This window comes from Malus domestica, chromosome 06 (genome assembly GCF_042453785.1).
Source record: "Malus domestica chromosome 06, GDT2T_hap1".
NCBI classification, from domain to species: Eukaryota; Viridiplantae; Streptophyta; class Magnoliopsida; order Rosales; family Rosaceae; genus Malus; species Malus domestica.
The window spans coordinates 27,595,837-27,738,225 of NC_091666.1; the positions used below are offsets into that span (position 1 = coordinate 27,595,837).

A 142,389-nucleotide genomic window follows, 5' to 3' on the forward strand; every position below is an offset into this window, starting at 1 on the left:
GTTTGCTCTTGACTAGCATATCATTAACGTAAACTTCTATGCTCTTCCCAATTTGTTCGGCGAACATTGAATTGACCAGTCTCTGATAAGTCGCTCATGCATTCTTTAGGCCGAAGGGCATGACTTTATAGCAATATAGTCCCCTATCAGTAGTGAAGGTTGTGTGTTCTTGGTCTGGAGGGTTCATGAGGATTTGGTTGTATCCTAAGTAAGCATCCATGAAGCTCAAGAGTTCACACCCTACCGTAGAGTCTATAAGTCTGTCTATGAGAGGAAGAGGAAAGCTATCATTCGGGCATCCTTTGTTTAGGTCGGTGTAATCGACACACATTCTCCACAAGACCTTTTGGAGTATGAGACTTTCCTTGGTCGGATTCTTCTTAACAAGGACAACATTTGCTACCCACGTTGGATAATTGACTTCGTGGATGAAGCCTATGCCTTTGAGTTTTTCAACTTCTCCCTTCATTGCCTTGTCCCGTTCAGTGTCATAAGATATTCTCTTCTGTCTCACTGGCTTGGTCTTGGGGTCAATACTTAAGCGATGACAAATGATATCAGGAGAGATGCCTGGCATGTCCTCATATGACCAGGCGAAGACCTCAGTGTTCTCTTATAAAAAAGAGATCAATGTCAACCGAATTGGTGGTGACAAGGTGGTGCCAATCTTCACCATGCGTTCTGAATAATCTTTTGAGATAGAGACCTTCTCCAACTCTTCAGTGGGTTGTGCTTGCTGGGTGAAAGAGTCATCTCGAGGATCGTCAGGTTGACTGTTGCCACCGTGAAGATCCAAGTTGGCTTCGTCTGGCTGGTCTTTATGACTTGGTCATGTATAGAAAGGGTTTCCTTGGGCATAGGCAGGTGCTGTTGCTTGACCGAAGTGTTGTAACATGATCGTGCACTAAGTTGATCTCCTCTGATGTAACAATTGCCATAGGGGGTTGGAAATTTCATCAACAACATATATGTGGATACCATGGCCTTAAGATCATTAATGACTGTGCATCCGAAGATGACATTGTATGCCGTTGGGCAATCAACCACCAGGAAGTTAGTGGTAATGGTAGCTATGTAAGGGCCTGTACCAATGGTGAAAGGTAAGTGTATGTTCCCCAAAGGTTGCACGATATCACCGGAGAAGCTTATCAGAAGGGAAATCGAGCGATCGAGCAAGTGTTCAGCTACATTAAATGCCCTGAAAGCTTTAGCAAACATGATATTAACCGAAGCCCTCGTGTCGACCAGGTTTCGTTGTACTTTAAAGTTGGCTATGTGAGCTTCCACAATCAGTGGGTCATTGTGAGGGTAGATGATACCTCTTTCTTCCTCAGGGTAGAAACATATTGGATCCCAGTTAGGCTTTTGATACTTACCTCCCCTTATGTCTTCCACGTGAAACACTTGGTGGCCAGACCTTAAAGCTCGTTCACTATTTTTCATGGCCCTGTTGAAAGATTTAGATATGGGTGTGCCATCACTTATGGAATATATCACATCCACCTGGCGTTGGTTACTGTTACCCCTTGGAGGATGAATGAGGAATTGATCATGAAGGGTGATACACTTCTCGCCGTCATGGCCGTTATGCTCGTGGTAGCAGCAAAACGTGCCCGTGTTCTTCGTGGGCTTGTAATCTAGGTGCCTCGGCTTTGGCTTCAGTATCAGGTGTGCTATACTAAGGTAAATGGCCACGCATGTGGCATTCAAAGGTGTGTATACCTTATACCTCGAGGTAGGGGCTGTCCTGACACGTGTTTGACCCACTTTGTTGACTGCCTAGGGTCGGGGATTATCATGACGATACCCTTAGTTATCGCAGTAGTGTCCCTTACTCCTTTTACTAAAATGAGATTGGTGAGGATTGAAATCTTTCCTTTTACCCTGAGATTGATATGTCTGTTGACTTGGCAAAGTATTAAGTAAGGTAAGGGGATGCACTGCTGCCGTTTGGAAGGTCGAGGTCTTCTCATTTGGTTGGATCTGGTTTCCACTCCCTACTTGCTGATAAGGGGTGGTTGTGGGGGGTTTCCCTTGATATGTCCTTGCCTCGGTGAAGGCATGGTTGTAAACCTGTGCCATCACCTCAGAGTAAGTCTTCCAAGTGTTGGCATTGATCATGTACTTGAAGAAACAATCACGTAGGCCTGCCGTGAAAGCCTTGAGGGCGGTCTTGTCATCTGCTTTAGCGCAGCGAGAATACTCATGGCTGAAACGACCGGCATACTCTTGTAGTGACTCGTCCGGCTTCTGGCGAATAGTGTACAAGTCATCTGCATAATGCAAGCGATCAGTCTGGAAGATGTGTTGAGAGACAAACAGTTTCCTCAGTTCCTCAAATGAGTCTACTGTCTCAGGTGGAAGACGGCAATACCAGTTTAGAGCTCCACCAGAGAGGGTGGAGGGGAAGAGAAGACATTGCTCTTCGTTGGTGTGCATCCGATATTCCATGGTGGACTCAAAGAGGTTAAGGTGTTTAATTGGGTCCTCCCTTCCAAGATAGAGTTGTAAACCAAGCTTTTGTTTTGTCTTTGCTTGAAGGGGGGTGTCGAGGATCCTCCTTGTGAGAGGGCCAGGCCTGGGTTGGTTCCAGTCAGGTATCTCGGCCTGACGTTCGACCTTCAACTTGTTTACTTCCTCAATGAGCTGTAGAACAAGGGGGTCCTGAGTGGAGTCATGTACCACTGGGATTTTCTTTCGTAAGTCTCCATCGCCTCTTGGAAGTATGAAAGTTTAAGCAAAGGCGTGTGATTTTTCCTTGGACTCGCCATACTGACTTTTAGGGCAAGTCTGTCGGAATACCTCAGAGTTCTCTGTACCTTCATGTTCCTATGGGACCTGTCATTCCTTTTCTAGATTGGCAGCTAGCCTGGGTCGTGGGAGGGGACCGAGTCTTTCAGAAACCCTTGGGTCATTGATCTTCGAGCATATGTGGAGGGGATTCTCTCAACGTTGCTTTAGGAAGTCTCGGCAGTCACGATAAACGACTTTCGATCCTTCCAACCCTTCTGCAAGGAGGTGTCTTCCTCCACTTCTCCTGCTTCGGATCGAAACAGCTGGGTTGAGAGATGTCTCATGTTGATCAATGTTTTGATGATTAGCTCGCTCTTCATTAGGGATACCCATGTCGAAGGAAGGTGACCCTCCATGTTGAAGGGCACCCAGATGATGGTTGATGTCCACAGAGGCAACGAGCTCGCGTGTTTGAGTACGCCTAGTTTCGTGGAACGTCTCAAATAGCTTCTCATACTGCTCCTGGAGGACCTCATTCTTCATTGCTATCTTGTTGTTCTGAGCTTCTAACTCATCGACTTTAGCTTGAAGAACAACCCTCTTTCCTTCCTTCTTTCGTTGTTTCGCACTAGGTGCAAGAAGGATGTCATTCTGTGTGATGTGGCTTCCTTCGCTCCCCATGTTGAAGAGGGATGCCTGGTCAAAAGAGAGTGTACGAATGGTGGAAACCAGTTTGACAAAGCTGAAAAGAGTGGGAATAAGTGTCGTTCCCACAGACGGCGCCAAATGTTGATGCACAAAATCAATGAGGACTTTGGTACAACAGAAAGTGTTAAGTTTGTAACCTTCGCTAGATTGCTCCGGTCACTAGTGTGGATAAGTATGTAAATGGATAGGGACAGGGAAGCAAACACAAGATGTACGTGGTTCACCCAGATTGGCTACATCCACAGAGTAGAGGAGTTCTCATTAATTATGAAGGGTTTACACAAGTATATAGGTTCAAGCTGTCCTTCAGTGAGTACTAGTGAATGATTTAGTACAAATGACTTTAGGAAATATTGTGAGAGAATGATCTCTATTTATAGAAGAGAGTTTCTAGTTTCATTCTAACATTGACACGTGTCATGTTGTGATTGGCTTCTGATGTTAACACGTGTCGCGCTATGATTGGCTTCTGATGTCGACACGTGTCGTGCTGTGATTGGCCTCCTGGTTGGAGGGAAACTCTTCTAGGTCCTTGACGGTATAACGTTGACCGGTACTCAGTAGTTTCGGGATGGTCAAGTATGGTACAAACAACAACAAAAATAAATTAAAATAACAATTAAAGTGCAAAACAAATTAATTTAACATAATATATTCTTATGTTAGTTGAACATAAATGCTTATAAATATTATTCATTTCCATTTTCTCATAACAATTCAAGTGACAAAATTAATTAATTCAACTAAATATTTATTAATTTAAGAAAAATAGTAGAAATTTATCTAAGTACTTAAATTAGAATTTTTAAATTAATAAACTTGTGTATTATACAATTTAAAAATTAAAGAATTTAGTGATAGAAACCTGAATTCTGGAAGAATTCCGTCGTCGATCAACTCTTTATGTACTCAACCAGCTCGAATAAATTCCCTACAAAAATAAATTGTACATAAAAATTAAACATAAGAGGAGAAAATAAAAATATTAGAAGCAAGAAAAACTTACTGTTGTGAAGAAGGAACAAATGAAGTTGGAAGAACAAATAAGAAAGGCGCAAGAGAGAGAACACATGAGGGTTTGTAAATTGGAAGAACAAATAAGAAAAATGCAAGAGAGGAAGAAGAAAACACCGAGAGGGGGAAGTTTATAAAGACCATCAAGTTGTCGCTTACAACCGACACCAGGTTTCAAAATATATAAAAAATTAAAATCTATGTCGCTCATAATCGACGCAGACTTTAAAAAATTTAAAAAAAATATTTAGTGTCGGTTATAAGCGACACCTATGCTTTATGTCGCTTAAAAGCGACACTGTTTTGTTTAAAGCGACACCAGTATTTAAAATTATTAAAATATATGTCGATTATAAGCGACATTAAATTTTTACGTCGGTTTAAAAACGACGTAGACATTTTATGACGCTTATAAGCGACAGTAAATCCGACGTGACGTTCATATAGTGTCGCAACTGTCATATACACCACTACATTATATTAAACCGACACCATCCACTGATACTATAAGGCCCTTTTGTAGTAGTGCATTGATGATCATGATAACTTGCATGTTTTGATCATTTTATGATGAGCTCTTTCCTTAGTAATGCTACTTTTTGTGCATTAGGTTTATGGGACCATTAGTATTTGGAGATTATCCACAAAGTATGAGAGAGAGTGATAGGTGCATTATTTATCACATTTTCAAGTTAATTCTCCCTAAGTTTTGTTAAGGAATTGTCTTAAAAGAGCCTTATTACTTTCCTTTTCTCTGTTTCAGCCAATCTGCGCATGCAGAACGTTTTTTATGATAATTTGACTTTCCGAAGGAGTTTTAATGTAAGGCCAATTGGAGAAGGAAGCTAAGAGGTGGACGATCATTATATCCAAATTTCGTAATTTTTCATGGAGTCAAACGTTCCAGTTTTCCAAATCAATCCCGCAGAAGTAACTTTCCCGTCAGAACAGCACAGCTGTGGGAGAATGATGATTTGAAGGCTTTCCTGATTTTTCTTAGTGGCGTGTGACATATGCTTGAAAAGATAAGAGATCAAGCTACGTTTCCCATATTTTTACAGAATTTTTCAGAAGATGAATCGACTCCAAATCTGGCGTGCAAGACAGATGCCGTGTTTCCCAAGTCAAGAAGGACTCTTTCCTAGTTTGTTTCATTAATTACTTAGGAGTTTGTTTTCCTTTAGGATATTTTTTATCAGACTTTTTAGGATTTTATTAGAAAAAAATAGAGTACAAAAGGCCATCTTGATGGGGGAACGAGATACACACAAGGGAATTCGTCCAAAGTGAAGGAGGGCCGTTTAGAGTGTTCTTACCGTTCTTTTCCAAGTTTTATCTTTTTCCATGATTTCTTTTGTGATTTTTATTATGAATATGTGTAACTAAACTATTTTTCTAAGGTTTATGATGAAGCCATGACATGATTATTTCCGAAGTATCTTGTTGATTATTATCTGATTACATGCCATGTTTAGTTCTTAATCTTTGTGCTTAATCTATTCTAGTTTCTAATGTTCGTGTGACTGGCCATCATTGTGAACTTGGTTCTAGATATTTAGATAAATCTGAGAGGATAACCAATATCAGTTAGGTTTATTGGAACTAAGATTAAGAAGAGTAGACTAACTAGTGAGGATGACCAATATCACACTAGTCTTACTTGGTTGACATAATTCTTCAGTGCTTAATGGGTTTTTATGTGTTTAACTGTATGCCTAACCAATAGGATATACTTTTCACGTATAGACACACGAGTTAATGCCTGACCAAGGATTAATTCATACTTTAGCAAGAACAACCTTAAACATTGGCATGGTAATTGGATAGTAATCGGCTCGAAGAAAAGGGAATATGATTGTTATTGGTGGATTCATGACCTTAGGCTTTCATCACATTAATTTCTTTTAAACTTTCATTTGTTGCGTGTTTGTGTTATTCATATTCTTAGTCTAATTTCAAGTTGAAGTTTTAATTATTCTTCATAATCAATTAGTTCCCTAGTTAAGTTAAGTTTCATGTAATCAACTGGTTGAATTGGCATTAAAAGCAATCTATGTGGGATCGACCTCATATTTGCGTTTATTTCTACAATTGATTCGTGCGCTTGCGAGTTTAATTTGGTTTAGATTAATCTATTATTTAGGTTAGTTTAAATTTACATCAAGGTTTTGGCACCGTTGCCGGGGATTGCCCCTTAATCCCAACTCGGCTTGTTGATTACACTTTACTTAATTGATTTATTTTAACTTTATTTTTTTTATTTATTTTTTTACTCTGTTTTTATCGTGTTTTTGTTTTTATATAAAATATAAAAAAAAATCGCTGATTGCATAAATCTTTAATTGCCAATTCGACTTTTCCTTGTTTGACTATTAGTGTTCAACTGTCATTGTCCAGTAGATATCTTCTTCTTTTGGCTTTTAGTTTTCCTATTCAACCCCGAGTCTTTTAGTCTTCCAGTTGGAATTTTGCTTCTACCATTACCCATCATCAGATTCTCTGCGATACCTCTGCAAGAATATTACTGAAATCATCCTTTGGTACTTTGTAGGTGAATGATCGATACTCGTTCCTCAGAAGGGCAGCTTGTAGAATTCAAACCAGAGATTGAACGAAAACTCAGGCAAATTCGCAAGGAACAAAGAGAACGAATAGAAGAGAAGGCAAAGGAGGAGCAAGAACAAGAAGAGATGGCTGTGAATGACAATAACGACGGTGCACCTCGAACCATTCAAGATTTCTCTATGCCACAGTTTTCCTTTAGACAATCATGCATAGTTTATCCTGAACTTGATGCTACTTCTTCTTATGAGATCAAAGATTATGTTATTAACATGTTGCCCAAGTTTTCTGGTGATGAGAATCAAGATGCTAGTGAACATGTCGATAACTTTCTGGATATTTATGGGACACAGAATATTAAAGGCGTCTCCGATGAGTTCATTCGCCTAAAGCTTTTCCCTTTTTCTCTCACGGGTGATGCTAGAACTTGGTTCAAGACTTTGCCAGCGAGATCAATTACCTCTTGGACTCAACTTTCTAGTAAGTTCATTCATAATTTTACACTCAATCTAGAACTCAGAGGTTGATGGATCACATATTTCACTTTAGGCAGAACAAGGGAGAACCACTTTTTCAAGCATGGCAAAGATTTAAAGCTTTGTAATTAGTTGTCCACACCATCAGTTCTTACCATGGTAACTAATTTTATACTTCTACCAATACTTGAGTGATGAATGTTGACATAGCTTGGATGCTGCAGCTGATGGAAATATATTGGGTAAAGAACCGGAGCAAGCTACTACTATCATTGAGAATGTGGTTGCAAATTCATCTCAATGGGATAATAGAGAGTTAACTCGGAATTCTGTATATGAAGTAAGTTCATCTAACGAGGTGGCTGCATAATCAAGGAAATTAGATGTTGTGGTGAATATGTTTTCGAAGAATGCAGAATCATGTGGGATTTGTGCTGATCATACTCATCCTACTCATCTTTGTCCTCAAAGTGGTACTTGTCCAGAAGTTGAAGCGGCTAATCAAGTCAATGTGTTTAACCATCAACGAAACAATCCCTTCTCAAATACTTATAATCCAGGGTGGAGAGATCATCCTAATTTAGCTTGGAAGAATAATTTTCACCGAGGATCTAAGCCATGGCAACAAGGAGCAGCACCTATAGAAACCAAGAAACCGTCTTGGGAAGAAGCTTTCACTCAAATGGTTGAAGCTAATACGCAATATCAACAAACAACTTCTCAAGTTTTGCAAGCTCTCCAACAAGGGCAGCAAGCTCTCCAGCAAGCATTCCAGCAAGGGCATCAAGTAACTAGTCAAGCCATCAGTAAATTGGAAGCACAAGTCGGTCAAATTGCTGCGGCAATGAGTGAAAGAGAACCAGGGCATTTTCCAAGTTAACCCGAAGCTAATCCACGAGGCAAAGAGCAAGTTAATGCCATTAGAACATTGAAGAGTGGTAAACCTTATGATAGAAGGGAAGAAGTCGCAGAACCAAAAGATCAAGAAGAGAATGCCCACGAAGCAGTTCCACTACCTTCTTCATCACTCTCTGCTCTTACTCCTGCTCCAAAGTTGAAGAATTATGATCCTTCTATGCCTTTCCCGCAGAGATTTCAGAGGCAGAGAAAGGACAAGTATATGTTAGATATATTGGAGCAATTTAAAAAGGTTCAAATCACATTCCATTACTCGATGCTATAGCACAAATTCCCTCGTACGCAAAATTTTTGAAGGGTATCTGCACAAATAAGAGAAAATTCACAGACCATGAGAAGATTGAGCTTACAAATTGTTGCAGCGAGGTTTTAATCACGAAGATGCCTCCAAAATTACAAGATCGGGGAGTTTCACTATCCCATGTGTTATTGGTGATTTTAAATTTAATAAAGCTTTCGTAGACCTTGGTTCCAGTGTTAATTTCATACCGTTTTCTATTTATGAGCAGCTAGGTATTGGAGAGCTACAAAGAACATCCGTCTCTTTGCAATTGGCTGACCGATCGGTGACTTATCCTAAGGGCCTTGTTGAAGACGTTTTGATCAAAGTAGATCAATTCATCTTGCCAGCAGATTTTCTTGTGCTTGACATGAAGGAAGACCAAAACATTCTTATTTTACTTGGTCGTCATTTCCTTGCAACTGCTGGAGCTTTAATTGATGTCAAAGAAGGCACACTCAAGCTGCAAGTTCAAAGAGAATCCATAGAATTCAAGATGTTTGAAGCACTTAAGTTACCAGCCGACATAGAAGAGTGCAACAACATCGAGCTTATTGCTCCTATTGTCAATGCCAACTTCTTGGAGAATATCTCAGCAGATTTGTTGAAGACATGTATTGAATATCCAGAGTTAAATATGGAAGGAGAGGAAGCCATGGACATAATTGCAGCTCTAAACTCGTCCCCCATTCATACACCAAAATGGCAGCAAGCATAAGAACCTCTAGGATCAATATTACCTCATATATTACCATCCATTGAGCAAGCTCCTGCATTGGAACTTAAGTTGTTGCCTGAGCACTTAAAGTATGCTTTTCTTGGCGAATCTAAGACGCTTCCAGTGATCATTGCAGCAGACCTAAGTAATTATGAAGAAGAGCAGTTGTTACATGTGCTAAAAGAGTATAAAACGGTTCTGGGATGGACTATTGCAGATATCAAAGGCATAGGCCCAACCATGTGTATGCATCGAATATTTTTGGAGGAGAATTCCAAGCCAACCATAGAAGCACAGCGAAGATTAAATCCCAACATGAAGGAGGTTGTGCGTAAAGAAATTTTGAAGCTTTTAGACGTTTGTGTGATCTACCCGATTTCGGATAGCAAGTGGGTTAGTCTGATTCAAGTGATTCCAAAGAAAGCTGGAATCACCATGGTCAAGAATAAAGACAATGAATTGGTGCCAACAAGGTAGACAATTGGGTGGAGAGTGTGCACTGACTATCGCAAATTGAACTCTTCCACTTACAAAGATCACTTTCCTTCACCTTTCATTGATCAAATGCTTGAAAGGTTAGCAGGTCACTCACATTATTGTTTTCTTGATGGTTACTCAGGTTATAATCAAATTGCAATTGCTCCGGAGGACCAAGAAAAGACAACTTTCATATGCTCCTATGGAACCTTTGCATATAGACATATGCGATGCAATGCTCCAGCCACATTCCAACGATGCATGATAAGTATTTTTTCAGATATGGTTGAAAGAATTATTGAAGTCTTTATGGATGATTTCTCTGTTTATGGTTCTTCTTTTGATCATTGTTTGGAAAATTTGAAATTAGTGTTGGAAAGATGTAAGGAAACTAACCTTGTTTTGAATTGGGAGAAATGTCAATTTATGGTTAAACAGGGAATTGTATTAGGGCACTTAATATCGAGCAAGGGAATTGAAGTTGAAAAGGCAAAGATCGATTTGATAGCTAAATTACCTCCCCTTACATCTATAAAGGGAGTAAGGTATTTCCTTGGACATGCCAGATTTTATCGACGCTTCATCAAAGACTTTTCCAAGATTAGTCATCCGTTGTGCAATCTTCTTGCCAAAGATACTCCATTTCTTTTTAATACTGATTGTTTACATGCTTTTAATTTTTTAAAACAACTCCTCACTTCTGCACCGATTATCATAGCTCCGAATTGGAGCTTGCCTTTTGAACTAATGTGTGATGCTAGTGATTATGCAATGGGTGCTCTTTTAGGACAAAGAAAGGAGTAGCTTCCTCATGTCATCTACTACGCAAGTAGAACTTTGAATGAGGCACAAGTGAACTACACCGCCACAGAGAAAGAGATGCTCGCTGTAGTCTTTGCCTTGGAGAAGTTTCAATCGTATCTCATTGGCTCAAAAGTGATTGTGTACACTGATCATGGAGCACTTAAGTACCTATTGGCGAAAAAAGATGCAAAACCTCGACTTATCCGGTGGGTGCTGCTCCTACAAGAATTTGATTTGGACATTCGAGACAAGAAATGAGCTGAAAATGTAGTAGCATATCACTTATCCCGCCTTCCACATGTCCAAGATGAAGAGGAGGATGTTCTGCCTTTAAACGAAAGTTTCGCGGATGAACAACTTTTTGCCATTAATGACGTTGTCCCTTGGTATGCCAACATCGCCAATTACCTTGTTCGTGGAGTCCTACCCCCTGATGTGAGCACTCAACAAAGAAAGAAGTTTCTCTTTACAGTGAAGTTTTATTTCTGGGATGATCCATATCTCTACAAATATTGCTCAGATCAAGTGATAAGACGATGTGTGCCCGTTATTGAACAAGAAAGCATTATGAAATTTTGCTATAGTTATGCATGTGGAGGACACTTTAGACTGAGTAAGACTGCTGCCAAGGTTCTACAAAGTGGATTTTTCTGGCCTACACTCTTCAAGGATGCATATTTGTTTTGTTCTACTTGTGATCGGTGTCAACGGTTAGGCAACATATAAAAAAGAAACGAGATGCTGCAACAGAGTTTATTGGTTGTGGAGCTCTTTGATGTATAGGGAATCAATTTTATGGGTCCCTTTCCCTCTTCTTCCAACAACCAATACATCATTGTCGCTGTAGACTACGTATCCAAGTAGGTAAAAGCAATTGCCTCACCAACTAATGATCATAAAGTAGTGTTGTGTTTTTTGCAGGGTACCATCTTCCCCAGGTTTGGCACACCAAGAGTAATTATTAGTGATGGTGGTTCACATTTTATCAACAAAGCATTTGCTGCCCTCATGGTGAAATACAACATTCATCATCGTGTTGCTACTCCGTATCATCCACAAACGAGTGGGCAAGTTGAGATTTCCAATCGAGAGATCAAGAAGATTTTAGAGACAACGGTAAATGCATCACACAAAGACTAGTCTTTCAAGCTCAATGATGCATTGTGGGCATATAGGACAGCATATTAAACGCCTATTGGGATGTCTCTTTTTCGTTTGGTGTATGGCAAGGCTTGTCATCTTCCCGTTGAATTGGAGCATAAAGCTTATTGGGCTATCAAGAGGTTGAATTTTGATTACCATGCTGCAAGCGAAAAGAGAAAACTTCAGTTGAATGAGCTTGAAGAATGGCGAAACGAGGCCTACGAAAATGCAAAAATCTACAAGGAACGCACCAAAAAGTTTCATGACAAAGCTATTATTCGAAAGGAGTTTGTACCTGGTCAGAGGGTCTTGCTCTACTACTCCAAACCTCTTCTTTTTCCAGGCAAACTGTTCTAAGTGGACTGGTCCCTTCGAAGTCATGCATGTTATGCCTCATGGTGCCATTGAAATCAAGAATTTGCAAAATGGAGAGTTGTTCAAGGTTAAAGGGCATCGTCTCAAGCATTACTTGGATTTTACTTTACCAAAAATCAAAGAAGTTGCCTATTTTGAGGCCCCGTCATCTGTCACTCCTTAGACATCCGACATAGTCTAGCTCATGACTATAAAGAAGCACTTCTTGGGAGGCAGCCCAAGCTTTCTAAACCTTTCCTTTGCTTTGTAGTTTTTCATTTTCGTTTATTTTTTGTTGGCGTCAGTTTTAATTCCTTTCCTGCTTTCAGGAATGGTGGTTTGCAACACTTCAAGTTTGGGGAGTACGTTACCAGGCATGTCGTCTCACGTTCATCATTGCTCATGCATATTCCTATAGAAAAATCCCGGGAAGTTTTCATACCTTACCTTTAATTGTGTATTTGTTCTGTTTTCTTTGTTTTAAACATTGAGGACCATGTTTGTTTTCAGTTTGGGGGAGGATTTCGATCTATGTTTCTGTGTTCTGTTTTCATTCTATGTTCATGCTGTCAATGTTTGCTTAAAACTGTTTTAATTGGGAAGGAATTTGAACCTTTTGTCCGCGCAGTGTTCTGCAATTTTTTGTTCTCTTTCCAACCATATAAAGACTTTGAAAATCGGATTTTCCTATCTGAAGGTCGAAATTGCCTGTGGTATTATCATATTTGCACCGTGCTGTTTGCAACCTCTGTTGGCATATGTTCGTTTCCTCTGTTTATTTGTTCTATGTTTTGTTGTTCTATTCAAGTCTTAATGTTATAAAAAAATATATAAAAAATAAAAAGTGCCAAAAATTCAAAAAAAAAAAAAGATTTTATTTTTCTTGAGTCGTTTTGTTAGACATTCCATAAGTCAATGATAATAATTTGCTTTCTTCTAGGTCACAAACTTATTTGAATTTTTTCTTTTTATGTGAAAATTCAATTGCTTGATATGGTTAATCTAATTCTTACAATTATCAAGTTTATTTTATACCAATAACCAATGTCAGTATGATATTCTCCTAGAACTTGCTGAAAACTTATTGAACCCTTGTAAGATTTTGAGCCTCTTGCATATTCTTTCTTGTAAGTTTCATGATTGCATTAACATTCACTAGAACTTGCTTCAATATCTCTTGAGGCGAAATCCGAAGTCATGCAACATTAGGGAGATGATTTAGGCCATTTTTGGATCATTTGAGCCTTTCTAACCAACCTTTTATGTTATATTATCCCTAGTTACCCTTTTGAAGCCAAACACTTGAGCATTTTCTTTCATCACCCCCATTCATCCCTACCCATTTAGCCTATATTAGCCATTCCCTATAGCTTAAGGAATACCAAGGGGACGTCAATGAAGAAAAGGTTGGGTTTTACATCAAAGATATGGCGTGTACCGAGGTACCATGTATAGTATTATTTTTATTTCCGAAAAAAAAAGAGAAGAAAAAAAAAAGAAATTAGAAAAGAAGAGTTTGAAATTGTTCCATTCTTACATCATGAGTCCTGGACACCAATAATAGAAGATCTAAGTTTCAAAGAGGACCGACCAAAAATACATGATAAGGATATCTTGGTATTTCTTAAGTGTTAGTTTTTCCCTATCCATTCTTTGATAGCTCTTACCCTAGCCTAATGTTATAACCCTTGTAAAGACCTTTGATCCTCGGTGTTGCATTGATTTACATTAGTGGAGAGACGATATGAAGAGCAAGCTTATGGGGTTTTATTTTGCATATCATGATTTGAGTGAAACACTTTGCCCTTTAATGTGTGATTCCTTTGTGAGTGATATTCATGGTAGAGGATTTGAAGTGGAAGCTTTGGTTTGCATATACCTATTCAGGCTAAGTAACTTATATTGATATTGGTTATGTCACTCCTTATGCTTGAGAGTGTTGTGTAAGGTTTGGTCAATTTGATTTTGAAAAATGTTTAATTCTCTTAAGTTTGGTGACCATCTCTGGATTGCTTTGAGGCTAATTTATGGAAGGTCTATTGTTTTCCTTGTCTTTTATTTTGTTTTGCTTGAGGACTAGCAAAAGTTTAGTTTGGGGGTATTTGATAGGTGCATTATTTATCACATTTTCAGGTTAATTCTCTCTAAGTTTTGTTAAGGAATTGGTCTTAAAAGAGCCTTATTACTTTCCTTTTCTCTGTTTCAGCCAATCTGCGCATGCAGGACGTTTTTTTATGATAATTCGACTTTCCGGAGGAGTTTTGATGCAAGGATAATTGGAGAAGGAAGCTAAGAGGTGGAAGATCATTGTGTCCAAATTTCGTAATTTTTCATGGAGTCAAACATTCCAGTTTTACAAATCAATCCTGCAGAAGTAACTTTCCCGTCAGAACTGCGCAGCTGTGGGAGAATGATGATTTGAAGGCTTTCCAGATTTTTCATAGTGGCGTGCGACATATGCTTGAAAAGATAAGAGATCAAGCTAAGTTTCCCATATTTTTACAGAATTTTTCAGAAGATAAATCGACTCCAAATCTGGCGTGCAAGACAGATGCCGTGTTTCCCAAGTCAAGAAGGACTCTTTCCTAGTTTGTTTCATTAATTACTTAGGAGTTTGTTTTCATTTACGATAGTTTTTATCAGACTTTTTAGGATTTTATTAGAAAAAATAGAGTACAAAAGGCTATCTTGATGGGGGAACGAGATACACACAAGGGAATTCGTCCAAAGTGAAGGAGGGCCGTTTAGCATGTTCTTACCATTCTTTTCCGGGTTTTATCTTTTTCCATGATTTCTTTTGTGATTTTTATTATGATTATGTGTAACTAAACTATTTTTCTAAAGTTTATGATGAAGCCATGACATGATTATTTCCGAAGTATCTTGTTGATTATTATCTGATTACATGCCATGTTTAGTTCTTAATCTTTGTGCTTAATCTATTCTAGTTTATAATGTTCACGTGACTGGCCATCATTGTGAACTTGGTTCTAGATATTTAGATAAATCTGAGAGGATAACCAATATCAATTAGGTTTATTGGAACTAAGATTAATAAGAGTGGACTAACTAGTGAGGATGACCAATATCAAACTAGTCCTACTTGGTTGACATAATTCTTCAGTGCTTAATGGGGTTTTATGTGTTTAACTGTATGCCTAACCAATAGGATATACTTTTCACGTATAGACACACGAGTTGATGCCTGACCAAGGATTAATTCATACTTTAGCAAAAACAACCTTAAACATTGGCATGGTAAATGGATAGTAATCGGCTCAAAGAAAAGAGAATATGATTGTTATTGGTGGATTCATGACCTTAGGCTTTCATCACATTAATTTCTTTTAAACTTTCATTTGTTGCGTGTTTGTGTTATTCATATTCTTAGTCTAATTTCAAGTTGAAGTTTTAATTATTCTTCATAATCAATTAATCAATCATTCGTTCACTAGTTAAGTTAAGTTTCACGTAATCAACTGGTTGAATTGGCATTAAAAGCAATCTATGTGGGATCGACCTCGTATTTGCATTTATTTCTACAATTGATTCGTGCGCTTGCGAGTTTAATTTGGTTTAGATTAATCTATTATTTAGGTTAGTTTAAATTTACATCAGAGAGGGTGAAGGAGAGGCTTCCCACTTTTTCAGCAGAAAGAGAAAGTTCTGCTCAATGGGAGTTTAGGTTTGGTTGGAATCAATTATTATACATCAACATATGCCAAACATAAGGCTCCTCCTCCAGGTGAGGTGTTGCGTTACTCCTTCGATACATGGACCGAAACAATAGGTAAGATATCTTGCTCTCTAGAACCATAAGGACAAAAGAAAAATCAAACATCAAGCATAGTTTTGATATTCCGTCGTGTTGATCGTTTTCCTATTGTTGCAGTTATCAAAGATGAAGAAATTCTTGGTGTGGTAAGAAACTTTTTAAAATTCTATGCTCTTGGTAAGAAATGAAACATTGGTGTTGTCGGCTTTGTTTGAGGAAAATGTGTGGTTAATTTTTTCCTTATGGTGCAAACCGGTAATCATTGGCCGGAAGGGCTTCAGAAGCTGTTGGAGTACGTAAAGGATAAATATCAAAATCCAAAAGTCTACATTTCTGAAAATGGTTCGATTTCTTATGCTTCAGTTAATCCTTGTATATATACTGTTAATCAAAATATGCATAACAAAAATAAAAAAGGAAAACTAATGAAAAGAGCTTGAAAACTTTGAATTTGAACAATAAGGACAAAATAAAGGGTAAGTGAATAGTACCATGATTGACTTTTTAGTATAAAAATGTGGTTTTTCGTTAAAATGAACAGTACCGGAAGTTTTTCGTTAAAGTTTCCAAATAAAAAAGGATGGCATTATATCTTCTACACCTTTTCTTTGTAGGACTTGCTGACCACAAGGACAATGGCTCTCCACTTGAAGTACTTCTAGAGGATCCATATCGAATTTCCTTTGTTACTCGTCACTTGTATCGAATCAATAAGGCAATTCAGTAAGTGATGATATATATTTTTATTTGACACTAAAACAAATATAATGCCTCATTCTTAACAAAAATTATTGCAGGAATAGGGTGAATGTCAAAGGGTACTTTTGTTGGGCTCTATTCGACGACACTGAATGGGGCATGGGGTTCAATCGAGTTGGTATTTACTTTGTTATTCGACGACATTGAATGGGGCATGGGGTTTAATCGAGTTGGTATTTACTTTGTTGATTTCAATAACTACACGTGCTACCCCAAGCTCTCCGTTAAGTGGTTCCGAGCTTTCCTTCAAGGCTGAGCTCCTGCTATAACTAGTGCCTGAGTAATCGGTTGTTCAAACTTGATATTTAGTCATGTAAAGCCATTATCCTTTCGGTTTCTTGTTGTAATTCAAGTTTCTCTAGAAAAAATAAGGCTATTGATTTATGCTTCAAGGAAACCATATATATTACTAATAATGTAATCGGTACTGCAGAGGGCACACAAGCTTTCATTTTACATCGAGAAGTAGAAAGATTCTTTTTATTCTACTTCTTTTGCCCACTAAAAAATCCGCTATTGGCCGGAAAAATCCAACACTTTCCATATTCCACATAAACAATTCCTAATCATCGGTCGGGACCGTCGGGTACGTTTGCATTTTCTTGATGGATTCTTTATAACAAAACCAAAAGAAAAAAACAAAAATTTGTGACAGATTATCCAAAAGTGCTGCCAAAAGTAAAGCAGAATAAAACCTTCAAAAAGTTGACATGATAATTGACTAATACATACGATGGGTAGCTGATCAGATGATACAAATTTTGCTAGATTTATGCGCCACATTCCCCTTTGCAGTCCAAAGTGGGTGAAGCATTACCTGAACTCGTGTTGTGGACGAACTGTCAGTGTCACATGATAAGAAAATTATCTTTTCATATCTTGAGTTAATAAGATTACAACCTTTAGTATTTATACATTTACATCACCACACGGATGATTGACAGCTCACTTATAACTGATCCTAACTGTCCAAACAATACTAACAATAGACTCTAACAGACTGTAGAAACATTTACAAACTAATACTTCTATGTCCTATCTTTTACACTATAGTCGTTAATATCACATACTGAATGGGCAAGTGAACATAACCTGGGGATAGAGTGAAGGAGTAGCGTTGTAGAATCATTGGCAGAACAATCTTTGCTTCATTGATTGCAAGTTTAAGCCCACACAACTTCGAGGTCCTAATCCAAACAGCACAAATGCACCTACATTATTGTTCGTTGCTTTAGCAACCCCTTCCGCAATCTCTCTGGTTTGAAAAGTTGTGCGTCCTGTCCCCAGATTCGAGGATCGTGGTGAAATGATAGACAATTGAGATAATTAATGCACCATTAGCAGGAACAATGACATTTCCCAGTCTAAATTCCCTTACAAAACCAGCAACAGGGGGATATAACCTTAGGGACTCATTGAAGATCATAATAGGGGGATAAAATTTACAGTACTTTTCATATAATGTAATTCGTGGACACCATAAAACTATAAATAAATAAAAAAAGACATTGAATGCATATCCTAATATTAAATAGAGTCTAGGGATTAAAATTAATTTTTAATCTTGTAAATCTTGTATGAGATATTTTTTCTAAACTTCATCTTATTTAAGGATTAAAATCTAGTTTTCTATATAAATTTTATAATCGACATTGTTCAATTTATACATCTTCATTTGTAGATCATTCCTATAAAAGAATTATTAGAATCGGAGATTGTTTAGTCATCCAAATGTGTCAATAGTTGGACGGTTCATCATAATTATGTTACTTGGTACTCACACCATCGATTTGTTGTATAAATTTGGATGACTAAACTGTCACATCCTGACCAGGCTCCACTACATCCTGGGCTCGACTCCGCCGTAGCACGAGATTGTCCGTTTTGGGCCTCGACCATGCCCTTACGTTTTTGTTTCTAGAAACTCACACGAGCAGAACTTCTCAGTGGATCACCCATCCTAGGAATGCTCTGACCCATTCTCACTTAACTTCGGAGTTCCTACGGAACCCGAAGCTGGTGAGCTTCCAAAAGGCCTCTTGCTAAAGGAGGTGGGCATGTACATATAAGGCATAGAGGATCCACTCCCCTGGGCGATGTGGGATCTAACAATCCACCCCCCTTTGGGGCCTGACGTCCTCGTCAGCACACTTCCGGCCAGTGATTGGCTCTGATACCAAATTGTCACATCCCTACCCGGGCTCCACCACATCCCTGGCTCGACTCCGCCATAGCACGATATTGTCCGCTATGGACCCCGACCATGCCCTCACGGTTTTGTTTCTGGGAACTCACACGAGCAGAACTTCCCAGTGGGTCACCCATCCTGAGAATGCTTTGGCCCATTCTCACTTAACTTCGAAGTTCCTACAGAACCCGAAGCCAGTGAGCTCCCACAAGGCCTCGTGCTAAAGGAGGTGGATATGTACATATAAGGCATAGAGGATCCACTCCTCTGGGCGATGTGGGATCTAACATAAATGATCTCCGATTCAAATAAATTTTTAGCAGATGATTTTCAAATGAAGATTAATAAATTAAACGGTTCTGATTACGAAGTTTATACGGTGAAGATTCATTATTGGAGAATTGTGGAATATGTGCATTCCCCCATGCGAAGAATGCAAGTATTATCCTAATTCTAGTGTGTTATGAAGAGTAATGAAAGTTTAACATTTATTTGTGTTACAAATTGTACACTTTATTTTTGTTGGCTTATAAAGTGTGGGTGCATTTTTGCTCACCATCCTACTTATTACTGTTGAATGAGTTTAAATTTTAAGATTTGTGTCTATCCGCTACATATATCTAGAAATTTAAACTTATCTAACTGTGATAAATAGGGTGGTGAGCATCACCCTCACTTGAAAGTGATGAGAAAAAGGATAATACTAAGGAGACCAAATTCTTAAACCAATTTAGCAAACCAAGTAATGTGTAACCAACAGGAGATAAACATATTAATCAACACTTAAGTAATAATTCAATCATGAACCACTACATCATTTGGTTTAAAATTTTGATTTCCTAACTTTGAAAAAGATAATCCCATAAAGTTTCACACTAATGCATGCATTAAACATTACAAGAAATCTCAAACTTCTACATGTAAGTTTTGTATATTTATTAACATTTCGCTAGACCTGAACGATTTTATCAATCTAACAATAACGATTTAAAACTTAACATGCCAGTCACAATTGTTAAGTTTATAAATTTTTACACCCATCAAATTATTCGAAGCGCTAAGACTCCCGCCACTCCTTCCCTAGACGAGCGATCCATTGGATGGCCCACCTACTTCCAATGCTTTCATGGCAGTGCCTTGAAGCTCCCTTACCCTCCGCCTCAACCCTTCTCCTTCCTCCTTATCCAAAATCGTCCTCACCACCCTCTCCACCTCGCAACGCCCCACCACTCTCTTCCCATCATCCTCCTCCGCCTCCGGCCACACCGCCACTCCCGCATCCACCAAAAACCTCGCATTCATCATTTGCTCAGCGTACAGCGGCCACGCAATCATCACCACCCCATGCAATACGCTCTCCAACACCGAATTCCACCCGCAGTGGTCACAAATCCAGCCACAAACTGATGACTCAGAACCGCCACTTGCGGGGCCCACGAGGACGTCACCAACCCTCTCCCTCGCGTCCTATCCAAAAACCCTTTCGGCAAATACGACGCCGGATCGTCCTCGTTGAAACTGGCCTTAAAAAAGTTCCCCGACACGCTCGCCTCATTCGGAGGCCGCGCCACCCAAACGAATCGTTTTTGGCTTAGCTCCAATCCCAACGCCAGTTCACTCATCTGTTTCCCCGACAAAGTCCATTCGCTACCGAAGGTCACGTACACAACTGAACAGGCCGGCTGCTGGTCCAGCCACTTCATCAACTTCAAAGATTTCAATGTTGATGTTACCAGTTCGCTTTCTTTGGTCAACGGCCCAATGGGATAAACCGGGGGCGTTGGCAGACCAAGAAAGAAAGGGCTTTCTCTAATGGAATGAAGCGTCACCGGCTCGAGTTCTTCCCACGTATTTACCAAAACGCCATTCACGATCGGCAATATGTTGGACATAAGTAATAATTCAGGCATTAAAACTCCAGGGATAAGATCGTCAAGAAACAGGGGCTTGCAGTCGGGGACAAGAATCTCCTTGGCTATTTTTGAATGATCGCCGTTGACCACGGCGTTGATCGTGGGGAAGAACATGGCCAACGCCAGAAACGAAGCCGAAGACGTCAGGAAAAGGTATGTGAGGATGGAGAGGTCGGCAGCGACATCATGTGCTATAGTGCAGAAAGGATCGAAGACGAAAATTTTGATGGGAGATTGTAAGTTTTTCAGGACAAATGTCAGAGACTTTAGGGTTTCTTGGATCATGAGAACGATGCGAACTGAGACATTGTTGGCTTGTTGGGACACGTCGACGTTGGGGAGGCTGACGACATGGAGGTCGGAAGGGATAGAGGGGTTGCTAAGGAGCTGGAGCTGGGCGGGTGGTGCGTCGGTGGTGATGGAAAGGAAGGTGACATGGAAGCCGTGGTCAACGACAAGTCGTTTGGCTAGCTCGAGGAGTGGGGTGACGTGGCCCATCCCTGGGCTTGCTAAGACTACCACATGCGGCTTGTTCTGGGTGGACTCCATGTTTGGCTGGTTGATATCTTTAGCTCCAGAATACTTATGGGGTTTTCAGAAAACAGAAGTTGATATTTAAAGAAAGAAGAACATTAATCAACTAATTAAACTTACTTTAAAAATTAATTTGCTATGCTAAAAAAATTAATTTATTATTTTAGAGTACGACAACCTACTGACAGGATTCTGTGATATTGTTTTATATTTTATTTTAGATACATTTTGGATGCGGTCTCCCCTAATTACCAATATTATTTAACTGAAATCTTTGTGATTTTTAGTTTTTTATTGAAGTCTCTAACATTAATGTAATAATGAATTTCTATGTAAGTTATTATATTTTTAACTTAAAAATGAAATTTGTATTATTTATATTAATGAGATTTAAAATAAAACTGACACACCCTAACCCGAAGACTAGGACGTGCTGGCCGTCACGTGAGTGTGACGTAACCATAACGCAAGCGGAAACGATTTAATAATAAAATACGAGTCAACGAAAACCACTAATTGCAGTTATTTACAACCGAGCATTCTATGTGCATAAGAGTGTACTAAACACACATAAACAGAGCATAAGCATCTAGGTGCAGTCAAGTAGGAACATAACTAATTTACAACACCCTCGGGTGAATCCTACATTTATTTAGTCTGTCAGAACGCCGAAGCAGTCCTCGTAGGCCACCAACGCCTCAACTATCAACTAGAACCTGGAGGGGCGAAAAACAGAAAACGTGAGTGGGCGAAAATCAAGCTTTTCCAAATCATTTCATAAATCCACATTTATAACCCCTTTTTGGAAAACCTGTATACTTTCCCAGAAAAATAGTATATAGCATATATATCTCAACTGTCTCAATCATCAATCTTATAACAGATTCAATAAAGAATGTACCATGCCAATTTCAACAGTGTAGTATGAATGCATTAACATAATATAATCAGGTAAAAGAAATAATCAATCGGAGGCCCTCTAATAGCCCTGAACGATTGAACCTAGAGCTCAACATCTATCAATCTCACTCTCTGCCGGAGTCACTCCGCGTGACCTGTCCGGCCTTCTGCACATAAGTCGGAACCACCTAATGTAGTCTGAACGACTCATGGTAATATTCGCTCTAGTGCTTCTCTCATCAATCATCTGCATACAATAACCTAAGGTCACCCACCAGTCATAATCTCACTAACACTCTACGACTGGCCCGTCGTACCCACTCCGCGTGGACTGTACGACCAGCATCTACTTGGATCCAAGGCGAGCGTGCGATGCGGTGAATACTATAAGCACTAAACCATGGTGCAGGATATGAGCTCAATATATCATCATCCTCAACATAACAGTAATTAAATACTTACCTGTGCGTCCACAGCACCATCATACATATATGCATCATACGACAGTTCATAATATCCATAACATTCTATGCATGGCAATCACATCATATTTCATTTCATTTCAATATATTTTTCATTTAAATTTGATTTCTGGGGAAATCGAGTATATAGGTATATATAAAAACAAATGCCCACTCACTGGTATGTCGCCGGGTCGTAACCCCCTTGACGCCCCTGGATGTGCTCGTCCTCGTTATAAGTTCCACCTAGAAGTGAAATAACTTAAAACAATCATTTAACGCACCTAAACCAACTAGGTAATAAATTCTTCATACGATGCTCAAATTGGGTATATGAATATACCACAGTGACCTACACAACCTCAGGATCATCCCCATATTTTTAAAATAATTTTTGGATGCTCCACGCGCCCCCACGCGCCTGACGTGGCACGGACCTACGCGCGGCCCACGCGCAGCCACGTGCCAGGCACACTGACGGTACAGTGAACGGCGTTAGGAATATTCCAGGAATATTCCGTTAAAAACTAACGGTTTCCGTTAAAGTTAACTAACGGCGTCGGAATATTCCGTCAAACTTGACGGAAGATTCCCTGTCTTCTCCGGCGAGTCGCCGGTCGCCGGCGACTGTTCGCCGGTTTCTGGAAAAATTTCAAATTGACTTTTCTCCTTCGTTTTTCAACCAATTTCTTCGCATTTTAAACCAAAATGAAGCATTTCACATGTACAATCACGATGGAAGGGTTTTAAGGTCTAAAAACAACAAGATCATACCTTCCAAAATTCCTCAAATTCGGCCAAACTCGAACCCAACGATCCCGACGTCCATTTTGTTCAAACGAGGCACTCCGAGCCTCCTTGGAACTTTCTAAGACTCGTGGTGATCTCAGATTAGCCTAAAACACAACGAAATTTAAGTTCGTGAACAGTGTCAATTCACGGGGTGTTTTGAAACTAGGATTTCAGAAATGAAACTTACCTGAAACTTATACCCCCGTGCTCGTGAAGTTCCCAAGATCACGAAGATGATCTTAGATTGGACGTTGGTGCACGTTTGTGGCTGTTCTTGGTGTTTGTCCGAGAGCTTGAGAGAGTTCGAGAGTAAGAGAGAGAGTGTTTCTGAGGGAGAGATGAGGAAGAAAGAGGGAGAGAGACAACCTACGGGTTTTGGGGAAGGATTTCAGGAGGTGGGGATCCCACCTAAGTCCAATACAAAATTATTAGACCAAACAAATGTAAATCTAAACCCTAGTTTAAGTCCCTAACATAAAATAATATTCTAAATAACAATAGTTTAGGATCTTTAGGTAAAACAAATGTCAAACATTTACACACCTTAATCCCGTTTAAGGTCACATTGGTCATTTCACGTCCTCGGAATTAAAATTCCGGGACGGGCTGTGACAATCTCCCCTCCTTATAGAATTTCGTCCCCGAAATTCCAGCCACTAACCAAACCCTCAATACTCATAGAATAACCTTGGATACATATCTCTCATCCGTTCTTCTGTCTCCCAAGTAGCTTCTTCCGCTGAATGGTTCCTCCACAATACTTTTACCAAGCTCACGGTCTTATTCCTCAAGGTCTTATCTTTCCAATCCAGTATAGTCACTGGTTCCTCATCGTACGTCAAGTCCGGATTAATTTCCAATGGTTGAGGAGGAATCACATGTGAAGGATCTGACACATAATGCCGAAGCATCGAGACATGGAACACATTATGTACCTTAGACAACTCTGGAGGTAGCTTCAACCTGTAAGCAACTTCACCAATCCTCTCAGTGATCTCATAAGGTCCAATGTACCTGGGACTTAGCTTTCCTTTCTTTCCAAAGCGAACCACACCTCTCCAAGGCGATAATTTCAGAAAAACATAGTCGCCCACATTATACATTCTGTCCGTGGTATGACGATCCGCTAGGCTCTTTTGTCTATCCTGGGCCACTTTCAGGTTAGATTTAATTACCTGAATATTCTGAGTAGTCTCATCCACAATCTCTGGCCCTTCAAGTATTCTTTCACCAACCTCTGACCAACATAATGGCGTACGGCAAGCTTTACCATAAAGTGCTTCAAATGGAGACATTCCAATACTCGAATGAAAACTATTATTATAGGCAAACTCCATCAAATCCAAACGATCATGCCAAGAATCACCAAATTGCATCACAGAGGATCTCAACATATCCTCGAGTGTCTGAATAGTTCTCTCCGACTGACCATCTGTCTGTGGATGATAAGCTGTACTGTAAAGCAATCTAGTACCCAAAGCTTCTTGAAAAGCTATCCAAAACTTAGAAGTAAATCTTGGATCTCGATCAGAAATAATATTCACTAGGACACCATGATACTTTACAACCTTCGATATGAATAACTGAGCCAACTTATTTAAAGAGTACTTCTCCCTTACTGGAATAAAATGTGCTGATTTGGTAAGTCGATCTACAACCACCCAAATGCCATCAAAACCATTTTGTGTACGTGGCAACTTATACACAAAATCCATCGTTATATTCTCCCATTTCCACTGGGGAACGGGAAGTGGTTGCAATCTCCCAAACGGCTTCTTTCTTTCAGCCTTAACCTGCTGGCAGACAATACACCTACTCACATACTCCGCAATCTCTCTCTTCATACCCGGCCAATAGTAGAATGGTCGAATGGTATGATACATTTTAGTTCCTCCTGGGTGCATAGCATAAGCCGAACAATGTGCTTCATCCAAGATTTCTTTCTTCAGTTCCTCATTATTAGGCACATACATCCTGTTCTCTTGCATAAGCATACCATCTAATCCTCGGATCTTGAAATCTTTCTTCTTCCCTTCATTTCTTAAATTGATCAATTCTTGAATTTCTTCATCCAACGATTGAGCTGCAAGCACCCGATCAATTAAAATTGGCTTGACTTGAAAATTGGCAAGAAAAGCTTCACTTTGCTCTTCCCATTCTAATTCTACTCCAGTAGATCTCAACTCTGCCAGAAGAGGAACACGACTGGCATACAAAGCATTAAGTCGCCCTTGAGGTTTTCTACTCAGAGCATCAGCTACCACATTTGCACGACCCGGATGGTACTCAATCGTGCAATCATAATCACTTAACAATTCCAACCATCTTCTCTGACGAAGATTAAGATCATGCTGAGTGAAAAGGTACTTAAGGCTTTTATGATCTGTAAAGATCTTACATTTCTCGCCATAGAGATAATGTCTCCAGATCTTCAAAGCAAACACAATAGCTGCTAACTCAATATCGTGAGTCGGATAGTTTCTTTCATGAGTCTTCAACTGCCTAGAAGCATAGGCAATCACTCTACTATGCTGCATCAAAACACAACCCAAACCATTCAAAGAAGCATCACTATAGATCTCGAAGTTACCATCATCATCAGGAAGTACTAACACAGGTGCATGAGTAAGGCAATACTTCAACTGCTGGAAACTTTGCTCACAACTTTCATCCCACTCAAACTTAACATCCTTCCTGGTTAACTTCGTTAATGGCAAGGCAATCATATAAAAGTCTTGAACAAACCGTCTATAATAACCTGCCAAACCAAGAAAACTCCGCACCTCAGTGACCGTTCGAGGTTGTTCCCAATTTTCCACTGCTGCTATCTTTTGAGGATCCACTTGAATTCCCTGAGCTGATACCACATGTCCCAAAAATGCCACTTGATCCAGCCAAAATTCACATTTACTAAATTTGGCATATAATCGGTGTTCCCTCAATTTCCTTAACACCAAGTTAAGATGTCGAATATGGTCTGATTTCGACTTAGAATATACTAGGATGTCATCAATAAAAACAATAACAAACTTGTCAAGATATTCCTGGAATACTTCATTCATCAATCTCATGAAAGCTGCAGGAGCGTTCGTTAATCCAAATGGCATCACCAAAAACTCATAATGCCCATAACGAGTCCTGAAAGCTGTTTTATGAACATCCTCATCTTTAATCTTTAATTGATAATACCCATACCTCAAATCGATCTTAGAAAACACACAGGCACCTTTGAGCTGATCAAACAAATCATCTATACGAGGCAAGGGATAACGGTTTTTAATCGTCACCCGATTCAATTGCCTGTAATCAATGCACAATCTCAAAGTTCCATCTTTCTTTCTTACAAACAACACTGGAGCTCCCCAAGGTGAAGAACTAGGCTGAATGAAACCTTTATCAATTAACTCTTGCAATTGAATTTTCAACTCTCTTAATTCCGCTGGTGCCATTCTATAAGGAGTCAAAGAGATAGGGTTCGTACCTGGAAGCAAATCAATCGAAAATTCCACATCTCTATCTGGAGGCAACCCAGGTAAATCATCTGGAAATACATCAGGATAGTGTCTGACTACTCCGACTTCCTCCACACTACCGGAATCAACATCATTTAACACCACATGTGCCAAGTATCCCTGACAACCCTTGGATAACAACTTCTTTGCCCTTATGGCTGAAATAACACCATGCCTCACCCCATTTCTTTCACCCACAAATGTAACCTCGGGTAGTCCAGGACGAAGAAAAGTAACTGATTTCCCGTAACAATCTATATGGGCGCGATTATAATGCAACCAATCCGCCCCTAAAATCACATCAAAATCCACGATGTCTAACGGGATAAGATTAGCAGGCATAATGACATTATCTACCATCACTGGACACCCAGAGTAAAAACTATCAACATAACATTTATCCCCTCTAGGCATAGCAAACTCTAAATCAAACCCTAGAGGTGAAGGATGAGGTTGCGTTATTTGAGCAAATGTATGAGAAATCACAGAGTGTGTAGCACCACAATCAATCAAGACTCTAGCAAAATGACCAAGAACATTCAACGTACCCATAATCAAGTCTGGATGGTTCTGAGCATCTTGTAGCGATATGTGGTTAACACGTCCCTGAGCTGACTGTCGTCCTCCACGACCTCTGCCACTCTGGTTACCTCGTCCCTGATGAGTACGTCCTTGACCTGTCTGGGCAGGCGGCCTAAACGACCCTGTACCACTAGCAGCAACTCCGCTCTGTTGGGGCTGACCCCCCTGATACCACTGAGATCCGCTAGCTGGCATAGACGGATATGAAGTATAACCTCCTTGATCCTGAGAATATCCACTCTGAAAATAAGGATCCTGGGAATAGTGATACTGTCCTGGAGCATAAGGAGCAGCATCACCCTGATAGTGATAAGCACCACCACGACCACCCTGGCCATAACTGCCTGAATTAAAGTTTTGTTGAGTCGGTGCTGGTGTTGGCCTAACAGGCTGCTGGGGCCTCTGCTGATTCTGGGGACAATTCATAGCTCTATGTCCTGTCTGACCACATGTAAAGCATGCACCACTGATTCTCCTACATTCCCCATGATGTCGGAAATTACAACGACGACATAACGGAGAACCCGAACTACCAGTACCACCAAAGCCTCTCTGACCAGAAAATCTAGGTCCATTACCAAACCTACCACCTCCTCTCCTCGGACCTGTGGCACTAAATCCACCACTGGAAGAACTCGAACTCATTCCACTTTTCTTGAAATTCTGCGTCTGACGAGGTCCTGGAATAGAAACACCTTTACCTTTCTCATTTTTCTTCTGACCATTACCCTTATCCTCTTCATCCTCACTGTCCGGAAGATTATCAGAGTCTTCCATCCTGACCAGAATCTCAAAATACTCATGATAATCGGCACAGGGAAGTGCATTGGCAAACGTTCTGTACTTCTTTTTAGATCCTAGCTTGAAACGACGAAGCATTTCTGCTTGATTACCCGCTAAATCAGAATCATAACGGGATAAATCAGTAAACTTCCTGTAGTACTCATGTGCAGACATATTCCTCTGCTTCAGACTGGTGAATTCCTGTTTCTTGCGATCTATATATTCCGGAGGAACAAATCTCTTCATAAAATTTTCCTTAAATACCTCCCATTCGGCTGCCCTTTCAGGTGCCATGTGCCTCGACTGATTTATCCACCACGCAGCTGGCTCACGGCCCAAAAACCAGGTGGTGGTCTCCACCCATCTATTAGCTGGCAGGTTTCCCTGACTTTGCATCACTTGAAAGGTCTGCTCAATTCGATCCAACCACTTTTCTGCCCCTTCATAACCTTCATTTCCCTCAAAAGTTTCCAGTTTCAGATTATACATCGTCTCTACGGGCGTTCTCTGAGGAGGACGGATATTAGCCTGAAAAGCTTGAGCCATTGCTGCCCCTAACTGAGTTATATCGGGGAAATTAGGCTCAGCAGCACGGCGAGGATCTCTACGAGGCGGCATAATTCTGACAGAAAACATCCAAAAATTAATAAGTAAAATCACTAGTTATACAGGACTGCAACCTATGCTCTGATACCAAACTGACACACCCTAACCCGAAGACTAGGACGTGCTGGCCGTCACGTGAGTGTGACGTAACCATAACGCAAGCGGAAACGATTTAATAATAAAATACGAGTCAACGAAAACCACTAATTGCAGTTATTTACAACCGAGCATTCTATGTGCATAAGAGTGTACTAAACACACATAAACAGAGCATAAGCATCTAGGTGCAGTCAAGTAGGAACATAACTAATTTACAACACCCTCGGGTGAATCCTACATTTATTTAGTCTGTCAGAACGCCGAAGCAGTCCTCGTAGGCCACCAACGCCTCAACTATCAACTAGAACCTGGAGGGGCGAAAAACAGAAAACGTGAGTGGGCGAAAATCAAGCTTTTCCAAATCATTTCATAAATCCACATTTATAACCCCTTTTTGGAAAACCTGTATACTTTCCCAGAAAAATAGTATATAGCATATATATCTCAACTGTCTCAATCATCAATCTTATAACAGATTCAATAAAGAATGTACCATGCCAATTTCAACAGTGTAGTATGAATGCATTAACATAATATAATCAGGTAAAAGAAATAATCAATCGGAGGCCCTCTAATAGCCCTGAACGATTGAACCTAGAGCTCAACATCTATCAATCTCACTCTCTGCCGGAGTCACTCCGCGTGACCTGTCCGGCCTTCTGCACATAAGTCGGAACCACCTAATGTAGTCTGAACGACTCATGGTAATATTCGCTCTAGTGCTTCTCTCATCAATCATCTGCATACAATAACCTAAGGTCACCCACCAGTCATAATCTCACTAACACTCTACGACTGGCCCGTCGTACCCACTCCGCGTGGACTGTACGACCAGCATCTACTTGGATCCAAGGCGAGCGTGCGATGCGGTGAATACTATAAGCACTAAACCATGGTGCAGGATATGAGCTCAATATATCATCATCCTCAACATAACAGTAATTAAATACTTACCTGTGCGTCCACAGCACCATCATACATATATGCATCATACGACAGTTCATAATATCCATAACATTCTATGCATGGCAATCACATCATATTTCATTTCATTTCAATATATTTTTCATTTAAATTTGATTTCTGGGGAAATCGAGTATATAGGTATATATAAAAACAAATGCCCACTCACTGGTATGTCGCCGGGTCGTAACCCCCTTGACGCCCCTGGATGTGCTCGTCCTCGTTATAAGTTCCACCTAGAAGTGAAATAACTTAAAACAATCATTTAACGCACCTAAACCAACTAGGTAATAAATTCTTCATACGATGCTCAAATTGGGTATATGAATATACCACAGTGACCTACACAACCTCAGGATCATCCCCATATTTTTAAAATAATTTTTGGATGCTCCACGCGCCCCCACGCGCCTGACGTGGCACGGACCTACGCGCGGCCCACGCGCAGCCACGTGCCAGGCACACTGACGGTACAGTGAACGGCGTTAGGAATATTCCAGGAATATTCCGTTAAAAACTAACGGTTTCCGTTAAAGTTAACTAACGGCGTCGGAATATTCCGTCAAACTTGACGGAAGATTCCCTGTCTTCTCCGGCGAGTCGCCGGTCGCCGGCGACTGTTCGCCGGTTTCTGGAAAAATTTCAAATTGACTTTTCTCCTTCGTTTTTCAACCAATTTCTTCGCATTTTAAACCAAAATGAAGCATTTCACATGTACAATCACGATGGAAGGGTTTTAAGGTCTAAAAACAACAAGATCATACCTTCCAAAATTCCTCAAATTCGGCCAAACTCGAACCCAACGATCCCGACGTCCATTTTGTTCAAACGAGGCACTCCGAGCCTCCTTGGAACTTTCTAAGACTCGTGGTGATCTCAGATTAGCCTAAAACACAACGAAATTTAAGTTCGTGAACAGTGTCAATTCACGGGGTGTTTTGAAACTAGGATTTCAGAAATGAAACTTACCTGAAACTTATACCCCCGTGCTCGTGAAGTTCCCAAGATCACGAAGATGATCTTAGATTGGACGTTGGTGCACGTTTGTGGCTGTTCTTGGTGTTTGTCCGAGAGCTTGAGAGAGTTCGAGAGTAAGAGAGAGAGTGTTTCTGAGGGAGAGATGAGGAAGAAAGAGGGAGAGAGACAACCTACGGGTTTTGGGGAAGGATTTCAGGAGGTGGGGATCCCACCTAAGTCCAATACAAAATTATTAGACCAAACAAATGTAAATCTAAACCCTAGTTTAAGTCCCTAACATAAAATAATATTCTAAATAACAATAGTTTAGGATCTTTAGGTAAAACAAATGTCAAACATTTACACACCTTAATCCCGTTTAAGGTCACATTGGTCATTTCACGTCCTCGGAATTAAAATTCCGGGACGGGCTGTGACAAAAACCCAAAAATTTATGGGATTAAAAATATTAAAGATAAATTATACTCTCTAGTATATTGTGTGTGTGTGTGTCACACATGGGTATGTTCATAAAAAAACTAACCAAAAAACTATTGTGCCAAAACATGGGTACATTTTTCAAAAACACAAAAAAGAAAAAGAAAAAAAAAGAAGATATTACGCTTAATAACATTATTAAATTTCTTCTATTAAACTTGACATAGATACATTTTCAAATCAACAAAATAGAATGTACCCATATAAGTTTAAAAATAGATTAGAGAAAAGATTGAATGAATTTTATATAAAAAAAAATGGGTACATTTTATATTAAAAAAGGGTACAGTTTTCATATAACAAATTCATATATATTTAAGAATGGGTACATATCAATTTTTTTATAAAAATTTAATGGGTAAAAACTTATTCTAATTTTATTTTTTATATTTTGGAAATGTTTGAATTGAAAATTAATTAGGAATTTAATAAGGGTGTGAATATTAAAACTCTAAATCAATTACTAATTTTTATTATAAAATTATGTAACTTACATGTAATTCATTAATATATTAATGATAGGGATTTTGATCAAAATCTAAAAACTAATAAGGTCTTAATCAATAAAGATTAAAACTAGGGACCGGATACTAATAAGCTATCCCTGAGCTTGCTAAGACTGCCACATGCGGCTTGTTCTGGGTGGATTCCATGTTTGGCTGGTTGATATCTTTAGCTCCGGAATACTTCTGGGGTTTTCAGAAAACAGAAGTTGATATTTAAAGAAAGAAGAACATTAATCAACTAATTAAACTTACTTTAAAAATTAATTTGTCATGCTAAAAAAATTAATTTATTATTTTAGAGTACGGACAAGATTCTATGTTATTTTTTTATATTTTATTTTAGGTACACTTTGGATGCGGTCTCCCCTAACTACCAATGTTCTTTGACTGAAATCTTTGTGGTTTTTTGTTTTTTATTGAAATCTCTGACATTAATGTAATAATGTATTTCTATGTAGGTTATTATATTTTTAACTTAAAAATGAAATTTGTATTATTTATATTAATGAGATTTAAAATAAAACCCAAAAATTTATGGGATTAAAAATATTAAAGATAAATTATACTCTCCAGTATATTTTGTGTGTGTGTGTGTGTGTTTGTGTGTGTACACACACATGGGTACGTTCATAAAAAAACTAACCAAATAATTATTGTACCAAAACATGGGTACATTTTTCAAAAACACAAAAAAGAAAATAAAAAAGAAGAAGAAGATATTAGGCTTAATAACATGATTAAATTTCTTCTATTGAACTTGACATAGATACAGTCTCAAATCAACAAAATAGAATGTACCCATATAAGTCTAAAAATATATTAGAGAAAAGATTGAATGAATTTTATATAAATAAAAAATGGGTACATTTTATATTAAAAAGGGTACAGTTTTCATATAACAAATTGGTATATTTAAGAATGGGTACATATCAATTTTTTATAAAAATTTAATGGGTACAAACTTATTCTATTTTTATTTTTTATATTTTGGAAATGTTTGAATTGAAAATTAATTAGTAATTTAATAAGGGTGTGAGTATTAAAACTCTAAATCAATTACTAATTTTTATTATAAAATTATGTAACTTACATGTAATTCAACTAATAAATTCTTAATTAATAAACATTAGAAACTAGAGACCGGATACTAATTTTTCTTTTATTTTATGCCACAAGACTATTAATTAATCTTGCAAATGTGATCACAACTAAAAGTCGAAAAAAGGACAACGCAATTTTTTCCACAGTTGAAAAAGGGAAGAATCTCACGTCTAAATATTATTTAAATATTATAAAATAGCCAATAAGGGTTGTTGAATTGATAAGGACAAAGATCTAGATTCTAGTTTCGCAACCTGGTCATTTTGATGGAAAACAAAAAACCTAAAACCCCCTCTCTAAATCTTCAAAGAAGCTTATGGTATACTGTAGATGGAATAGCCTTGCCTCCTCACCCTAAACATTTTTGTACAAACAAAAAAAGTAAAATAAAATATGTGACAAATGATTTGCTAATTACAATAAGACTTTTTGTGATACAACATCTAACACCTATTAACAAAGACTCCATTTACTGTAATTTTATTAGAAATGGTGGGTTGCTTTTTGATTTTGAACGTCTTTCCATCCTGCTGAGCTCCACGGCTCCGCTACCAATTTGACTTTAAAATCCTAGCATTGAACCCGTGGTAGATATATCCGCCGTCCCGAGCATTTTCGAGTGCAAAAGCCAATGCCATGGAGAAATCTCCCATTCGTTGTGAGCTCCTACCTCCTCTCCCATAAGCAACAATCTGACTCGAACCCTCTTGGATAAGGAGGTAGATTGTCTGCCCTCTTTTTCCCATATCCTTCCCATCCCCTTCTATTTGTACGGTCACGGTTAAGCCACGTCAACATTTTATATTCATATTGTTTTATGTTTTATTATCTCTATTAAAAATTAATATAAAATGTTGACGTGGCTTAACCGTGACCGCACAAATAGGAGGGGATGGGAAGGGCATGGGAAAGGAAGGGCAGACAATCTGCCTCCCTTGGATAATTGGAGTTCTGCTACTTCCACTGGAGCCTATATGTAGTAGCTGTTGGATTTATTCAATATAAATCAACCATAAATGGTCTACTATATGTAATAGGAATGTATAGGTTGGAGATCAGTTGAGTTGCGATTTACTTTCCTTATATCAACCCGACATTAAGTGTCTTACAATATAAGTAGGTTTTGATTGATTCCTTAATAATAATAATATATGATTATGATAATTTACTTAAGAGCCAAGTAAGGAGAGTTCTTAGCTTTCCCTTATGGATGGAATCTAAGACTTTTGGCTAGTATATAAGCACCGGTCCCTGCCAACCCTAGACATGACAACTAAAGCTTCCCATAGAGCATTGTCATAAAGCTAGGAGTTTGCAGAAGAATCGGTGTTCTGTTCGATCACAACAACTACATCAGACTTGGTGTTTACTAGCCACGCATAGTCTACATGGCTGCTGCATCTTCATCAAGTAAGTACTTCATATAAATTGTATATATAATTGTATATCTTGTGTTTTGATCATATAAACAATATGGATAACAATTGGTATCAGAGCCATTGTTTGTATGGTTAAAACCAATAAAGAATCAATACCTCATATGTTTTCAATTGATCAACCGGCATATATAAATTTTATAAGCATATTTGATGATTGTCGAAAACATTCAGTGTTAAGATCTTGCATAGTTTTTAATTCATGTCAGTTTTAACTGATCTGCATGATCATTAGTACTTCGGTACTTATAAGGTTGATATGGACAACATCTACATAATTCAATTAATCATATATTCAAGCTACAGCCGTTTATCATGAGAGATTGAATCATGTAGTAAAGTTGCTGTTCATAAAATTGCATTCTATATGATATAGAGATTGTTCTTCTTGCTCACAAGTGTTGATCATTGTTTTCTGGATCATATATGAATGGTATGACATGATTTATGTGCTATATCAGTAGTGAAGGTTCTCATCTTGCTCACAAGTGTTGGGAATCAGCATGAAGGTGACTGGTATAACACATAAATCAGTGTCAGAAGACATATTGATCCATCTTGCTCACAAGTGTTGGATCAATTTCGTTTTTATAAAGTTTTGGGATTGGTTTAATCAATGCATGCATGTTATATATATATTCAGTGATGAATGCTGTGAACACGGTTCAAACCCTAAGTGGAACAAACTACAAAAAGTGGAAACAAGACCTTGAGATCTGCCTGGGGTTAATGGATTTGGACATAGCAACGAGAGAGAATCCTCCTCCAGAACCTGCTACAGATGATATAACAAATATCAAGGCAAGATATGAGAAGTGGCATAAGGCTAATCGAATTGCTCTTTTGGTGATCAAGAGATCCATGTCTGGCACAGTAAGAGGTGGCATTCCTGAGTCTGAGAGTGCCAAGGAATTCTTGGCATCCATTGATGAGAAGTTTAAAGAATCAGATAAGGCAGAAACTGGTAATCTCATGAACGAACTTATGACCAAAAAGTATAATGGTATGGGATGTGTTAGAGAACATATATTAGAACTACTAGATATTGGTGCTAAATTGAATGCTCTCAAAGTCCCTATGAGTGACCCTTTCTTAGTTCATGTGGCACTTAATTCACTGCCAAAAGAATATTCACAGTTAAAAAGCACATACAATGCACATAAGGAGAAGTGGAGTCTAAATGAACTGATTGCAATCTGTGTGCATGAGGAGCAACATATAAGGTAGGAAAATTTTGAAAAAAGGGTGAATATGGTGACTGATTATTGTAACAGTAGCACCGCAAGACAGGAGCACAACAAAGAAGCACTACATCACTTCAAAGTTAGTGCGAATAAAGGGTTCAAAGTTAAGGGAAAGTGTTTTTTCTGCAAGAAACCTGGGCACATGAAAAGACACTGCCAAAAGTATAAAAAGTGGATCGACAGTGGCAAGGGAAAAGGTAATGTTATGATTTTTAAAGGTGAAGCTTTAGTTTGTTTTGAAGCAAATAATGTTGAATATGCTAGAGATTCTTGGTGGCTTGACAGTGGTGCTTCAATACATGTGACAAACTCTTTACAGGGCTACACAAGCAAGAGAGTGCCAAGAAGGGATGAAGTCTCAGTGATCGTTGGGAATGGAGGAAAAGCTGCTGTTGAGTTTATTGGAATAGTTAGAATAAAATTAGAGTCTGGTTTTACATTAGACCTTGAGAATGTGTGCTATGTACCTTCAATTCGAAGGAATTTAGTGTCAGTTAGTCAGCTAGTTATGAAAGATTTTGTATTTTCAATAAATAACAGTGGCTTTTCAATTCACAAAAACTCTCAGATTATTGGGAATGGTTTGCATATTGGTGGGATGTTTCGACTGAATTGCAAGGAATCATGTCGAGTAGCACATTTAATTGGACAGAAGAGATTGAATCAAGATGAGACTTCATCCACTCTTTGGCACAAAAGATTAGGGCATATTTCAATTGAGAGAATAAAGAACCTAAGTAAAAGTGGCATACTTCCAACACTTGAGTTTGACAATCCGGTTACATGTATTGAATGCATTAAAGGAAAAATGGTGAGTTCACACAAGAAAGATGCAATTAGAAGTAATGGATTACTAGAGCTCATACACACTGACATATGTGGGCCTTTCCCCACGCCTACTTATGATGGCTATAAGTACTTCATAACATTCATAGATGACCATTCGAGATATTGTTACTTATATTTGCTTACTGAGAAATCCAGTGCTTTGAATGCTTTTCAAATTTACAAGGCTGAAGTTGAAAAACAGTTGGATAAGAAAATCAAAACTGTAAGGTCTGACAGAGGTGGTGAGTACTACGGAAGATACACTGAACATGGAAGAAATCCAGGACCCTTTGCACTTTATCTGCAAAGTGAAGGAATTGTAGCTCAATATACAAATCCTGGAACACCACAACAAAATGGTGTCTCTGAGAGAAAGAATCGTACCTTGAAGGATATGGTAAGAAGTATGATGAGCACTACTAACTTGCCAATGTTTCTATGGGGTGATGCAATTAAAACTGCAAACTATATCTGCAATAGGGTACCAAGCAAGTCTGTCACTTCAACACCTTTCGAAATTTGGAACAACAGAAAGCCTAGCTTGTTACATTTGAGAATATGGGGATGTAAAGCAGAAGCAAGAGCATATAATCCTCAGGAAAAGAAGTTAGATCCCAAAACTGTAAGTTGCTATTTCATTGGTTATCCACCGAGAACCAAGGGATATAGATTTTATTGTCCTGGAAATTCTATGCGTTTCATTGAGACAAATAAAGTGAAGTTCATAGAAGAGATAACAGAGGGAATCTTAAATCAAAACTTGGTTTTTGATGAACAAGATGAATCTAATTTACAAGAAAATGTAGAAGACACTAGGGTGCAGACTCCAAACACAAGCCACAGTCATCTCTTACCACCAGTTACTGAGAATACTGAGAATGTTGTGCAAAATGATGCCATTGATGATACTACAGTCAATATGGAAGAACCGAATGCCACTAATGATGCTCCACATGAACTAGTACAAGTTACAGAACCAATTCCTGAAATCCTTGCACCCATCCTTCGAAAATCTACAAGACTGAGGAAATCAGCCATCTCAGATGATTTTATGTTGTATTTGAGTGAAGCAGATATCAACATTGGTGAACCTGTAACATATAAAGAGGCTATAAGTGGATTGCAACAAGAAGAGTGGGTGAAAGCCATGGAAAGTGAACTTGAATCCATGAAAAAGAATAAAGTGTGGGAACTTGCAGTGTTACCAAAGGGAGCAAAGCCAATCGGATGTAAGTGGGTGTATAAGACTGAGAAAGACTCCAAGGGAGAAATTGAAAGATTCAAGGCTAGACTTGTAGCCAAGGGATACACTCAACAAGAGGGAATTGATTACACTGAGACATTCTCACCAGTCTCAACAAAAGATTCATTCAGGTTTGTAATGGCTTTGGTGGCTCACTATGATCTTCATTTACATCAAATGGATGTAAAAACTGCATTCCTAAATGGTACTTTGGAGGAAGAAATTTATATGCGACAACCTGAGGGATTCATTGATGCAGATGGTAAGGAATTAGTATGCAAACTTCGAAAATCAATTTATGGCTTAAAGCAGGCATCGAGGCAATGGTATTTGAGGTTCGATGAAGTTATGCAATCACATGGTTTTGATGAGAATTCAGAAGATGAGTGCATATATTTCAAATCCAGTGGGAGACACTTCACTATATTGGTGCTATATGTGGATGATATCCTCATAGCTAGCACTGATTTGACCTTACTACATGAAACAAAATTGATACTCAGTGACAACTTTGAGATGAAAGATATGGGTGACGCCTCTTATGTCTTGGGGATAGAAATTACTCGGGACAAAAGGAGGGGTTTGCTTGGGCTATCACAGAAGGGATATATTGATAAGATACTCAAAAGGTTCAATATGTCAACATGCAGTGGATGTGATGTGCCAGTGACCAAAGGAGATAAACTAAGCAAGCTGCAAAGTCCTAGAATTGAAACTGAAAAGCTTGAGATGAATGATAAACCTTATGCTTCAGTTGTAGGGAGCCTAATGTATGCACAAGTATGCACCAGACCTGACATTGCTTTTGCATTGAGTTTGCTGGGGAGATATCAGTCGAATCCTGGACATGCTCATTGGATTGCAGCAAAGAAGGTGCTCAGATATTTGCAGAAAACCAAAGATTATAAATTGGTATACAAGAGAAGTGATAAGCTTAAATTGGTTGGCTACTGTGATTCAGATTTCGCAGGATGTCAAGACTCATTAAAATCAACCTCTAGCTATATCTTCATGATGGCAGGAGGTGCAATCTCATGGAAAAGTATGAAACAGAAGAACATAGCTACATCTACCATGATGGCAGAATACATGGCCTGTTTTGAAGCTACTTCCCAGGCCGTTTGGATTGGAAAATTCATAGAAGGAATGAGAGTTCTCAATATTGTCACATATCCATTACAGATATTTTGTGACAACACTGCTGCAGTTTTCTATTCGAAGAACAACAAGAGGTCTTCTGGAACCAAACACATGCATATCAAGTACAAGTTGATCAGAGAAAAGATTAAGCAAGGGTTCATAAAGATCAGCTATATTGATACTGCATCAATGCTTGCAGATCCCTTGAACAAGCCACTTTCAGTTATGTCTTTTAAGAAGCACGTAGAGAATATGGGATTGATCTCGAACTTTGATATGCTGAGTTAGTGGGAGTAGAAAGCTGTTTTCTTTCAGCTGCAGTAAAATAAGTGAATCAAACTCGTTTTGGGTTTGAGATGTGGTTTGTTTTCGAGGTTGGGTTTGAATAAAGATTGTTGTTTGTTTTTTAATTATTTGTGTTCACGTGTTGCATGCATATTTCATACATCTGGCATAAGTTCATCTTGGAACAATACAAGTTTGCGTTGGCAAACATGCAGAATGCTTGAAAGTATAAGGTGGCATTTTGGAATGATAAAAAGTTTACATTGGTAAACATGTGGGCTACTTAAAAGCATAAGTGTGATGTCGGAATGATAAAAAGTTTACATTGGTAAACATGAAGGCTACTTAAAAGCATAAGTGTGACTTTGGAATGGTAAAAAGTTTGCATTGGCAAACATGTATATCGTTCAAACGGCATAAGGTGTGACTTAATAAAGTTACAATAAAGTGGACCTGAGATGATATAGTGTAAGACAGTTCTTGAGTTAAGGTTCATCTCTAGATCATAATTTGATGGTTTTCATGTGAATGGTTGACACAATGTATGTGAGTATGAAGGTTCTGAGATGAAATATCTTTACAACATTGTTAGTCCTGCATTGAGAAGTCCATTTGACAGAAATTTGAATTAAGGATGGGATTGGATCGCAGTGATATGGCCATTAAAGAAACAATGATCTCCGACATATGTTTGAAGCATGATCATTACAATTAGTAGACCAAGTGGGAGAATGTTGGATTTATTCAATATAAATCAACCATAAATGGTCTACTATATGTAATAGGAATGTATAGGTTGGAGATCAGTTGAGTTGCGATTTACTTTCCTTATATCAACCTGACATTAAGTGTCTTACAATATAAGTAGGTTTTGATTGATTCCTTAATAATAATAATATATGATTATGATAATTTACTTAAGAGCCAAGTAAGGAAAGTTCTTAGCTTTCCCTTATGGATGGAATCTAAGACTTTTGGCTAGTATATAAGCACCGGTCCCTGCCAACCCTAGACACGACAACTAAAGCTTCCCATAGAGCATTGTCATAAAGCTAGGAGTTTGCAGAAGAATCGGTGTTCTGTTCAATCACAACAACTACATCAGACTTGGTGTTTACTAGCCACACATAGTCTACATGGTTGCTGCATCTTCATCAAGTAAGTACTTCATATAAATTGTATATATAATTGTATATCTTGTGTTTTGATCATATAAACAATATGGATAACAGTAGCTGGAATGATAAGAAAAAAATTTAGACCCAATTAACGAAGTTCATTCAGTCCCAATTTCTCAAATTAACGAAGTTTATTCTTGGATTAAGTATCCAAAACTCATCAATATTTTATTGTCATTTCAAATTGGTCTCAACATTTTTAAACATTAAAAGAAGGCTAAATAGCCAAAATGGTCCTTGAGATTTGCATAACTCATCACTTTGGTCCCTAACATTTCAAATCGATAAAAGTGGTCCCTGAGATTGTCCACCATCCATCATTTTGGTCCTTCCGTTAAAAACTCCGTTAAGTGTCCCGGAGCTCTTTGTCAGAAGTTTGGACAATTTTCAAAGCTTCGTAACTCAATCGTTTCTTAACCAAATTCAACCTATAATATATCAAAATGAAGATAGGAAAGTGTAGAATAAGATTATACCTATTTGGAAGCCTAATGGCTGCCAGAGATAGCTGGAAAATAGCCTCAAAGTTGACTGGTCTGAAGGAAAACTGGAAAACGCGCCGGAAACTGGTAAACTTTAAATGTTCATAACTTCTTCAATACTCAACGAAATCAAGTGATTCAAAAACGAAAATCATATTTCTCGACGAGATGAATAGAATGGTACCTTTTTAGATGGCTAAATCACCGTTTTTTGGCCGGACAACGGTTCGAAAGTGGCTGTTTTGGTCTCGAGTTAGCCACTTTCGAGCCATTTTCCGGCCAAACCAAGTCTATTTAGCTGTCTAAAAATGTACTATTCTCTTCGTCTCATCTAGAAGTATGATTTTTGTTTTTAAATCACTTGATTTCATTGAGTATTGAAGAAGTTATGAACGTTTAAAGTTTACCCAGTTTTCGGCGAGTTTTCCAATTTTCCCTCGGACCAGTCAACTTTGAGGCTATTTTATGGCCATCTCTGGCATCCATTGGGCTTCCAAATAGGTATAATCTTATTCTACACTTTTCTATCTTCATTTTAATATATTATGGGTCGAATTTGGTTAAGAAACGATTGAGTTACGAAGCTTTGAAAATTGCCCAAACTTCCGGCCAAGAGCTCCAGGACACTTAACGTAGTTTTTAACGGAAGGACCAAAATGATGGATGGTGGACAATCTCAGGGACCACTTTTATCGATTTGAAATGTTAGGGACCAAAGTGACGAGTTATGCAAATCTCATGGACCATTTTGACTATTTAGCCTTAAAAGAATAGTATCTAATCTATTAAAAATGTCGCCTCTATTAAAAAGGTTGTAAAAGCATGGTCTCCACTAACTAACGGTCACCACCACCCTTATCAGGCCACCTTCAAACCCAATGCACAACCACTAACTCCACCCAACAACTCAAGCCGCCAACATCAAGAAGAAGATTGTGGAGGTTGCTGAAATGGTATGGACTGCCATGATGCGGCCACCACCATCTTCACCACCCACAAAGAAGAACTGGAAGCTGAATTCGTTGGTAGGTTTTGAATATACAGGTTGTGATGGGGTTTCAATGGTAGTAGGTTGAGCTTAGAGGTGGCGGGGGCTTGATATTTCCCAATCTTCAATTTTGTTTTCCATTTTATTTGTGAATTTGTTTATTTATTTTTTATGTTTTCAACTTCATGTCTTTTTTTTAAGTTATTTCTATTATTATTTTAGTGTCCAAGTAAGTTAAAAAGTGGGACTCATTGTTGTCACCTATACATTTAACGAAAAAAAAATTAAATGAGACTTAACAGATGTAACATTTTCAATAGGTTGGGTACTTATTTAAAATGCTTAAAAAAGTTAAGACCAAATTGGAATGACACTAAAATGTTGAGGAATTTTAGGCACTTAACTTTTTATTCTTTTATATGTTATAAAAATTCAATTCGAGTAGAAGTCTCAATAAAAAAATTGGTTGAGAAATATCGAACTCAACGATAAATTGAATTGAGCACTTTACATTTTTTATTGACTAAAAAACTCTCCGAATGATTAGTATTTTACATCATGTTCATTGGATGTGCTGTAACAGTCACTTTTTTTGTTTGGATTATGATTTATAATTAGGCATGTACGGAATCTCTTTCCGAAAAATTCCATACCAAAGCTAACTTTCCGAACGCGCGCAGATTCTAATTTGTAATCAGGTTTGTATTTAATCTCCCAATTTGTAGGAGAGAAATTAAATTTGTAAAGAAAATGCTAGCAAGACTCATTTTTTGAGTGCTAGGACTCTCTCTTGGGCTTCCACGTGGTTGGGAAAACCAATAAAACCAAGAGCATTAGAAATCATTTGTAGGGGAGTTGCAAATAGATATAGAGAGGAGAGAGAGAGACGAACATTGGCAGTCGAGACAATATCATTGGTTGAGAATTGACGGAGCTTTGCAAATATATACATATAATAAGCTAGCTCCTCAGGGGGATTTTTTTTTTTTTTTTTTTTTAAGGAAGATCATATTATAAAGGGTTTTTTTTTTTTTTTTTTTATCATAAATGGTCTCTGAAATTGATCCACTTTATCAAGATGGTCCTTGAAATTGAAAATTGATCAATGTCGTCCCTGAAATTGGGTGTCATAAATCAATTTAGTCATTCCGTCACAATTCTGTCAAAAATTCCATTATGTGCGGATGTGGCACACAAGTGAGTCCCACAATGTAATTAAATGTTGCCATGTGGATTAAAAATATCTAAATAATAAATAAAAATTATTTTATACGATTAAAAACAAAAACAAAAGGAAAAAAAAAAAAGAAGCTTCTTCCCCTCCTACCCAAAAACCCAACAAAATCTGGGAAAATTTGATAGCAATCAATACCTTGTAAAGATTGATAATCTGGTAAGAGACGCCGACCCAGTGGGTCTTAGCCATTCGGTACCCCAATCCCCAATTGGGAAGAAACTGGGCTACCTCGAAAAGGTTCTTCTTCTTCTTCTTCCGCTTGGGTTTCTTTGAAGCCGAAGAAGAACCGGTGGCGGAAGTTGGGTTTTGGGAAGCGGTGCTAAAGCTTCTGAGGAAGTTCGATGCGATCCTCCAGAGGCCTCCGGTTCGATCCATTAATGGTGAGTCGCTAGGTAGGAGGGGAAGAAGATGATGAACAGTCATCTTTTTTTTTTCTTTTTTTTTTAATTGTATAAAATAATTTTTTTATTATTATTTAAATATTTTTAATCCACATGGCAATATTTGATTACATTGTGGGACCCACTTGTGCGCCACATCAGCACATAACGGAATTTTTGACATAATTGTAATGGAAGAACCATATTGATTTGCGACACCTAATTTCAGGGATCACATTGATTGATTTTCAATTTCAAGGACCATCTTGATGAGGTAGATCAATTTCATGGACCATTTGTGATAAAAACCCTATTATAAATTGGACGATAAGAATGCCTAACATACTCATACTATAGTATGACTAGGCAAGCTCAATGGAGGACCTCTGAAAAAACCTGACCTGGATAGAAACTTCGTCCCCAACCACTAGAAACTTCGTGGTGGTTTAAATAGTATACTATTTCATTGATGTTGAGTTCATGTATATAGTTATTTATTCATAGTTACTTACTGTGACTTATGTTACAAAATAGAAGTTATATGTCAACAGTCATTAATCATTATCATCATAAGTAAATCGATTACACTACGTGACGCTATAATTGACACGCTCTAAAATAACTTATGAGATGTATCTCAATTATATTATATCTTGTATTTGGATGTAAGACCATGTTAGTTTATGGACCATATGCATAATAACATACTTAGCAAAAGATGCCCTGATCAATAGATTAGTAGTCTAATTGTATCAAAAGAACTATGAATAAATAGACTAGTAGTCTTATTTTTTTAATTTTTTTTTCCAATTGCTCTCATGTATTGTGATTGGTGGCGGGCTTGGGTTAGCCTCCTTTAGGGTAGTTATGGAAAAATAATTTTATTGGGGGTTGGCTTTAATCAGCCCGTGTTTTTAGTGTTGGTAGGGTTAGGATATAATTGTTTTATCTTTATGGTTAAATCTCAAACCCTTTTGGTTAATAAAAGTTTAGGGTGGTTTTTTGTTAAGAAAGAGTTGGCCCAAATTATTTTCATTAGTTTTCAAATTAAAAAAGGCACTAATATTCTAAATTCATTGCATGTAACATGAGAATTCATGATTTCCACGTTTGGTAATTAATTTGCTTGATTCATGTTTCTCTCACTCCATAAAATTTGCTTCTAATTGATATAGGATTTAATTTGGAAAGTTTTCTCAATCTCTACAATATTTGTCAATTTAAATATATTTTTTTGGTGAAGTAGTCTATCTATTAATAAATTTTTTAAAATGATAATGTACGTATTATTTAATTTGTACAAAACTAATGCATCTACAAAAATAATTTACTTATTGTTTAATTTTAGCAATAATAATACCTACTGTGTATAAATGTTGAAATTAATAATGCCCCTATTATTTACCTGCTATGTATAATTTGTGAAACTAATAATTTACCTACTGTGAATAATTTGTGAAACTAATAATATACCTATTATTTAATTTTTACAAAACTAATGTAGGTACAAAAATAATTTTATTGTTTACTTTTTAGGATAATAGTTTACCTATTTTCTTTTGCAACAATAATGTATCTAGAATTTTATTTTTGTATGAATATTATTTACCTACTTTTTACTTTTCAAAAATAATGTATCTTCTATTTTATGTTTTACTATTATTATATATATGTTTGTGTGTTCGCAAAATTATTTATCTAAAGTTTAGTTAAGAGATTTGGTATACATTATATAGATTCAGTATTAGATACTAAAACAGTTAGCCGTATCAAGTCAAACTAATGGTTGGCTAATAATGGGTGTGTGAGAACAGTTATATAATATTGTGGTATAACTTGTAAATAACTTATATTAGTAGGTTACTTATTTTCTTATGTGGCAATTTAATTAAATTTTGAATTTTTGTTGGATATTTATACACAAGCGGGTTTATATATATATATATATATATATATATATAAAGTGAGCACACTATAAAGGTGAAATATTCAAAATACCATAGATTGCCCTTTAAGAATTTCAAAAATTACAATTGAACCTAAAAAAGTTTAATTGATTCAACACTTTTTAATTTTCAATGAATATAAATTTAAAACTCTCCCACGTTAGTAGGTGGTTAGGTTTCGTGTTTTTGCTTTATTTATTTATTTTTTTTTGGAATGATTTTTAATAAAAATATAAATTAGCTATTTAAATGAAAAAAATTAAAAAAATGAAACATGGTCTAATATAAAAAGGCCAATTGCCACACGTATGAGTGTGGCAAGAGGCTAGTATATATATATATATAAAGAGTTGTAAGAGCCTATATTTAAAGAATTCTAATTAATATAGACTCTTATTCTACGTAAAACAATTCCTACTCATATATTATTCTCATGTTCTCGAAGCACACAGATTCTTTCTACCAAACCAAAACAAAGACTAGGAAACGTTATTAGTCACTACAAGATCTTGCAAATGTACTGAAAATTCGTTACATAATAGTATGTGACGAATTTAGGTAGTCCCATCGTGCATCACCTGGTTGCTCTACTTACAAGCTACCAACAACCCCACATATAAAAGCCATCAATTTCTGGCCTTTTGCAGTTCGAATCCGTGCTGTGGATGAACAGTATGTAAATTTGCAGGGTATGTGAATGAACAATACGTAAATTTACTAGTAAGATACACAAAGGCCAAGTGCACGTAGCCACCCCCCTGGAGGGAGTGTGAGGCATACGCGTAGTGTTGTAAAATCATTGACAGATCAATCTTGGTCTGAGTGGTTTATAAAATGAATGGTTGACATGCCTTGAAAATGCCTCGGCTTTTGACATGGGTGTGACCACTGCAGATTTTCTTGTATATGTAATGCACATCTTACTCTAAACCCCAAGCACGTAGGACGACAATCATAATTTCCACAGTAAAAGGATTCAAATTTTCACATTCACTAGTTCAATAACACGTATTGGATGGCGGCCTTTCATAATCATATCTTACTCATGACGTGTTGGTGTGGCTTTGGTTGAGCTAAAATTGGAGTCCCACATCAGTGGGTGAGGAGAGCACCAAGTGCTTTGTGACAGATTATCCAAAAGTGCTGCCAAAGTAAGCAGAATAATATCTTGAAAAAGATGAAATGATAATTGACTAATACATACAATCAGTAGTTGATTAGATGATACTTTGCAAGATTCATGCACCACATTCGCCTTTGCAGTTCAAAGTGGGTGAAGCATTACCTGAACTCCGTGTTGTGGACGAACTGTCACATACTGAATGGGCAAGTGAACATAACCTGGGGATAGAGTGAAGGAGTAGCGTTGTAGAATCATTGACAGAGCAATCTTTGCTTCATTGATTGCAAAGTTTAAGCCCACACAACTTCGTGGTCCTATTCCAAACGGCACAAATGCACCTATGTTATTGTTAGTTGCTTTAGCAACCCCTTCAGCAAATCTCTCTGGTTTGAAAAGTTGTGCGTCCTGCCCCCAGATTCGACGATTGTGGTGAAATGATATATTTGAGATAACTAATCCAACATTAGCAGGAACAATGACATTTCCCAGTCTAACTTCCCTTTCAACTTTCCTTGAAAAACCAGCAACAGGGGGATATAACCTTAGAGACTCATTGAAGATCATACTCATCTGCATGAACACGAAAAATGGATACCAAATCAAGATTACTTCCAATCTTAATTCAAGCTTAATTTTTCCACTTAAGATAAGCAGTTGATTAATTAGTGGTTGACTTTCTTACTGTTTTCAGTTTGGTAATGCCATCGAGATTTGGAGTTTGTTTCCCAAATAATTCTATGACCTCCTTTCTTGCTTCCTCTTGCCAATTCGTATGGAGTGCTAGAAGAAAGACGGTCCAAGCAAGCAAAGTATTGGTGGTTTCTTGTCCAGCAAAGTAAAAGGTCTTGCACTCGTCAACCAAATCATCCACCGAAATCCTCTGGTCGTCATTGGCATCATGACGAGCCTTCAAAAGTAATCCAAGAAAATCGCTCCCAAAGCTGTCCTCATCTCCACTCGTTGCCGTCTTTTCTCTTTTCTTAACGATCTCCATTATGGAGGCATATACACCTTTCTCAAGTTTTTCTGCTTCAATCTCATCACTGGTTTTGAAAAATTTACTGCAACATTAAGCAAAAAGACTAACAACCATGAGAACACAAGTAACACTCCAAGAAAATTTGTGGAATGAACTGAGATTACCTGATGCCAGGAATCCTGACTTTGAGGGCATTTTTAGAAACTAGGAAGGCTAACTTCATCAACATCTCAAAAATGTTCTGTCCCTCTAAATAACTGCTGCCAAATGCTGTTCTCGAAATCACTTCTGAAGTGAGCAACCTGAACTCTTCAAACACCTCAATTTCTTTTTCTTCATAATTTCTCCACCTTTCAAGCATCGTCTCAGCACTAGCTACCATATCTGGAAACAAACTCTGGACAAATAATACTGTCATGCTATCAACAAATTTAGCTTCAGCAATCTTTACCACAGTAACTGTAAAAAACTTACTTTTAAACATTCTCCATGGAAGGCATGGGTAGCAAGCTTCCTCAATTTTCCCCATTTTTCACCTTCAGTTGTTGTCACAAGACCATCTCCTAATAGCTTCTTCACAAAGGTAGTGGGCTCTCTTTTCGGATAAGCTTTATCTTTGTTACTCATTATCTCTTTGCATAACTCAGGTTCCTCCGTAATGACCAACTGTGCAAGAGAACCATGCCACTGAAGATAATTCTTCCCTACAATTTCGTACAAAAAAATGACCAAAATTTATGTCGGAACAAATTGAAAACAACAGTTAACTAAAAGTGAGATGTAACTTGTTAGCTGTTACCATATATATCTGTGACCAAGAGTGTATGTGAGGTACAACTACAGAAACTATGTCGTGAGATAAATTCTTGGGCCTGCGCATGACTTCCTTTTTCATGTCGGAGATTTCTTTGGTGTTTCCATGGATAAGTCTGTAAGGGGGACCTTTGATCCCCTGCGCCTTCATCATCTTTTGTATCCGAGTCGGACTCCACCATAGTTTGTGTAGGATCTTGATGAGAACAAAGACAAGAAATACGCACAGAAGGCTTGAAAGAATGGCTACTATGCCTCCCAAAGAACTCATTTTTGGTTAACTGATCAAATTTTCCAGTCCGGAGTCCAAAGTTTCCTCATCTTTATCCTCAAGACAAATGACCCATCTAGAACACCTAAACGTGTTTGCTTCTGATTGTTAGCTTACTTTTCTGACTACTTGCTACAATCCAAAGACATTGCCATATTATTGGCTATAATGTCCCGTGCTATTCAATGACTCAATCTAGCCATTAATTTTTTTTGGAATAATCAATTGAATTAAATATAAAAAATACCTAAAAACTGATCACACGATGTACTGTTATGATCACAGGATCCCCCGGATTCCCAAGAAAAGGATCCGGTCCTATTGAATACACGGGATTTGTAGCCGCATAATTTTTTTTGGGTAATGTTAGAAAGATTACATTTGCAAACTAAATGACGTGTTACCAATAAAAATAAGCACGTTTATCAACGTGTAAGTAATAAACCAATCATCAACTTCCATGTTTTTTAGTTATCAAAATTTTATCTACAAATTTAGTGATTAAAAAAAAACAATCTAGCCATTCATTTTTTTGGGAATAAGACTTGACCGCTGAAAGAAGAGCAGCAAGTCTTGCTAAAATGAATAAGTTCTCAATCACAAATGAACATGTGACCAAACAATTATTGAATTGAAAACTTGAACTAACATCACTCCAAATAAATGAAGACATATTCATTTTTAATTGGTTTTTCAACATGACATGTTATTCTTCTTCCAACAGCCAGCCATTGTTCTTTTCCGGGTAATCAATACTCCGCATTTAAAAATAGAGAAACTAATGAAAATAGCTTGAAAATTTTGAATTTTAATGATAATGACAAAATAAATGGTAAAATAAATAGTATCATGATTGACTTTTTAGTGTTAAAATGTAATTTTTCGTTAAAATAAACAGTATCGAAAGCTTTTCATTAAAATTTCTTTTAAAAATTGAAAGAATGGCTACTATGCCTCCCAAAGAACTCATTTTTTGTTAATTGATCAAATTTTCAACAGTCCGGAGTCCATAGTTTCCTCAGCTTTATCCTCAAGTCAAATGACCATGTAGAACACCTAAACGTGTCAGCTTTGTTAGCTTACTTTTCTGACTACTTACTACAATCCAAAGACATTGCCATATTATTGGCTACAATGTCCCGTGCTATTAAATAAAAGGGATTTGCAGCCGCATAACTCTTTTTTTTTTTTTTTTTTTAGCAGTTAGATTTATTGACTAAATATATCTAGCCATTCATATTTTTTGGAATAATCAATTGAGTAAAAAGTCCTGCTAAAATAAATATGTCTTCAATCATACACGTAATCAAACAATTATTTAATTGAAAATTTGAACCAACCTCACTCCAAACAAATAAACCCATTTATTTTTAATTGTTTTTCAACATGATTTGCAGTTCTTCTTTCAACAACCGGGCTTTTTTTTTTTTTTCTTTTTTGTTGGGGTAGTCAATACTACTAGGAGTGGGCACGGTGCAGTTCGGTGCGGTTCCACTCATAAATCGGAACCGGAACCGGAAAATATCAACGGTTCGGTTCGGTTCGGTGCGGTTCCACTTAAATTTATTACTAGAACCTTACGGTTCGGTCTACACCGGTTCTGATTCGGTTCTTGCCGGTTTACGGTTCCGAATACTAAATTATTTGAACACCAAATCATTATGCATTCAAATACATCTTCTAACATTAATTATATAAAGTTGCATCCAAGACATCTTTTCTAATATAAATGTCCTTGGTAGTGGCACCAAGTCAACAAAAAGATAACTAAAACAAATACATTGATCAGCAAACTTGGCCATATGTGTCAATTGTCATGAGTCTCTTGGCACATAATTGATTGGACAGTGCAACAAAAGTCGATAGACACATTATCTCTGTGGTATCAAAATGCTTGTCCAATACCAAAATTTCTTTGCTTTTTTCATTTGCCTTGTAACCAATCTTGATTCTCTTGATTCTTGACCAATCAGTCGGTCAACAAACAAAAAAATGAAGAAGCAAACTGTACGCTTATTTTAGACAGAGAGCAAGCAGCAGCTCCTGTACACAATCAGTAGCTCATGTACACAATCAAACAACTTATTTCAAAGAGCAAGCATAATCAAACAACTTATGTCAGAGAGCATGCATGGGCTGACAAATATACACCCACTCTTTCTGTAGGTATAAATTTAATTACAGGTATACACCCAATTTAATTACAGGTATAAACTTAATATACACCCAGTTTTGAAAGTTTGAAGAAGCAATTTATTACACAACAATTAAACAGAATCTGCTAACAAATATACACCCACTCTTTTTGTATAATCATATCATGTAAACGTGAAAGATTAAGGAGAAAACCCAGCTGAGCTCCAATGCTAAACCTATTCTCCAAAGCTACGAGCTGGATGCCCCAAAAATATGTCACTCGAACAATTTAACTATCCCATCCCATATGATCTCCTTCATGTATCAATTAATTATATATCTTATTCATTAAATTCAAAATTATATATCTTACAACTCAAACTAGTAAGGAAGGTGCTAAAAAATTATAGTTACATACATACCATCACTAGTAAAAGGTGATAAGTTAGGACTGAATAGCTTATGAATTCCCAATGCTAGATGTGCCACCATTCCTTTTTTCTAGAACATATAAAAATCAAGAACTCATTAGAAAATAAGCATACAACAAAACAAGAGAAAAAACAAAAACAAAGTAATGAAAAATAAATATTTATACCTGCTTCAAGTGCTTCATAAAACTCTATATCTTCCAAGATTGTCTCATCGTCTAAAATTGAGATGTTATCTGACATCAACCAATTTTGAGTACAAATTAACCTCTCTACCATTAGAGGAGTCAATGAAGAACGATATGAGTTTACAATCCTTCCTCCCGTGCTAAAGGCAGATTCTGAAGCTACCGTTAAGACTGAAATTGCAAGAACTTCCTTAGCAATTAGTGCCAACACCGGGTATTTAACACCATTCAATTTCCACCAATTTAAAATATCAAAATCTTGACCTACTTCCACTTTTTCATTGCGATCTAACAAGTACCTATCAAACTCATGGTCTGAGAGCACGGCATTACTTGCTTCAACTTCTTTTATCCAACTTTCATCCATTTCCGCTCGTTTTTTCCCCCTTCCATGTTGTTTTGGATCAGCCCCACCAATAGTAGTTGTAGTACTAGTAGTATTAGAACAACTATTAGCACTAGAACCACTTGGTTGGTTGGAAGAATGAACATATTCATCATATAGATTGAAGATTAGTCTTTTTATCTCATCCTTCTTAGCCATGGCTTCATCAATACTACACCCACGACGCTTCAAAATATGTGGCACATAGCCCAGTTTATATCTTGGATCAAGCACAAGTCCCACAAATAGAAAAGGATTCACTTTACCCCAATACTTATCAAATTTTACCTTCATGCTTAGTGCCATTTCATACAATATCAAGCTTGTGTAGGTTTGAGTTAATAACATATCTTCTTCGACAAACAAATCAACTATCTCTTCGTCAATTGCAAGCAAATCAGAAAAAGTACTATGACAAGCCGGATGTAAAGTAACACTCATCTTCAATGTCATTTGATAGAACACTTTCAAAAATTTGACAAAGATAGCAGCATTGCTCCAATCTTCCATATTTGGTGGCCCATGCCTCTTTTTACCATTGGAAGGTCCACCCACACGTTCTTCTTCTCCCGGCAACTCTTCACCAAACCATGACAAGTATGCAATCTCATCATCTCTCATTCTCACAAAAGCTTTTTCAAATTTCAAAGCATTCGTTAACATCAAATAGGTGGAATTCCACCTAGTTGGCACATCTAAGAAAACAAGACCCTTGCATTCAATTTTTTCCTTCTTAACACAACTCCTAAAAGCTTCCACCCTTTGTGGAGAAGATGTTACATACACCAACGCATTCCTAATAGCTAAGATGGATTTATCTAATGTCATCAAACCATCTTGAACTATCAAGTTAACAATATAAGCACAACACCTGACATGCATGTGCTTCCCCTCAAGTATCATTCGTGAATTTTGCCAATGACACATCTTTGTCTTCAAATAATCTATTGCAACCTTGTTTGAAGAAGCATTATCAACCATGATGGTTAGTACATTCTCCAAACCCCATTCTAGCAAACAAACCTCAAGAAGTTTTCCAATGGAGTTCCCCTTGTGATTAGCTATGACATAGAAGTTTAGTATTCTTTTATGCAACTTCCAATTACTATCTATGAAATGTGCCGTTATCACCATGTAGTTTACCTTTTGAAGACTTGTCCAAGTGTCGGTTGTGAGGCTAACTCTATGTGAGGCTAACTCTGCTTTCAATTTTGCTTTCATTTCATCAGACATGAGGACAAAGTGCCTCGCAAGTGTCCTACGAGATGGTGGATAAAAATGGGGGCAAACAACACTACAGAAAAACCTAAACCCTCTCCCTTCAACATGGCTAAACGGCAACTCATCTAAGACAACCGTTTATACCAATGCCTTTATGCAATCCTCTTTCGTATTCCCCCTAGCCATAAGAGTACCAACACCATCATTAAAAGACAAAATATTTTGCCTTTTATCCTGATTTATTCTCGGGTAACTCTTACATCTTCCTCCCTCAATATGTTTTGTAACAGTTGAAGTACCATTTCCAGAAGGGTTAGCAGCAAAGGTAGTAGAACAGTGCTTACACCTAGCTCTCCTTCTAATAATTATTTCTTTGGTCCCATCTGGCTTCACAATGTTTTCTATGTCATCATATTCAACAAAATGCTCCCACACTTTTGCCCTGCGCCTACTGTTCACAAGAGGAGGCAATGAAGGAATACCACTCGGTTGAGTTGGTGATTGTGCTTGGGGTGGAGCTGGTGGTTCAGGTTGTGGTGGAGTTGGTGGTTGGGATTGAGTTTGAGTTGGTGGTGATGGTGTTGGATCCGGTAATGACGAAGGTGATGATGAAGAAATAGATGACATACCTTCAGTTCTCTCCATCCGTTGCGCTTGATAATCTAACTCGTTGGTCGGCACAAGGTTTCCAAGAAACAGAAGGAACTAATGGCTCCAGCCACAAATCTTTAAGCTCAGGTTTATTTTTCTGCCCCTGCATCATTCAATATATAGGCCAAAAAAGACACATCGAGTGATTAGAACAAGATCTCATCAATTAACTACACTCATATTCCAAGAGGAGGCAGAGAAGACAATACCTTTGCAAAGCAATTGAGGAATAATTACTCTAAACAGGAAGGTTGCTGAATAAATTGTCATCTTCAAGCTCCTGAATAAATTGTTTGTACGACATCAACCCTTCTCTGAAAAGTTATTCAGTATGTCACATTACTCGGTGAAAATAATATATCCCCAACCCAAAGATACCAATTAAATTAACAGAATCAATAAACAGTCAAGCTTATTAGGAGGTTTATTTAAGTTGAACGCCAAGAAGGAGCATAGTATAGTAGATTTAAAAACAAATCAAATTAAACCAAATAAAAACCAAAAATCATTCTCCAATACTCATTTTATTTCACTAGAAAAACCATGGAAAAGAGAGATAACACCTATTTGTAACCACTTATAAAGTGAAAATTATGACATTCTCATAGCCTTGCATCAGTTCATCCTTGAATTTAAACAAGACATTTCAATAATATAGATCATGCAAGTATTAAGCTACAGTCACTAGGCAGTATATTGTACAGACTAATCTTCAACAAGCATAACCTTATTCATAGGTTTCAACAATCTTCCAGTTAAAAATTAGAATGCTAGTAATCTAGCCTACACAACCTTAATTAAAGATTTGCAAAAACAAAAAAACAAAAACTACTACAAAAGAAAAGGAGAAAAGCCACATAAAGTATTGTCATGTATTATGATGCGGAATCCCAGTCTGAGAATAAGGAAAAAGACCAAAATTTTCTAATTAAAAATATTAAAATTTCTAAGACCAAAATTTGTAAACATTAAGTGGTTCCCAACAACATAAACCATGCCCAGGCTTCCTTATATCAGACTCTTGTACCATTGAATTAGCTTAAACTGCATACTTCCTTTTATCTATGTCAAAAGATTTTAACAATGCTTTTAGATCATATAGCAATGGAAGTTTGATCAGCTTCACACTTCCAGTGGAACTCAACTCAACCATATTCCTAATCTCAAATATGAGAATAGATAGAGAAAATACCAAGGAATTGTCTGAGCTGTCGCGGAGGACGGATCGACGGAGGATGAAGTGTCTGTGTCTGAGCTGTCGCGAAGGAGGGATGATGAAGGCCGTCGCAGTTGAGGTTGTGGGCTGAATCGCTGATATTTTGGATGAGAGGTCTATGTGAAATGGGATAGGGGAATCAAGAAATGGGGTGTGAGTGTGTGAGGCCTTGTGTGTGAGGCCGTGAGGAGGTCAGTGACTTAGTGAGAGTGAAACCTAATTGGGATGAAATCCAATGCTTTGCAATTTGGTGAAACCAATTTTCTAACCTATCATACCATGACATGTGTGTATATATATAATTAAATTATTTATTATTAATAAAACGGTTCGGTTCCGGCCGGTTCATGGTCATTCGAAACCGGAACCGGAACCGATTTGAACGGTCCGGTTCGGTTTTTGGCTCAAAGTTGACTTTTCCGGTCAACATGGTTTTTTTCGGTTTTTTTTCATACGGTTCGATGCGGTTTGGCGGTTTTTATGCCCACCCCTAAATACTACACATTGTTAAAAATTGAACTTCCTTTACAAAAACAGAGAGCAATGAACTTCCCATATCTTTCTATCCGCAGATGGCACTACAAACTGAATCCACCCATAAATATTATTAGATATCACAAATCCCTTCCATCAAGATCACCGAATCAAGTGATCCAAGTCTTTGAAATTTTATTCAACGGCCCACCTGTTTTGATCCCTTAAAAGTTATAATAATTTTTTACCGTTGAATGAAATTTTAAAGGCCCGGATCACTTGATCCGGTGGCCTTGATGGAAGAGATTCGGAGAGGATCTCTTTCCATTTTAGAGGGTGTTGAGCTGACATGGCATAGCTTCCTGGCTAGAGAGTAGGTGCTTTTTCTATGCATCCAAGTTTTAATTCTTCTTTCACAATTTTTTTTATACAACAATATAATTACATTAAAAGAGTGAGAATGAATTGGTTTTAAACTTGTCATTTTTTTTTAGTTGAATGATAGATTTTATTTCATTTATGGTTACCACCAACCTTTGAGATGTAAGCTGCTACTTGATGTGCTGCATAGTTGTTCACCCTATGGGTAAAACCAAACACAACAGACTCAATAGAACTAGCAAGGGACCATATATCATAAATAAGCCCTTCCATTGCCGCATCAACTTCAATTTCTCGATTAATCATTCGTACATAATTAAGACCTCTTACTTACAAAACAAAAAAAATATCACTAAACCATAGTACTAAATGGTTTTAAGATACAATAATAATAAGGATTTTTGTGACATCCCATATCGCTCAGGGGAGTAAATCCTGTAAGCCTTATATGTATATTCTCATCTCTACCTAGTATAAGGCTTTTTTAGAGTTCACTGGCTTCGGGTTCCATTGGAACTTCGAAGTTAAGCGAGTTCGCGCGAGAGCAATCCCAAGATGGGTGACCCACTGGGAAGTTCTCGTGTGAGTTCCCAGAAACAAAACCGTAAGGGCGTGGTCGGGGCCTAAAGCGGACAATATCGTGCTACGGTGGAGTTGAGCCTGGGATGTGGTGGGGGCCGGGGCCTGGATGTGACAATTTGGTATCAAAGCCAATCCCTAGCCGGATGTGTGCCGACGAAGACATCGAGCCTCTAAGGTGGGTGGATTGTGACATCCCAAATCACCCATGGAAGTGGATCCTGTAAGCCTTATATGTATATTCCCATCTCTACCTAGCACAAAGCCTTTTGGGAGCTCACTGGTTTCAGGTTCATCGGAACTCCGAAGTTAAGCGAGTTTGTGCGAGAGCAATCCCATGATGGGTGACCCACTGGAAAGTTCTCGTGTGAGTTCCCAGAAACAAAATCGTGAGAACGTGATCGGGGCCCAAAGCGGACAATATCGTGTTACGACGGAGTCGAACCCGGGATGTGACAGTTTTTATCTCAAACATTTATCATTTCAACAAAGGCGAATGCTAAGAATTATGACCACATTTTGTAGACCGTAAAAGAACAATACTAAACACTATTTGGTTTTTAAACATTACCACAATATTAACTACAAATATGGGACCCGTCGTGAAATATTTATGAGTGATGTTAGTAAGATTAAATTTGTAAACTAAATTTGCAAACTAAATGATGTGTCACTAATAGGAAATAAGCACATTTATCAACATTTAAGTAATAATCCAATCATCAACTTCCATGTTATTTAATTTAAAAATTTAGTCAACAAATTTAATCTCCGTAGCATCGCTCAATATTTATTAATCAAAGTATGAATATGGAGTTTCTGTTTTCCGCCCTTATTGCAATAAAATCTTCTAGAGTATTTTTTGTTGAAAAGAATTTTCCCGGCCGGTATTCCTTCTTTCTGTTTTTGGGTTCCATCCGAATTTTTGGCTGGCTGAAACCGAGCATCTAAAAACAAATTCAAACTGTTGAAGCTACTTTATGTTTAGCCTTCAAACTATCCTCTGTCCAAACCAAAACTTTCTTCTGGTTAGTTTCTGAGCATCCTATCGCTTGCCAATATAAAAAGTGGCTATGGACATCTCAAATATCATCATCTTCTTCGTTGACAAAGATGGCTCGTGGTCTCATTGCCATTTGTCTTATCACTTTGCTAGCCTGTTCATCTGTGGAAGGTCGAGGCCTCGGTAAACATCATCCCTAACCCTTTTCATTTTCTTCATCTTATTCTACATTTTCTCAGATTTTCCATTTATGGTCATTTTAAGTGGTTCGTCGTGCAATGATATGTTGTTGCAGAACTAGCACATTTAAATGGAGCTGAACATCAGTCCGTGGGGGATCATGTTCACGGAGTTGTAGCAAATGTGACAGTGGGTGGATTCAACTTTCAGTTAAATTTAAGCAACCCTAAACTTGTTGAAGAACTGAAAATTAAACGATCAGACTTTCCATCCGATTTTATGTTTGGAGCCGCCACTTCTGCTGCACAGGTTCATGTAAAATGAGTTATGCATATATAGCCTCAAAATTTCTTTGTTAAAATAGATTTTGTTATATTAATCGATGCATGTTGAGCACAGAGCGAAGGGTCAGCTAAAGAAGGAGGGAGAGGACCAAGTGGTTGGGATCATCGCATGGAAACACTCCCAGGTTTACATAACCTTAATAAGTTATCTTATCTTCATAATTTTTGCATTCGGAATAATGATCAGCTAACAAATTTCAATTACAGAAAAACTTCGAAACAGTACAAAATTCCCTATGGCAGTCGATGGATATAAAAGATATAAGGTGAGTAGCAAAAGGTTAAAATATCCTTAAAAATCCAGTTTGTTCTTAAAAAAATTAAGCTAATATACTCTAATCTGAATTTTAGGAGGATATTAAGCTTATCAAGGACGCTGGACTAAATTCTTACAGATTCTCGATCTCCTGGAGTAGGATTTTACCAAGTAAAAATCATTTCTTCTTTATTCTGTTCTTTTTAAAATTTGTTTAATCACTTATAAGAAACTGATGGGGTGTTGATGGATCCTACGCAGAGGGAAGCTTAAGTGGCGGAATTAACCAAGAGGGTATTGATCACTACAATAGCTTGATCGATGAGCTAATAAAAAATGGTGAGAAAGCTACCAGTTTTTATGTACTTGGATAGTTGAATTAAGTATGTGTTTGGCTTAATGTATTTTCTGCGTTCTAAAGCAGGCATCACACCTTTCGTGACGATTTATCACTTTGACATGCCACTAGCCCTGGAAGAGAAGTATGGAGGCTTACTGAATCGCTCATTCGTGTAAGCCTTTTTCGAAAACCATTTTGCACGCATACGTCATTTTGTAAACATGAATTGAAAAATATGAACTTCATAAGAGAAATAAAGAATATAAGATCAATCTCATAATGTATAATAATGATATGGTCGATTTTCCAGGAATGACTTTAAAGACTATAGCGAGCTTTTATTCAAAAAGTTTGGAGACAGAGTTAAACATTGGTTCACAATTAATGAGCCAAACATTCTTGCTCAATATGGATATGAACTTGGGATTTCCCCACCAGGGAGGTGTTCACTTCCATCAACCCTTTGTGCATTAGGGTCTCCTGTGAAATGTTTTGAGACCGTCGGTCCATGCAAGTTTGGTGGTAACTCGTCAACAGAACCTTACGTTGCAGCCCATAACATTATCCTTGCCCATGCCACTGTGGTTAAGCTTTACAAAGAAAAATATCAAGTGAGACTTGAAGACTCGAGGAAATTCATATAAATTCAACTGTTTCAACTTTTTAATCTTATCACTAAAGATTAGTTTGAATGTCATCTTCTAGGAACAACAAAAGGGTGAAGTTGGAATCGTCCTCGCTTCACAATATTTTTTGCCCTATACACAATCAGAGGAAGATAAAGCCGCAGCAGGACGACTTTTTGACTTCTACCTCGGATGGTAAGTAGAAGCATTCAATATCATGATCACATGATCATTGATGATCATGAGAACTTGCATGTTTTAATCATTTTATGATAAGCTTTTTCATTAGTAATGCTACTATTTGTGCATTAGGTTTATGGGACCATTAGTATTCGGAGATTATCCTCAAAGTATGAAGGAGAGGGTGAAGGATAGGCTTCCCACTTTTTCTGCAGAAGAGAAAGTTCTGCTCAATGGGAGTTTAGGGTTGGTTGGTATCAATTATTATACATCAACATATGCCAAACATAAGGCTCCTCCTCCAGGTGAGGCGTTGCGTTATTCCTTCGATCAATGGGCCGAAACAATAGGTAAGATATCTTGCTCTCTAGAGCCATAAGGACAAAAGAAAAATCAAACATCAAGCATAGTTTTAATATTCCGTCGTGTTGATCGTGTTTTGATTGTTTCAGCTATCCAAGATGAAGAAATTCTTGGTGTGGTAAGAAATTTTTTAAGATTCTATGTTCTTGCTAGTTTTGTAAGAAATGAAACATCGGTGTTGTCTTTGTTTGAGGAAAGTGTGTGGTTAAATTTTTCCTTATGGTGCAGACCAATAGTCATTGGCCGGAAGGGCTGCAGAGGCTGTTGGAGTACGTAAAGGATAAATATCAAAATCCAAAACTCTACATTTCTGAAAATGGTTCGATTTCTTATGCTTCAGTTAATCCTTGTATATATACTGTTAACCAAAATATGCATAACAAAAATAAAAAAGGATGAGATATCTTCTACACCTTTTCTTTGTAGGACTTTCTGATCACAAGGACAATGACTCTCCACTTGAAGTACTTCTAGAGGATCCATATCGAATTTCCTTTGTTACTCGTCACTTGTATCGAATCAATAAGGCAATTAAGTAAGTGATGATATATATTTTTATTTGACACTGAAACAAATATATTGCCTCATTCTTAACAAAAATTATTGCAGGAATGGAGTGAATGTCAAAGGGTACTTTTGTTGGGCTCTATTCGACGACATTGAATGGGGCATGGGGTTCAATCGAGTTGGTATTTACTTTGTTGATTTCAGTAACTACACACGCTATCCCAAGCTCTCCGTTAAGTGGTTCCGAGCTTTCCTTCAAGGCTGAGATCCTGCTATCGCTGCCTGAGTAATCGGTTGTTCAAACTTAATATTTAGTTATGTAAAGCCATTATCCCTTCGGTTTTCTTGTTGTAATCCATGTTTCCCTATAAAAATAAGGCTCTTCATTTGTGCTTCAAATAAACCATGTATGTTATGAATAATTTAATCAGTACTGCAAAGGGCACACAAACTTTCATTTTACGTCGAGAAATACAAAGGTTCCCTTGATTCTACTTCTTTTGCCCATGAATAATCTGCTGGTATGCCTAACTGCATATAAATGGAGAGTCGGTCATGTAAATTCTCGCTTGAGCACGCAGTCCAATCAAACAGCTAAGGTCTTCTGACCAAACAATCTCCAGTAACTAGATATTAAAACCCGAATAATGCAGGACTAAATTATCACAAACCCCCCAACCTGCTGATCAATGTCACTGCGATCTGGTACAACGATAATGAAAGCCTTGTGAAAGATAATGTGCAACACAACACTATCTGTGCTTCCCAATCTTACATCTCTTCTCTAATTACCAGCCTAAATTTTAGTAAGTGCACAGTTGTTGCTTAGCTGTGGGTTTTCGTTACTCTATTCTATTGGAAACACCATATCCTTGCGCGCAATGGCTGTAATCAGCATTATGTTTGTATCTATTCCACCTCCAGTACAAATTATTGGTTTGTTTTTCGTTTCAGACGTCAAGTCTAGGTTTGAATTTCCTTGAACAAGCATGTAACTTTATACCTCTATCTCATCAAGCTCAATCTAGGATAAGGTAAGTGATAGGTTGCAGGTGAAGTTGCAAAGATGATGAAGACTCAATGTTTGCTCCCTAAATTCGCCATGGGCCTCGCGGGCATGCCAGGAATTTACTCAAACATGAAATTGGCAGGTGCGAGCGTGCCACTATTAGATGCCGCTAGTAGACGGGTTTTGAATGATTGAGGTTGCGCCTGAGTTCAACTTCAAACCAAGAGATTGTGTCATTGAGTGAGAGTGGCTCAAATCAAGGTTCTTTGTTTGCCTTAAAGATAAGGACTTTACTTATATGGAGAAATGTAATAACAAGTAAATGACAAGGTTGCTAGAAGTGTGAATGACTGAGGAAAGTAAATGATTGGTGTTGTACATAAACTACAAATGAGATCGATACTACTAGTGAGCAGCAGAGCTAATAAACAAGGAAAGTAAAGGATGTTTGGCTAAAGCTAAATGTCTACAAGGAAGCTAAGGAGCTGATTTGAGTAAGTTGATTTGATTGGTTGTTTGAGTGTCCATAATCCTTCTGTCTTTGCTTCTTTATATAGAGATCTGAAAGAGTCCCCTTGCTGAGAACAATGAACTTACCCGAAAGAAGCTTGGCCAGCTTGCATTGTGAAATAATATTAAAAGGGGAACTTGCATTTCCACCACATGTTTTCACCACTTGTAATAAAACTATTAATTAAAAGAAGCAAATTAGCCTCTTTCACCATGTATCATCTGTCAGAATGTCTGTGTCTTCCCATCCACTTGCATTAGGAAAACATGCAATTGTTGTTTAAACAAATCTCTTGGCAAACCTCCATCGCCCAAACAAATGGGAAAAGCAATATTATAATGTCAAATAACTCCACTTGCAGCCAAATATCTTTCCAAGTTAGCATTCTTGCACATTAATCCTCCAAATGTCATATTTTACCCAAATGGCCCAAATAAGTGAAATGATGCACATTTTAGGTGCAAACACTCAAGCCATCATAGATCACACAGGTTTGGATCATGCATTACATATTACACTGCATCTTTGTGGCTCCTGTCTAGTAAAGTTTTGCCTAGTCATGTCTGTGCGCGTGCACTATTAACATCTACACATGATATGTCATATGCACTAGATGTGTCATCATAATTATGAGCTGTCTGCCACATAGTACTATCACCTAGTGGTATTTCTTTTCATTTATAAGAGAGTTCTTAGGTTCGATTTTCATCAAAGACGAATTTGAGCAACATTATTGCTAGCCCATTGTCAGACTTAGTTTACCAGTATAGATAATATCGTTTGTTTAGAAGAAAAAAAATTATGATCATTAGTTATAATTGCACAGAAACACCTACTATTTTAACATGTGATTATTAGTTATAATTATCGTTATCACAATCGATCAAGTCCAATTAGAGTTCCAGTATGCTTCCACTTGAACATTACCTAATTGTGTTCACGAATATAATTTCGTAATTAGAGTTAAATCCTAAGTGATCACATGAGTCAATAAAACTCGATCAAAACCCCCTACCTCCCAAGATTAATTTACGAAACTAAACTTTTAAAAAAATAATATACTCACAATCGATGCAGGCACTCTGAAATTACAAAAATTAATCAAACATGAAGAGAGTGGGCCGAGGAAAACCCAGCCCACAATAACCAGAACTAAAGGCCATCAAAGTTGTAATAGGCCCAAAAAATACAACCCTGTTAACCACTTGCGAAGTCAATGGACACTTTTCAACACAGAAATGCAGGAAGAGGGTGGGTACAGTGGTTTTGGGTACATAAGATTTGGACCCAATAGTTTGACCAACCTTACACGTGTTCAAATAGCATTGGGGATAATATTGTTGGTCCGCCGCCGATCCGAGTTCACTCAACTATTTCTACTTGGTGAGCTTCCCGGGAGCTGGTACCGCCCCACAAACGCTGCCCCTCCGAGAAAGTCAGAGACTTTTCCCTGTAAATTAAACGCCGATCGTCCCCAATTGGAGTTCTCCGGTAAGGTACGTCTCTCATGCATATCATGGCGGACATACATCATATATTGACCCGTCTGAATTTGGGCGTTTTGGAATTAGGGCTTAGGAGAAAGGTCTGGATTTGATCAGATTTATTATCAGAAAATTGAATTATTTTTTATTTTTGTGTTTTTAATTCTGACAAAAAAAAAAAAATTGGGAACCCTAATATTTGAATGACCAAATCACAATACTTTCGATTCCGAAAATGCACACTGACAATTATAAATTGGAATTTAGTAGTTGGAATTTTGATAAGTTAATTGAGCTCTTGGTAATTAGTAATAATCTAATCTGGGAAGGATTATTGATAATGAATTAGTTTATCTTGTTTTATTCTTGTCATTTCAGAATTGCCTGTTTGTTACTGCTGTCTGCTAATTGGTGTAGGTAAGGTTGAGGAGCAAGTTTGATCATTTAAAACGATTTTTCTAAAACCATTGACGATAAGAACATGTAAGTGCGTTAAATCGTGTAAAGGGGATTTACAACGATTGGTTATTCGTTGCTGACTGACAAGTTTGTTAGTAGGTTTGGCAGCTTGACTTCTAATCGTTATGTTCGGATTTTAGTATTTTATCGAGCGCAGTGGCGTTATAGGATTCATATAGCCGACCCCACTTAGTGGGATAAAGCTTTGCTTTCGTTGTTGCATCTTGTCGCGTTATGTCGTTGTTGAGTTGTCTTTAATCACCCTTAATCTTTCAATCGTATTGATGTTTTTTCTGACTTACCAGAGATTCTAAGCGGTAGATATCACATATGGCTTCATTCCGAGCATTCTTGAACAGTCCAGTTGGTCCGAAAACAACTCACTTTTGGGGACCTGTTGCAAACTGGGGATTCGTTGCCGCTGTATGTTTCTCTGCCTTGATTTCTAGTATATAAGAATGTATTTGAATTCAAATGCAGTTTCATGCTTTTTAACTAATCTTCATCATAATGGGTTTGATTTAACAGGGATTGGCGGATATGAACAAACCTCCAGAAATGATTTCTGGCAATATGACAGCAGGTCCAATATAACTGTATTTGAAGGATGTAAATTAGTTTTAGTATATACTATGTGGCAGGATAATAACCACGTTTTGAATCTGTTTCTGCAGCAATGTGCGTTTATTCAGCGTTGTTTATGAGATTCGCATGGATGGTACAGCCTCGGAACTATCTGCTTTTGGCATGCCATGTCTCAAATGAGACTGTCCAACTCTATCAGCTCTCTCGCTGGGCGAGGGGTCAGGGGTAAGCGATCTGTTTTCGGCAACAATTTCAGAAAACTAAAAGTAAATAGTAAATTTAGTTGAGTTGTCAGTTTTCATAACTGACCTTTGTCAAAGTGAGTGGGCCGAAAACATTTAATCGTGCAATTTGCCGGGAGATTTATTCTTATTTACTTGCTTTGTCATAGGTACTTAGCCCCGAAGAAAGATGAAGCTGCAACCGAGTAACTTGCTGCGTCTTTTCATTCCCTGCTCGTTCATTGTTTTAGTTGCGAATTTTACCGAAAACAGTGTTGATCTTGTGCGAGGCGCGTGTGATAAAATTTGCTTTTGATGTTAACTGAGCTATCAATCTCAGCAGAACAAGTGCTCTTGTCATCCATTTTCATTCAATGTCATGCACTTCTTTTTGTTCATAAATGTTGGTTTTTCGTCAATTGTGTAGAAGAGGTAAATCTGGAACGAGTTTGGGCGAGAAGACGCTCGGGAGTAATTCGGAATGTATCCGCTTTCCGAAAGAGACCGAAAACTTGCACTCTAATTTCCCCAAGATGTGTTGAAGCAATAATCTTTGGATTACAAAAACTAATTTCACTTTCAGTTCAACACCAACGGATTAAATAGTACAGCTATCCGATTTCCGAGAGATGCAATTTACAATGCTGCTAAAGTTTTCCTATCAAAAATTTGTCAGGGAGCAATTGCCTTGCCCCATCGGCATGTTTGGCCCTGGGTCTCTGCCCAGTTACTTGAGCATATGCTCCATCCTTTGGCCCCCCGTCGGGATCACGATAATTCATCAACATCTTCCCGTTTTAACCTTTTGCTACTTTTTTTGGATTTCAGTTTCTTGCCTCCATCTTCTTCACAAGCTTCATTGTTTCCACTTTTTGCTTTAGCTTCCTTCTTGTTTCCTTTCTTTTCCTTGGATTTCTTCCTTTTCACGGGTGGTGTTTCGTCCTCATCCCTCTCAGCCGCAATATGCTCTCCATGCAGCAGCCGATTGGCTGGGGGATTGACAACTTCTGCTTCTGCAGAATAGAAAGGAAAACTTGCAGCTAAAGTTTTGGGGAATGATTACATGATAGCACAACTTGCAGAAATAGGAAACAGAAAAACTGACCTTCATCGGCAAAATTGGAATAAAAAAGAACGTTTGACAGAGGCTGCTTCATGTAAACCTGCAACATTTCAACGAGAACAATTGATCTAAAAGAATGGGAAAGTTGCAGCATACATCATTGTTACACCACTACACATGAAACCATGAAAATTAGGGAATTTTAGCCAACGTTTGTCACTTTTGACAATCCGGCAAAAGCTAAGGTGAAAGCACTAAAATACCCTAGACATCTAAATCCGGACCTAACCACATCTCCCCCACTTCATACGTGGTAAGCTTCAACCAATCACAAGTTCAGAAGTCTTTGAGAAGCCGTGCTTCCCTAGTACTCGTGATCCCAACCAAGATCTTATATAAGTCTGAACAACAAGAACTGTTATGTCCTTGAAAATTCAGTTCCATTGTTCATGAAGTTATAGGTAGTGTCCAGATCTGGGGAATTTAACTTGATAATAAAACGATTCGCTACTTATTGTATTTCTGTATAATTTGAGTTATGTTAGGCACTGGGGTTTGAGAAGTGACCAATCTAAGTGCCATGACCCAATTGTATACGAAAGTATTGGATCCGAACAAATCAATAAACTATGGTCAGAATTTTTCCATGCCTCCCTCTTCTCTGGCATAGGAGATGGCAAATGGGGAAAGGATTCTTAAGTTATAAGAGAGTTCAAAGAGCGATGAGGGGGAGCTGACACCGACTGATGAGAAACTATGTTTGAGTTATTAAGGATACTATGTTATTTCCACATACATTCTTCGCTATAATTATCAAAAGTACAAAAGATTAGCTAAAATTCCATATAGAGCCAAATTTGGGCTTTTTGCTCAATGTAACTCTAAACAATCAGGCCGGCTGGTCAATAGCCTGCTTATATAACTCAAACAATAAAGTGCAATAGCATACCGCAGAGAGTAGTTGCCAAGTCTTCACATTCCAAAGCCGTAGATAGCTATCCAATCCTAGAAGGAAAGAACTTATGGTCAGTGATACATAGAGAACAAATTTGGTTTCCAAACCCCTACTACCTTTACCAATAAAGCTTTAGAGGGGGAGAGAGAGGACTAGTATTGAACAAAAATTTTAAATATTGAAAACAAAAGGCATGCACTCACCACATGATGCTATCACTGGATAGTCTGGGTGCCTTGCTATGGACCTTATACTACCTGAACACTTCCCCAAAAAGCATCCTAACAATTTCCCTGTTGTAAAACACAGGATTAAAGAAAAGACAGATTACAAAGTAACATAAACAACATCGCGGCATACTATCTTTATCTGGTTCAAGAGGGGCAATACACAACCACTTTATCCCTATCGATAACATGAATAGTGTTCTCAAATCTTGCAAAGGGACCTCCATAGTGGACATGCCTGACACCAGCCGTTGATACACCAGTCGTTCCATAACTTAGGAAACAAGCATCATCCTCAACAGATGGCTTTTTCTTCCCTAAGTAAGCTCTACAAATGGCTTTTAAATTTTTAATCATGCCTACATACATACCTCAGCTACTTTTTCCCATTCTATAGAAAAAAGATTTTGGTAACATACAAATTTTCAAAGAATTGATGAACAATTATAAGCGGGCCGCATGTCAGAAGTTCTTCGGCAGAACCACTGCCAGCCTAAGCATAGTGAACTCAGCTTCAAGCATTATTATTAAATCTCAAAGCTCAGTCCATAGAAAATGTATCCCCTCTAAGTTTTTTCACATATACATAATTTTACCCGGCTTAACCTATTTCAACCGTAACTGAAGTTCCAAATTCCAGTTTAATCCCCATTGACCCCACCGCTTATCAAAATGTGCGAATAAAGCTCAACTCACCTGTGCGTATGTCAAAAGAAGCTAGGTCGCCAGATCCATTCCCTACATAGATTGTATAGCCATTTAGATCTTCCGCTACAGATTTAATAGCAGTCTCTCGGAATTCAAATGATATGACAGGTCTTCGCTGCGCAGAAATGTCATAGAGACGAACCTGTCAAATAAAACCAGTCAGAAGGTGTCAGCAGAATCCTTTTCGGTTGTGCTACTAAGAGTATTCAAGAAACTGAACTTCTAAAATGAACAAACATTATACAAATCCAAGAACTCAAAGTTGTATTCGGTTTTTATAAAACCTATACTATATTCTTAGTTTGCGCAGAAGTTTATCATCCGAAGTACATTAAAAAAAAAGGACTATTCCCCAGAAGTAGCTTATTTCCAACTGAAAACAACAAGACAAAATCAATCCTACTGTAAGCAAATATTACCTCATGGCTGTTGGTGCCAGCAACAAATTTCCGATGATCATCTCTACTTAAAAATGTGGCAGATGTGAACCAAGTTGGGGTAAAGATACCAAGGGTGTTTTTAGGAGGCTGCTCAGGGTAAAAAAAGAATTAGAATAAATGCAGATCATACTGTTTGCAAAAGAAAATACATGTGTGTGCGCACATGTGTGCGTGTTAATTTCCTCAAGTCATAATCGTGCATGATAGAAATGCTCACAGGTTTTGCTGTCCAAATCTTGGCACAGCTGTCAAGATCCCAGACATTCATCTCAACATGCTTCCTGAGTTTGAAAATAATAACGTCACCACTTGAAAGACAAATATCCTAGTGATGATACTCTTTGTTTAATGAAATGTTAAGTAGATTTTGAAGCTCCTATGGTAAGTCCTTTTCCTTAATATGAGAACTCACCCTCCAAGTAAAAAGTAGTTTTCACTTCCATCTACTTTCGAACATAAGATATTTCCACCGGCACCCACACTCCATGTTCTTGAATATCCAGTAGAAGTAACATCTGCTGCTGGTTTAGTCAATTCAAAGGATCTTATGCTTGCACTTCCTTTTGTTGTACATGTAAGCAAAGTGAAAGACCTAACAGCATATAACAATTTTAAAAAATATTAGTAACTGTACGCACAGAGGGAACAATGCCACTGTTTTTAAACTAAAAACTTATGCAAGAATTAACATTGGCACCTCTCAAAGGTGTAAGCTTAAGACAACTTGGTTTTCAGGGGACACTTATCTAAGTTGGTATACATGCTAGCAATTAAACTTTAGACTGTAAATAAATAACTGAAGCATGCAAGGCAAATACACTGCATGTATGCTTTCCACAAAATGTGCTCTAGAAAGCACATCCCATACAATCTTAGTAATTGTACTGCACCAAAAACTGGTTAAAAAAGAGTGTTAAACGAATGAGTGAACCTAAAATTGAACACCCAACCATACCAAATCTTATCCATCATAGGATGATTAAGTACCCTAACTTTATCAGAAATTGCAGCGATCAAAATCCGGTTTAGACAGTAAACCATGAAAGCACAGAAGGCATCTTACCTTGAAGCCAATTCCAAATTCTTTCTGGCAAGCAAATGTAATCCAGCAACAGGGTCATCTTCAGGTTGAACACCATTATTACTAGAATTGGTAACAGAGAAACGGAGATCTCCATTAAGAGGATTAAGAACTTCAATCTGTAAGACATGCAAGCACCTAATAGTTGTCATCGTGTAATTAATAAAACAAAAAGAAACGCGAATTGCTCCCACTTATTAATGTACTCACCGTCCCATTTCTCCTTGCAACAGCTAGCAACTGCAACATTGAAATAATGGAAAGTTTAATCGTTCAATCGTTTCACGCTTTTAACTCAAAAAGCAGAGCCAGACATACCCAGTTGAAACTACATTCCCAGGACACACATGAAATAATGGACAGTTTAATCGTTCAATCGTTTTGACAATTATCAGAAGCAAAGTGAGAGCCGCTGACAGCACAGCATCTCTTATAGTTTAATCTCCTCTCTCTCTCTTTCTCTCTCTCATAGTCATCAACTCTCCATTCATTCACTTCTCTCTCTCTCTCTCTCTCTCCCCTCTACTTCTCTTTCTTCATTTATCTGTCGCCCCACGCCCAACTACCCATCCACTCTTTCTGTCTTTTCTTTTCTCTCTGCCTGTCATTTCTTACAGGCGGCAGCAGTACTATTGCACTTGGGATGGGGATGATGATGATTCTACCCTCCTCCTCACCCTCCTTTTTTTTTTCTTTTTCTTTTTTTTTCTGTTTTGTGAACAAACGAATAAAAATCAAATTTCAAGGGTGTATCCCCCCTCTCTCTCGTCCACCAAGAGGAAGAACATCCGCCTCCACCGCTTAATGTACCCAATGGACTTCACTGGGTACATGAATCAGCGGTGAACAATCGGAAGAAAGACAACATCTTTCAGCTCCGTCGAGGAACTGAGGAAAAACCCATTAAACTTATAACGCATTGCGATTAACCCTTTAGGATTATAACACAAAGAAACCATACCGGATCCGACTTTCGGTCATCCAAAGAGGCGGCAAGCACGCCTTTCGACGAATCAAGGTCGCCCCACCTCTCAACCAACTTCGGTTCTGCCCTTCCTTGCTTACCCCGAGCTTCAATAACTGTAAACAACCAACGGCATAACTGAATTTTAGACTTTTATCAAAAGAATTAGCAGTTGATTTTTGTTTGGCCGAGAAATGGACAGTATAAGACAAGACAGAGATACCTTTGATGAGACCGAGCTCGTCGAAGGTTAGAGCTCGAAGTGGAGGGCAACCTGGGCACTCGAGTGTGGTCGTACGAGGCATGTTTTGCTCAACTCTCACTCGCAGATATTGGGGAAGGAGAAAAACCCTTAAACCCTAGCTCCCTCAAAAACGGTTATGAGCTTCGAGAAGTTAATTAGGTCCCTTGTTATTAGGTAATTATACTTATTTCCCATGGTTTACCCCTTTTTGTAATTTACTCCTTCTTGGCTAGTTTACCATTTTACCCTTTCTTAGTTGTGTTGGAATGAATTTTCCGATTCCGTCGTTAATTTTCAATCTAAACTTGGAAATTTCTGAATAATTGGAATAAAATTGGAAAACAATTAGAGATTTGTTTATAGAGTAGTACTAAGGAGACTAAATTTTACAAACTAAAAGAGATGAAAATTGATGATATGATTATGACTTAAGCGTAGATAAACGTGCTCATTTCTATTTATGACACATCATTTAGTTTGCAAGCTTTGTGTACAAATTTAATCTCCCTAGCATTAACTAAATTTGTAGACTAAATGTGTAAACTAAATGACATGAAAGTCGATGATTGTATTATTACATAAGTGTTATATAACATGTTTATTTCTTATTGATGACACATCATTTTGTTTTGCAAATTTATCAACAGATTTAGTCTCCCTAGCATTACCCTTTGTTTATATTTAGGGTAATGCTAAATAGACTAAGTGCTCGTTTGGATAGAGAAAATGTTTTTGGATTCCAAAAACACTTGAAGTGTTTTCTGCAAGAAGCACCAGTTATGTGCTTTTTCTATGGACTTTAAGTGTTTTTTCAGGATTTAATTGCATTTTTATTAAGAATTAGGTCAAAAAACATTTTCACTAAAAATGTTTTCAATCATTTTAAAAGTACATCCAAACGAATTCTAAATTTGCTAAACTAAACGATATATGGAAGTTGATAATTAACTCATTAATTAAGCATTGACAAACATAATCATTCTTATTAATAATACATCATTTAATTTGTAAATTTTACAAAAAAAAAATTTATGCACCCTAACATTTCTCTTATATTTATATGGCAACCCCAAAAGAGTCAACGTCGGGATTTAATTTCGCATAAAATCCACGTATGCTCCACATTTCCTTACCTGAATTATTTGCTTCCCCAAACTCAAACTTTTTACAACCACAAAAGCAACCAACTAGGAAAAGGCCATCCCCAATTTGATGTCTCATTTGTCTCTTTCTTAATTATTTGACACATATCTATTAACTTAACATCAAACTTAACACTGTTAACTTTTCATAAATTAATTAAAAAACTAAAAAATAAAAACCATTACTGGATAACCACCGACTGCAACTACACAACCCATCGCCGCCAACCACTGCAACCACGCCATTGCCGTCATCGCTGCTCCTCACAATTGGCTAAGATTTCTTTCCTTTCCTCTCTCTTCAAATTCCCGGTGATCGATTCATCTCGTCAATACCTGTGAAGTGGGTATAGGAAAGAACCAAAGAATACCAATGGAGAGAGAGAAAGAGAATACTCACCTGATCTTGCCTCGCGGTTGGATCAGAGAAGGAAGGAGGGATGTAGCTTGCAACTTTTGACTTGCGGGAGAGGTTCGAATTTTGAAATTGAAGGGAAGTTTGAGACCCTGCAATTTGATGGATGCAGGGAGATTTGCAAAAACGATTGGGGGAGGCTGTTGGTAGGCGTATATGTCGTTTCGTTTTCTTTTCTTTTTTTTTCATTTTTCAATTTTAATTAAATTTTATGCAAAAGTAACGGTGTGAAGTTTAAACTTAAGCAAATGACATGTGTCACGAAACTAAAAATGAGACACAAATGAGACACATAATTGCGGAAAGCAAACCCATACCCAACTAGGAAAAAGCCAAATCAAATACGTCAGACCCTTTCGTCTCCTGTCCCTTCGTTTTCGTCTTCCAACTTATAAGCACTTACAACTTTCACGAAGCACGTCCAACTGAAGCTTCAACCATGGCGGACGAATCCACACCAAATCCCAAGAGTGGCTACTGCCTACAAACCAAGACCTTCCATACTCTCCGGCCTCCGGTCCCACTCCCGCCACTCTCCCAACCCCTCTCCCTCACCCAGTTCACCCTCTCCCTCCTCCAATCCTCTACGGCCTCGCCCACCACCTCCGTCCTCATCGACGCCGCCTCCGACCGCCATGTTTCCTACCAAACTTTCCTCGGCCAAATCCACTCCCTCACTCTCTCCCTCCAATCCCTTGCCCCCTCTCTCTCCAAAGGTCACGTGGCCTTCATTCTCTCCCCTCCTTCCCTCCACGTCCCCGTCCTCTATTTCTCTCTCCTCGCCTTAGGCGTCGTCGTTTCGCCAGCTAATCCTGTCGGGTCCGAGTCCGAGATCGCCCACCAGGTCCGGCTAACCCGACCAGTCATCGCCTTCGCCACGTCAGCAACCGCTCAGAAGCTCCCCAAGGGTAACGACAAAATCCGCAACGTTATACTCCTCGACTCGCTCGAATTCTTCTCCATGCTCAACCGGGTCGGTTCATCCGAAACACGACCAGACCTCAGGTTTACAGTCAACCAGACCGACCCGGCTACGATTCTCTTCTCCTCCGGCACCACCGGCCGAGTCAAAGGCGTTCTCTTATCTCACCGCAACTTCATCGCCGTCATAGCTGGGCTCCACGCCCTTCGCTCACCCGACCCGGACCTACCTAACAGCAAAGCGGTGTCGCTGTTCACGCTGCCTCTGTTCCACGTGTTCGGGTTCTGTTTGGGATAAAATCTGAACTTTGGGCCAGAGAGAAAGTCGGCCCAAACCCAAAGCCCAGAGGAAAACTTAGGAGGCAGGAAAGAGGCTTTCGGCTGGGCACAAATTACAAAGGCCACCTGCTTACCTGCTCAAAGACCACAGGGGGTAGGTTATTCAATCACTGCACAGCCCAATAAAGTACTTTATTGGTGGCATTCATGTAAAAAAGCTAGTGAGTCATCACCAAACCGCATTCGGGCAACCGCCATTGCTACAGGAACCCAAGCTGAATCCGTCTATAAAAGGAGGAAGAGAAGACAGAATTAGAGACACTTAAACAAACAAACAAAAGCCAAAACTCTGCTCAAGCCAGATTTGCCTTCAACAAAGCTGTAGTCAGCACAAGCCTTCATCCCGTTCGGGATAAACCTTCCCAAACCCCTGTAATAGCTCTGCTACCTTGTTCTTGGTGGTATCGATTCATTTTGTATCCTATTCTCCCCATCAACCCCTTCTGAAAGCTTTCAGACCTATGATAGAGCCACAAAGATAGATTTTGTAAGAAGTTCAGCCTTGGCCGATAAGGTTCAAACTTGCCCAACTATCTTTGCTCTGTCTTTGTCTTTTCTTTCTTTTAAAAGCACAATAACATGTTATATATTCTCAGTTATATACAAGTTATTTCTGGCAAAATCACAATGAAAATGAGTCTTCAGCACTTGAATCTGATCTGAATCACGTCAGAGTTTAGATCAGATCTGAGGCTTAAGCCCGCGGGCATGTAATTTAAAGATCAGTTTAAAAGTCCTTGGCCTCAAGGCATAAAAAAGAACTCTATGTGGACTCAACCCATCCACGACGATCCTTGATAAGCGAGAAGTCCGAAGTTACTTGGGGCGCAAGTAATCAATCTATTTCTCCGTTTTGTTGCTATTATATCTTGATTCGTAGAAAAGGCTTAAGCATATAGTGAATTCTGATAGAAAGCCTCAAGGCCTACACCTAAGGCCCCACGAAGGCATCTATTTAGCTTCATTTTATGTTGCGGTCTAGTTGGTCCGAGTATAAGGATTAACTCTGATGGGAAGCCTCAAGGCCTATACCTAAGGCCCTACAAAGGCACTCATTTGGGTTCGTCCTACCTCTTGGATTCAGATAATCAAAGGTATAATAGTGATAAAACTCTGGCAACCATAAAAGGCCAAATATGATACATCCAAGCGCTGGTTTAGTTTGACAGGAAGCCTCAAGGCCTATACCTAAGGCCTCACAAAGGCACCTGTTATATCTAACTCGGTTTCTCGGGCGTATACATATTCAATCAAAGCTTAAATACCCATTCAACATCTGCCATACTGAAGATGGCAGTGGCACGCCTGAGCACGATAAAGTTAATCTTGATTGTGAGCCTCAAGGCCTACACCTAAGGCCCCACAAAGGCACCCTTTCAAATTAACTCTGTCCTTCTCTTTCAGAACTGCCCGACGAGCCTTGCCCGAAGTGTGTCTTGCCCGACCAAGATCTGCCCGACGAAGGCTTGCCCGAGCAAGCCCGAGAAGAAAGCAGGAGTACGACAGATACCCTCAACCGACGCCATTCTCCCAGGGAAGCTGTGTGCTCGACCGCCAGGAGATTCCTGCGACGAACATAGTTTTGGCACGCCCAGTGGGACCAAACTGATCTGAAGATAAAGATAACCATGCCAGAAGATTTACAGAATACTTTGTTTCAAATGCTACAGAGACTGAATGAAGCCTCCCTAGGCTCTAGAAATGAGACAGGTTTGGCTCCTCCCAAAGGAGAAAGACACAGGACTACCCAGCCAGATGAGGTAGTCATAGTCAACCCCATGTTGCCCTTTTTTGAAGCCCCGGTAAACATGCTCAACATGACCTGGGCAGAGAAAGGAAAAGGGAAAATTATAAGGGAAGAAGAAGAATGGAAACTAGCCAAACGATCTACGGAAGGGATAGGCAAACCATCCGAGTACCCAAAGGCTGCCATAATCAAAGGGCTGGTTATGTGTAGTAAATGCCAGTGTGAATGTGAACTCGAGATTCCCCCAGCTGGAGTCCTTATTGATCACGAGTTAATTAAAAGAGAAGCCCGCGAAAAGCTTAAGCAGGCAACAAGAAAAAATACTTCCCGAAGCGTTTTTCAACGTTTAGGAGGTGATTACCAACCCAAGGCGTTGTCAGAAGTATTTCGAAACTATGAAGTTTCTGACGAGTTTCGAAACTATGAAGTTTCTGACGAGGTAGAAGATATGAAAGCCAAACTCCAAAGAAGTACAGAGCAGCTTCAAAATGGCCAAAAGGGGAAGGAAGTCAGAAGAACTGATGGGATAGCTAATCTTGTTAAGAAAGCAACTCCTGCATATCGTGGGCGGAAATGGTATGTAGTTGGAAAAGATGGGCAGCCTATCAGACCAATTGGAGCATCCATGGTCAGAAGGGTTCAAAGGCAGCACAAAGCCTACATGAATTCCCTGATGACCCCCATCACCTCTGAAGCCTCAAAAAATCAAAAGCCAGAGAAAGCAACATCTGGAAGTAGTAGTCAGCTTCGTTGGCGAAGTAAGAAGGAAGTAGAAAGGGCCAACAGCAAGACGGAGGGTATGGGGAATCATGTGCCACAAAGCCATCACCCTGGCAAATATAGGATCTTAAGAAGGGCTCAGGAAGATCCGACTATGATGCCAACACCTGGTTGGAGGCCAGGGCCCACCCATGAGGAAACTGTTGCATCTGAGAGGAGACCAACCTTTCTGCCTTTGGATCCGTTTGGTGAAGTTCCAAAGCAAGCGCTGTACGGAGACATGAATCAACCACAACAGGAAGGGATACCAGAGCCCTTATTACCAGCCGATGCAATGGCCTGGTTAGACAAGTTCATGGATCACATTGGGAGCAAGAAGGAGGACTTGCTCGAACCCAGCAACTTCCATATCAACATGACGTATGTATTATCCGCCATGTTTGGCGCCAGGCCTGACCAGCCCGCTACTATGGAAGGTGATTATTTAACAACTGAGCCGATGATGGCTCATATCAATGTGGAGGTAGTTACAGAGGAAGACTCAGACGAGGTTGAATCCTCAAAAGTACCTAAAGGTGGTCCCATACGGATTTACACAGATAAAATGGTGTTCAGCCGCCCAAGTATTTCGTTGGCCAACCACCTGAAGCCTATATACGTTTCAGCTCATCTGGAAGGTGTACCTTTCAAAAGAGTTTTGATTGATGGAGGAGCAGATGTTAACATATTGCCAGCCAAGCAGATGAAGAGGATGGGGAGAAGCACTGAAGATCTTATTCCCACAAACCTTACAGTCTCGAGCTTTTCAGGTGCCATCACCAGGACTCATGGGATATTACCTTTGGAGGTAGATTTGGGGTCCAAGAAAATAATGTTGGCGTTCTTTGTAGTAGACTGCACTTCCACTTACGGGGCCCTACTTGGAAGAGATTGGATTCATCAAAGTTTAGCCATACCTTCCACTCTTCATCAACAAGTGGCTGTATACCACGAGGCAAGTACTGAAGGATCAAGCTTTTGGGAGATGGTAGAGGCCGAATCACGGCCGTTCCTCCCCTCAGCTAATGTTGCAGAAGCAAATTTCTACAATCCCAACGTGGGAATTTTGAAATGTTTAGGAGCTGATGAGAACGGCCGCCCTACCAAGGTGACGGCCCGAAAGCTTCTAGAACAAGGGATGCTCCTTACCAAGGAAGAGTGGGAGAGACCTTGTCTTATACCAAACTCTCTATACCATCAATGATCGAACAAAAGAAGAAAGATCAGGTCATGGCAGTCAGATCCCTGATTAAAAGACTGTTGGTGTATGGAAAGGGAAGAAGACAGGAAGAAAGGCTCTTGGATAAAGAAGAGCAGGAGTGGCAGGAGAAAGTTTCTACCAGCCAGCAGGAAAATGAGGAAGAATCTTACACAGAGGAGTTAGATAAGGCCATTCAAATGGCCGAATGTGTCTACGATATAGACGAGCCAGACGGTCTGCCCGAGAACCCGGAGCTAGTTGATTTTTTGTGTGCAGAACCTGATAAGCCACCTCCAGAGGTCCAGGATCCATTGGAAGTTATTGAGCTAGGCACAGAAGAGGATCCAAGACCAATTCAAATCAGTGGTTTATTAGGGATTGAGGATCGGACCAAGATTATCTCTCTTTTGCAAGAATTCAAAGATTGTTTTGCTTGGCATTACACCGAGATGCCAGGATTAGACCCAGCCTTGGTGGAACATAGATTGCCCATCAAGGAAGGATATAAACCTGTCAAGCAGGCACCACGAAGGATGTCAAAGGAGATAGAAGAAAAAGTCAAAGAAGAAATTGAAAGGCTGGTGAAAGCTGGCTTTATTAGACCAGCCAAATATGTAGAGTGGCTAGCCAACATTGTACCTGTTTTAAAAGCTATAACAAAAGCAGTACGGTGTTGTGTTGATTATAGGAATATTAATAGCGCCACACCAAAGGATGAATATCCCATGCCCATGGCTGACTTATCCATAGATGCTGTAGCAAAGCATAAAGTTTTATCGTTTATGGATGGAAATGCCGGTTACAATCAAATAAAGATGGCGCCAGAGGATATTCATAAGACAGCTTTTAGATGTCCTGGTCATGTGGGGGCATATGAATATCTGGTCATGCCATTCGGGCTCAAAAATGCAGGCGCCACGTATCAAAGGGCAATGAATGCCATTTTTCATGATTTAATTGGCCAAAGCATGGAGGTGTATATAGATGACATTGTGGTGAAATCTAAGACAGAAGAGCAGCATCTCGTGGACCTCAAGCAAGCATTGATGAGGATGCGGATCCACAAGTTGAAGATGAATCCAAAGAAATGCGCTTTTGGAGTGAGAGCGGGCAATTTTTTGGGATTTTTGGTACATCAGAGAGGTGTGGAGGTGGACAAAAATAAGTCTCGGGCAATATTAGAGTCACTTCCACCTACCAACAAAGTACAGCTTCAGAGATTGCTAGGGAAAATCAACTTCTTAAGGAGATTCATTGCCAATTTGGCGGGCAAAATCCAGCCACTAACTCCACTACTGAGATTGAAGGATAGGGAGAATTTTGAGTGGGGGCCAACCCACCAGCAGGCATTTGATAGCATCAAGGCTTACTTAACTTCCCCACCAGTGCTGGTGCCACCTCAAAGGGGAAAGCCATTGAAACTATATATTTCTGCATCGGAAAGATCAATTGGGAGTCTACTAGCTCAGAATAATGAAGGAGGAAAAGAGCAGGCTGTGTATTACCTCAGCAGAATTCTGACCGAGGTAGAAACAAGATATTCTCCGGTGGAAAAACTGTGTTTGGCTCTATATTTTACTGCCAGCAAGCTAAGGCATTACATGCTACCTTGTCATGTGCACATTATCGCCAAAACAGATGTGATAAAGTATATGTTGTCAAGACCTATGCTAGCAGGGAGGATTGGGAAGTGGATTCTAGCATTATCTGCTGAGTTTGTGGGAGTCTGATATATCAGTCAATCACATTCCTAGGGGATCTAACTTGGCAGCCAATGAAATGGCGCAACTAGCTTCGGGAGTGCCAATGCAAGAAAGGAGGTATGGTGTTGATGTTGAGATCCAAACAAGAAACCTTCCCTCTATTTCAGATCGGAGGTTCAGTCTGGATGTAATGGTTCTAGAGACCGAGGTGAAGGATTGGAGGACACCTATTACTCAGTATCTGAAAGATCCTTCTTCACCCACAAGTAAGAAGAACAAGCAGCAAGCAACCAAGTATGTATTGTGGACAAAAAATCTGTTGAGGAAGACCCCAGATGGGTTGCTATTAAAATGCTTAGGCCTAGAGGAATCCATGAGAGTAATGGCCGAAGTACATGAGGGAATATGTGGAGCACATCAAGCGGGAACGAAGATGAGATGGCTACTCAGAAGGTATGGTTATTTCTGGCCCGACATGGAAAAAGATTGTAAGTCCTATGCCCGCGGATGTGAAGAATGTCAGAGACATGGACCTCTCCAGCATGTACCATCCGTACCTCTCAATCCAGTGGTCAAGCCTTGGCCGTTCCGAGGATGGGCAATGGACTTCATCGGGCAGATTTATCCGGCCTCTAGTAAGGGACATACTTTCATAATTGTGGCAACGGATTACTTCACCAAATGGGTGGAAGCATCGGCAGTAAAATCCATAACTTCGGCCGTGGTCAAAAATTTTATTGAGACCAAGATCCTGCACAGGTATGGGGTGCCTGAAACTATAGTAACAGATCGTGGGCCATCTTTTATTTCAAAGGAGGTTGAAGAGTTTGCAAGCAAGTACAAAATAAAGATGATCCAATCCAGTCCATACTACCCTCAGTCAAATGGGCAAGCAGAAGCTAGCAACAAGATTTTGGTCAACATTATTAAAAGGGTGGTGATTGATAGTCCAGAAAGGTGGCATGAGATGCTAGGGAATACATTGTGGGCATACCGGACTTCTAAAAGAGCGGGGACAGGCACGACTCCTTATGCCTTGACTTTCGGGCAAGATGCAATGCTTCCTATGGAAATCAACGTCAGTTCCGTAAGAATTCAAAACCAATTTGGGTTGCATAGTGCGGAATATATCGAAGCCATGTGTCAAGGTATTGAAGATCTGGATGCAGTCCGAATTGAAGCCTTGAACCAGATTCAAGAAGGAAAGATTGCTGTTGCCCGAGCTTATAACAAAAGGGTGAAGTTAAAGTCTTTCAAGGAAGGAGATTTAGCGTGGAAAGCAGTCCTCCCGCTAGGCGCTCAGCTGCGTGGCTTCGGGAAATGGAGCCCGACATGGGAAGGTCCTTTTATTATTAGTCGGGTTTTGAACAAAGGAGGATATTATCTGGCAGACCTCGAAGGCAGTGAGCAGAAACACCCTATTAATGCAAAATTCTTGAAGAAATATTGTCCTACATTATGGGATGTTAGGGATTGCTATATCGAAGAGGGGGCAGAGTGAGACAGACCTTAGAAATTCACATACGGTGTTTTGTTCATCCAAACATTTAAAGAAGGCAGAGATGTAGAAATAGATAAAATTTCTTATTTCCTGTCGACAAATTGATGAGATTACAAGATACCAAATCCTATGTATTACATTTGATCCTCTCTGAAAGTGTTGGTGTCTTCAACTGGTTTCCCGTTATCTTCTTGGTTGAAACCCAATTAAGTGATCGGGTTGTGCGGCCAACATGAGCTTGGTAGGGGACCCTCCTACAAGATCTTCACCATGTATGATGATGAAGCCCAACTTATCACCACAAGTGGTGGGAAGATCAGTCATCAGGAGGAGACCGCCTGACCAAGGGTGTTGGAGGTAGAGGGGTGATCGACCAAAGGTGTTGGAGGTAGCAATCATCAGGTGAAAATTTTTCACGAAAGGGGAGTTTCAGGAAACTCCACTCAAAACCTGAGGAACCCATTTCTCAGTGGGAAGACGGAATGATTCAAGGTGGATGAGGGGTAAAGACCAAAATGAAGAAGAGGTGATGATTTGAAATGGGTTTCCAAAGCCAGAATTTATAGAGAACCAGAAGGTAGTTTAAAGGTCACAGGAAGCTCAAAAGGCACGCATGCTGTTGTTCAATTAATGTTGGCGCTTGGGATCCCAACCTTAACATCAATTGAAGGGGGCACTGTTTGGGATAAAATCTGAATTTTGGGCCAGAGAGAAAGTCGGCCCAAACCCAAGGCCCAGAGGAAAACTTAGGAGGCAGGAAAGAGGCTTTCGGCTGGGCACAAATTACAAAGGCCACCTGCTTACCTGCTCAAAGACCACAGGGGGTAGGTTATTCAATCACTGCACAGCCCAATAAAGTACTTTATTGGTGGCATTCATGTAAAAAAGCTAGTGAGTCATCACCAAACCGCATTCGGGCAACCGCCATTGCTACAGGAACCCAAGCTGAATCCGTCTATAAAAGGAGGAAGAGAAGACAGAATTAGAGACACTCAAACAAACAAACAAAAGCCAAAACTCTGCTCAAGCCAGATTTGCCTTCAACAAAGCTGTAGTCAGCACAAGCCTTCATCCCGTTCGGGATAAACCTTCCCAAACCCCTGTAATAGCTCTGCTACCTTGTTCTTGGTGGTATCGATTCATTTTGTATCCTATTCTCCCCATCAACCCCTTCTGAAAGCTTTCAGACCTCTGATAGAGCCACAAAGATAGATTTTGTAAGAAGTTCAGCCTTGGCCGATAAGGTTCAAACTTGCCCGACTATCTTTGCTCTGTCTTTGTCTTTTCTTTCTTTTAAAAGCACAATAACATGTTATATATTCTCAGTTATATACAAGTTATTTCTGGCAAAATCACAATGAAAATGAGTCTTCAACACTTGAATCTGATCTGAATCACGTCAGAGTTTAGATCAGATCTGAGGCTTAAGCCCGTGGGCATGTAATTTAAAGATCAGTTTAAAAGTCCTTGGCCTCAAGGCATAAAAAAGAACTCTATGTGGACTCAACCCATCCACGACGATCCTTGATAAGCGAGAAGTCCGAAGTTACTTGGGGCGCAAGTAATCAATCTATTTCTCCGTTTTGTTGCTATTATATCTTGATTCGTAGAAAATGCTTAAGCATATAGTGAATTCTGATAGAAAGCCTCAAGGCCTACACCTAAGGCCCCACGAAGGCATCTATTTAGCTTCATTTTATGTTGCGGTCTAGTTGGTCCGAGTATAAGGATTAACTCTGATGGGAAGCCTCAAGGCCTATACCTAAGGCCCTACAAAGGCACTCATTTGGGTTCGTCCTACCTCTTGGATTCAGATAATCAAAGGTATAATAGTGATAAAACTCTGGCAACCATAAAAGGCCAAATATGATACATCCAAGCGTTGGTTTAGTTTGACAGGAAGCCTCAAGGCCTATACCTAAGGCCTCACAAAGGCACCTGTTATATCTAACTCGGTTTCTCGGGCGTATACATATTCAATCAAAGCTTAAACACCCATTCAACATCTGCCATACTGAAGATGGCAGTGGCACGCCTGAGCACGATAAAGTTAATCTTGATTGTGAGCCTCAAGGCCTACACCTAAGGCCCCACAAAGGCACCCTTTCAAATTAACTCTGTCCTTCTCTTTCAGAACTGCCCGACGAGCCTTGCCCGAAGTGTGTCTTGCCCGACCAAGATCTGCCCGACGAAGGCTTGCCCGAGCAAGCCCGAGAAGAAAGCAGGAGTACGACAGATACCCTCAACCGACGCCATTCTCCCAGGGGAGCTGTGTGCTCGACCGCCAGGAGATTCCTGCGACGAACAGGTTCTTCATGGTGGTTCGGGCGGTGGCAATGGGTGAGACCTTGGTTTTGATGGAGAGGTTCGACTTCGAATCAATGCTGAGCGCCGTGGACCGGCACAAAATCTCGTACATGCCGGTATCGCCGCCGCTGGTCGTTGCAATGGCGAAGTCGGAGCTGGTTAAGAAATACGATCTCAGCTCGCTTCGGCTTCTCCGCTGTGGCGGTGCGCCGCTGGGAAAGGACGTTGTTGACAGATTCCGTGAGAGATTTCCCACTGTTGAAATTGTACAGGTCAGAGAACTAACGTTGTCCCATTAACTTCCTAATTTTAATTCTTGACCGTTGATTGATAGTAAAGTAAACGGCGCAAAACCTTGGCCGTTGGTATTTGTTTATCTTTTAACTTCCCGCGTTTTTTGAAAAATTATTTAACTTGTGCTCTAATTTTCTTTCCTAGCAAGAAAACTTGTACGTGAAATAAAAGTTACACGTTTAATTAAAAAAGGCATCTACAGTATATAATTCAAGTTCGAATCTTGCACTCAAGTTCGAATCTTTTTCGTTAAACTAGAGTAGCAGTTAGTAGGCACACGTTTAATACACGCATTGCTGTCGTCTGTCACTTGTCTGAATATTGTGGCTGTTTAGGGATATGGTTTGACGGAGACCGGAGCAGGGGCGACGAGGATGATAGACTCCGAAGAGACTAAGTCGCATGCTTCTGTGGGCCGCCTATCGGAAAATATGGAAGCCAAGATTGTCGACCCTGAAACAGGAGAGGCATTGCCTCCCGGCAAGAGGGGTGAGCTATGGCTGCGAGGTCCATCGGTCATGAAAGGTAATGAACACTTGCCATGTCTCAGATATCCCACGTTGCAAACGTAAAACGTGGTAAGATGATTGTAAGTTTTTCGGCACCCTGTTCTTACAGTTTGATTTTGCAGTGATGACAATGTAGTTCCATATCCAAATGACCTTTTCGAAACCTTTATAACATTTGCAGGTTATGTAGGAGATGAGAAGGCAACTGCTGAGACCTTGGACAAAGACGGGTGGTTGAAGACCGGTGATCTTTGCTATTTCGATGACGAGGGGTTCCTCTACATTGTTGACAGGTTGAAGGAATTGATAAAGTACAAGGCGTATCAGGTGACGACTGAAACTGAGACCCTTTGAAAGTTCACTCATAACAAAGATCACTGTAAATATCATTTGATCAGTCCCTTTACGTAATGTGTTATTTTCGGTGTCTCGTTTCTGGAACGAATTGCAGGTACCTCCAGCTGAGCTGGAACATATACTTCTAACCCATCCTGACATTGCCGATGCTGCTGTGATTCCGTATGTATCTCTTGTGCTACATTCTTAGAAGTTTAGATTTATTTGTAGACAAGAAATTGGTGCATTTAAAGGAGAAAAAAGGTATAGAGAAAATTTTCCGTTTAAACGGATATTTTGCTGATAAGATGGCCTTTACGAAATCTTGTTTTATGCCGTCCCACCCTCATCCCAGAAGGCTAAAAGAAAACGAGTGGCAAGTGTTCGCGCAGATAGTCGATAAGATCACAGTTTCTGGAATAATCTACTGGTTTTTCTTTTTGTGTATGTTTTTTCCTCAAGGTTTACAAGTTCTTTGTTCTTCCCATTCGTGTTCGTAAAACAGGTATCCGGATGAAGATGCAGGGGAGATTCCCATGGCCTATGTGGTTAGAAAGCCCGGAAGCAACATCACCGAGGTTCTAGTTATGGATTTCGTTGCAAAACAAGTAAGCTCCTGAATAGAAAATCTGTAACTGAATGTGCATACAAGTTTTCTTCACAGCTTTCGAATTAAAATTGCTCATATACGTAGCTTTACATGCATATTTTACGGAAAAAAGAGAACAATTCTCATCACGAATATTAGGGTTTAACTGCAGATTTGAGGAGCAACTTTGTATGTTATAGGCTTTCACATTGGTGTTGGTGTGCTCTTATTGCAGGTTTCACCGTACAAGAAGATACGGCGGGTAGCGTTTATCAACTCCATTCCAAAATCTCCAGCAGGGAAGATCTTGAGGAGGGAGCTAGTCAATCATGCTTTATCTAGTAGTTCATCTAAATTATGATTCGTTTATCCAAAGCAAAGGAAGAACAAAGCCTTCTCAGCATCACATTCCGTCCGGCGTTCATCATATCAGCTCATTCATGCTCATTAGCATGTATGCAATCTCTGAATTTTCCGGTGGTGAGGATCGGATCATAGTTGGGTGCCCACTTTGTTTGGGTTTACTTGTATATGTACACCATTTTTCTGTGATATTTTGAAACCCTAAACCCTTGAAGACCCCTTTTTGTTTCTTCGTACCGTTGTGTATTGTACCATATAAGTTGCTTCCCATCTCATGGCCTTTATACAACAGTTTTATTGTATGGGCCCTATCTCTATTATTTATCGCTCTTAGAGAAGCAATTTGGATACTTCCAACCGTTTGTGCACACTCGCAATACTTGGGTTAGCAGACCGCGCACTTGTAAGTGTGACGTTTCAAACGTTGATTCAACTAGCCCTAGCAAAACCCATGACATGTTCGTACACCACTTAACAATTGCAAACGCAACATGATCAATATTGGGCCCATAAATACCAATTTACTTGTTCCCTAATCTCAACTACTTTAGACACTTAGTATTATGGTATAGTCGTATTTTTTTCACTAAAGCGAATTTAAATCACATTAATGCTAACTCATTGTGAATCTATGCCCACTCTTTTCTCCTATAAATAATATCGTTTGTTTAAATAAATAAAAAATTCTCAACAACTTTAGAAATTGTTTCCCATCGTTAAGAAAAAGCAATGGCAAGGTTCGATTGTAAAAATGATAATATGACCAGCACTGCAACCACTTGAACCCAATCCTGAATCCGCCGGAAGCGTTCGCTCTTCATTGTTGGCTAACACTGGAGGAAAGTGATAGAGGCCAAAAGTACCTCTCCTATATTTTGCACATTAATATCTAGTGGTGGAACCACGTAGAGGCCAGCATAAACCCGGACCTATCCTGGAATTTCACCCTTTTATATGTACTATGTGCAAATTTTCACAACATTGAGCATGTGGCTCATTAGTTATGCTTGTTGCAACTCCGGCAATACGTCGCAATCGAGAATCAATAACAGCTCCGGAAACTTGGGAATAACCAACAGTTCCGGGAACCTCGGGAGGTTTCTTCTCAGAAAGTGATCTTGAAGCAGTTGATTATGTTCTAATGCCTACAAATACACAATTGGCCTCGTACATGTCCCTCTATCACAGACGACCACCCTTTTGGTGTGCACTTGCAACTTCATCATGCTCTGTAACTTGATTAAATGATTTCATTATTTACCATACAAGAAACCAAATAAAGGCCCATCTAACAACTATTTTGTTTTTCCGAACTTTTTTGTTGAATATCAGAGTGCGCAACGAACAAGATTAACAAAATAATAAGAATATTATTAAACTAACTGAGAATGCCGAAACGGCTACAAAACCCTAAGAGGCTACATTGTGAATGACTTGATATTCTACGAGCTACAAAGCACCATATATATAGAGAACTAACATAACCCTAATAAGTAAGAAAACGAAATCCTAATACTAATGGGCTAAGCCCAAATTCAAACAATAAAATAAATAACTATTTTCCAACACCCCCCGTCAAACTCATGGCGGTATACGACATGGGTTTGCAAACAAGCAGATGCGGACTGGCTCCGTTAGGCAAACTGGTAGGCATGCAAACTTGACTTGACTGGCGAACTTGACTTGACTTGACTTGACTTGACTGGCAAACTGGTTCTTGATTCTTGATTCTTGACTTGATTCTGGCTGGCAAACTGGTTCTGGTTCAAATTGGCTAGTGTTGAGAGTATGGAAGAACCCGTCACTAAACGGACGAGATTTTCATATCTCAATTGTAGCAACAAACAAACAAACACAAATACTATCACTCGAGTGGTCACAATTCCAAGTACTCGAATGACGATCACAAAACAATCCCAAACAGGCTAACAACTCGTGTGGACCTAAAAACAAACTTAACCATTTTTTTTCTTGTTGCCCGTGGACCTTAAACTAACAACAAACAATTGTTTTTCTTTTTCCTTCTCTTTTTGCCTTTTTTTGCTATCCTTTCCTTTCTTCCCATTTTTCTTTCTTTTTTCTTTCATACGAACAAACAGCAAAACCTTTCTGTTTTCCTTTTTTTTTCTTCTGTGCAAACAAATAGCAACAACAAGATCCTTTCTATTTTCCTTTTTTTTTTCTTGCAAACAATCAATACCAACTAACAAATCTAAAACGAAAACACAAACAGCGGAAGATGACGGAAACAAAACTGATACAAACAAATTGATACCAACGAGAACGGATTTAACCCTAAGGATCGAACCCGCTATGATATTAAGTTGAATATCAGAGTGCGCAACGAACGAAATTAACAAAATAATAAGAATATTATTAAACTAACTGAGAATACCGAAACGGCTACAAAACCCTAAGAGGCTACATTGTGAATGACTTGATATTCTATGAGCTACAAAGCACCATATATATAGAGAACTAACATAACTCTAATAAGCAAGAAAACGAAACCCTAATACTAATGGGCTAAGCCCAAATTCAAACAATAAAATAAATAACTATTTTCCAACAGTTTCAAACACTCTTCATTCCTCCTACTGTTTACCCTTCTTCATCCCTCGTTTCACTGACGTATAGGGGAATGTACTTCCCCTCTACGCTGCACAGAAAAAACTAAAAAACTAAATCCAAAACAGTTATCAAACTCGCCCATTGTGTTCTGATTTTGGAGTGTAACAAAGTTTGCTATTGTTTTCAGTAACCGCAGCCCTAGCGGAATTACCCTCTATGGACGGACGAGTGGTCGGGGGCTCGTTAGCACTATCTGCTTCTTTGAGGTGACACTAGCTCTTTTCGTGATTGGGAAGACGATAACGTTCACGACTCGATGATTTATGTTCGGGGTTCTGATGATTTCTGCTGTGCTTTTGAGGCAGTTGCAGCTCACCTGTTAGACTTCTGCTGCATTCTGTTTCGTCAAGCACAACATTTACAACAACCAGTGAAATATACGGAAAAAGTCATTCATGTTCGGCTAGAAATATCGAAACTGCCAGATGTAAGGAAGACGGTTGCAAAGGGAAATCGAAGAAAAAAGAAATCTACTGCTGCTTTCGTATTAAGTAAACTGCATTACAAATGAATACTTATACACTGCCGCGATTCGCACGATGAATTACAGAATTTTGACATGATTACCTTTCAAAAATCTTACTGTAATGCTGAGAAGAGAATATATCCATCACGGCGACTCTTTGCATGGGCAAAAGTTACATATGCATCCTGCATAAAAGGAGTTCAGAGAAAAAGATGGCGTGAAAGTACCAAACCGGATCTTCGTTATTCTAAAGACTAACAAACGAAAAGAAAAACACGAATATCATAAGCAACATTACGCAACTTTCCCTCTGATGCTCGGTATAAAGCTTTGATTTCATATTATCCTGTCTTTACAAAAAAATGGTTCCCACCGTGGCTGATAAAGCTGCTGCTAGTGAAAGCACAGGATATGAGGAGGGCCTGGCATGTAAATTTCAGACAACTAATTTACACAACATTGAGCTCATAGGGCATATATACATGACATGAATTCACATCATTCGACATTGTGACGATGCCAATTCAATCAGCATACCTTTTAACTAGGCACGATTTCAGAAAATTAAGGCACATGGGAAGCACGGTAAACATCTTTACTTCATACATCTTTATTTTCTTCATTTTTTTAAAATCATTCAACATCTTCCATTACACTTTTGAGTCCCCAGCATTCTCTATACTTCAGAAAAATCAGAGCTAAATTTTTTAAAATTTCAACTATTTCCACTGGGGACACGATGTCATATCCAACCAGCATACAGGGAACATTTCTCGATCCAAATAGTTGCAAGTTGAGTAGATATGCTAGCAATTGATATTTTATAAATACTCATTACCAAACTCTACAGCATCACAATTTTCTACTGATTCGGCATAGGATTGATGTAAACTACAAACCGTAGATATCCTATGCACACTACACATGGCGAAAAAATATAACAGCTGCACCTAGATTCACAAATCGATAAGGAAAAATGAAAACCCTTACCAGTTGAGTGATCTAGCTGCAGGCAAGCAAATTCTCCATTGCCATAGCAAGCTAATTCCTAACAGAATAATGCACATGGGCAGCTACATCTCAAAAATTAATCAAATGAAGTAATAGGCAGATGAAGGAGAAGACAAAAAGGAATTACAACAAGACAGAGAAAAACAAAATATAAGTTTAAACCACATTGCAGCTCCTGGCTCTACGAGATAAAACCTCAACCAAAAAGCATCCACAGAACGCAGAAGCAATCGAACCCGATGAGGAACTGAACGTACTGCACGTATCAAAATAACTCAAGCACCTAACAAAACAACACTACTTAGACAACGAGAAATAGCAGCGGAAGAGACTGGCAACACTCTCAACTTATAGTGCACACAATATATCTTGTTTATTTTATGTGTATTAGAAGTGGTCTAGACAGAACTTGCATTTGGGTAATAAAATTAAGGGTCACTTTGGATGCGGTCCTTAGCTATCAATATTCTTTGATTGAAACCTTGTTAGTATTTAGTTTTTTATTGAGGTCCCTGACATTAATGTAATAATGTAAGTTACTATATTTTTAAAATTAAAAATTAAAAATTGAAATTTGTAATTGTTTATATTAATGAGATTTTAAATAAAACCCATAATTTATGGGATTAAAAATAATAAAATATAAATTATACTCTCTATTATATTGTGTGTGTGTACATATATGTATGGGTACATTAACCAAAATTAACAAAAAAAGTTATTGTACCAAAACATGGATACATTCTCAAATCAAAGAAAAAGAATGTACCCATATAAGTTTAAACATGGATTAAAAAATTTGAAAGGATTTTATATTAAAAAAAGGGTACATTTTACATATAACAAATTTTTGATATATTTGAGAATGAGTACATTTAAGATTAAAAAAATTTAAAAATTATATGAATGGGTACTTTTAATATTAAAAAATTGAGAATCTTTTTATATATATAAAAAAACTAATAGGTACAAACTTAATTTAATTTAATTTTTTTATTATTTTGGAAAAGTTTGAATTGAAAATTAATTAGAAGTTTAATAGAGGTGTGAGTATTAAACCCTAAATTAATTACTAATTTTTATATTAAAAAACTATATAATAAACATGTAAATTCATTATCACATTAATGCTAGGGACTTGAATCAAAATTTGAGAACTAATAAGGTCTTAGTCAGTAAGAACTAGGGACCGGATACTAATTTTTCCTAAAATTAAACCAATATAATGCCTCGTTTACTATGAACTTGACAAAAAAGGAAACATTTCCAACAAATTATCAATCGAGGATTGGCCGCGTGAAGTATGAACACTGGCCTAACATAGCATAACCATAAGCTAAGCATTAGAGGGAGCATCATGATTTAGGAAAACATGGAAGACCGAACAGACCTCAATACATGAACCAACAATGCATGATCTGGATACACCTCAAAAGACCTTGTGTGTGGTAAAATAACTTACGATTGCGGAACTTCCAGTCTCCAAGTGTGAAAGCGAATAATGCACCCTCCCATTCTTTTAAAGCCCAGAATCACTTGCAAACAAAGTTTTAAGCGTGAATAAAGTGAAAGCAAAAGGTTCTAACGTACAAATAATGAAGACGACATTGATAAAAATAATATCAATCCAATGTGAACATATATACACCGGTTCAAGAACGTGGAAAAAAAAAAACAAAAAGTTCTCTTTTCTTCTCAACATTTTGCCATACCTTCATATAGGATGACTGTGCACCACTATTAAGCTGCTCTTAACAGGATAAACCATTAGTGCCGACTGACACACCTTGCAACTCCTTTGCTCCAGCTATCCTAAAGGACCCTACAGTAGAGGTCCTTGTTGTACTTTTTAGCTGCCATCAGGTTAGCAAAATATAAAGAAATGCAAAAAGAACAGGCTAAGATTATTGCTGTAAAATTTTCTCACGCCGCCTGCTGTTAAGGTGCCGGTCGTGAACATGTCGATCAGGAGTAATTGGCTTGAAATCCCTTCTTGGTTCAGGGGACTCATGAAACCAGGTATGGTTGAGGGCATCCTTCGCTGTTATTCGCTCCGCAGGGTTATAACATAAGAGCCTCTTCAACAAATCAAACCCAGATTCAGAGAGCACTGGGCATGATCCAGTGAAAGATGCGGCAGGAAATTTCTTGCGCAGAAGATTGTACCTGAAAGAGTTTCAGAAACTATTAGAAAGATATTAAACGGTGAAAACAAGTAACCACAAAAATCAGCAGGAAGGAATGAACTTGCATTCGCTAAAATTAAAATGGAAAAAAGAAACTTACGGTTGCTTAACAAAATTAGCTTTGAAGCCTGGCAATTTGGACAAACCACTTTTCTCATCTGGTGTACCAAGAGTTTTGAAGATCTTGTCCAGCTGCTCAATTTCATCTTTCCCGCTAAAGAGAGGTGCCTTCGCCAACAATTCAGCCATTATGCAACCTACTGACCACATATCAATTGCTGTAGAGTACTGTTTTGCACCTAATAGAATTTCAGGTGCCCGGTACCACAAAGTGACAACTAAAGAAGTATATGGCTTTAGTGGACTCCCATATTGTCGTGACAACCCAAAGTCGCATATTTTCAACTCACCCTCGTTATTCAATAGAATATTTGATGTTTTCAGATCTCTGTGAAGGATCCAATTGTCATGAAGATACTCTACACCCTCCAAACGTTGTTTCATCAAGTACTTAACTTCGCCAATACTAAATGGCTGCTTCATTGACTCCATTAGCCCCTTCAAGTCATGGTCCATATGCTCCATAACCATATAAACACCATCAAAGTCATCCATAACAACTTCCTTAACACCAACAACAGAAGGGTGATTAAAGGACAGGAGAATGTTTATTTCTCTCAATGCCGACATAGGGAAACCATCACATCCCTTATCCACATCCATCTTCATCTTCTTCAATGCGACAATTTCTCCGGTCTTTTTATCTCTGGCTCTAAAGACAACACCATAAGTGCCTTCACTTATATGGTTGACCCTTTCATACTCAAACACACTTCTGCAACCTTGAAGCATGTTTATACATTTTTGTGTCGGCACTTCTGGCTCTTCAATCTGAGAAAGATCAGAATCATCCTCAGAATCAGAGTAGAACTGGCTATCGTCAGCATTCCCACCATAATTATCAGCATCCATATGCGCATCATCACATAACTCGTCTCCATAAAGTGTATCTCCACTGCCAGGCTTTTCAAAGCTGCCTTCTATGTCAGAGCCAGAAGTTCTAGCCCGACTCAACCTAGAGCTTTCTATCCGAATCTCCCCACTTTCAGGCGAACTGTCATCAGAGATATCCCTTGGGGAATCACTACCGGATGACCATTTTGACAATGAGATGTCACGTTGATAGAAAAATTCTTTGTCTTCCTTGTTTCTAAAATTTAAGTCACTGTTTCTGGATTTTTGTTCTTTTCTTTTTAGATATAGTGTTTGTTTGTGCACAGACAAAACAAACATTGTATCTTTTTTTTTTTTTTTTTGGTTTCCATAAACAATGTTATGTTTTGGGTTATCCAGAAACAGTTTTATGTTATGGTTCTTTTTTTTTTCTAGACACTTTTTCGCCGGTTTCTGCCATTAAACTTCTTTGAACTTATTTTGGCGGCTTTGTTTCAATAAATGCTTCATTTTTCAACTTTGATTTGGTTGTTTTTGAAATGGGGGAATTTAATTTGATATGAAGACAAGGAGTTATTATGGCGGTTTCGTGCTAAGTTGAAGTTGGTGAAGAGTCAATACAATATCAAATCATTTAGGGATATTTATAGAAGTGTAGATTTGTAGTGGGTGGGGCTTGTAAGTTTGACCCGTAGACAATAGTTTTGGATGATTTTGTATTAAACTTTGAGTCATTTTGGTTAAATAACATTTTAAAATGATTTTTTGTTAAATATTTATTGACCCAGACCCTTTTCATTAAGGACTTGGATTCTCTGCCCTCCCAATTTGGTGCCCTCTCCGTGCCCTCCTGTTTGTGTGGTCACGGTTAAGCCACGTCAATATTTTATATTATTATTTTTTTTTGTCTTATTATTTTTATAAAAAACAATATAAAATGTTAGCATGGATTAACCGTGACCACACAAAACAGGAGGGCACACGGGGAGGACACCAAAATGGGAGGGCAGAGAATCCAAGTTCTTTCATTAAAACTCTCTAAATTTAATCACCCTAACATTTCTCTTATATTTATATGGCAACCCAAGAGAGTCAACATCTGGATTTAATTTCGCATAAAATCCGCGTTTGCTCCTCATTCCTTATCTGAATTATTTACCTCCCAAACTCAACCTTTTTACAACCACAAAAGCACCCAACTAGGAAAAAGCCAAATCAAATACGTCAGTTCCCTTTCGTCTCCTGTCTCTTCGTTTTCGTCTTACAACTTATAAGCACTTTCAACATTCAAGTACCACGTCCAACTGAACCTTCAACCATGGCGGACGAATCCACACCAAATCCCAAGAGCGGCTACTGCCTACAAACCAAGACATTCCACACTCTCCGGCCTCCGGTCCCACTCCCGCCACTCTCCCAACCCCTCTCCCTCACCCAGTTCACCCTCTCCCTCCTCCAATCCTCTACCGCCGCGCCCACCACCTCCGTCCTCATCGACGCCGCCTCCGACCGCCATGTCTCCTACCAAACTTTCCTCGGCCAAATCCACTCCCTCACTCTCTCCCTCCAATCCCTCGCCCCCTCTCTCTCCAAAGGTCACATGGCCTTCATTCTCTCCCCTCCTTCCCTCCACGTCCCCGTCCTCTATTTCTCTCTCCTCGCCTTAGGCGTCGTCGTTTCGCCCGCTAATCCAGTCGGGTCAGAGTCCGAGATCGCCCATCAGGTCCGGCTAACCCGACCAGCCATCGCCTTCGCCACGTCAACAACCGCTCAGAAGCTCCCCAAGGGTGATGACAAAATCCGCAACGTTATCCTCCTCGACTCGCCCGAATTCCTCTCCATGCTCGACCGGGTCGGTTCATCCGAAACACGACCCGACCTCCGGTTTGCAGTCAACCAGACCGACCCGGCTACGATTCTCTTCTCCTCGGGCACCACCGGCCGAGTCAAAGGCGTTCTCTTATCACACCGCAACTTCATCGCCGTCATAGCTGGGCTCCATGCCCTGCACGAACACGATCCGGACCTACCCAAAAGCCAAGCGGTGTCGCTGTTCACGCTACCTCTGTTCCACGTGTTCGGGTTCTTCATGGTGGTTCGGGCGGTGGCAATGGGCGAGACCTTGGTTCTGATGGAGAGGTTCGATTTCGAATCAATGCTGAGGGCCGCGGAGAGGCACAAAATCTCGTACATGCCGGTATCGCCGCCGCTGGTCGTTGCAATGGCGAAGTCGGAGCTGGTTAAGAAATACGATCTCAGCTCGCTTCGGCTTCTCGGCTGTGGCGGTGCGCCGCTGGGAAAGGACGTTGTTGACAGATTCCGTGAGAGATTTCCCACTGTTGAAATTGTACAGGTCAGAGAATTAACGTTGTCGCATTACCTTCCTAATTTTAATTCTTGACCGTTGATTGATAGTTATGTAAACGGCACAAAATCTTGGCCGTTGGTATTTGTTCATCTTTTAACTTCCCGCGTTTTTCGAAAAATTATTTAATTTGTGCTCTAATTTTCTTTCCTAGCAAGAAAACTTGTACGTGAAATAAAATACACGTTTAATTGAAAAATGCATCTACAGTACATAATTCACATTCGAATCTTGCACTCAGGTTCGAATCTTTTTTGTTAAACTAGAGTAGTTTAGAATATTATCGGGTAAACGAAAAAGAGTTAGTAGGCACACATTTCTGTCGTCTGTCACATGTCTGAATATTGTGGCTGTTCAGGGATATGGTTTGACGGAGACCGGAGGAGGGGCAACGAGGATGATAAACTCCGAAGAGACTAAGTCGCATGCTTCTGTGGGCCGCCTATCGGAAAATATGGAAGCCAAGATTGTCGACCCTGAAACAGGAGAGGCATTGCCTCCCGGCAAGAGGGGTGAGCTATGGCTGCGAGGTCCATCGGTCATGAAAGGTAATGAACACTTGCCATGTCTCAGATATTCCACATTGCAAACGTAAAACGTGTTAAGATGATTCTAAGTTTTTCGGCACCCTGTTCTTACAGTTTGATTTTGCAGTGATGACAATGTAGTTCCATGTCCAAATGACCTTTTCGAAACCGTTATAACATGTGCAGGTTATGTAGGAGATGACAAGGCAACTGCCGAGACCATGGACAAAGACGGGTGGTTGAAGACCGGTGATCTTTGTTATTTCGATGACGAGGGGTTCCTCTACATTGTCGACAGGTTGAAGGAGTTGATAAAGTACAAGGCATATCAGGTGACGACTGAAACTGAGACCCTTTGAAAGTTCACTCATAACAAAGATCACCGTAAAAGTCATTTGAACAATCCCTTTAAGTAATGTGTTATTTTCGGTGTCTCTAATTCTGGAACAAATTGCAGGTACCTCCAGCTGAGTTGGAACATATACTTCTATCCCATCCTGACATTGCCGATGCTGCTGTGATTCCGTATGTATCTCTTGTGCTACATTCTTAGAAGTTTAGATTTATTTGTAGACAAGAAATTGGTGCATTTAAAGGAAAAAAAAAGGTATAGAGAAAATTTTCCGTTTAAACGGATATTTTGCTAGCCGATGGCAAGTGCCTTCGCCCATGAGCGGTAGGTCTCGGGTTCGAGACTTGGGAGCAGCCTCTCCATAAATGGGGGTAAGGCTAGCCGACATTCACCTCTCCCAAACCCTGCATAAAGCGGGAGCCTTGTGCACTGGATACGACCTTTAAACGGATATTTTGCTGATAAGATGGCCTTTACGAAATCTTGTTTTATGCCGTCCCACCCTCATCCCAGAAGGCTAAAAGAAAACGAGTGGCATGTGTTCGCGCAGATAGTCGATAAGATCACAGTTTCTGGAATAATCTACGGGTTTTTCTTTTTGTGTATTTTTTTCCTCAAGGTTTACAAGTTCTTTGTTCTTCCCATTTGGGTTCGTAAAACAGGTATCCGGATGAAGATGCAGGGGAGATTCCCATGGCCTATGTGGTTAGAAAGCCCGGAAGCAACATCACCGAAGTTCTAGTTATGGATTTCGTTGCAAAACAAGTAAGCTCCTGAATGGAAAATCTGTAACTGAATGTGCATACAAGTTTTCTTCACAGCTTTCGAATTAAAATTGCTCATATACGTAGCTTTACATACATATTTTACGGAAAAAGAGAACAATTCTCATCACGAATATTAGGGTTCAACTGCAGATTTGAGGAGCAGCTTTGTATGTTATAGGCTTTCACATTGGTGTTGGCGCGTTCTTATTGCAGGTTTCACCGTACAAGAAGATACGGCGGGTAGCGTTTATCAACTCCATTCCAAAATCTGCAGCAGGGAAGATCTTGAGGAGGGAGCTAGTCAATCATGCTTTATCTAGTAGTTCATCTAAATTATGATTCGTTCGTCCAAAGCAAAGGAAGATCAAAGCCTTCTCAGCATCACATTCCATCCGGCGTTCATCATATCGGCTCATTCATGCTCATTAGCATGTATGCAATCTTTGAATTTTCCGGTGGTGAGGGTCGGATCATAGTTGGGTGCCCACTTTGTTTGGGTTTACTTGTGTATATGTACACCATTTTTCTGTGATATTTTGAAACCCTAAACCCTTCAAGACCCTTTTTTGTTTCTTCGTACCATTGTGTACTGTGCCATAGAAGTTTGCTCCCCATCTTATGGGCCCTATCTCTATTATTTATCGCTCTTAGAGAAGCAACTTGGACACTTCCAACCGTTTGTGTGCACTCACTTGAATTTAGAGACTTCCAACCGTTTGTGCACACTCACAATACTTGGGTTAGTAGACCGCGCACTTGTGAGTGTGACGTTTGATTCAACTAGCCCTAGCAAAATCCATGACATGTTCGTACACCACGTAACAATTGCAAACACATCTTACATTATCAATATTGGGCCTATATATACCAATTTACTTGTTCGCTAGTCTCCAACCACTTTAACCACGTAGCAATTTGCTTGTTGCAACTCCGGCAATACGTCGCAATCGAGAATCAATAACAGCTCCGGAAACTTGGGAATAACCAACAGTTCCGGGAACCTCGGGAGGTTTCTTCTCAGAAAGTGATCTTGAAGCAGTTGATTATGTTCTAATGCCTACAAATACACAATTGGCCTCATACATGTCCCTCTATCGGAAAAGACAGCCTTTTTGGTGTGTCCACTTGCAACTTCCTCATGCTCTGTACTTCCCCTCTACGCTGCGCAGAGAAAACTTAAAAACTAAATCCAAAACAGTTATCAAACTCGCCCATTGTGTTTTGATTTTGGAGTGTAACAAAGTTTGCTATTGTTTTCAGTGACCTACACGCAACCCTAGTGGAATTACCCTCTATGGACGGACGATTGGTCGGGGGCTCGTTAGCACTATCTGCTTCTTTGAGGTGACACTAGCTCTTTTCGTGATTGGGAAGACGATAACGTTCACGACTCGATGATTTATGTTCGGGGGCTCGTTAGACTTCTGCTGCATTCTGTTTCGTCAAGCACAACATTTACAACACCCAGTGAAATATACGGAAAAAACCAGTCATGTTCGGCTAGAAATATCGAAACTGCCAGATGTAAGGAAGACGGTTGCAAAGGGAAATCGAAGAAAAAAAGAAATCTACCGCTGCTATCGTCTCACGTAATCTGCATTACAAATGATACTTATATACTGCCGCGATTCGCACGATGAATGACAGAATTTTGACATGATTACCTTTCAAAAATCTTACTGTAATGCGGAGAAGAGAATATATCCATCACGGTGACTCTTTGCATGGGTAAAAGTTACATATGCATCCTGCATAAAAGGAGTTCAGAGAAAAAGAAGGCGTGAAAGTACCAAACCGGATCTTCGTTATTCTAAAGACTAACAAACAAAAAGAAAAACACGAATATCATAAGCAACATTACGCAACTTTTCCTCTGATGCTCGGTACAAAGCTTTGATATTATCCTGTCTTTACAAAAAAATGGTTCCCACCGTGGCTGATAAAGCTGCTGCTAGTGAAAGCACAGGATATGAGGAGGGCCTGGCATGTAAATTTCAGACAACTAATTTACACAACATTGAGCTCATAGGGCATATATACATGACATGAATTCACATCATTCGACATTGTGACGATGCCAATTCAATCAGCATACCTTTTAACTAGACACGATTTCAGAAAATTAAGGCACATGGAAAGCACGGTAAACATCTTACTTCATACATCTTTATTTTCTTCATTTTTTTTAAATCATTCAACATCTTCCATTACACTTTTGAGTCCCCAGCATTCTCTATACTTCAGAAAAATCATAGCTAAATTTTTTAAAATTTCAACTATTTCCACTGGGGACACGATGTCATATCCAACCAGCATACAGGGAACATTTCTCGATCCAAATAGTTGCAAGTTGAGTAGATATGCTAGCAATTGATATTTTATAAATACTCATTACTAAACTCTACAGCATCACAATTTTCTACTGATTCGGCATAAGATTGATGTAAACTACAAACCGTAGATATCCTATGCACACTACACATGGCAAAAAACTATAACAGCTGCACCTAGATTCACAAATCGATAAGGAAAAATGAAAACCCTTACCAGTTGAGTGATCTAGCTGCAGGCAAGCAATTTCTCCATTGCCATAGCAAGCTAATTCCTAACAGAATAATGCACATGGGAAGCTACATCTCAAAAATTAATCAAATGAAGTAATAGGCAGATGAAGGAGAAGACAAAAAGGAATTACAACAAGACAGAGAAAAACAAAATATAAGTTTAAACCACATTGCAGCTCCTGGCTCTACGAGATAAAACCTCAACCAAAAAGCATCCACAGAATGCAGAAGCAATCGAACCCGATGAGGAACTGAACGTACTGCACGTATCAAAATAACTCAAGCACCTAACAAAACAACACTACTTAGACAACGAGAAATAGCAGCGGAAGAGACTGGCAACACTGTCAACTTATAGTGCACACAATATATCTTGTTTATTTTATGTGTATTAGAAGTGGTCTAGACAGAACTTGCATTTGGGTAATAAAATTAAACCAATATAATGCCTCGTTTACTATGAACTTGAAGAAAAGGAAACATTTCCAACAAATTATCAATCGAGGATTGGCCGCGTGAAGTATGAACACACTGGCCTAACATAGCATAACCATAAGCTAAGCATTAGAGGGAGCATCATGATTTAGGAAAACATGGAAGACCGAACAGACCTCAATCCATGAACCAGCAATGCATATGACTGGATACACCTCAAAAGACCTTGTGTGTGGTAAAATAACTTACGATTGCGGAACTTCCAGTCTCCAAGTGTGAAAGCGAATAATGCACCCTCCCATTCTTTTAAAGCCCAGAATCACTTGCAAACAAAGTTTTAAGCGTGAATAAAGTGAAAGCAAAAGGTTCTAACGTACAAATAATGAAGACGACATTGATAAAAATAATATCATTCCAATGTGAACATATATACACAGGTTCAAGAATGTGGAAAAAAAAAAACAAAAAGTTCTCTTTTCTTCTCAACATTTTGCCACACCTTCATATAGGAAGACTGTGCACCACTATTAAGCTGCTCTTAACAGGATAAACCATTAGTGCCGACTGACACACCTTGCAACTCCTTTGCTCCAGCTATCCTAAAGGACCCTACAGTAGAGGTCTTTGTTGTACTTTCTAGCTGCCACCAGGTTAGCAAAATATAAAGAACTGCAAAAAGAACAGGCTAAGATTATTGCTGTAAAATTTTCTCACGCCGCCTGCTGTTAAGGTGCCGGTCGTGAACATGTCGATCAGGAGTAATTGGCTTGAAATCCCTTCTTGGTTCAGGGGACTCGTGAAACCAGGTATGGTTGAGGGCATCCTTCGCTGTTATTCGCTCCGCAGGGTTATAACATAAGAGCCTCTTCAGCAAATCAAACCCAGATTCAGAGAGCACTGGGCATGAACCAGTGAAAGATGCGGCAGGAAATTTCTTGCGCAGAAGATTGTACCTGAAAGAGTTTCAGAAACTATTAGAAAGATATTAAACGGTGAAAACAAGTAACCACAAAAATCAGCAGGAAGGAATGAACTTGCAATCGCTAAAATTAAAATGGAAAAAAGAAACTTACGGTTGCTTAACAAAATTAGCTTTGAAGCCCGGCAATTTGGACAAACCACTTTTCTCATCTGGTGTACCAAGAGTTTTGAAGATCTTGTCCAGCTGCTCAATTTCATCTTTCCCGCTAAAGAGAGGTGCCTTCGCCAACAATTCAGCCATTATGCAACCTACTGACCACATATCAATTGCTGTAGAGTACTGTTTTGCACCTAATAGAATTTCAGGTGCCCGGTACCACAAAGTGACAACTAAAGAAGTATATGGCTTTAGTGGACTCCCATATTGTCGTGACAACCCAAAGTCGCATATTTTCAACTCACCCTCGTTATTCAATAGAATATTTGATGTTTTCAGATCTCTGTGAAGGATCCAATTGTCATGAAGATACTCTACACCCTCCAAAAGTTGTTTCATCAAGTACTTAACTTCACCAATACTAAATGGCTGCTTCATTGACTCCATTAGCCCCTTCAAGTCATGGTCCATATGCTCCATAACCATATAAACACCATCAAAGTCATCCATAACAACTTCCTTAACACCAACAACAGAAGGGTGATTAAAGGACAAGAGAATGTTTATTTCTCTCAATGCCGACATAGGGAAACCATCACATCCCTTATCCACATCCATCTTCATCTTCTTCAATGCGACAATTTCTCCGGTCTTTTTATCTCTGGCTCTAAAGACAACACCATAAGTGCCTTCACTTATATGGTTGAGCCTTTCATACTCAAACACACTTCTGCAACCTTGAAGCATGTTTATACATTTTTGTGTAGGCACTTCTGGCTCTTCAATCTGAGAAAGATCAGAATCATCTTCAGAATCAGAGTAGAACTGGCTATCGTCAGCATTCCCACCATAATTATCAGCATCCATATGCGCACCATCACATAACTCGTCTCCATAAAGTGTATCTCCACTGCCAGGCTTTTCAAAGCTGTCTTCTTTGTCAGAGCCAGAAGTTGTAGCCCGACTCAACCTAGAGCTTTCTATCCGAATCTCCCCACTTTCAGGCGAGCTGTCATCAGAGATATCCCTTGGGGAATCACTATCGGATGACCATTTTGACAATGAGATGTCACGTTGATAGAAAAATTCTTTGTCTTCCTTGTTCTTTTGCACCTGCTCATCTTCCCCAACCTTCTGAGGATGTAGTGGTGCAGAGAGATCGGCTGGTGCCTCAAATTGAGAAACATCAGAAATTTCGGAAACCTCCACTTCCAGAGATTCCACCACTCTAGCCGGAGACTTGGAAAGAACTCCAACAGAAAAAACATCCTCAACCTTAGCAATAGCAGGTAATCTTGCTACATCTGGATGAGGGGAGGGCAGAGGAATAACAGGAACAACTCTATTCTTCGATGAGACTCTCACTTCCTTCTCTTCTTTGTCCCATATAATAGGAGAAAACTTCCTCTTCTTCTCAGGAGGTGATTGATAAGCATCTTCACTCCTTCGGGTTTTGCAATTCTTAACCACTAGTTCTGGGGCATTTGGAAGCCATCCAGATCCTTGTAAATCACACATTTTGGAAGAACGATGGAGTCCATTCTTATGTTTGACATCATCACTAAATTCAATCTTCTTCTCAGCAGGTAATTGAGCCGCATCTTCACTCCTTCGGGTTTTGCCATTCTTAACCAATGGCTCTGGGGCATTTGGAAGCCGTCCATATCCCCGTGAATCGCGCACATTGGAAGATTGATGGAATCCATTCCTATGTTTGAGTTCATCACTGCGACCATGACCTACATCACCACGAGAAACCCCATTCCTATAATACTCAAATTCCCTTTTCGAGTAATTATAAGAATCCCTCCTCCTCAAAACATCGGCTCGCCCTGTCGCCATATGATTAACAAGCACAGCTCTTCTTAATCAGTGGTCAAACTCAACAATTGAAATCAAAACACAATAACCCCTAGAAAATTTCAAATCCCTGAATTCCCAAAGAGTCAAAATCACTTTCAACTTTATCAAATTCAATTTTTATTCAAACCCTAACCAATCCTCAATCCCCCAAAAAAAAAATTCAGCCTTTTTTCCCTTCAGACCCCAATTCAATCAACACAGACAGACAGAGAATACAATTCACAAAAACTTCAATTACAAATGAACACAGACGCACAGATCAAAGAACATCAATCAGATGCCAAATCGGCGAATAACAGAAACCCTAGAACCTCGATTTTTGTGGGAACCCGCGAGAAATTCACAGGTATCGGAAGGCCTTACCGGCAAGTTGAATCGAGATCGATTAACAGGAAATCGATACGAGAGCGTCGGCGCCGATGAGAGGATCGCAAGAAATCGATCAGCCTCCAAAGGGTTCTTCTAGCTTATACGCGTTTTGATAATCTGGTCTTCGTCTCCGCGTGGAATCATATATATATAGAGTCCTGGTGCGGTTTGGAAGCGTGTGACACGTGTACTTTGGCACCTTTTTCTTGTGGGATTCCATATTTCGTTTGGGTTTTTTGTTTGTGGGCCTTCAAATTATTTAACAAGATTTATTCAATGGGCCTGCCATGGCACAAATTGTAGGTCTGTTGGGCCTATTATTAGGCAACATACCGATAACCTCTGCGGCCTCTTGGGCCCACTAGTACTCTGCCCAAACATGACGAGGACTCTATAGAGAGTTTTTTTTCTTTATTTTGAACTCATTATCTCTACTAATTAATAAAATCCTCTTTGTCAACCAAAAGAGGGTGAAAAGATAAATTAGTCTTCTATCACGCAACAAAAAGATGGGCAATAATGTAATTTCACATGTCTAAATTTTATTGAAGCCTTAGCTACAAGTGATGTTAAAATACCTTCAATATTAAAAAAAAAACAAAAACAAAAACCTCTCACTCCCCCCAAGTTCTCTTTCTCTCTTTCTCTCCCTCTCTCCTTCTCATTTTCTAAAAAAATGTGTTCATACACACAAAGTGTGTAGGCAAATACTAGTTTATTATTTATTAGATTCGATTTAAGATCTCTCACTTATAAATATTGTAAACCTAAGTGGCAAATGACAAAGAGTTAGCTTTTTTTTTTTTTAAGTATTGTGATAGCATTAGTAGATTAAGTAGTTAGTTGTCAAAGGGTTGGAGAATCCGTGGGGATTAAACCCCCATCAGAATGCATAAACATGGTTGATAATTTGTTTTCTGCCACTGACCCATTACGGTAAAACATCATCTACAAGAGTTAGCATGTTTTTTTTTTATCAAACAATAGATTTGTTAGATTAGGAAACCGACGAGATTCGAACTCACGATGTGGTTTAAAGGCAATATTTCTCTCCACCACTATGATAGAGGGCCACTTACAAGAGTTAGCATATTTTGAGTACTCATTATTTATTTTTTTGGTAAACGAGTACTCATTGTTTGACACAAATTATATATGCTAAATCTCACAAATACTAATAGCAAACGGGTTGGTTTAATATCAACCACAATATCTCCATTTTGACAAGTGAAAAAAAACTTGTTCCACTAGTACTAAATGAAGAATTCGAATCAATTAGTCAAGTTGTACAAGTGATGACATGATTGTTGAATTTTTTTAATAGATTCTCAGTTGAGAATATATGCGAGCCAATTCAAATATTTTAGATTTCTTAGTAATTAGATCCAACAAATTGAAAAAATGGTGTGTGTAAAAATGTTGTTAAAATCACTCTCCAATATTAAAGCTAATTATTTACATACAAACCTAAAAATACCTTCAAACAAGAAAAAATTGCAATAAAAAGAAAACAAAAGTGTGAAAAATGTAACTTCTTTTTTTAACACATCTTATAGCAAAGGTCAAAGAAATATTTTTGCTCACCATCCACAGATAATCCTGGTATTCACACTCTATTTCTCGCCATCACTTGAGAGGTGAGAAAAATGCAACCAGGGTCCAATGAAACCATACCGCGGTGGTAAAACCCCCCAATCCTCAGTATCCTAATTGACACCACCCCCAAGGCAGGCACAAACTTCAAAGAAGCCGCCCCTCCTTATCCTCCTCCTCTTCAATGCACAACTTGCATCACCACCTGCTCACCTTACGCACATAACGCCATGCACCGTCCCATAACGATAATGCTCATCCGCTACATTATACACCCCTTTTCGGTCACGCCTCTATATATCTATCACTACACCTCCCCTTACAACCATATCATAGTTTTTGCTAGCAAAAGGGAGAAAAAAAATGATAGGAGTTGGCACATATGGCTATCCTGAACAGGCCACCATGAGGAGCGGTGGTGGCGGCGGAGGATATGACGTTCCCGATGGTGTCGACATTCGGGGACGGTACGACGGAGAGTTTGCGAGGATTCTGACCAAGGATGCTTTACAGTTTGTGGTGGAGTTGCAGAGGGAATTTAGGAACCGAATCAAGTATGCGTTGGAGTGTCGGAAGGAGGCTAAGAGGAGGTACAATGAAGGGGCTTTGCCAGGGTTTGATCCTGCTACCAAGTTCATTAGGGAGGGGAATTGGGTTTGTGCTCCGGTACCGGAAGCGGTGGCGGATCGGAAGGTGGAGATTACGGGACCTGTGGAGAGGAAGATGATCATCAATGCTCTCAACTCTGGAGCCAAAGTTTTCATGGTCAGTAGTTTTCATTCATACATGTTGGTTCTCCAAATGATCAGTTTTTGCCTTTTTCCGTTTTTGCTTGGTAGCATGTTTTGATCGGTGGGAAGAAAAATTTGGTTATAACCATAACACCACATATTATGATGGTTATGACCATAACACCACATGTTGTGATCCACCCGAATTATAACATGACGAATCATATTTGTCAATTACTTTCGCTATAAATATTTGAGTATCACGGTCAAACTGTGATGTAGTGTTAGTATTAATTTGTTATGACATAACTGAACGACGAAGTTGATACGTCATAAACTAAAGTACAGTGCTAATTTGACAAAAAAGGTTACAATAGTAATAGATTAATCCACTTGTTATAAACGATAAAGTTGATATGCCATTGTCTAAAGTACAATGATAATTTGACTGGTTATTTGGTAATACAATGCTACAGTATGATAGTTATTCAAAAGACATTCTTTAGAGGACAATTTTTGTAAAGTCACATCTTCACGAGACCTCGTTTATAAAAATGAGTCTAGCATCAATAAAATTGGAGATGTGATCTACAATTTTGATACAAACTAGTTTTGTTGAGTGCATTCACAAGCATGAATGAAAATGGTACTTAGTTCCCCTTTAACGTAGCAAATGAGTTAAGATTAGGCTAATGTCTGGTTTGCTTATCTCCATTGTAATCTAAAAAAGCTGTTCTTATTTTTGTAGGCGGACTTCGAAGATGCACTGTCACCAACTTGGGAGAACTTGATGAGAGGGCAAGTGAATCTGAAGGATGCTGTGGATGGGAGCATAACATTCCATGACAAGGCCAGGAATAGGGTTTACAAGCTGAACGACAGAAACACAGCCAAGCTTTTTGTTCGTCCGAGAGGTTGGCACTTGCCTGAGGCTCACATTTTCATTGATGGTGAGCCTGCAACTGGTTGCCTTGTGGACTTCGGCCTTTACTTTTACCACAACTATGAAGCATTCAGGCAAACCCAAGGGGCTGGATTTGGACCTTTCTTCTATCTCCCTAAAATGGAGACCTCAAGGTAAGTAATTACTAGTTAAATACCTTACTAATTTGTTCAAACATGTTAAAGATGTTTCGATCAAACGTTTTTGCAAGGGACGAGTGTAATTTGTATGCTAAAATTTACATTATATTTAGAATTTCATGTCACGTGATGCAATTCAAACATTGGTGAAGTCAATTTTATATGTTGTTGTGTGGGGAAGAAAAAGGACTTTTTGTAATGAAATGTCATTATGACAATTCTCAAGCCAATCCACACTGCTATGTGAAAAAGTTAAAACGCATATCAGTACATGATTGACTTAAGATTTTGTCATAGGTACTGTAGATAAGTTTCTTTCATCGCAGCATTGCCCAAAACCTCAATTGCTATATATAACAAAAAATTCACGATGAGAGTCGGGGAATTTTTATTTTTATCCGAAAGTTGCATGGATATTAGCCAGATTATTTAGTATTGTGCCCAAATGATGTACTAGTGTGACAGAAGCTGCATAATTTTTGCAGGGAAGCTAAGATATGGAACTGTGTGTTTGAGAGGGCAGAGAAGATGGCAGGGATAGAGAGAGGTAGCATCAGGGCAACTGTGCTGATTGAAACACTTCCAGCTGTGTTTCAAATGGATGAGATCCTCTATGAGCTGAGGGACCACTCTGTTGGCTTGAACTGTGGAAGATGGGATTACATTTTCAGCTATGTCAAAACCTTCCAGGCTCACCCCGACCGCCTCTTGCCAGACCGTGTTCTGGTGGGCATGACTCAACATTTCATGAGGAGCTACTCTGACCTCCTCATCCGGACGTGCCATAGGCGCGGCGTGCATGCCATGGGTGGCATGGTATGCAATTCTTCTTCATTATTAGTTAATGTGCCTATAACTATAAGCATTTCTGTCGCATGTCCAGTTTGCAGCCGTATACAAATTTTGTGCATCACTGGTATCTTTATGACACAGTAGGTGTCTGATTGATAATTTGATATGCATGTTGTAGGATTCTTATGCAAAATGTTCTAATCTTTTTTAAGGGAAATGTTCTAATCTACCACTGTTAGAGTGTTCCCAGATTGGCAGTGGTAGATTGGAGCGTTCCTCGATTTTTAATCAAACATAGAACTACATGGACACTAACAGACAATAAAGTGTACAAAACCTGTTTTATATACAACTTATTTGCCCGTCTACTGTCTCCCCAGTTCAATTTTCAAATTAAGAGTTCGCAACCAATGATATAAGTAGTTCTCAAATTACTTGCATATTCATGTAAAACATGGATATAAAACTTGGGAGATTGAGAACTTGTAAATTAGAGACGACAAATATGAAATGTTTTTCATTTATCCAACTTTTGAAATGAGCAGGCAGCTCAGATTCCAATCAGGGATGATCCAAAAGCAAATGAAGCAGCCTTGGACTTGGTGAGGAAAGACAAGCTAAGGGAGGTGAAAGCAGGACATGATGGAACATGGGCAGCTCACCCAGGGCTAATCCCAGCCTGCATGGATATCTTCACCAACAACATGCCGCCCAACACCCCTAACCAAATCCAATCCATGAGAAGAGAAGATGCATCCACCATAACAGAAGAAGACCTCCTCCAGAGGCCTCGCGGCGTCCGAACCCTAGAAGGTCTCCGGCTCAACACCCGGGTAGGGATCCAGTACGTGGCAGCATGGCTCACTGGGACAGGCTCAGTGCCACTCTACAACCTCATGGAGGATGCAGCCACTGCGGAAATAAGCAGGGTGCAGAACTGGCAGTGGATCAAGTATGGAGTGGAGTTGGACGGTGACGTGCTCGGAGTGAGGGTTGGGAAGGAGCTGTTTGGGAGAGTGGTGGACGAAGAAATGGAGAGGATTGAGAGGGAGGTTGGGAAGGAGAAGTTTAAGAAGGGAATGTATAAGGAGGCTTGCAGGATTTTCACCAGGCAATGCACCGCTCAAACACTTGATGATTTTCTCACTCTGGATGCCTACAATCGCATTGTGCTACACTACCCAAAGGGATCATCCAGGCTCTGATTACATTCACTTCTTCATCATCTACTTTTCTATTTTACTAGTTAAGGACTCTTGCCGAATCAATAAGAATGTTCTCCAATAACGGGAATTGATCAGTTTATCGATCGACTTATGATAAATGACCAAATGGGCCACTGCAATTATATGTTGGATTCATGCAATCCATAAGTACTTTTATGTAACTGGGTGAGTAATTTTTCGGAGTAGTCACACGGTGATATGGAGCCTGCAGATCACTTCCTCAGCTATTTGCGTAGTTTCCAAATGTTGTGATATGGTTTTTGTTGTTGTAGGAAGTGCTTAGTGTAAACGATTTAATAACTTAAGTTCACACAATCAAGATAATTTTCAGTATACTCAGAACTCAGGATAGAATTCACATGTCATTATATAATAATTGGAGGGACACAAAAAAACACTTTCCTCCAGTTGTATAATAACAAGTGGTAGCCGTCCCGTGTTCCAGACACACTGTAAATCTCTTCACAAAATGCATGTAGTCTAATATCCTAGTGAATAGGATATTTAGTTTCTACGCATGCAAACACGATCCACCCCAAAAATATCTTTATAGTTCACAGAATCAAGGATAAAGTACTTCAAACATATGCCAGATTGAAAGGAAGAACGGGATATGTCAAAAAACGATTTTTGATTTGCAGGCATCGGTGCAAATAAAATAATTTGTATGCACTGATCAGTGTATAAGCTCACCCGTTAATTTGATAGCCAGGTAACTTACATATGTGTTCTTTTTTTCAACAAAGAGGAATGGATGATGATTTTTTAGGAAGATAGGAATGCAAAGTGTTAATTAGCACTAAAAAATTCATCCTTGTTTCAAGTGCTTTTTTCTCCCTTATATTATTATAAGTTTAGAGTGCATAAAAACTTTTTTTAATGCTAATAACATCTTCATTCTAACTTTATATATATATATTTTTAACAAACATTCTAACTTTGTATTTTAATATTATACAATACTTGCATTCCTCTTTGGGGGATGATTTCATCCCCCTTACAAATAACATATTTTGATAGTACAAATATATAATCAAAATCGTTTAATTTCTTAATCTTCATTTGAAGATCACCCCTGCTAAAATCATTTCACTTGGAGATCATATAGTCAAATGTATAGAACAAATGAAGATGTAGGTACCAAGTAATATATTCAGGTCAATCTTCCATTTATTTGATATGTTTGGATCATTAAACGACCTCCAATTCGAATGATTTGTTGCAAGATTGGTCTTCAAATAAAGATTAATAAATTGAATGGTTCAAATTATTAAATTTTATTTAGTTAAGATATGTTATTTGCAAATAAAAAATATGTACATCCCCCGCACATGAGATGCAAGTTCATATTTCATATCTAGAACATACATTATAACTTAAATAAATAAAACTTGCGTAATTTAAAAAGCATATGTAGGTTAGGTCAATAATTTAAGATGCTCATGCACCCAAAACTAGAGCCCGGATAGTAATCTATTATTCGAGATGTGTATATAGTGAGCAATATGACTGATCAATTTTCGTCTTTATAGGATATTTGACCCCATCCAAACTGTGATCAACCATTCTTGAATTCAACTATTACTGTTCAAAGTAGCCAACTTAGCCATATTTTATTCACTTTTAAGTAAGATGTGACGACCCGTCCTGAATTATTATATATTTTTCTCCCCGAGTGTGTAAAGTGACGATAATGCCCTCGTGGTTTAGTGACATGGATGTACATGTGTAGATTCAAATTATTATTTCTACCGTCGTAATTAAATCGTACTCAACATCACGAGCACGTTGACGTGAGTTAAGGTCGAATCGATTTTCTAATAGAAAAGTTACGACAATTAAAGATCGAGATTGGGTAGAAATATGTTTTTGGGTTGGCTATACCTTACTCACCAATCACCTTAGCTCCTCTAATCTTGAATCCAATCAAAATTGGATTGGTTTTATTTATTTTGGGCCACTTAACATAACTCTCTCTCTTTCCCTTTCTCACGGCAGCCCAATGAGGGCTTTGTTTCTTTTTCTTGGGGCCAACCCGTGACTACACCCACACACACACACGTACCATACCCTCACCCTCTCATTCTTTCTCGATTCTTCCCCGTCCGTACAACCCATAGACCACCCGCGCAGAAACCCATCAAAACCTCACGGATCAAGCACAATGATAACATCCTCGTGCTCCTCTCGACTTCACAAACATGGAGGCGCCCTTTTCTCGAAGAAAGGACATGTAGAACTCGAGAGACTCGAGCTCCGGCAAGGGGTCCAATTTCCTTGATCATGAGGGATTTAGTTGGTTTTGAGATTCAAGAAGGTACTCATCTAACTTCCCTAGCATTTTGGAACAATTTTAGGGTGGTTTGAACATTGGATCACTCAGGGTCGTGAAGTTGCAGGTTTAGCTGAAGGTTTCGAAGGTTTTTCAGACCATTTTTCATCGGTTCTAGGACCTCAAATATGTAAGATTGTGTTCTTCTAGTTGAGAGCTTCAAATCCATATAAAAATTCGTGAAATTTGGTTGAGAAATGACGTAGTTTTAAGCTTTAGAAAATTTTCCAGAAACCGGCAACACAGACAACGGCCGGCGGCGGATTCAGGTGAAGCCACTGGAGAATGAGGAGAATATTCCGTCAACTTTGACGGAATATATTGACGGCGTCAAGTAGCTCCGTTAGTTTTTAAACAGAATATTTTACTATTTAACGGAATATTCCTTAACACCGTTAGAGATTCGGTCAGTGTGCCGAGCACGTGCCTGTGCGTGGCCAGCACGTAAGGGCGCGTGTGATGTCTAAAAATTATTTTGAAAATATGGGGGTGTTTGTGTTATTAAGTAGATCATGTTGGTATATTCAAACACCCCATTTGAGCAATGTATGAGAAGTTATTCCTAAGGTTTGTGTATGTGCTTTAAAATTAATGTAAAATTAGTTATTTCGCATATAGGTGAGATGTACCCTAAGGACGAGCTTGGACAAGCAAGGCTAGGGGGCTACGATCATGCTACTTATCAGTGAGTGGGCATTTTCTTTCTTTCTATATATATGATATGGTTTCCATAATGTTTTCTTAAAATGATTTATGCTTTGAATGCCATGGTTGCACTTTGAGTATTGCACTGTTATACTTGTGAATTATATTGTGTAATGCTGTGGAGACTCAAGTAAGCTTCAGGTGAGTATGATGTGACCTTGGATCCAAGTCTGGTGCCAGCATATCATACAAACCACAATAGGTGGTTCCGACTTGTAGGTGACCAGCGATTTATCACACAACCTTCACGTGATCGTAGCACTTGAGTGTACATATTTATACCTAGCCTGTCGTACAGGTCACATCATGTGACTTCGACTCGTGTGCTAGCCTAGGTTGATGAGCTATAGTCTAGTCGTACATGTCACATTAAGTGACTCTGACTAACGTGTTATTTTACATTGATTCTACACCTAGCTTACATGATTTATACGTTATGACATGGCATATTTTGGGCTTCACTGCCCTTGTGTGTTGTTTTATATATGTAGTACTATTTTCTGGAAACTATACGGGTTTTACAGTGAGGAGTTATTATGTTCAAAAAAAGATAAATGTGTTTTCAAATGTTTTGTTTTTGCCCACTCACCTTTCTGTTTTGCGCCCCTCAAGGTTCTAGGTAGTTGATCATCTTTGGTGGCTCACGAGGACTTCACGGCTATTCTGACATATCCATAAATAAGTAGGGATCTTCTGCTTATTTTGTATAATTAGCACTTAGTTAGTTTGACTGCGCTGTTGAATTGCCTATGCTCTGAATACTTGTATTTGGTACTTGACCACTTTCACGCACTTATTTATTATCACTAGTTAGATTAGCTTAGGTTGGTTTTTATTTATTCGCATTTTCTTATTATTGTTTACACTTCTGTTGCGCATTTGGCTACATCACCCTCACGTGATGGCCATTACCCTCACGTGATGGCCATCACGTCTCGACTTCGGTCGAGGTGTGTCAATTTGGTATCAGAGCCTAGGTTTCGGCCGTCTTGTACTCTTTGCTTGAGTTCAAATTATTTTTATCTTTTATGTCAGAACCATGCCGCCTCATAGAGAGCCACGTATTTCTTCTTAGTCTAATTTTCCAGATATTAGACAACTTGGTGAAGCTATTGCTAATGCTATTCAGTCCTCACTCCGTCCACCCCAGAGAACCCCCTTTGCGACTGTTTATAACTTGAAGTTGAATGATTTCTTAGGCAATGAAGGGTCCGAGGGAGCTGAGCGTTGGCTTAATCATGTTGAGAAAACTTTTCAGGTGATGCAGCAACATGGAAATCTTCCAGATGACAGATGGGTTGAGATAACCACTTGGTTTTTGCGTGAGGAGGCTGCATCATGGTGAAGACATAAATCTTTCCAGTTGTCAGCGGAAGATGCCCTAATTTGGGAGGTTTTTAAGCACATATTTCAGAAGAAATTTATACCTCCGGAGTATTTGGATCGTAAGAGGGAAGAATTCTCGCATTTGAAGCAAGGGAAAATGTCAGCTATTCAGCATCATCGAAAGTTCACTGATTTGTCCCGATATTTTTCGGAGATTGCTGCAAATCCTACTAAGATGCTTCAACGTTTTAAGTGGGGTACTCGAAAGAAGTGGTGTTCTATGGCGACTATGACTCCATGTTCTACATATCAAGAATTTTTCGAGATTCTACTTCAGGTTGAGGACTCTGAGAGTGCTCCGGATGATAGTGATGAGGAGGAAGAAAAAGGTAATGTTAAAAAAATAATAATAAAGATAAAGGGCAGTCATCTTACAGTCCTCGTAAAACTCAGAATTTTAAGCAAAGTAGTGCTAGTTCTGGTTCATCCAGTGGTGGTTCGAATTCTGCTACGCCACGGAGGGGTGGCAGGTTTACAAGTGGTTCCTGATTCCAGAGGCAGAGAAATCCTAATAGTCCTGGTGCTCCACTTTGTTGTAGGTGTAATAATCGTCAATTTGGGGGAGTGTAGACAAGATGGTAGTGGTGGATGTTTCACTTGTGGCCAGATGGGGCATCGAGCTATCCAGTGCTCGTAGAATCAGTAGAAACCCCATCCTTCTGCTTTACCACCGGCTGTAACCCTTTAGCAGATTTAAAGGCCTAGTGGCTATACTCCGACAGGTTATTGTGGTGCTTACCACTATCAGGGAGATGTAGCTCCATATTCTGGGGGAACATATCAGTACCCAACAGATCCATATTACCAGGGTGGTTATCCACCATATCAGGGGGTTATGCGCCATATCAGGGCAATAGATCGCAGTGGTACGCTAGAGGACCATCTCAGAACCTTGATGTTGCTTATAGCAGTGCTGGTTCATTGAGGCATCCTAATCAGCCCAGTTAAGGAGAAGGTATCCAGGGACGAGGTAATCAAGGAACATAGGTTGTGGAGGCCGGCAGCAAGCGCATGGTCGTGTTCATCATATTACTCTGCAAGATGCTCAGAGTAACCCTGATTTAATTATGGGTACATTGAATATTCTTGATCATTTTTCTAGAGTATTAATTGATTCAGGTGCCACACATTCTATTATCTCTCATAAGTTTGCTCAAATGACTTAACCACACCTTACACCCATCGGTTACGAGTTAGAGTTTTCAATGCCTAAAGGTGAGACATGTTATGTTAGCTAGGAGTATCAAGGATGTCCTGTTTTTGTTGAGGATGTTATCATGCCAGGTAATCTTGCTCATCTGGATATTGTCGATTTTGATGTTATTTTGGGCATGGATTGGTTACATTACAATTATGCCAAGTTGGATTGTTATAAGAAGGTTGTTACTTTCCATCAGCCGGGCTTGCCTATGGTCACTTTCGTGGGTGAGCGTTGTGGGTTGAGACATGGTGTTATCTCAGCCGTGAAAGCGAAGAAATTGTTGAGGAAATGATGTCAGGGCCACCTAGCTCATGTGGTGCTGAACGAGGGTAATTCTACTTATGTGGAGGATGCTCGGGTAGTTAGACACTTTCCTGATGTCTTTCCTGATGAATTACATGGGCTACCTCCAAATCGTGAAGTAGAGTTCGTCATTGATTTAATTCCAGGTACTGATCCTATTTCTTTAACCCCTTATTGAATGGCTCATGCTGAATTGAGAGAATTGAAAACCCAATCACAAGAACTTGTTGATAAGGGTTTTATCCAGCCTAGTACTTCACCATGAGGAGCTCCAGTGTTGTTTGTGCGAAAGAAAGACGGAACTTTGAGGCTATGTATTGATTATCGACAGTTGAACCAGGTGACGATTAAAAATTGTTATCCGTTACCTCGTATTGATGATCTTTTTTACCAGCTTCGAGGTGTCTATGTGTTTTCAAAGATTGACATGAGATTTGGGTATTATCAGTTGAAGATTAAGCGTGAGGATGTTCCAAAGATAGTGTTTCGAACTCGTTATGGTCATTACGAGTTTCTTGTAATGCCATTCGGGTTAACGAATGCTCCAGCAACCTTTATGGACCTGATGAATTGGGTATTTCGTCTGTACCTCGACAGGTTCGTTATTGTCTTCATTGATGATATTTTGGTATATTCTAAATCTAAGGCGGAGCATACTAGACATCTCACTTTAGTTTTAGAGAAGTTAAGAGAACATCGACTATATGCTAAGTTTAGTAAATGTCAATTTTGGCTAGATCAAGTGTCATTTTTAGGACATGTAATTTCAACTCAGGGTATTCTTGTGGACCTTTAGAAGGTAGCTGCAGTAGAGAATTGGGAACAACCTTGTACTGTCACGGAAGTATGGAGTTTTCTGGGTCTAGCCGGTTATTATCAACATTTTGTGAAAGATTTCTCAGCTATAGCCTTGCCATTAACAGGGTTAACCATAAAATGAGTTAATTTCGAGTGGAGTGATGATTGTGACCGAAGTTTTCAACAGCTGAAGTATTGCTTCACTCATGTACCTATTATGGTGCTTCCGGATGATAGTGGGGATTTTGAGATTTATAGTGATGCTTCCTTGAATGGATTGAGTTGTGTGTTAATGCAGCATGGCAGGGTAATTGCTTATGCATAGCGAGCCCCACAAGATGAATTATCCTACTCATGATCTTGAGTTGGCTGCCATTGTTTTTGCTTTGAAGATTTGGAGGCATTTTCTTTATAGCGAAAAGTGCAAGATTTTTACGGATCATAAAAGCCTCAAGTACATTTTCACTCAGAAAGATCTTAATCTCCGACAACGGAGATGGATATAATTGCTTAGTGATTACGACTGCACGATTAAGTTTCATCCCAGTTGTGCGAACACAGTGGCAGATGCACTTAGCAGAAAATCACACGGCCAAATTAATGTTTTTCATGCATGTCGTATTCCTCTCCTCACTGAATTGAGATCTACTGGAGTTGATTTAGAAGTGGAAGATTAGGAAGAAGCCCTACTTGCTAGTTTTTGAGTCAGACCAATCTTGATATATCGTGTACTCGAGGCTCAAATGAATGATAAGGAATCTCAGGAATTACTTCAGGCAATTTCAGAGGGGAAAAAGAAAGACCTCAGGATAAGGAATTTTGATGGTATGCTGATGCAGGGCGACCGAATGTACGTGCCTAATGTCGAAGAATTAAAGAAAGATATACTTTATGAGGCGCATGTTTCAACATATGCAATGCATCCTGGAAGTACCAAGATGTATCACACTATTCAACCTTTCTATTACTGGCCTGGTATGAAAAGAGAGATTGCTGAATATATGAGTCGTTGTGTAGTTTGTCAACAATTAAAGGTAGAGATGAAGAAACCTTTTGGGTTATTGCAGCCACTTCCCGTACCACTGTGGAAATGGGAAGATATTACCATGGATTTCGTGTACAAGTTACCTCGTACACGGAATGGTTATGATGGTATTTGGGTGATAGTGGATCAACTCACCAAGGCAGCACATTTCATACCCGTTCGAGAAAATTATTTGTTGAATTAGTTGGCAGAACGGTTTATTTCAGAAATTGTTAAATATCATGGTGTCCCAGTGAGTATTGTTTCGGATCAGGACCCTAGGTTTACTTCTAAATTTTGGGTAGCTTTCTAGAAAGCTCTCGGTTTGAGATTGCTTTACAGTACGGCTTATCACCCTCAGACGGATGGACAATCTGAGAGAACCATTTAGACGCTATAAGATATGATGAGATCCTCAGTTTTGCAATTTGGAGATGCTTAGCATAAGCGTTTACCTTTGATCAAGTTTGCTTATAATAAAAATTATTATTCTAGCATTGGTATGTAACATTTTGAGGCACTTTATGGTAAATCATGTCATACTTCTTTATGTTAGTCTGAAGGCCCTGAGATTGTGAATGAGACTACACAAAATATTCAAGTGATTAAAGCTAACCTCAAAGCAGCCCAAGATCGACAGAAGAGCATCGCCGATAAGCATGCCACTGACAGAGTATATAAAGTTGGAGATTGGGTATTCTTAAAACTATCACCGTGGAGAGGTGTGGTACTGTTCGATAAGAAAGGTAAGTTGAGTCTTCGATATATTGGATCGTATCAAATTATTGAGCGAGTTAGTGAAGTTGCCTATAGGCTTAAACTACCTCCAGAGCTATCATAGGTGCACGACGTTTTTCACGTATCTATGCTTCGTCACTATGTCGTTGATCCATCGCACGTGATCCCTCCTTAACCATTAGAAATTAATCCAGATTTGATTTATGATGAGGAACCAGTGACGATCTTGGATTGGAAAGATAAGGTTCTTCGTAACAAGACTGTTCATATGGTGAAAGTTTTATGGAGGAACCATTCGGTCGAGGAAGCCACCTGGGAGATTGAGGAACGTATGCGAGATTTATATCCATTCCTGTTTTATAGTTATTGATGTGTAGAAATTTCGGGGACGAAATTTTTTTTAAGGGGGGTAGACTGTGACGACCCGTCTCGAATTATTATATATATTTTTCCCTGAGTGTGTAAAGTGACAATAATGCCCTCGTGGTTTAGTGACGTGGATGTACATGTGCAAATTCAAATTATTATTTCTATCATTGTAATTAAATCGTACTCAACGTCACGAGCGCGTTGACGTGAGTTAGGGTCGAATCGGTTTTCTAACGGAAAAGTTACGACAATTAAAGATCGAGATTAGGTAGAAATAATTTTTTGGGTTGGCTATACCTTACTCACCAATCACCTTAGCTCCTACAATCTTGAATCCAATCAAAATTGGATTGGTTTTTTTTATTTTGGGCCACTTAACATAACTCTCTCCCTTTCCCTTTCTCATGGCAGCCCAATTAGGGCATTGTTTCTTTTTCTTGGGGCCAATCCATGACTACACCCACACACACACACACGTGTACCATACCCTCACCGTCTTCTTCTTTCTCGATTCTTCCCTTTCCGTACAGCCCGTAGACCACCCGCGCATAAACTCATCAAAACCTCACGGATTAAGCACAAGGATAACATCTTTGTGCTCCTCTCGACTTCACAAACCTGGAGGTGCTTTTTTCTCAAAGAAATGACAGAGCTCGGGTTCCAATTTCCTCTGACGTGATCGCGAGGGATGTAGTTGGTTTTGAGATTCAAGAAAGTACTTATCTAACTTCCCTAGCATTTTGGAACAATTTTGGAGAGGTTTGAATGTCGGATCACTCAAGGTCTTGAAGTTGCAGATTTAGCCCGGAGGTTTCGAAGGTTTTTCCGACCACTTTCCGTCAATTTTAGGACCTCAAATAGGTAAGATTGTGTTCTTCTAGTTGAGAAATGATGTAGTTATATGCTTTAGAAAATTTTCCAGAAACCGGCGACACAGACGGGGGCCGGCGGCGAATTCCGGCGAAGCCACCGAAGATAGAGGAGAATATTCCGTCAACTTTGACTGAATATACTGACGGCGTCAGATAACTCCGTTAGTTTTTAAACGGAATATTCTATTATTTAATGGAATATTCCCTAACGTCGTTAGGGATTCCGTCAGTGTGCCAAGCAAGTGCTTGCGCGTGGCTGGAGTGTGAGGGCGTGTGTGATGTCCAAAAATTATTCTGAAAATATGGGGGTGTTCTAAGTAGATCATGTTGGTATATTCAAACACCCCATTTGAGCAATGTATGAGAAGTTATTCATAAAGTTTGTGTATGTGCTTTAAAATTAATCTAAAATTAGTTATTTTGCATATAGGTGAGACATACCTTAAGGACGAACGTGGATAAGCAAGGCCAGGGGGCTACGATCCTGCTACTTATCAGTGAGTGGGCATTTTCTTATATATATATATATATATATATGATATGGTTTCCAGAACGTTTTCTTAAAATGATTTATGCTTTGAATGCCATGTCGTAATAAGTTGCACTTTGAGTATTGCACTGTTATACTTGTGAATTATATTGTGTAATGATGTGGAGACTCAGGTAAGCTTCAGGTGAGTATGATGTGATTGAATGGGTTATGTTGCATTGGTATGCATATATTTATTTAGAGCTCATCAGGGCTGCACCTGGTATTAGTGCTCTCGTCCGGGGATTAGGTTATAGCCTTCACGTGACCATTCACCTCCTGCACCGTACGCTCACCTTGGATCCAAGTCTAGTGCCAACCTGTTGTACAGACCACAATAGGTGGTTCCGACTCGTAGGTGACCCGTGATTTATCGCACAGCTTTCACGTGATTGTAGCACTTAAGCGTACATATTTATACCTAGCCTGTCGTACAGGTCACATCAGGTGACTTCGACTCGTGTGCTAGCCTAGGTTGATGAGCTATAGTCTAGTCGTACAGGTCACATTAGGTGACTCCAACTGGTGTGTTATTTTACATTGATTCTACACCTAGCTTACATGATTTATATGTTATGACATGACATATTTTGGGTTTCATTGCCTTTGTGTGTTGTTTTATATATATGTAGTACTATTTTCTGAAGAAATTGGCCAAAATTAAAGTGTGGTGCAAATTGACTAATTATGAGAGTTGAGGGGAGAAATTGGCCAAAATTAAAGTTGAGGGGAGAAATTGACCAAATGTCACAAGTTCAAAGGGTAAATTGATAAATACCTCTTTAAGTAATAATAATAGTGGTCGATTAGCAGATTTCTCATGAATTAATTAGATTAACTGCGTTAGCTCAAACTCAAATAATAAGACTCACATTTCCATATATCTGTGTATGCTAATTGTCATATCATGCTATAAATTAAATAGCAATATTGTATTTGTAGCTTAAAAATTGTTAAGATTATTTAATCTATTCACTTCCACTTGCGTTCGATTATGCCCCCCAATCATCGATTGGATCAAATTCTCGAAGGTTCATATACAATGTATTCGTGTTAGACCAATCACTAAGGTACTATGTCTACGTGCAACACGACACCCCCCACTGGTACGTGGTACGTGGTGCAATAAACCGAAAGAAAAGAGGATGAACAGATCGACTTTCAATTTCCAAGTTCCAATCAAAGATAGATCAAAACTTTCAAACTAAACACATGAACATCCAACTCAACCCCCTCCACCTGTCCCCCAACCAGAGCCACATGCTACTACTGTCTCTCTCCCTCTCCAACTTCAACAAATTAAAGCATCAGCTTTGAGAGATTCTACCGTGTAATTGGGAAACAACTTTACATCTACATCTATTAATACGTGTACTTATTGTGTCATGAGAGTATGAAATTGAGACATGAGAAGACGAGAGATTCTACTGTGTTATCAGAAATATCTTTCTATCTTTTAACACGTGTACTCATCTTGTCAAAATCTATCGTTTAACACTTGTACTTATTGGGTCACGACAGTAAGAGATTAAGACATGAAAAGAAGAAATTCTACTGTGTAATTGAAAATATCTTTTTATCTACCTCTTAACACGTGTACTCGTCGTATCAAAAGAGTAGGAGATTGATACTGAGGATATTATTTTATAATCTATACCTCTCAACTTAAACACAAACCTACCGAAGGCACTTCCTTTCTTCCATACATGTTCTATTTTAACAAACGAGAGATTCTATTATAAGCGAAGGCACATCCTTATATTTGCATCTCTTAATATACGTATTCATTGTCTATCTTGACACATAATTAATGAAACTATAAACAGAAATCAAAACCAAACTTCAACACCACTTGTGCATAAAGTGATATTCTTTGATTGCATCCAAAAAAAAAAAAAGGAAAAATTCTAACATTCAAATTAGCTTCTCACTACCTGTTCTATTTAATAAAAAAAAAACACCCAGATCACAGAGAGCTTCGAATAAGGATTTCAAACCTCAGGTGCCCAAAATATTCACAATTATTAATTAAAAGTAACTAATTAATTAAAACGGAAAACAAACTTAAGTTAATTAGTTAATCTGTATCACTTACTCATACGGCACTGATAAAATCACTATAAGCACCCAAACAAAGAGCAGCCTTCACATCCAGCCTCCACGCAAACCCACCACCCTCCATCCTCCACACGTCACACGGCAGCGTCAACGAGCACCAATCCCCTGCCGAAGTCCCACCACCACACCCACTGTACTGCACCCTCACCCTGCACGTGAACGCCGCCGTATAACTATTCATCACTCCCACCGCCCTCGCTGCTTTCTCCTTCATCACCAGCCACACCATCATCTCCCCCTCCCTTTGCCCTACCATACTCCGGTAGGCCCCATTTGTCCACACCACCTTCCCCATCCAGTCGGAAATTAACCCTGGACACGTGTCCCTCTCCAGGTTCATCCTCCTCTCCTCGTCCGTACACCCTAGCCCCTCCACTTCCACCCACGTGTCCGTCACGCAGTCCACCGTGATGCACGACTTCCCCATCGCCGTCGCCGCCGCCACCTTACTTCTATGACTTGTCGGAGAAGTCCTAGAGGTACAATTATTATTCTCGAAACTCATCCACGTAGTGGACGAGTAACTCGAGTGACTCGAGTAGGAGTTCCTTTCTCTCTCCACAGAAGACTCCCTTGGCTCCGGAGTCTCCGGCAACAGAGGCAAGGTCACAACCATCTTTTCCTCCTCCGCCTTCGACGGTCTCTTTCTCTTATTATTATTTTTGTTATTAGGGTAAACTACCGCTCTGCGTTTTGACTTCACACACCGAGATCTCTTCCCTCTCCCCCTCCCACTCTTAACGTACACGTCACCCTTCTCCGCAGTTGATCCTCCACCATTGACCGGCCTCGGCGCGATCGGTCTGAACTTTAACATGATCCTGTCCACCTTCGACATGTCATATTCTCCTCCGCCACCATATCCGTAATTCGCTATGCAACAGCCTCCTCTCCCGTCCATCTCTCTTTCTCTCTCTCTGTTCTTTTTGTCTCTCTAAAACTCCAGTGTCTCTTTTACTTTCAGGATTTTCTTGCAATCAAATGCTGATAGCTGAAGAATGGAGGTGATGGGATTTATAAATTATAACAGCGACAAGGTTGACACGTATGAATGAAAACACGTGTGTCAATAGTTACCCTAACAGCGCGGGCGGGTGATTGGTTGAGCTGAGACGTGGCGTTAGGGTGTGGCAGGCTACGTGAGAGATTTTTCAATGTAGTTGGAAATCTTATGTGTTATTACACAAATAGAGAGAATTTAAAAAAAACTTCTTTATAATGGTATAATAACATGTGACGTACTGTTTTATGTTCTCACACTGAAAAATCTTTGACCACGTGAACGACAAATAGAGTAATGCTAAAGTAGACTAATTTTTTAAATCAAATTTGTAAACTATGTTATATGTAGCTAATATGAATTTAATCATCAACAATCATATTATGTAGTTTTCAAATTTTGATCTAAATAGTTAGTTTTCCTAGACAAATATTTATGTATTAAAACAAAACTAAGCAATATTACTTTATGGCACGCAGAGTAATCATTTAAATATTAGAAGGACTAGTTTTGCTCATTGCTATAACTATGGTATATGTTTGTCACACACCTCATTATTTGACATGTGTTATTTCTATTAACTTTGGTTAACTTTAATACTATATGTTCCCTTTTTTATTTAAAAAAAATTATAGTTAAGTGAAATGATGCCAGCCAAAATGCATCTTATATCATACACTTGAAATTTTTTTCTCACTCAAAAGCAGCTGCCAAGGGTTGTGATTGGGCACCGTTGACGAATCAATCGGAGGGAGAGACGTGTCTCGCGGCAGAAGAGAGTAATTTTGGTGACTGAATGGGGAAATTTTTCATTCTAACGAGAACACAAGTGGTACATTACGTATTTTAATAGAAGTGGTGATAAATTTTATTTTTTTATGTTATTAATTTTTATCGCACATATCCTACTATTTTTATAATGACACGTGGTGTACTACATTGTGTACCGGTTACACTGAAAAATCTCTCGGGTTCGAGAAGGTGGACACGACGCCCCATGCGTTTAGGGTTTTAAAATTGGCATTGAAGGTCTCAGCCAGGTGGACGGTCAAGTGTCGAGGTAGATGTGAGATCAAATCTGGGACGTTGGATTTTGTCTGCTGTTATTGTTTTGTCTCCCGTGGTTGATGTAAAGAAAATTTGACTTAAACACCTCTTGTTTAGTGATATGAATTTGGAAAGTGACTTGTGGTTTTGTTTTAACCAATCAGAGACACATCAGGGAACCCAATTTAAGCAAAAACCCAGAACAAAGGAAATATTAAAAGTAGCCCAACAAAATGGTGTTTAACTTGATTATTTATGTTGTTTTAAGGAGAACTATGGGTAATATGGGGATTTCGTTTACTTTGTGAGTTTCCAGGGTTGGAATGTGGCATAGTATTTCTAGTGTATTTTCGTATATTCACTCTTGAGATTTTCTTTGGGTGTCAAGAATCTAAAGATGATCCTCATCAAATTTGACTCCCACCATAAATAGTTTTTACAAAATTAATTAATTTGATGCTTTGTAAAAGGAAAAAGAAAATGATAAGTAACATCAGGTTATACGTATAAAAGTTATTGTAAATGCGGTGCTTTAAGGAAAAAAAGTTAACAAACTTTTGATGCAAGTATAAATTTAAGGAACTTAGTATAAACCCTAGGTTCTTAACAATTACGTACAATTACAGCTCGGACCACTTCTAATGTTTCTAGGTGTATTTGGTACTGTTTCCTAGATTACAGCAACAATGACATCACGAATATGATTTTTGATGCAAGTATAAATTTAAGGAACTTATTATAAACCCTAGGTTCTTAACAATTATGCACAATTACAGCTCGAACCACTTCTAATTTTTCTACGTGTATTTGGTACTATTTCATGGATTACAGCAACAACAACGTCACCGATATGAGCATATCATTGATTATAGTTTCTATGATTTGAATACACATCAATTCTCGAGCCGACCCATTATTATCTGCTACATTTAAATTTATATTTCATATTGGTGCATTTATTTGACAAGTTATAATATAGATCAATAAGATCAACATTAAAAGTGATTTCAAGAAAACATGTAATTGGTTTGCATAGCATCATTATGGTTTTCTCATATTTTATCTAAATATAAACTTTCCGCTACTAGTACTAGCATGGGTTCGTATAAAAATAATCCCGTTAACGTTGTTTTTATGGTTCTCATCATGTTACTTTACTCCATAAATTCTGAATCTACCACTAATATAGTTTGGGAGTTTTAACGAAAAGCCCACAGTACTGTTCACTTTAACGAAAAACCACATTTTTACACTAAAAAGTCAAACATGGTACTATTCACTTTACCCTTTATTTTGTCCTTATCATTAAAACTCAAAGTTTTCAAACCCTTTTCATTAGTTTTCCTTATTTTCTATGCATGCAAGTTCTAGTAAGAACATGATGCTTTTTAACTTTGATAATTGTGACACATTCTTCCCACAACTTTATATTCTAATTGAGACAAATGTTAGAGGCATAATCGACCCCCACTTAATTATATTAGAATCAAACATAGGAGCCAAAGAAGGTGAAAAGCTATCTCCTAGATCTTTTGCACTCCAAGGTGCATGAGAAATTAGGATTGGAGAAGACCAATGTGCTTTCTCGTGTGTGCGCACCATCCTTGCAAAGTGTACGATCCACTTCTTCATTTGAACACATGGGATCAATATAATTAGCACTTGAAAAGCTAGATTAATTAGGAAAGCAAGATTCCCTTCCACACTGTACCAAAACGAACTAGCCAACCATATATAGTTAGGGCAATGTCACGTCAATTATATATTACTAATAATAGCCGATGGGGACAAACTTAGGCTTGTAATTATAAGCCACATGTCCAAGGTTTTAGTAGGAGAGAGAGAGAGAGAGAGAGAGAGAGAGAGAGAGAGAGAGGGAGAGACTTGGCTTTTTCTTGAATCCCTTGAAAAGAACCTAATCCTTCCAAGCTTTCCTTAAACTTATAGGTTTATAGGTTTGTGTTTTGAATCTGAAGAGCCTTAGAGACCAACCGTTCAATAATTTCGGCATGGCCTACATTTATCCTGTTAATCACGAGTCAAGCTACTTATAAGTCTTTGATTCATCTTTTCCAAATGTATGGTTAGTTTGTAGGATCAACAATCGTGAGTATATTTGATTGGAGTGGTGGAAAATTAGGCAAGATATAACTAGAGTTGTTTTTCAAGTACTTTCGAGTGTTTAATAATCTTGCTCGTTTATCACGACTCTTAATTATATTGATCGTATAGATAACTAATAATTGTTGATTGATATGAGTTCATAAGTATGCATAAACATTATTATTTTTTAATTGCAAAATTTACCCATAAACACCTTTTCGGTATACTAGATAACCATATAGTAGTTTTTTATTCACAATATTAAAAGGGGTCTGAAGTTCGAATGCCATGTCCTATAAAATAACGTTTTGCACTTTAGCCCGGAATCATTCAGGCTACTCCTCTAGTCGTCAATGAAATATTATTGGATGATCTTATTCCTATGGAAGGTGATGATGAACCTAAGTTGGTGCCATGCATGTGCTCATTGTGGTCCATATCTTCTTGCATTATCCAGTTTTAAACATGATGACTCAGGTATCGCATACGTATGATTATTGCATAAATTTAGATGAATGTACTAATTATTTTAGGTAAATATTAAACGCGAGCGTACACACAAAAAAAAAAGAAAAAAAAAAGAAGCCAAATTAGTTGAAATAATTCATATGAAATTGAGTGCAGGTTGTGCAAGATACTATAAAGACAGTTGGGCTTCCACCATATATCAGAGGATGTTGTCTTTCGTGTGAAGCTCAACGGTCACACGGGCTTCACGTCATCCGATTTGTATTGTCTACGTGCTAGGCTTGAAAATTCGCCATACGTGAGAGCGTGTATTGAGAGTATCAGTCCCACATCAGGAAAATGAGAGACCTTACACGTACTTATAAGTAGTTAAGCTACTCTTTATATTACCAATTGGATCTATAATGGAACCTCAATTTTCTTCACCAGCATGATATCGAAGGACTTGTAAAGAAATATCAGGACTTTGCATGCAAACTGATTAAGTGTGGAGACCGATACATGATTATGTGAGTATAATACTAATACGACAGTGACATATTTCCTAGTTTAGGTATGAATATACAGATATATATCAGCGTCGGCATGACTCATGTGCTGGGGAACAACGATACATATGTTTACAATGTCATCGATAAACCAATATTCCATCAATCGATAGATTGCCAATAATATATATGCTTGGTGCATCGAAACCATTTATTCGTGCTGAATAAGCATATATATCAATATCAGCTTAGCTATTATATATAGGTTGATGAAAATGAATTCAGCAATTCATAATTTTGATCTCTGGATGTGACTCCTTCTTTCTCCCATTTTTTATGTTGGTTGACAACGAATCATAATTTGTTATAGTTCTTCACTACTCGTACAAGAAGGTAATAAGAACTTTGTTGATGCACAAAACCAGAGGGGTCTTGGAACAACGTAAATCTGACCGTGAATCTGCAAGAAAGTAAAGAACACAAGATATATCGTGGTTCACCCTAATGTTTGGGCTACGTCCACACTGATGTTGATTGCTGTTGATGCACAAAACCAGAGGTCTTGGAACAACGTAAATCCGACCGTGAATCTGCAAGAAAGTAAATAACACAAGATGTATCGTGGTTCACCTCAAGGGTTGGGCTACGTCCACACTGATTATGTATTTATTTGAGAGAGAGAGAGAGCTCAGAGAGTGAGAGCTTTGAGAGGGGGTGAGAGGGCCTAGGAATTGGCCTCCTCTAATTGTGAGGGTGAAGGGTCCTTTTATAGAATAAAGGCTCCTCACTTATTACATATTTGCCCCTTCCTTTATTACATAATTACATTTGAGTCCCCCGAGTATTTATACGAGGTCTAAATACGGCGGCCCTAAGTTGGTATAAACAGTAGTCCCCCAAGTCTTCAGTCAAGAGAGTCTTTTGGCTGGAGACTTCAAATTCAGTCAATGTGTGGGCCGAAGTAACTAGATGCTGTCTTGAACTAATGCTCGATATGAGGCAGTGCTCAATCTGAAATGATGCTCAACTAGAAGTAGCACACGCTGCGATGCTGCTGGGCTTGTGGCTTATGTTGCCTTGGTTGGCTCGGCTTGTGGCGTTTGAAGGTGAGGGAGTCCCTTTTATAGAATAAGGGCTCACTCCTCAATACATGAATGATGGGCTAGAGTTGATGCTCTCTAATGATGGTGAGGGAGTCCCTTTTATAGAATAAGGGCTCGCTCCTCAATACATAAATGATGGGTTAGGAGTGATGCTCTCTAATGATGGTGAGGGAGTCACTTTTATAGAATAAGGGCTCGCTCCTCAATACATAAATGATGGGTTAAGAGTGATGCTCGCGGCGAGACGGTTGCTCAGCTGGCGGCAATGCTCTCTAACGAAGGTGAGGGAGACATTTTTATAAAATAAGGACTCGCTCCTCAATACATAAGTGATGGGCTAAGTCCCCCAAGTATTTTTCAAAAGTGCTCTCTAATGAAAGTGAGGGAGTCCCTTTTATAGAATAAGGGCTCGCTCCTCAATACATAGATAATGGGCTAAGTCCCCCAAGTATTTTTCATGAGGCCTAGTTGAGGCCCAATATATGGTACATAATGTAGTCCCCCAAGTCTTCGGTCAATAGAGTCTGTTGGCTGGAGACTTCAAATTGAATCCATGTATGGGCCGAAGTGGCGGTTGTTCGAATGTGGTATTTGTATACCCTGCACTGAAGCTTTGTAGGTGAAGCTTTGCAAGTGAAGCTTTGAAGCTAGAGCTCTGTAAATGAAGCTTTCGAAGCTGGAATTTTTATAAATGAAGCTTTTGAAGCTAGAGCTCTGTAAATGAAGCTTTTGAAGCTGATTGACATAAGTGATGCTCATGAATGTTTATGTTGATTGACATGAGTGATGCTCATGGATGTTGTCATGAGTGATGCTCATGAATGTTAACATGAGTGATGCTCATGAATGTTGACACGAATGATGGTCATGAATGTTTATGTATGATTGTTATGAGTGATGCTCATGAATGTTTATGTATGAATGACATGAGTAATGCTTATGTATAATTTGGAATACTGGGCGTACTTTTGATCACCTGGTTGGTGGCATGAAGGAGAGTACGGGTTGTACATTTCATCACCTGGTTGGTGGCATGAATGGCTAGTTGCCAAATGATATTAGAGTACGGGTTGTACATTTCATCAACTGGTTGGTGGCATGAATGGCTAATTGCCAAATGATATTAGAGTACAGGTTGTACATTTCATCACCTGGTTGGTGGTAATAGCAGCAGGTTGCCGAATAATTTTGGAGTACTGGGCGTACTTTTGATCACCTGGTTGGTGGCATGAAGGAGAGTACGGGTTGTACATTTCATCACCTGGTTGGTGGCATGAATGGCTAGTTGCCAAATGATATTAGAGTACGGGTTGTACATTTCATCACCTGGTCGGTGGCATGAAGATGAGTTCATTCTTCACCTAGTTGGTGATAATAGAGGGTCTGGCTCTTTTGGGCATATGGGCTTTCGCCCTCCACATGACATTGTAGCCCATTATTTTGGGCTTTTGTTTTTTTGTTTTTTTTACCCTCTGATGGGGTTTATACAGATGTATGTGAAAGGTAAGAAAAATAAATTACATCATTCAAAACAAGGGTTTCGACACAAAAGCTTCGACAGTTGCAGATCGTTGGTGCGTTGCTTTTGCTTTTGCTTTTGTTTTCTGCTTTACTTTTGCTTTTGTTTTCTGCTTTGCTTTTGCGTTGCTTTTTTCCATGAGCGACTGCTTTGGATATGTGGCTGGATGCCATGATTAAGGGCAATATTCCTTAAAGTGATAGCTGCTTTGACAGCTGCTTGGCTTTTCTTAATCTTTTTGCTCCTCTGTCCATCCATGTTCCCCATCCATGTCTGATGCAGTCCTTTAGGCGTAATTCTGCACTGATAATCTCCAAATCCCTCACAGGATCCACAGTATCATCAACATGGATGATATCCGGATCTTCAAATGCCCACAGAATGTGAAAGATGCCATCAACTGCACGGTTTTACCACAGACCTACGCAGGTTCCGAGGATGAAGCATAATACGAAACCATATTGATGGCCTGGTTTAAGTCTGAGAATTCGACAAATGCCTGATTGCGATTGGGGCCGACAGTACCCTTGGTGTTGACGATCTTGCTGAAAGGTTTGCAGAGCTCGATCCGCTTCTCCTCGGCGTACTTCCACGAGAACTTCTCCTCAGAACACTTTCGATGGCGATCGCGTGTACCAGAACTGCGGCGTCCCCGATGTCGACATAGGGCGGAGATTGGGTCGGCCAAGTTGCGTATTGAGAGTTAGGGTTTGGGGAAGAGAGAGATTAAAGAGGGATTGGGGTTAAGGATCCGCCGGAGACAGAGAAGGATTGTACTAAATGGGTTCTGCGCCTCAAGGATTACTACCACAGAATGCCCGCTCGTGGGGCTATAAGACATGCGGACAATGGGTGTACCAATATCAATAGATGAAATCTTGCTTCCTGCAAACGCATCCATTTCAATGATGTAGTTTCCAATGGCGACGGCGATGAGGGTCTGATGAGGATGAAAGACAGCAGCATGAGGCTGCAACGGTTTTGAGTTGCGGGTCGGTGATGATCGCCACTGTGATATAATCAGGGTCGGCTGTGGAAGAAAAAACGTGATTGAGGTGCGGCCACGAGCAGGACGAGAGATAGGGTCTCCAGTAGGTGAACATCTAGCCGTAGAGGAGAGTTACCGCCCATATCAGGCAGAGCGGTTCCGTGAGCTCCACCTGCTTCATCTGTTCCCTTCCTGTTTTCCGTTGCTTGACTTAGAGAGCACATTTGGGCCTAAATTCCCATCCGTCTTTGGTAAATCTCATTAGGTGGATTTTACTGTCATTCCAAATGAAGGCATCTTAGCAGATACAGACAGATAGCGTTTAATCACTTCGGTGTGGCGCTGGTGCAGCGTATGTCGTGGTGCAGACGCGAGTACATCCACATGGTGAACAACGACTTCACGCCTGATCTCCGTTAAATGGCAGGAGAGGCGGTTCGGTATCTGCAACCGCACCACACTTGACGCTGCTCAGGCTAATCTTTCTGGAATGACTGAAGGATCTGAGATGGGTTGGTGAGGAGAGAGAAGAAACTGTAGTTAAGTTTAGGTGTTTTTATTTTTGCATTTTAGAGAGATGGGTTCTGCAAATTCACAATGGACCGTGATGAGGTCTCGCGGTGGTGAGATGAAAAAATGAAAGAGAATCGACATAGCTTTTCGTGTCGATTCCCAAGACGGCGCCAAATGTTGATGCACAAAATCGGAGGTCTTGGAACAACGTAAATCCAATTGTGAATGTACAAGAAAGTAAATAACACAAGATGTATCGTGGTTCACCTCAAGGTTTGGGCTACGTCCACACTGATTATGTATTTATTTGAGGGAGAGAGAGCTCTGAGAGTGAGAGCTTTGAGAGGGGGTGAGATGGCCTAGGAATTGGTCTCCTCTAATTGTGAGGGTGATGGGTCCTTTTATAGAATAAAGGCTCTTCACTTATTACATATTTGCCCTTTCTTTTATTACATAATTACATTTGAGTCCCCCGAGTATTTATACGAGGTCTAAATACGGAGGCCCTAAGTATGGTATAAACAATTGTATTTTTTTGTAACTATATGTATAGATTACAAGTGTGAGGGGAAGTCCCCCAGAGAAAGAGAGAGTTTGAGAGAGCCTCTCTGTTTGTGAGGCTTGTGGCTTTGTATGTGAGGATGAGAGCCTGAGGATTGTGAGGGTGAGGAGGCCCCTTTATAGACTAAGGGCTCCTCCCCTTTTACATGAATCATGGGCTCAATGTCTGGAAGCCCAAGTAACGAGGTCCAATATAATATGGTACCAACAGTAATCCCCCAAGTCTTCAGTCAAGAGAGTCTTTTGGCTGGAGACTTGAAATTCAGTCCATGTGTGGGCCGAAGTAACTAGATGTCGTCTAGAACTAATACTCGATATGAGGCGGTGCTCAATGTGAAATGATGCTCAACTAGAAGTAGCACATGTTGCGGGGCTGCTCGGCTTGTGGCTTATATTGCCTTGGTTGGCTCGGCTTGCGGCGTTGAAGGTGAGGGAGTCCCTTTTATAGAATAAGGGCTCGCTCCTCATTACATAAATGATGGGCTAGAGTTGATGCTCGCGGCGAAGCGGTTGCTCAGCAGGCGGCGATGCTCTCTAATGATGGTGAGAGAGTCCCTTTTATAGAATAAGGGCTCGTCCATCAATATATAAGTGATAGGTTAGAGTTGATGCTCGCGACGATGCGGTTGCTTAACAGGCGGCGATGCTCTTTAATGACGGTAAGGGAGTCCCTTTTATAGAATAAGGGCTCGCTCATCAATACGTGAATAATGGGTGATCTTTAATGAAAATGAGGGAGTCCCTTTTATAGAATAAAGGCTCGCTCCTCAATACATAAGTGATGGGCTAGAGTTGATGCTCGCGGCGAGACGGTTGCTCAGCAGGCAGCGATGCTCTCTAATGATGGTGAGGGAATCATTTTTATAGAATAATGGCTCGCTTCTCAATACATAAGTGATGGGCTAAGAACGATGCTTGCGGCGAGACGGTTGCTCAGCTGGCGGCGATGCTCTCTAATGATGGTTATAGAATAAGGGCTCGCTCTTCAATACATAAGTGATGGGCTAAGAGCGATGTTTGCGGCGAGACGGTTGCTCAGCTGGCATGTTAGTTTAGAATGATTTCACACCTGGCTTACATTTACTATTGCTGAGATATTGTTGCATGGCATGCTTCTGTTTTCACAGCCCTGGTACATTCATTTACGTATTATGTAGTATTATTTTTTGGAAACTATATGAGTTTTACAGTGAGGGGTTATTACTTTCAGAAAAGATAAATGTGTTTTCTAAAGCTTTGTTTTTGCCCACTCACCCTTCTGTTTTTCGCCCCTCCAGGTTTTAGTTGCTGAGCTTCCGTATCGACAAGGATTCTTGGAATATCCCAGTATAAATGGCTACCTATGATGGTATAATCCTTATCTTACCTTACTGTACTTTACTTATGCTCTGTAATCACGTGTGAAATGGGTTCATTCCCGTTCACAGCGCACTCCTATATTTAGGCACTTTTAAGTTTAAATTGATTCACATTTTCCACATTACTACACTTTATGGCTTCGTCACCTTCCATGTGTCAGCCATCACAGCTTAATTCGGAGTCCTAGTGGACATTCCGGGTCGAGGTGTGTCATTAAGAGGCATGTAATACCAATTATAAAAAAGTCTTTCGCACTCGCATAATAATGTGATTAAATTAGTTGTTAAATATTTTTTTTTTAACAAACAATATTATCTACACTAGGGGGGATAGGGTGGACTTAACCTCACAATGGACTAGCAATAATGTGATTCAATCAGTTGTTTATTAAATATTATTTTCTCTATTCTTAATGTAAATTCAATAGAATGTAGATGGAGATTAAAAGACCGATTTTATTATGTGAATTCAGTTGCTTTGATTGGTTTGTAAGGGGTTTTTTTTAGCATGATCGAATACTATTCATTTACTTCAAATATTTGACTTTCCTTTTGTCAATTCACATATATAAATACATTTAAAACGTGTAAGTCACACGTAGCATGCTGTGATTCAAAAAATATCTTATGCACGCACGTGAGTGTGTACATGAAGGCTAGTATTAAGAATTCATACCAATATTGACAAAGATGGGGCATGAACATAGTTCAATTCCATGACACCCTACGGATCCCTTTCACCTAATCATTCTCATCAAATAATCCGGACCTTTGAAATTTGATCTAACAGCTACAAACATGGGCCCACTTTAAAAGTTATAATAATTTTAGCCGTTGAATCAAATTTTAAGGGTCCGAATTGTTTGATAAAAAGGATTAGGTGGAAGGGAACTCTATTCGTTTAATCATTTATTGGACAAATTTAATTAGGTTGGCCCTAATTTGAATCTGGTCATGGTCTAGATCATGCAACCCACTAGATTTTGCGGCTATAATTAAATACAATAAGCCTTAACCATCATCAGATATAATGCATTTGTCCTAAAAGTATAAGTTAATTCATCGAGAAATTTTGCGGTGTTATTGTCATACTGTCATGTGTATTCTTAATCACCAATTATTATAATACGTATTGACGGACCCATTAAGAGCAACTCCACCCTTGGAGCCCTCCCTCCAGGCAATCCACTATTCAATCCACCATGTGAACAGTAACTGCCCTAATGAACAGTAACTGCCTTTTGCATCTCCACCCCTTGCACTTGAATAGCCCTGGCAATAGGCAATAAAATATTATTAATTTTTTTTTACCAAATAATACTAAATAAATTTATTTGTAATTTCGGATAAGATATTTTAAATCGTTCTCGTTGCGCCACGTGTCATTTACCTAAAACGACTACTATTGGTCATAGATTTCGGTAAGATTTTTATCCAATGTCATCGTGCCACGTGTCGTCATCTAGCCTTATCAGCCTCAAATTTCGCCATTTCCCGCACCAAAGTCAATTCACTATGGCGAGTAAGTTCTTCCATGTACTTTGCATAATCATGCTTGGAAGCACTTCTTTTTCTCTTTGAAGCCTTCTTACCTTGAGGCCTAATTGGATTACGGGTCGAACCCGACACTTGTTCAGGGATGGGCGTTTCGGGCACTTCTTCTGCATCATCTTCATGCGAGCCATTATCAGGTGCAGAGTATAGTGGGGTGCTGTTCATGATAACTTCTGGACCGACAGGCACAACTCTGAATTTAGGACAATCTTTGACAATATTCCAACATTCCCACCGGTTGAATGATTTATTTTTGCTTTTGGTTTTGGCACCATACCAAGCTTGTGCTTGAATTAGCTACACAATGGGGGAGAAGAAATAATTATAATCAAAGTAGGTAACAAATAAATAATACAAACAAATAAATATAATTAAAGTAGGTAACAAATAAATAATACAAACAAAAAATTATAATCAAAGTATGTAACAAATAAATAATACAAACAAATAATTATAATTAAAGTAGGTAACAAATAAATAATACAAACAAATAATTACAATGTAAATTTGGGTATAGTACAAACAAATAAATAATATATTGTTACATGATCCGTGTAATTTTCCCCACTTCAAAGATTACTACTAACTTGTGCCAAGGCGTCTCTCCAAATACTAAACGATTGGCTAAATAATTTCCAACGACTAGACATCGATTCTTTAGTTCTACTCCCACCCATTTTTTCAAGATAATTGGTATGAATAAGACTCCACATTTCTCGCAATTGCATCTCATTACCCGTACGCGAACTATGAGTAACTTCAACCCAACTAGTAGACAATGCAACATCTTCAAGAAGCGTCCAATTCGTACCTGCATCAGTAGTCATTTTGTTGAAAAAAATTGGATTGAAACTTTGAGAGAAAGATAGGAATGTGATTGAAAGTAATTGAAAAAAAATATGAAATTGTGGTGTAAAGTAGATGATAATGAGAAGGTATTTATAGAAAAGTAGAACCATTTTTTTTTTAATTCATATATTTTTTTGGATTTTTTACAATTTAAAAAAAAATTTATTCGAATAATTAATCTCTGCTGTTGGATTTAAAAAAAATTGAATTCCAACACTCCAGATTTTGCCATGTGTCACAACGGTAACTTTTCTTAATTTTAAAACTATTTTTTACTTATAAAGCACATTAATATCGACCGTTGATCTCAGATCGAACGGTTGATATTAAATAAGATTTTTTTTATTTTTTTTACCGTTGAGATCCAACGGTTCAAATTAAAGAGCCGTTGAGATCGAACGGACCGTGGGAAGCCACGTGGCTTCCCAATGGTAACTTTTTTGTTTGAAAAGTCGGCTGACTTTTCTGAAAAATGGTCGGGCAACGCGCCCCCACGCACGAATGGGGTGCACGCGCCTGACAGAAAAAAATAAAAAAAGGGTCTAACGCCAGCGCTGGCGTCAGACCCACTCGGGCTCTCGGGCTATCAACTCTTCACAGGCCCGGAGCTCGGGCCTCACCTCCACTCGGGCTCCTTCAACGCTGGAGCAAGTTCACAGGGCCTCGGGCCCTTTCCTCTCCCCTGTCCCCCTAGCAATGTCCATGGGTGGACTTGCTCTAAGGGGCAAGATGGGTCATCTGACCCCCCCTATAGATGACTTTAGTACTACATCTTTGAAGGTTGGAGTTGTTTTCGTACATGTTCTCTAACTGCTTGATAAAATGTCTTAAAGAGGAGTTGCCATTCTTATTATTCTCTAAAAAAATATCAATTTGGGCTTATATTCTTGATATACGTTCAAGTAGTGAATTTTCTCAATTGAAAGGAATTGGTAGTCTTAATAAAAATGGTGGAGACAGGAAGAAATAGAGTATATAATCATGTGTATTTGCTAATTACATTCCTGAAAAGTCCATTCTGTAACCGAATGGGAGATTAATAGTTGAGTAAATAATCGTTTTCAAAACATAAAAACGCATCACGAACAATTGTAACTTATATTGTTATTTGTTCTATAAATTAAGAATGATGAAACTATGGATTAATTTTAGGGAGTTTTAACGAAAAGCCCGCAGTACTATTCACTTTAACTAAAAACCACATTTTTACACTAAAAAGTCAAACCTGATACTATTCACTTTACCCTTTATTTTGTCCTTATCGTTAAAACTCAAAGTTTTCAAGCGTTTTTCATTAATTTTCCTTTAATTTTAAGGTTATTACATGTTTAAAAAATGTTTGCGAACTTTTACATACGATCCTCCAAACAATCTTTCCAGAAATTTGCCACTGATTATACAAAGCATATATTTTTCAATACCGTACTAAGCATAGGTCCATAAAAATATTGGTTATATCATCACTTAGATTATAATTGTAAACACGGGAATTCCGAAATTTCAATGTCTACAATAATATGTGGATTAACTACACACGTGTCAATATAAACTTCACACCTAAAACTTTTCCTATTTCATGCTGGCTAATTAATTAATTGATTAAATGATCAAATCTACCACGTACGCTAGATCCACCTGCATGACAAAACATTTCTATATGTTGAAAGCCAATTCCTACCACAGTCAATGAGTCAAATTAGTTAATTGATTTGATGAATATGAGGGCCTTTTGTTGTTGGATGTTGAAACTGCAATTGCATATATATAATTGAAATAATGTAAGAAGGATTAAGATAATCTTAAAGCAAATGGATCTTGCCCCATTGTCTTTACTTTTGATAATGAAGCTCGATCCAGAAGAAGAAATATAAACAAACGAAGAGGAGAAGTGCCCCAAAAGTTGCTTGCCATGAATAGATTGGCTGCTGACATTGATGTCCCCAAAACCCTAATTCTTGAAGGCTTTGTTTGTTACGGTGAACTATCTTGGATTAGATTAGGTTCAAGTACTATGATATAGAGATTGGCTTGACGAGAATTAAGCGGTATAAAAATAATGAATTGTATGATGCACTGCTGGATTAAGTCATAGACTACATTTTATTTTACCTTTTTAAATTTATTTTTGCATTAAAAACATAAAAATAAAACTCAACCCTCGCCCTGCCAGCCACCACGATCACTTATGTCTCACACAAATCATGACCACAATGTTATGAAAATGGCTGGGTTTTTTGTGGCTCAATTAGAGGAATTCATGGCTTTCTACAGAAAATCATACCTGAGTTATAGAGAAATAGAAAACCCCAAAAAGACAAAAAAAATTAATTCCCAATGATGGTGAGATCGGTAACGACACGCTTCAAATTGAATACGAGCTCCAACACGGCTAACTCGTAAAGCTGCACGATTTTCTGTGTGCTCGGAGGCAATGACGACGACAGGAAGACAACGACAAGACGACCACAGGAAGACGACAGAGACAACGAGAAATTCGTTGAGATTTGAATTAAAAACTCGACGAGGAAATTTGACTAGTTTGGTGACTGGAGAAGGGGAGCGGCCGCTGCTGGTGATGTGCGAAGGAGAAGCCAGGTTGGAGGGCTCCTTAGCAATCCCACACTGACGAACGAGATTGCTAGTACCACGTTAATGATGACCGTAGTCTACGTGACTCCCGCCTAATTTGATTAATTGTTAGTCCTTGCTACACTAAAATGGAACGCTATTCTTGGCTAAGTTTAGTCTCACCTAAGGAGGTGTAACGAACAAAGTCTACGAACATCACTAAGAGAAACTCTAGAGTTTCGGTAAACTAGCAAGTGAACCCTGTCAAGGCCATTTTAACCACTTAGTTTAAGTTTTCATCTCCAACAATACTCTCTATTTTAACAAACTTTGAACATTTTATTATTAACAATTAAAACTCAATGCACCCATTTTCTAAAACAATCTTCTTTCTCTTCCTTTTCTTCTTGCTCAATGATCCACCATTGAGTTTTATTATTTTAAATTTTAGCAAGTGAATAGTTACACTCTAAATTTAAAGAGTGACTGTTTATTTTGCTAGAAACTCTTTTCCAATTTTTTTATTTATTTTTAAATAGAATTTTATTATTTTAGAGATTTTTTTTTGGAGATGCCCAAAGGGACAAAACACAAAAGCACAGTTCGAGCTAGGTGAATCATATTCTGCATTTGATTTGCCCTAATTAAGAGTGTTGGCCACCAGCCATGATTTCAGCTGCAATATCCAATCAGTTTTCAACACATCAATGTCATCCTAGAAACTTCAAAAATTAAATATTTGATCAACTAAAGCCAAACTATTTTATAAAACACATTCTCAATGACATAAATAATTTGGGTTTTAGCTTAAGTTGGAGAGTAGTGTAACACGTATGCTAGCTAGGGTTTGGTGTTTGGGTCAAGCTATATATAGGCTAAGCAGGATTAGTGACTTAGTTTTACCTAATCCAAGAAAGAAATGCAGCATTGCATGCCTTTAGGTCAACAGAAGAAAAAATATTAGGCATTGATATTAGCATTGCACCACAAAATCTAGCTCATAGTTTATATTTAAGTGTGGTTAAATTTTAGTCTTAAGGAAGGTAAATAATTTTTCTCTCAATGTGACATCTCATCGTCAAAACGGCCTACTTCTGGGTAAGAAATTCAATTGAACAATCGGAAGAAATTACTTCTACACCTTTTCAGGCCAACAATTATGCATTTGGACTCAATGCTTTGGAGATTCAATATTTATATATAAGTCCCTGACCAAAGTGAGATCCAAATTTGAGATTTGAGTATGAGGTGGAACCCATGCTAACAAGAAAAAAAAATATTATTCAAGCAACAAAAATAAGATTTCAGTTTTGAGTACAATCAACTTAATTAATGCATATACCTAAATTGTTAAAACTCGAAATTTGAGTGCACCAACTCATTTGTAAGTACTTTTAAAATGACTAAAAGCGCTTTTGATGAAATGTTTTTTAAACCAATTTTTGATAAAAATCCAAGTCAATCCTGAAAAAACACTTGGAATGCTTCCTGCAATAAGCACATGTTTTTTGAAACAAATTCCGCTAATCTTTGAAGCTACAGAGATGAGTAACAATGGCTTCAATTTTGCTCATCTTACTGATGGTTTCTTCAAAATTCTATGTCCGATACAAAAAGCTTTTGCCAACTGAATCTAAACAAAAGTTTAACAAATTACAAGCGACAAATAGCTCTATAATATGAAATTAGATTACTACATAGCATTATTTGATCAAACTATAATACATTTTTGTACAAGAACCTTTACAGCTAGAGGACTTTTGAGCTTTATGATTGGTCTTTTCGATGAGATATAAGTCGATTTGATGTGGTTTGAGTTACGATTTTTCTTCGTTGTAATCGGCTTAAACAATCGGATATTAAAATGTGTTATATGATGGACATGTAATTCTTGGTTTGCTTTACCAGTGTTTTAACTGTTTTGTTGTTAATTTTGTTTGAGTAGTATGAAGAGTAAGGGGGAATTCTTGTGTAAGATGGATTAAGCAATGAAGACTAAATCTTTATCACATGCATATCATCTTTTGTTTATAGATTGTATCAATCAAACCTTTCGTATATAAAAATTTATCCAGTGTTGTCAATGAAAATAGCATTAATCTTCTTTTATACATTTAAAATAAAAAATTTCACATAATTTTTAATCCCGCAACAACTAAGGGGTAAAACTTTCTAGTTTAAGACTAAATATGAGGCCAAACCTCTCCATTACACTTGAGACTTAAAACTCATATATAAATATCAGCCTAAAGTGAGACCTTAATTTAGGTTATTTTTTTTGTTGAACGTAGTCAACAACTAATTAAAGGTGACAACGGGTGACAAACCACTGTTATTCACTTCTTTCGGACATGAAGAGGTTATGAGGAATTTCACCGTGCCAATGATCACAGTCAAGCAAACTCACTAACTTGGAGCATAGAACCCGAGACCTCCCACATTTTTTTTTTGTTTGTTGGAGCCTATGTTAACAAGTTAAAATGCTATTCAACCAAGATAAATAAAATTTGAGTTTTAACTTCAACTATTTACAATGTGCATACCCAAATTTTTGAGTTTTGACTTCAATGTTTTCACCTCAAATGCAAATACTCAAATTGACACACCCCGTCCCGAAGGAGGGCATGCTGGCCGTCACGTGAGAGTGACGTAACCATTTGCACAGTACGGAAGCTTTAAGATACCATTTATAAGTTGATACACCCGAAGGTGATTCCTAATTTGATCCATTCTGTCAGAACCCCGCTGTATTCCTCATAGTCACCACACCTCTGCAATTCTTTAACCTGGAGGGGCGCAAAACCAAAATTGAGTGGGTCAGTAAAACAATTCTTTACCAAAACCAAACATTTCGCAAACGTTGTAACCCCTCTCCGTAAAACTTGTATACTTTCCCAGAAATGTAAAATATAAATATACATATATAATCTCAAAACTTCAAATCACTATCTCAACATTTTTCATTACAATTATGCCATGCCATGTCTAAATTCAACAGTATAATATGAATGCATCAACAATAATTATATCAGGTGCAAGAAGTAATCAACCGGAGGCCCTCTAATAGCCTTGTACGGTTGAACCTAGAGCTCAAAATCTATCACTCTCACTCTGCCGGAGTCACCTCTGTGACCTGTACGGCCTTCTGCACACAAGTTACGCTCTAGTGCTGTCTCATCAATCATCTGTGCACATAATCTAAGGTCACCCACCAGTCGAAATCTCACTAACACTCTACGACTGGCCCGTCGCACCCACTCCGCGTGGACTGTGCGACCAGCATCTACTTGGATCCAAGACGAGCGTGCGATGCGGTGAATACTATAAGCACTAAACCATGGTGCAGGATTTGAGCTCAATATACATCAACATCATCATAACAATAATAATACTCACCTGATACTCACCTGTGCGTCCACCGCACCATTTCATATATATGCATCATATCTCAATTCATATCATTTCATATAATTTCATGCATGGCAATTCGATTCACATTTCTATATACTTTTCATATAATTCTGTATACTTTTCGCACACTTCTATGCATGGCATTTCGACTAATATATCTCATATACTTTTATACATTTTCATTTAAAGCATAATTTCATGCATTTTCAATTTCTGGGAAAACGGCAAGTATATATATATATACTGAAAACAAAACTGCCCACTCACAGAATACATCGACGTGTCGAAGGTCCCTGAGCCTCCCTTAGCCATGCCCAACGTCCGTATAATCCTCGCCTATACGAGAAGTAACCAAATTGACGTTATTTAACGCATAATCCCACTCTTAGCTAATAACTCCTCATATATTGCTCAAATTGGGTATATGAATATACCACTGTGACCTACACGACGTCACGAACCCGTACATATTTTTAGAAATAATTTTGGACCATGCACGCGCCCCCACGCGCCGGCGAGGCCACGGGTCTACGCGCGGCCCACGCGCAGTAACCCTAACGGAAATCTTAACGACGTCAGGAATATTTCGTTAACTTCTAACGGTAACCGTTAAAACTGACTAACGGGGTCAGAATATTCCGTCAACCTTGACGGAATATTCCGTCACCTTCAACCTTCAGCTCCGGCGACCGTCGCCGGCGGCGGAAACTGGGTAATCTTTCAAAACCACTATTCTCCTTCGTTTTTCGTCCATTTTTCATGTAATTATACCAAATTGAAGCATTTAACATGTAAAATCACGATGGAAGGGTTTTAAACACTAAAAACCACGGGATCATACCTTCCAAAAATTCCAAAAATCGGCCAAACGTCGAACTCAACGATCCCGACGTCCAAAACTTCCAAACGTTACACTCCGAGCATCCTTGGCACTTCCTTAAGCTCACTGTGCTCTTAGTTTGGCCTAAAACAAAGCCAATTTGAAGTTCGTGAACAGTGCAATATTACGGTGACACTGAAACTAGGGTTTTCCGAAGTGAAACTCACCTGAGTTTGGTATCCCCGAGCTCGTGAAGTCCTCAGGATCACGATGGTGGTCTTAAATGGAACGTTGGTACAAGATTGTGGTGGTTCTTGGTGGTTGCCGTGAGTTCGAGAGTAAGAGAGAGAGTTTTCTGAGAAGAATAAGAGAGAAGGAAAGGTTACGGGTTTTAGGGAATGTTTTGAGGGTAGGAGGCCCTACCTAAGTCCAAACACAATTTAACACATACAAATATAAATCTAACCCCAGTTTAGGATCTTAGAGTAAAACAAATGTCATACATTTACACACCTTAATCCCGTTTAAGGGCATTTTCGTCTTTTCACGTCCTCAGAATTAAAATTCCGGGACGGGCTGTGACACAAATCTTAAAAAGGAAAACTAATGAAGATAGTTTGAAAACTTTGAGTTTTAACGATAAGAACAAAATAAAAGGTAAAGTGAATAGTACCATGATTGATTTTTTAGTATAAAAATGTAGTTTTTCGTTAAAATAAACAGTACCGGAAGCTTTTCGTTAAAGTTACTAAAACTATAAATCTAATGATATATGCCTTTGCATTTTAGGAAAAAACCAAAAAACTCATCTTGCATTGAAAATGGCCAAATTGTTCAAAACTTTTCTTATTCCGGGTGCATATATTTCTGTCTTCTCACCTGTCAATTATCAAGGTAGTGCATCTGGAATAGATAAGTTATTCTCTAACGACTGAATTTTCTTTTGTTAAAAGTATAACTATCATAAAATTCTGATTGTGTCACTGCTATGAGTCAATTATAATTAAGAATCAAACTGAACATAAATATTAACGTTCCCACCATATCTATAAGTCAAACATGTGACATCTCATTTTCAAGTAAAAGAAAAACGCCACTGAATTAGAATACTAGTTGATAATTGGACAATTGGATGTTAGTTGGGTGGAAGGGAAGATTAGAGAATAAAAGATGGGAAGTTTAGTAGTGTCCTAATTATTAGCTTATACTTTGTAAAGCTCGTTAATTACTACCACCAACACATGTGACAACTGTGACTACTATTTCTATGTCAAGTCTATTCAAAGTAACTAGTAATTCCACACACTTGCTACATGTGTATATGGATAAATCTTTATAACAACCCAAGATTCAATTTTGTATTCTACGTGTCCTAATACAAGTGGAGGGGCCGGGTACGAAAAATATATCTTTTTTTTACTTGTATTATAACACTTGAAGTACCAGGTTGAATATTAGGCACTGAAAAAAAGTTGTCATGCATGTGGGAGAAAAATGTGGAAGAGAGATAGAAGTGGGAGACAAATATGAAAGAATTATTTTACATTGTTTAATTCAGTATAATTACTACCTTACTTTTCATATCTCCTCTTTTTCTATATCTTTCTTGTTTTCGTTTCTAGAGAGATAAGGATTACGTCTCCCTTATTTTTCATGTATTTTTTTTTATGTATTATAAGGGATAAGATTCATGTCCCCTTGATTAAGTGTAATTTTTTTTCATTATCAATAAGGTTTCCCTCGTACCATTAGGATTTCTTAAAATATATATAAATGTAGTTCATTGTAGCAGGTAAATGTAAAAAAAAAATGGAAATATAATTAGTGTTTTAGAAAATAGGTTGAAAAGCCCTCTTCTCTCAATTAATTGTATATTTATAAATTAGAAATGAGTACCTAGTATTAGGAGACAACTAGAAAATTTTGCCCGCGCGTTGCTGCGGGATTAAAAATTATAAGAAATATCATATTTCAGGGATGTGAAGACTACACCATAGAAGATTAAAACTACTTATATTAAAAATGTTGGGAAGTTTTCAGAATAACAAAAATATGACAAATGTTGCTTACTGCAACGCTAAAAGTTTTCCTCTGGTAGTGTTGATTGTCAAGGAAGCATCCTAGGCAAGGAAAAAAAAATTGAAATACATGAAATAAATTTATATGACAACATAATTACATCATAAAAAAATTAAGGATAAAGTATGGTTACCTAGTGTTTTTATGCGTGGAAAGGAATGCGGTTTTGCACGAATTGGAGAGGACATTTTTCCGGCAATTTTATAGGACCTTATCAAACTTTTGTGTGTTCGCCTCTGTGATTTGTTTTGTTTCAATATCTTAAATGTAAAACAAAGATTGAAAAAGATAAATGTATATTAGATAAAAGCTGGATGAAACATAGGAAAAAATATTCTTTAGCAAGGTGCTAGTGTAAAGTTATA

The 142,389-nt window shown here is 38.8% G+C and overlaps 13 protein-coding genes and 3 long non-coding RNA genes across 25 annotated transcripts; 6 read left to right on the forward strand and 10 right to left on the reverse strand.

Moving 5' to 3' along the window:
* Positions 1-20,243: 20,243 nt before the first annotated feature.
* LOC114825476 (UDP-glycosyltransferase 72E1-like) lies at positions 20,244-21,371 on the reverse strand. Its single transcript, XM_029104212.2, has one exon. The coding sequence runs from the start codon at positions 21,369-21,371 to the stop codon at positions 20,244-20,246; it is 1,128 nt and encodes a 375-aa protein (XP_028960045.2).
* Positions 21,372-21,818: 447 nt separating this feature from the next.
* On the reverse strand, positions 21,819-27,827 carry LOC139197074 (uncharacterized). Its single transcript, XM_070823672.1, has 3 exons — positions 27,570-27,827; positions 22,897-22,963; positions 21,819-22,072 (listed from the first exon to the last, which is right to left on the reverse strand). The coding sequence occupies exons 1-3, from the start codon at positions 27,796-27,798 to the stop codon at positions 22,066-22,068; spliced, it is 303 nt and encodes a 100-aa protein (XP_070679773.1). The 5' UTR covers positions 27,799-27,827; the 3' UTR covers positions 21,819-22,065.
* Positions 27,828-28,483: 656 nt separating this feature from the next.
* LOC114825545 (uncharacterized) lies at positions 28,484-31,156 on the reverse strand. The gene is made up of 5 exons (XR_003774299.2): positions 31,024-31,156; positions 30,819-30,940; positions 30,224-30,290; positions 29,330-29,399; positions 28,484-29,008 (listed from the first exon to the last, which is right to left on the reverse strand). It is a non-coding gene; the product is annotated as an uncharacterized lncRNA (long non-coding RNA).
* Positions 31,157-35,197: 4,041 nt separating this feature from the next.
* LOC139196913 (uncharacterized) lies at positions 35,198-35,779 on the forward strand. Its single transcript, XM_070823268.1, has one exon. The coding sequence runs from the start codon at positions 35,198-35,200 to the stop codon at positions 35,777-35,779; it is 582 nt and encodes a 193-aa protein (XP_070679369.1).
* A 10,682-nt stretch (positions 35,780-46,461) lies between these two features.
* On the reverse strand, positions 46,462-48,826 carry LOC103437559 (cytochrome P450 CYP749A22-like). 3 transcript variants are annotated; one of them, XM_029103831.2, is made up of 6 exons: positions 48,405-48,826; positions 48,080-48,309; positions 47,770-48,002; positions 47,309-47,687; positions 46,789-47,196; positions 46,462-46,646 (listed from the first exon to the last, which is right to left on the reverse strand). In XM_029103831.2, exons 1-6 carry the CDS (start codon positions 48,598-48,600, stop codon positions 46,596-46,598), a joined length of 1,497 nt encoding a protein of 498 aa, XP_028959664.2. In that variant the 5' UTR covers positions 48,601-48,826; the 3' UTR covers positions 46,462-46,595. The 3 variants fall into 3 exon arrangements, with proteins under 3 accessions (XP_028959664.2, XP_070680146.1, XP_070680147.1); XM_070824045.1 differs by having other exon boundaries at positions 48,080-48,310; positions 48,408-48,808; XM_070824046.1 differs by having other exon boundaries at positions 46,619-47,196; positions 48,080-48,310; positions 48,408-48,808.
* Positions 48,827-57,255: 8,429 nt separating this feature from the next.
* LOC103437600 (beta-glucosidase 13-like) lies at positions 57,256-60,644 on the forward strand. The gene is made up of 14 exons (XM_029104214.2): positions 57,256-57,537; positions 57,650-57,843; positions 57,934-58,003; positions 58,086-58,144; positions 58,230-58,305; positions 58,396-58,473; positions 58,559-58,646; positions 58,785-59,085; positions 59,180-59,295; positions 59,413-59,630; positions 59,733-59,761; positions 59,872-59,962; positions 60,070-60,178; positions 60,253-60,644. The coding sequence occupies exons 1-14, from the start codon at positions 57,465-57,467 to the stop codon at positions 60,413-60,415; spliced, it is 1,665 nt and encodes a 554-aa protein (XP_028960047.2). The 5' UTR covers positions 57,256-57,464; the 3' UTR covers positions 60,416-60,644.
* A 2,260-nt stretch (positions 60,645-62,904) lies between these two features.
* LOC103437562 (mitochondrial pyruvate carrier 1-like) lies at positions 62,905-64,821 on the forward strand. Of its 7 annotated transcripts, none has more exons than XM_029103832.2 (6): positions 62,994-63,166; positions 63,533-63,571; positions 63,919-64,036; positions 64,142-64,196; positions 64,288-64,423; positions 64,590-64,821. In XM_029103832.2, exons 3-6 carry the CDS (start codon positions 63,944-63,946, stop codon positions 64,627-64,629), a joined length of 324 nt encoding a protein of 107 aa, XP_028959665.1. In that variant the 5' UTR covers positions 62,994-63,166; positions 63,533-63,571; positions 63,919-63,943; the 3' UTR covers positions 64,630-64,821. The 7 variants fall into 7 exon arrangements, with proteins under 7 accessions (XP_008374266.1, XP_008374267.1, XP_028959665.1 ...); XM_070824049.1 differs by having other exon boundaries at positions 62,998-63,166; positions 63,533-63,637; XM_008376046.4 differs by lacking the exon at positions 63,533-63,571 and adding an exon at positions 63,572-63,637 and having other exon boundaries at positions 63,005-63,166.
* Positions 64,822-64,955: 134 nt separating this feature from the next.
* On the reverse strand, positions 64,956-70,262 carry LOC103437563 (uncharacterized). Its single transcript, XM_070824047.1, has 12 exons — positions 70,081-70,262; positions 69,855-69,973; positions 69,104-69,133; positions 68,876-69,012; positions 68,225-68,404; positions 68,030-68,093; positions 67,792-67,899; positions 67,361-67,514; positions 66,641-66,730; positions 66,432-66,487; positions 65,525-65,582; positions 64,956-65,432 (listed from the first exon to the last, which is right to left on the reverse strand). Exons 1-12 carry the CDS (start codon positions 70,160-70,162, stop codon positions 65,188-65,190), a joined length of 1,323 nt encoding a protein of 440 aa, XP_070680148.1. The 5' UTR covers positions 70,163-70,262; the 3' UTR covers positions 64,956-65,187.
* Positions 70,263-72,041: 1,779 nt separating this feature from the next.
* Positions 72,042-84,529, forward strand: LOC103420299 (4-coumarate--CoA ligase-like 9). The gene is made up of 7 exons (XM_070824053.1): positions 72,042-72,861; positions 82,138-82,408; positions 82,766-82,955; positions 83,121-83,266; positions 83,391-83,458; positions 83,781-83,883; positions 84,100-84,529. Exons 1-7 carry the CDS (start codon positions 72,098-72,100, stop codon positions 84,223-84,225), a joined length of 1,668 nt encoding a protein of 555 aa, XP_070680154.1. The 5' UTR covers positions 72,042-72,097; the 3' UTR covers positions 84,226-84,529.
* Positions 84,530-87,009: 2,480 nt separating this feature from the next.
* LOC139187677 (uncharacterized) lies at positions 87,010-88,544 on the reverse strand. The gene is made up of 4 exons (XR_011582355.1): positions 88,315-88,544; positions 87,628-87,746; positions 87,426-87,509; positions 87,010-87,195 (listed from the first exon to the last, which is right to left on the reverse strand). It is a non-coding gene; the product is annotated as an uncharacterized lncRNA (long non-coding RNA).
* Positions 88,545-89,928: 1,384 nt separating this feature from the next.
* LOC108173615 (cyclin-dependent kinase G-2-like) lies at positions 89,929-91,814 on the reverse strand. Its single transcript, XM_070823269.1, has 2 exons — positions 90,622-91,814; positions 89,929-90,501 (listed from the first exon to the last, which is right to left on the reverse strand). Exons 1-2 carry the CDS (start codon positions 91,812-91,814, stop codon positions 90,240-90,242), a joined length of 1,455 nt encoding a protein of 484 aa, XP_070679370.1. The 3' UTR covers positions 89,929-90,239.
* An 835-nt stretch (positions 91,815-92,649) lies between these two features.
* Positions 92,650-96,058, forward strand: LOC103420303 (4-coumarate--CoA ligase-like 9). The gene is made up of 6 exons (XM_029103834.2): positions 92,650-93,828; positions 94,199-94,388; positions 94,554-94,699; positions 94,825-94,892; positions 95,382-95,484; positions 95,700-96,058. Exons 1-6 carry the CDS (start codon positions 92,794-92,796, stop codon positions 95,823-95,825), a joined length of 1,668 nt encoding a protein of 555 aa, XP_028959667.2. The 5' UTR covers positions 92,650-92,793; the 3' UTR covers positions 95,826-96,058.
* A 453-nt stretch (positions 96,059-96,511) lies between these two features.
* On the reverse strand, positions 96,512-96,896 carry LOC139197209 (uncharacterized). Its single transcript, XR_011582354.1, has 2 exons — positions 96,755-96,896; positions 96,512-96,647 (listed from the first exon to the last, which is right to left on the reverse strand). It is a non-coding gene; the product is annotated as an uncharacterized lncRNA (long non-coding RNA).
* Positions 96,897-98,879: 1,983 nt separating this feature from the next.
* Positions 98,880-101,918, reverse strand: LOC103420302 (cyclin-dependent kinase G-2-like). 2 transcript variants are annotated; one of them, XM_070824052.1, is made up of 3 exons: positions 101,790-101,918; positions 99,559-101,395; positions 98,880-99,438 (listed from the first exon to the last, which is right to left on the reverse strand). In XM_070824052.1, the coding sequence occupies exons 2-3, from the start codon at positions 101,079-101,081 to the stop codon at positions 99,177-99,179; spliced, it is 1,785 nt and encodes a 594-aa protein (XP_070680153.1). In that variant the 5' UTR covers positions 101,082-101,395; positions 101,790-101,918; the 3' UTR covers positions 98,880-99,176. The 2 variants fall into 2 exon arrangements, with proteins under 2 accessions (XP_070680153.1, XP_070680152.1); XM_070824051.1 differs by having other exon boundaries at positions 99,559-101,913.
* A 1,497-nt stretch (positions 101,919-103,415) lies between these two features.
* Positions 103,416-107,351, forward strand: LOC103437564 (malate synthase, glyoxysomal). Its single transcript, XM_008376050.4, has 4 exons — positions 103,416-104,153; positions 104,868-105,196; positions 105,688-106,018; positions 106,540-107,351. Exons 1-4 carry the CDS (start codon positions 103,752-103,754, stop codon positions 107,197-107,199), a joined length of 1,722 nt encoding a protein of 573 aa, XP_008374272.3. The 5' UTR covers positions 103,416-103,751; the 3' UTR covers positions 107,200-107,351.
* An 11,978-nt stretch (positions 107,352-119,329) lies between these two features.
* Positions 119,330-120,593, reverse strand: LOC103437565 (uncharacterized). The gene has a single exon (XM_029103836.2). It carries the CDS (start codon positions 120,494-120,496, stop codon positions 119,573-119,575), a length of 924 nt encoding a protein of 307 aa, XP_028959669.2. The 5' UTR covers positions 120,497-120,593; the 3' UTR covers positions 119,330-119,572.
* Positions 120,594-142,389: the final 21,796 nt, after the last annotated feature.

Excerpts from the sequence above, each read along its gene's own strand:
- LOC108173615 (XM_070823269.1), bottom strand. The coding sequence starts at position 91,814 with ATGTTTGTTTTGTCTGTGCACAAACAAACACTATATCTAAAAAGAAAA. Across the intron at positions 90,502-90,621 it reads GCTAATTTTGTTAAGCAACC|GTACAATCTTCTGCGCAAGA; the intron begins GTAAGTTTCTTT and ends AAACTCTTTCAG.
- LOC103420299 (XM_070824053.1), top strand. The coding sequence starts at position 72,098 with ATGGCGGACGAATCCACACCAAATCCCAAGAGTGGCTACTGCCTACAA. Across the intron at positions 83,267-83,390 it reads TAAAGTACAAGGCGTATCAG|GTACCTCCAGCTGAGCTGGA; the intron begins GTGACGACTGAA and ends AACGAATTGCAG. Across the intron at positions 83,884-84,099 it reads TGGATTTCGTTGCAAAACAA|GTTTCACCGTACAAGAAGAT; the intron begins GTAAGCTCCTGA and ends CTCTTATTGCAG.
- LOC139197074 (XM_070823672.1), bottom strand. The coding sequence starts at position 27,798 with ATGCCAGCTAGCGGATCTCAGTGGTATCAGGGGGGTCAGCCCCAACAG. Across the intron at positions 22,964-27,569 it reads CCATCCAGACTTGATTATGG|GTGGAACTTATAACGAGGAC; the intron begins GTACGTTGAATG and ends TTTCACTTCTAG.
- LOC103437563 (XM_070824047.1), bottom strand. The coding sequence starts at position 70,162 with ATGCCTCGTACGACCACACTCGAGTGCCCAGGTTGCCCTCCACTTCGA. Across the intron at positions 66,731-67,360 it reads TTCTTTTGACATACGCACAG|GGAAATTGTTAGGATGCTTT; the intron begins GTGAGTTGAGCT and ends GTTTTACAACAG. Across the intron at positions 65,583-66,431 it reads CTTGGCAACTACTCTCTGCG|GTTTACATGAAGCAGCCTCT; the intron begins GTATGCTATTGC and ends GAAATGTTGCAG.
- LOC114825476 (XM_029104212.2), bottom strand. The coding sequence starts at position 21,371 with ATGGAGTCCACCCAGAACAAGCCGCATGTGGTAGTCTTAGCAAGCCCA.
- LOC103420302 (XM_070824051.1), bottom strand. The coding sequence starts at position 101,405 with ATGGCGACAGGGCGAGCCGATGTTTTGAGGAGGAGGGATTCTTATAAT. Across the intron at positions 99,439-99,558 it reads GCTAATTTTGTTAAGCAACC|GTACAATCTTCTGCGCAAGA; the intron begins GTAAGTTTCTTT and ends AAACTCTTTCAG.
- LOC103437565 (XM_029103836.2), bottom strand. The coding sequence starts at position 120,496 with ATGGACGGGAGAGGAGGCTGTTGCATAGCGAATTACGGATATGGTGGC.
- LOC103437600 (XM_029104214.2), top strand. The coding sequence starts at position 57,465 with ATGGCTCGTGGTCTCATTGCCATTTGTCTTATCACTTTGCTAGCCTGT. Across the intron at positions 58,004-58,085 it reads TCGCATGGAAACACTCCCAG|AAAAACTTCGAAACAGTACA; the intron begins GTTTACATAACC and ends TTTCAATTACAG. Across the intron at positions 58,647-58,784 it reads TTACTGAATCGCTCATTCGT|GAATGACTTTAAAGACTATA; the intron begins GTAAGCCTTTTT and ends TCGATTTTCCAG.
- LOC103437564 (XM_008376050.4), top strand. The coding sequence starts at position 103,752 with ATGATAGGAGTTGGCACATATGGCTATCCTGAACAGGCCACCATGAGG. Across the intron at positions 104,154-104,867 it reads CTGGAGCCAAAGTTTTCATG|GCGGACTTCGAAGATGCACT; the intron begins GTCAGTAGTTTT and ends TTATTTTTGTAG. Across the intron at positions 105,197-105,687 it reads CCTAAAATGGAGACCTCAAG|GGAAGCTAAGATATGGAACT; the intron begins GTAAGTAATTAC and ends TAATTTTTGCAG.
- LOC103420303 (XM_029103834.2), top strand. The coding sequence starts at position 92,794 with ATGGCGGACGAATCCACACCAAATCCCAAGAGCGGCTACTGCCTACAA. Across the intron at positions 94,893-95,381 it reads GCCGATGCTGCTGTGATTCC|GTATCCGGATGAAGATGCAG; the intron begins GTATGTATCTCT and ends TTCGTAAAACAG. Across the intron at positions 95,485-95,699 it reads TGGATTTCGTTGCAAAACAA|GTTTCACCGTACAAGAAGAT; the intron begins GTAAGCTCCTGA and ends TTCTTATTGCAG.
- LOC139196913 (XM_070823268.1), top strand. The coding sequence starts at position 35,198 with ATGAATGCTGTGAACACGGTTCAAACCCTAAGTGGAACAAACTACAAA.
- LOC103437562 (XM_008376044.4), top strand. The coding sequence starts at position 63,944 with ATGGCTTCATTCCGAGCATTCTTGAACAGTCCAGTTGGTCCGAAAACA. Across the intron at positions 64,037-64,141 it reads ACTGGGGATTCGTTGCCGCT|GGATTGGCGGATATGAACAA; the intron begins GTATGTTTCTCT and ends TTGATTTAACAG. Across the intron at positions 64,424-64,589 it reads CGCTGGGCGAGGGGTCAGGG|GTACTTAGCCCCGAAGAAAG; the intron begins GTAAGCGATCTG and ends GCTTTGTCATAG.
- LOC103437559 (XM_070824045.1), bottom strand. The coding sequence starts at position 48,689 with ATGAGTTCTTTGGGAGGCATAGTAGCCATTCTTTCAAGCCTTCTGTGC. Across the intron at positions 48,003-48,079 it reads TCCATGGAGAATGTTTAAAA|AGTTTGTTTCCAGATATGGT; the intron begins GTAAGTTTTTTA and ends TTATTTGTCCAG. Across the intron at positions 47,688-47,769 it reads GTCAGGATTCCTGGCATCAG|TAAATTTTTCAAAACCAGTG; the intron begins GTAATCTCAGTT and ends TTAATGTTGCAG.